The sequence below is a fragment of the Crinia signifera genome, chromosome 9, assembly GCF_055691185.1.
Source record: "Crinia signifera chromosome 9, ASM5569118v1, whole genome shotgun sequence".
Classification (NCBI taxonomy): Eukaryota; Metazoa; Chordata; class Amphibia; order Anura; family Myobatrachidae; genus Crinia; species Crinia signifera.
Window position 1 is genome coordinate 124,936,199 of NC_139225.1, and position 126,329 is coordinate 125,062,527.

Genomic DNA, 126,329 nt, shown 5'->3' on the forward strand with positions numbered 1-126,329 from the left:
AGGCAAACCTACAGGATACGCCCCCCCCCCCCCCCCCGTTACTATTTATTTATTTATTAGCAGTTTCTTATATAGCGCAGCATATTCCACTGTGCTTTACAGTGATACAACAAACAGCAAGACAGCCATTTATGCACAAAAAAAACACTCATTTTGACCAGGACCATGAAGTATTTTATGGATCATGGATAGATAGAGATAGATAATATTGCTCTCAAAATATATTTCGGTACTTGTGTATTTTGGCGGCGCCCATCGCATCGCATACCATAAGGCAGGGTTGCCGACTTATAAATGCTCCTCTCCGGGAGAAGCCCGGAGAGGAGACTTTCCTTACCCGATCGGGGGGCGGGGCTTGACTGTGACGTCATTAAGCCCCGCCCCCATGACGAGAAACAGGCAAAATGACTGACCTCTATGGAGGGGGCGGGGCTAAAATGACGCGATTGTGTCATTTTAGCCCCTCCCCCTCCTCTGAGACCCGCGGATTGCGGCATTTAAATGCCGCGATTCGGGGGGCTCAGGGGGGTCCACCAGATTCCGGGAGGGTTGCCCACCCTTCCGGGGGGCCGGGAGGAGGACCCGATTTTCGGGAGACTCCCTGGAATTCCGGGAGGGTCGGCAACCCTGCCATAAGGCATACGATGGTATGCGATGCGATATTGCGCGATATTGTACAATGCCATACAATTTTAAAATTGTATGACATTGTATATGGCATACAATGCCATACAATGCGATGCGATTAAACATTGTATAAGCACCCTAATGGGTGCTTACAATGTTAAATGCACCCCCCCCCCCCAACCCCCCACTATAAACGTGAACCCGAAGCGTGGCGAGCGGCGGCGGTAAGCGTCCTCCGACCTTTTCATACCCCCACTATCCATGTCGGCGTGGAGTTGAGAAGAGAAAGTGTGGCGAGCCACCGAGCCCGAAGCGTGGCGAGCGGACGCGGATACCTGTGAAGGCCGCGAGGGGACTCCGATACCTGTGAAGGTATCCGCGTCCCCTCGCGGGGCTCGCTGCGCTCGCCACGCTTCGGGCTAGGTCGCTCATTGCGCTCGCCACACTTTCTATTCTCAACTCCACGCCGACGTGGATAGTGGGGGTATGAAAAAGTCATAGGACGCGTACCGCCGCCCCTCGCGGGCTTGCTGCGCTCGCCACGCTTCGGGTTCACGTTTATAGTGGGGGGGTGTCGTGGGGGTGCATTTAACATTGTAAGCACCCATTACGGTGCTTAAAAGCACCCTTTAGGGTGCTTATACAATCTTTCATCGTATAGGGGGCAAAAATCGCGTCGCGTCGCATCGCATGCCATCGGGTGCATGGCATGCGATGCGATTAAAACATCACGCGATGGAAATCGGGGGCGCCGCTATAATACACAAGTACCTATATTTCTATTACATACACAATCTCAGGGACTTTGCCATATATACATTGGACCTAAATCAACAATGATAGCAGGGATTTTGCTGGTCCCAGCTTGTAAACTACACTGGTAACACTGCTCACACTGATAGTTATGGAGTTATGGATGTAGAGGAACAGTGGGCATAGATTGCCTTCATACTCCCAAACCAAAAAATCGCATCTGATTGTATGCCTTAAGTTAAGGCATACAATCAAACACATCGGGCGCCCAGATATTACACAAGTACCGATTTTCCAATACTGGGATTTTGGGTTTAGACTGTGCATGCGTAAGCTAATGCCAGGCAGCTTCTGAGCTCAGACCCTGCCAGGCTGCATTCCGTGTGGCTCAGGTCACGCTGCGCAGCCCACCAGCCGCACTGCCACTATCCAGTTCTGGCCTCACGGCCGGGGATTCCTGGACCCTCCCGGATGCTTTGCCACTCCCACCCGCCTGCTGCCAGCTACATTTTTCAATCCCAGGATTGGCATCCGTACTCCGCAACACAAGAGGCCCTCCACGTGGCTAATGTTAAACGTATACAGTATGTATGTATGTAAATGCCAGATGTTACTGTAATTGCGAGTCCTTTATGCACAAGAAATTCACAGTAAGTACCGGTGAGCTACAAACAATAAGGAAGATGTATAAATCCTGGTAAATATACTGTCCCAATTTTTGCTGGACAGTCCTGTTTTTTTTGGGACTGTCCCAGATCCCACTCAGAGCCGACAGTGTCCCGCAGGTAGGGGGGCAGTTGGGAGTCCCCCCTGTCACCTGCTGCTCTGCTTAGTAGAGCAGCAGCGGATAGATGCTGTGCGCATGTATGCAGTGTCTATCCATGTAGAGAGGGGGCTTGGGGCATGGCCAGCAGCTCTGAGAGTGCTGGCCACACACCCCGCAGTGATGCAAAATGGGTGCCGTGGATCGCAATCGTGGCATTATTTTTATCAAGCCACGCCCCTTTTCTGGGAGTCATGATTTGAAGAAATAAAAAGTTGGGAGGTACAGTACGGGTATAGTAATGAAGTGGTGATAAAAATGTGATAAAGCCAATGAGCTGTGTTTGAAAAATTATGGTTAGGAGTTTATTGGCTGATGCGTTATCAGCTTGCACTTTATCAGGGCACAAACTACTGTAGGACAACGATACTAAGCGAGACGTACTGAGCCTTGAAAAGTTATAAAATGTAGAGTGCTAAACCATCAGCCAATCAGCTCCTCAGTACCATTTTTCAAATTAGCCTGTAACATGGCAGTTACGAGTTGATAAGCTGGTGGTTTATCACTCTCCATTTTATCACTTTTCAAGCTTAGTACATCAAGGACCTTATTCTGGTTCCTTCGCTCGGATGTGAATTCGCACCCTTGCGAGTGAACCAGATCTTGCCTTGCGAATGGTGGTACGCTGGCCCGCCATTCGCAATGCGCATACGTTCGCACTGGTTGCGAATGGATGTTTTACATAAACATCCATTTGCAGCCTGCGTGGTAACACCCACATCATTCGATGGTCACCGACCATCAAATGATGTGGAACGTGCATGGATATTTAAGGTTGCTCAGAGCAACCTTAGATCTGCGTGTACATTGATTTCTGAGGGAAGTGGGTGAGGTCAGCTGCCCGCCCCCTGCACTTGTGTGATTTACCCATTACCATGAGGAACAGTTTGTTCGCCATGAACGCACGTGCCCAGCATAGCAAAAATATTGACCCCGTGTGAACGCACACGGCCTTGCGAACGGACCAGAATAAGGTCCCAGGCCCACTGTGTTAAAATCAAGTGTACAGTATGACTTGGCTTTCGTCTGTGTGTACAATTTCTTACAGTATATATATATATATATATATATATATATATATATATATATATATATAAGATGAGTGTCTAGGGACACAGAGGGGGCGGCACTCGAACGGATTTCAATTATAAATGAAACACAGAACCACAACGTAGTGATCTAACGTTTCGGCAACCAAATGCCTTTATCAAAGACACAGACTGACAAACAGAGACACTTACTTATAGGCGGTGACATCCATGCTGATTCTGGTGCTCCCACACTCGCAGCCGAGCTGGCGCCTAAGACTGACGTCATCGGATTCTCCTCTGTGCAGTCACTTGTGTACGCTTAGGCTATGGATTGGAAACAGCAGAAGTGAAATGATCTAGGGCGAGATTCTCTATCACAGAAATGCGGTAAAAACCCCGTTATCGGGGTTTTTACCGCATTTCTGTATTCTTTAACCCCCCTTCGCAGTATCAGCGCTGCGGAGGGAATCGCCAGAAAAAGCTGGCGATCCCCTGCAGAAGCCTATGGGCTTCTTACCGCAGCGCTGTGTGAGGGATCCGTCACGGATCCCTCCCAGCATGCCCTGCGGCCGGCGCGTCAGTCTGCGCATGCGCAGACGGACTCCCGGGTCATAGACCCGGAAGTCCAGCAACGGCGCCGCATCGCAAGGGACAGCTCTTACCGCAAGAGCTGTCCCTTGCGTTAATGACCGCATATTTTAGAGAATATGCGGTCATTAGAAATGCTAATGCCGGCGATACTGGGCTGCGGATTTTAGAGAATCCCGCCCCTAGTGAGAGTGATCTGATGAACAGGAGAAAGGGTCCGGTGCATATAGTAATACAGTGATCTAGCGGCAGCGGCTGTTTTCTTTTCTACTGAAAATAAAAGATAGATTTAGGAATATTGCGATCCTATGACACAACAGGTCTGGTTAATGGTTTCGGAGTCAATCTCCTCTAGGGCCAAAGTGACATAATGTCAGTTACATATTTATGAGGTTAATAGGTCGGTATTCTGCTAGAAAATGTGAAGCGAACTAATGTGTGACCTCACATAGATATTTGATGGCTTTGCAGGTTGCTGCTGTAAAGAAACAAAGTCGTGGGCAGGGGGGTTTCTGGTTGGACGGAAATCATACTTGCCTACGTTTAAAAACAGGTTTCAGGGAGATTATAGTTGGTAATAGACTTTTGCAAAGCGCCTCATTGATTAATGTGGGCTAGGTGACATTAGGGAGATTGCTGGACTAATGAGGGAGAGAGGGAGATTGCTTCTATTTCAGGGAGTCTCCTGCAGAATGCAGGAGGGTAGGCAACTAAGCCAGAAATCCCCCTCTTGCCAATTATGACAACAACAATATTATATAATACAATTACTAGAGCTGCCTACACATCATGCAGTTTATAGTACAGAACAGAGCTGCATACCCAGTTGTAGCAGCTTCTTCTACCAAGTTTGCCGTGTATGTGGATCTAAGCCCTCAGTCAGTACACCGGAGCAGGGAGCAGCTACCAGGAAAAAGAGACAGGAGCCTTACCACAAAGTGGAAGAATGTGAGCTTCAAAGGTGCAGTACTGGTTCTATTATGTTTGTGCGATTATTTGTGATGGTATGTTTAAGCTTTTCATGACCTTTTCATGACCACTTATTTATAATTAAATGTTTTATACAGCCCATCTATAGTGTTAAATATTAATACCGTATTCTATACATTATCCAGGGTATATAAGACTAGAGATGTGCACCGGACACTTTTCGGGTTTTGTGTTTTGGATCTGGATCTCCTTTCATGTTTTGGATTGGTTTTGGCAAATCCACTCTTTCGGGTTTTAGGTTTGGATTTTTTTTTATCATAAAAACAACTAAATTCAAAGAATTTAAGGACAGCCAGTTCCACTGGAACCTTCAGTGACCATGTGCACCCACAGTGCCGGCTCCTCCAAGCCATTGCTTATGCTGCAGGGCCATTGTTATGCTACTGGTGTGCGCCACTTGTACACCAGGGTAGGGCATAATAATATGGCGCTAAGTGTGACTCAGCCCCCATATGTTTCTGTGGCTGTGCTTGTCATGGGATATGGTGGAAAGATTTCCAATTTGAAATTGATACATTCTTGTTCAGCTACATAATGATATGGTATTCTTACCCCTAGCCAGTGTGAACAGGGCTACCACTAGGAATTTTGCCACACTCCCTTCACTTACCGCCCGACTCAGCAGTTCCCAAAGCACAGGCTTCTTCCATGCAGGACGCTGGCAGCCAATTAAAATGCAGCACCGGCTGGTGAGCCAATAAGAGCTTGTGTACCGACAGCCGCTCTGATTGGCTAATGGTACACGAGCTCTGATTTCCTCAAAAGCCGGTAACGCTGTACCCACAGCACCCCCCTGTCGGGGCACATTGTCATTTAGAAAACCCTTTAAGAACACATGCTATTGACTTTTAGAAGTGCAGGTTAATCAGCTCTGCCCTCTTATTGCCACTGTCTGACTGTAAGAAATCGTATTAATAGAACTGTGTAATTTCTTTGAATTTTTTCATGTTACTAAACACTGAGAATGTGGCCCCGTAACCTTCTATCCTTCTCGTCGTCTTGCTGGTATTCCACAATCCTGCCCTTCTATCACCCTGCATCATACCGAGCCCTCTTCCGCTCCTTCCCAGCATCAGGTTAACCTCAGTCTGCATTCCGTCATCTTATGCTCGGTAACGATTACAAACATATACGCAGTGAGGTTAAGTGCAACCAAGCTCTCATTGCTTCTCTGCATATTTAATTTATGCTGATTGCATATAATTAAAGGCCATTACCTGATGGTGCCTACTCTCCTGTGTGTAATTTATGGGAAGTTTTGGTAAAGCAATTTGTAAGCATAAACAATCAGAATGCAGATGTTTATTCTGTGGATTGCTTGTCCCGATTAATAAACTTTGCAGTTTAAATAGTAGTTTCTCTTCAGTACCCATAAAATACCAGATTAGCAGGGGAGGGGGGGGGGATTTAATCACGGGCCACAACTGTCAGTATGTTTCGATACCCGTGACCCTGTCCCATTTTCGTTTTGCTCTACCGCAAATCGCCAGGCGGGATTCAATTCCTCTTCAATGCTGTTGGGAAAGACATAATTGAATAGACACCCCCCCCCGCCGCTATTTCCCCTGTCAAAAATAGCGGCGGGGATTGAATACCCCCAAAGACTGCTGTAGATCACACATAACATGTGTTACTCCACTCCACACTTTCTCCTGCTCCCCTTCTTCTCCCTCACTGTCTCCTGTGCATAATTGACACAGGTGGGAGGGGTCAGTGCTCATACACACTGACATTACATTGCAATGTGATGACATCATTTTTATCACCAGACAATTTTATTATATAGAACACAGAACATGTATTGCTTTCTTAGGCACAGCCAGGAATGGATCATACATTAAGCTCTGGTAGGCATTAAGAGGCATAGATTACTACTGTAACCTAGTAACCTACTGTAATATTTTTAATCCAAAAAATGGCGACAAAGGGCCCCAAATCAGCATCTCACCAAGGGTTCCATTGGGACGCGGACACCTGTGAAGCCCGCGAGGGGACGCGGATACCTGTGAAGGTATCCGCGTCCCCTCGCCACGCTTCGGGCTCTGTGGCTCTCGCCACACTTTCTATTCTCAACTCCACGCCGACGTGGATAGTGGGGGTATGAAAAGGTCGTAGGACGCGTACCGCCGCCCCTCGCGCTCGCCACGCTTCGGGTTGACGTTGATCGTGGGGTGGCGTTAACAATTGGGGGGGCCATTTCACACTTCAGGGTGCCTATTTGGCCTCTGTGGGCCATTTAACATTGTTCCCTATGTAAAATCGGGTCAATTGGGACATTTAACATTGTTCCCTATGGGAAATCGCATGAGATGTGACCGACGCGATTTACATTTTAACATGTATTTCTATGTAAAATCGCGGGCATCGCATCGGTCGCATCGCATGCCATTATAATGGCATGCGATGTACATGCGATGCCCGCGATGGGCGCCCTTCTAGGTAAAGAGTACCGATAATTGTTTAGAAAAATATACATAATGATGAACGACTCTTTGCAATACAATGACTGTAATGCAGTTTCCCAGAAGCAGCTTCTTCTACAGTAAAGACTGAGTTGGATCCAGATGTGACTAAATTGGGTCTGGTTGAAATTGTGCTTATTATTGGTGTTAGCTTCATACAATCAATCCTTGGAAATAAATTCATATCGTAATTTGAAATCTTTGTAAAGTTTTAAAATACCGTAGTATTGCCTTGAGCAGTTAAGAACAAAATATGACCTGGGAATTCCTAATTCAAAAATAATTTTTTCCAACTCTGTATATAGATTCTGAGTTCCTTTCAAGCGTTCTAACACTGGGCCTTATTCTAGTTCACTCTTTCTGACAAAATCCTTCTTAGGTGGACAAAACCATGTGCACTGCAGGTGGGGCAGATGTAACTTGTGCAGAGATAATTAGATTTGGGTGGGGTTTTACTAAATTGAGATCTATATTGCAGTGTAAAAATAAAGCAATCAGTATTTTCCCTGCACAGAAACAAAATAACTCACCCAAATCTAATTCTCTCTGCACATTTTACAGCTGCCCCACCTGCAGTGCACATGGTTTTGTCCATCTAAGAAGGATTTTGTCAGAAAGAGTGAACTAGAATAAGGCCCACTGTCTTGAAGTGCTCTTGATGTTCTGAAGGACCTGGTGAGTAGATTTGGATGCCATCTACTGTACGTACATAATAACATATCTGTCCAGAATGTCTTGTAACATGTAATTTATGCTGAGCTGCCTGTAAACCTGAAGGTTATACCTTGAGATTAAACCAGATGGCATTATAGAGGTGCATTTTAAGTTTCTAGGTTATGGCCAGTTGTTTTAGGTAGTAAAATCATGGTGCGGGAGTGGTTAGGACTTAGGATGTTTTAATAACAGTTCCAGTGGTGATTCAGCCACTTTGATTTTACCACTTTAACCCCTTACACATATTTTTATTTCTATCTTATTTTTCACATTCTCATCTAGCTGGGAAGGAGCCAATAATCAGTGTCATGATGGTGCCATAATTACTCTTCTTCTAGTATGTTCTTCTAGTAAGCAAGCAGCATTTGAGGTCTGAAGCGCCATCACAGAGCTGGCCCTAGCTAATTTGATGCCCCAGCATAGATTTTGGTTGGTGCCTCGAGCACCTTCGCTAGTTCCGCCCCTTACCCATTGCTCCTTATTCACATTACACCACATCATCTTGCCTCTTATTCATACTGCATCACACAGTAGTACCCTTTATACAAAGACCAATGGGAGGAACAGCTGCTTCAGCTGGGCATAAACAGCAGCCCTGCTCCAGGGAAGGTGGCCATTTTTGTTACTGCCCACTGCTGCCTCCACTGTCTCTGCTACCTGGACAGGTGCTGCTGCTGTTGCTGGCTCAGTTATATGAGCTGCATGCTCCTAGGCATTCAAAATGCCCTAGGCATTTGCCTAATTTGCCTATGCCTAGGGCCTGTGCTGCGCCACCGGAAAAGTGCTAAGAATGGAACATAGTTCCCCATCCCAGCACTATTCGGATCTCTGCATTTAATTAGGTTTTGGGGTGGGTCCCATTTTTTACACTAAGGGGTGTAGGTTCTGCCCCTTATAGAACTATTTTTGTTAGATGGAGTGGTAGATCATGTATTAAAAATAAAAAGCACGCACACACACACATGTGGCACCCCAGCCTATTTTTCCCTAGTCCCAGCAGCGGGACCTTAGGGGTTAACCCCCAGAGCAAGGAAAGCGCGAGAACACGTCCCCAGGCTGATTGACAGCACTGGGGTATGTATGAGAAGCAGGAGGAAGTGCGTGCAGAGAGAGGTCAAGGGGGGTGGCAGCACGAGGAGCGGAGGTCTGGAGCGGTGAGCTGAGGAGGGACAGCGTGAAGACGAGAGATCTGAGCGGCGGCGCGGTGATGACTGCGTGACCCCCGCCGACCCCGAGACGCTCAGGAGAGAAGGAGGACGACGGGGAGAGACCGGAGTGCGGAGCCCAGCAGCTCAGAGTGGCTGGCTGAGTGCGGCAACGCTGCAATAGCAGCGCCCACACTAGCAGCCCTCCTGCAGAAGAGGGACCTGAGAGAGACCCGATCGCGACGGGCAGGAGCCTGCACCCTGACGCTGACATCAGGTATCCTGCTTTTCTGGTGACCCCAGTGCTGCCCGCAGTACCCACTCCCTGTCACCAACGGAAACTACCCTATCAAGCACTCCTCTGCTACTGCCCCAGCAAGCCTAGACCCCCTCTACCTGGCCAGGTGACTGCCCCTGTGTACACTACCCCCAATGCACCACCTGGGATATAAGGGTGCAGAACCCCATAATAACCAAGCCCCAGAAGCGCTGGACACCAAAGGGACACCCCACAGGGTGACGACGCTCGTTACACCAAAGGACCCTACATCAGCCCCACTAAATGAGGGGAATTAGCCCTCCACGTGGGTGTATCCGGATTGGGAGGTTTCCCTTAAATTGTATAGACACTAAAGTACCTGCATTTATACAGAGAAAGAGCATACTACCATCTTGTGGTTAAAGTTTGTATGGACAGGAGCCAAGTTCTATTCTTCCCTATGTCTACAGGATTCACTCCTCATCCAGGGACGTTGGCCTAAAGTGTACACCTGGGAGGGACTGGTTTAGTACAGTGTTGCTGAGAGATGTTTTACGGTTATTGTGTATGCCCTGTAATGTTCGTACTTGATATGCACTGTATGTCCTGTGGGTCATGTTACATGTGAATGGGTGGCCAGGCCCACAGCTGGTTGCTAATACCGCCGAGTGAGAGCATCATCTTCCCCGAACCTGTTTAACGTCCCGTGGAAGGTGTGCCCCCACTCTCCAGTATGCGGGAAGTCCGCAGCGTATTTGAACGTGACATTCGTTGATGCTCATTTGAAGTATTATCCTGCTAGGCGGGTGTAAGATTGGCGTTGTGTTGCTAAGCTATCTCAGGCTGGTTACGGACGTTTACGTATATGACAATTGTTGATTTACCTTTTACACTAAATAAAACGTATTAGTTGTACCTGCTGGGCGCCTTGCTTGAGTTCCTAGGGTGGTGTGTTCTCTGCGGACGACACGGCGAAGAACCGGTGTGGAACCAAGAGTATCCAGCGACTCAAGGTATTTATCTACCCCCCACCGGACACACACACACACACACACACACACACACACACACTGACACACACAGTGACACAGTGGTGGGAGGCACTTTACAGTGGGGGGTCCATTCAGACTGGGCAGTAAGGCAGAAGTGCAACTGGGATCTGTTATCACTAGAGGTGTGGGGGTAGACACTGCTGGGGATCTTTGCAACAGGGGGGCGATTTCTGATAGGGGATTGGAAGTCATTTTATTATGGGGGCCTACAGACATGGGGGATATAAAACACCACTATTTTTTTTTTTAATGAAATATTCCTGAATATTATTTAAAAGACTTTTCAACTTTAAAAAAAAAATCATTTTCTGAGCAGTTTTTCACAAAAAAATGTCAGTTACGTGTTAATAAAGATGACCTTTTTACCTTCATATTCTGTTATTCACAATATTCTTAGAGTCAAGATTTTAAGATATTTAAGAGCTATTGTCAGCCCTTAAAATAATGATGAGGTACTACTAGAGAGTTGCTAGGGTATTAATATATATTTAAATTCGCTATAACGAGAGCACAAGCATGTATTCCAAATGCAAATTAAATCAAAGGCTCCTTGTAGGTTGCACTTTATGAAGACGCGTCTGACCTTAGTCTTTCTCAAAGCTCCAGATTAAACGGTAAAGTGCACTGGTGCATCTTGTGATGGCATTTAATACCCTATAATCCACAAAGGCAAGAATCAACCTTACTAAGTGAGCAGCAAAGATTCAGTTCTCTCCAATGTACTCTGCCTTGGTCGGACAAGTGACCTCATGCCCTGTCCATTTGCATCATTGGGTTCCTTTACTTTGGCAGTATTATGCTAGTAAATGGCAGAAATACTAATACTCGTACATTTGACATTCCACCACACATGACTCTACAGTATAGTAATGCAATGGTCCATGAACTTACAGATGGAGCGGGACTTATCTATCCAGGGGATGGCGACGCCAGCTGCCATCCCCTGCCCCGCGCCATCTGTATGCCGGAAGGGGACGCGCGCGCACCTCCCCTTCCGACTGTGCTGCCGGCGGTCGCCCGGTGTCTACACCGGGTCCCCGCACCCCCCCCGCAGCCCCCTGAAGCCCCCCGCAGCCCCCTGAAGCGGGAGGCAGACAGGATTGCGTCCGCTTTGCCGCCCCACGGCCCGGATACTGAGACACGCGTGCGTGGGGGATGCACGCGCGTCTCAGTCAGTCAGTCAGATGGAGCGCCGTGGGTAAATATACTTAGATGGGAGTTCTTTTGCAGATTTTATGTTGCCCATAGCAACCAATCAGATCCTACTTCTTATTTATTTAGCATCTTCTAGAAGATAATAGATAGTATCTGATTGGTTGCTATGGGCAACATTTCATTTTATAGAACCAAACAGATTGAGTTGCTGCGCTAATATTAAATTATACATAAAGGCACCATGGATAAATGCACTCACACAAATGGTATATCACATTTATTTTATAGAATGATATAATGATATAAAAAAAATTATATATTCTAGGTGGCCACCTAAAAAACAAAATATAACAAGGGATGCAATAACTCAATATGCATTAAAAATAAACCATAATACTTGGAATATAATTTGTGTATTAAAAATTTAAAAGTGCTCCCGGTCCAGCATCCAGAAACTATTTGTACTTTAAATACGGTTCAATTTTTTGCCACCAATGGATTGGTAGCTTTAATTTATACAGTCAATGTCACCATAGGGCAATCTCCACAAATGGATGGCAGTAATTCACCGTTTTATTCCAGGGCAATGAATGGTACTGTTTGTATGTGCGTGGTCAGCGCGGCGTCTCTCACCTGCACCTCAGGGTGCTGCTGTTGATCAGAGCTGGAGTGTCTGTCCGGTTTGCAGGCAGGTGGGGAGCAGACCTAGGATGATCTGGCTGGTCTCTGCTCGCACCCACCCTGCCCGAGCCTGATGTCAGATGCACAGTGGCTGGCGCCTCTCTCACAGACGCCACCGCTTGCCGGCTCTCTCCCCGGAGTTCTCTTAGACGCTGCTGTTTCCACTCCTGCTGCATGACGTCAGGTTGATTTGAATCAGTTTCTCCTGTTTGCCTGGATTAACGGTAAATAAAGAAAATAATGCAAATTTCTGTGCTGGATAGCGGAATGTCACTTGCTGGGAGAACCACTAACGCGTTTCGCCCTAACAGAGGGATTTTTTTTAAACATTTCATTTTAGTAAATGCACCCCATATAATCACATTGGAGGTCCTGTTCTGGCTAATTCATCTTTTACGTTGATCTTGAATTAATGGCGATTATTATCTACAATCCGTTTGGTGTCCCCAATCCAATGAACAAATTCCAATGAATAATTCAGAACAGAGCAGAACCCCTGGATTTACTGGTGATTGGCTAAATGAGCTTCAGCTGTGGGTGCCAAAACCTTGCAGGGACAGGGGTAATGACTCCAGAATTGACATGGAATTCTATCCTTATGTATCCCTCCTATTATCCCTACAGATTGTAAGCTTGCGAGCAGGGCCCTCCAACATCCATGTATGGTTGTATCTACCCAGTTTGTTTAATCATTGTTGTCTCCAATTGTAAAGCGCAATGGAATCTGCTGCGCTATATAAGAAACTGTAAATAAATCAATAAATAAATTGCCCACAGCAAGGCTGCCCCCAACGTTGCTGTGAGAGATGTGGAAAAAACCAGCATCGCTCACAGCAACTGTTTTCGGGGTGGGGGGGGGGCACAACATTTAACTAAACTTCAACTAACTGACCAGATCTTTTGCCGACAATAACTAACAAGTGATTCATATTCCTCGGCTACGGCCCCGGTATTTTTAGTGCATATTTTGCTCATCTCTCACAGAGCAACTTTGGCACTCAAAGGGTTAAGCAATGTTAAGCTCAGTCCCATCGTTAGTGATCAGTGCAATGCATATATGGGAAAGTTGGATAACCAGGGCCATAAGTCTATGACATAGTCACAAACACGTCATGTGACATCTGTGTGGGCTACATTCGCCTGCAATCATTGATGTTTTCCAGCTGTGCAATGTTTCTGGTAAACAGCCGTTTAGGAATAAATGAAGCGTGATCAGCTATTTATAAAAGAATTGCAGTGATGTCGGTCAGTTATAGCTCATCATCATCATACTGTACAGCTTTGGAAACATCCTTGTTTAGGATTGTCAGACTGTGAAGATGGCAGTTTTTTGGAAGATAGGAGGTTGCTATAGGCAACCAATCTGATTCTATTATCTTCTAGAAGGTGCTAAATAGAATAGATTGGTTGCTATGGGCAACATCACATCTTCAATAGAACTCCCATTTTAGTAAATTGTAAGTCCAGAAACGATCAGTGATCTGTGTGAGGGCCTGTGCATGTTACATTTTGGATAAGTATTAGATACCTTCGGAAGGATGTGTACATGCAGGTGTCACACCAGCAGGTAACTCAAACTAAAGCTGTGTACACATGCTTAGATTTTCCCCTGTTTTCGATTCAATTTTGCTTATAGAAGCAACATCGAATCCACATCAAATGTTTTTTTGGACACTTTCAATCTGCATTCACTTGCGCGCTCCCGTTTTCTCAAAATCGAATAGAAAATCTACTGTGCAGCCAAGGAAATCTCGAATTCGATCCAGTAAATCGAATGAGTACATTGTGCCTACATTGTGAAATCAAAATCAAATCGAATGCAAATGTACAGATCTAATGCCAAATCCAATGGGATGATCTAATGCCAGATCTAATAGAAAATAGAATCTAAAATCAAATCTAAAGCAAATCTTATGGTGTGTACACACGGTACTTTTTGCCTTCCGATGTTGACGATATAGTCAACATCGGATCGGAATCGGATGCAGATCGCAAGGGTTTTAACCCTTCAGATCCCGATCCGATTCTAATGCGCGTTCACGTATCGCAAGGCAGAAAGTCTTGTCTGCCTTGACTATATAGTGCAGATCTGCACTATATAGTCAGACTTGTATGCAAATCGGATGTGCCTTCAGATACTATCCACGATCTGATCTGATCAGATCGTGGATAGTATCTCAGAATCAGAAGAATCAGAATCATCTTTATTGGCCAGGTATACTTGCGTATGCTTGGAATTTTTTGTGGTAACAGTGCAGCATCAAGCAGGGAACACAAGGGGGGTGGGAAGAGAGGCATAAACATACATCACATACATTTCACATATATCTAGAACAGTTCGAGTTAGTATTTAGTACGTTCAATACTGTTTAGTTGGTGGACAGCTATTGGGAAGAAGCCTTTTGTAGTTCTTGTCGTCTTTGCTGGGATGGACCTAAAACGTCTGCCTGACGGAAGGGGTTCAAACAGGTTGTGGCCAGGGTGTAGCTTGTCTGAAGGCACATCTGACCGTGTGTACACACCATAAGCATGTGTACAGGGCTTAAGTTTGTTTACCTGTACTCTTTTGCTTATGGAGCATTTGTGGGAACAAAAATTGCACTTTATTATATTTAAAAAAAATGTTGAACAGATCACATCATCACTGGCCACAAAATACAAAGCATAACTGCATATTATAGAAGTGCGTTATTAATAACACCCGTCAAACCATAACGCAGCAGTCCTAAGGCGTGCTCAGGGAGGACAAAAACCTCCCGTAGAGAAGAATAGTGATCCAATTATAGAATATCAAAAGGTGAGGAAAACAGCCTTATATAGAGCGCCGTGGTCATCCACTAATGAAGGGGGTATGGATCACTAGGTCTACAGCAACATGGGTCTAGGTCAACAGGTCACTAGGTCAAAATAAGCATTAGGTCGACATGGGCAAGGTCGACATGGGGTTTATCACAGTTTTTTACCCTAATGTCGACATAGTCGACATGGACACAGGTTAAAGTGCACTGCGTCCCCTCGCATGACTCGCTGCGCTCACCATGCTTCGTGCTATGCTCGGCACACTATTTTGTTCTACCATCAAGCCCTAGTTGATGGTAGGGCATGAAATACCACATGTCGGCACATGTCGGCTCAAAAAACAGTGAAAAACCCCATGTTGACCTTTTGCCCATGTCGACCTAATGCTTGTGTCAACCTAATGACCTGTCGACCTAGACCCATGCTGACCCTAGACCCATGTCGACCTTTCAGCCTATTGACCTAATGGTGTCGACCCAATGCTTTCGACCATCTTGCTGTAGACCTAACTATCGTATCCCTAATAAACATAGTCCAGATTTAACTGAATGTTTGATCACCGCAGTCATGTGCCCTGTCTTAGAGGTTTACCAAATGTGGCCGGAGATGACGACTGCAATGTCGGTGGGGTTGGCGATTTCCATTCAGCTGTAATTTGGCCTGTTAAAGCGCGCACTTTATTATAGTTTATAATTACCATGCGCCAGCACAAAGCTTGTCATTATGCTGTTTGTTTGAAAGGATAAAGAAAGAAAAAAACATTTTACAGTATGTTATATTCTGTTTAGGCTTTTCAGGCAATTAAGTTTTACTTTCATGCAAAACATTTACAGTAATTTTGTTTTTAGTTGTGTAACATGAGTAAACAAATTAGCTCCCATTGCAGTGCAGGAAATATAAGTGGCCGCGGCTCGGCCAGTACGTTATACGATGAAATAAGTGAAAGACTGGAGAAGGCAGCTTGTCTGCCTGAGGCAGCATAAACTCACCGGGCTATGGCAGGAATCCTTAGCTTGCACACTGGAGCTGGGCTTGGGGGTTCGGCTTGCTTGATTGACAGGTGGCTGATTTGCATGTTGATCCTGGATAGGCAGTTTTGAAGTTAGAGGTGTGGATTGATGGGGTGATTATCCTGCTTCCAGAAAATGCTGCCTCTTGCTTCAGGAATCGTTGCCCTCCCTCCCGCCCCAATTGTGAGTTGGAATTTATTTTAAGATTCAATTGCGAGTTTTCTCTTTAGTTGCTGTCGGCTTATTGTTAAGGCGAAAGAACGGTAGTTTAAATTAGAGCGGTATTTACATTTAGCTGGTGGTTGATGTCGAGATGTGGGCATCACCGATCCAGGTGGGCCCACATCTGGACCTTGACAATCGTTTACTTCGGATAGGCTAAATTGTTGCGGACATTTTGTATGTTAGGGCAAGTGGCCCAATTTTTTCTGGCTCGGGCAGAGTGGTGAGCTCTGCCTTAGTGATATATGCGAGGTCAGGGGCAGAGGCAGAAGGTCAACCCCTGACCTTAAGGGCAGGTAGCCCTTTGGGAAAAGTCCGCATATAAAGTTTGCTGTTGTCATGGACGCTGGCAGGTGGCCGATCCTGGGCAGGAAAGGGCAGGAGGCCCTTGGATCCGGAGTTTATTATTTTCATTACTTTTTTATTTTACTAGCTATGTGATTTATTGCATACCGTTCTTTGCCCGCCACCTTAGTTAGAGCAGGGACGTAAATTTCAGTTAGATTCAAATAGGCCGCCCCTGCTCAAAATAAATAAGCCGTCCCCTTTAAGCCCAATTCAGTTGTACGCGTCTTTATTTCTTAGATAAGTAGTGTGAGTGTGGATGAATGCCTATGTCTGTGTGGAGTTTATGTGTTTAACAGTTTGGGATTAAATACACACTTTGTGCATTTAAAGATACAAGTTTAGAAACTATTTTAGGTTTGGCTGTCAGCATATAAATATGTAACATTGGGCCTCATTCAGACCGGCTTGCTAGGCAGCATACTTTCTCTGCCTAGTGAGCAGGCAAACGCTGCCCCACGGAAAGCATGCCCCCCACAGCTGAATCCCCATACTAGCATGTGAGGGGATATGTCGCTCACACATCCACTTGCATGCGGACGCACGGAGGAGAAAACATTCGATGACTGATCACCATTGTATGCTTTCTTCAGCCTATACTTACTTTTCAGGTGCCAGCTATCCGCTGAATTGGGGGAGGGCGCTTATGGCATGCGATGTCAGCCGCCCACCCTGAGGATGCATGGGCACGCCTGTGTTCACACGGGTATGGCCAGCGTTTCCATGGGCGCACCCACCGTTTTTTGTGTCCGCCCCCTTTCCGCCCACCATTGAGCAAACGCCCCAGCAAGTGTAAAACTTGATGAAGGTGTTCGCTCAGGCGGTTTGCACGTCCACATATTCGCGCATGCGCAAACTCACACCATCGGCCAGAGGAACAAATTCAGACATGAGCGATCAAGTCTGAATTGCCCCTATTGTTACCAAAAATATATTTATTAGCTCCATTATTAAATGAATATATATATATAAACATACACAATATGTAATATATGTTATACTCTATGTAAGTCTCTGATAATAACTCGGACAGTCTGATGTGTGAGAATGATCTAGTCTAGGGACTGTCCCATGTAGTTTATATACTGTATATAATATTTACTACAGTTCATCAAATTACAGCTCAGTTGCAGTGATTCAGAACAATGGTCAGCTCCAGTTTAATACTGGGCATAAGCTGCAGAGGTACTGTATGATCAGGACCATGGATAGTTCTCACTACAAGCTCAAAACAATCCATTTGCAGATGTACAGTATTACCATAGACAGCTCCCAGTATAACTGAACTGGAATGGCAACATTGGCTGAAATGTAATAGGATGAGAGATTCAGAAAGTGAGAGATTTGGTAAGAAATCTCTAGGTTTTTTTAAAGCGGCAATCATTTACACTGCAAAATCACACTGGTTTTGCAGTGTAAATGATTGCCGCTTTAAAAAAACTGGAGATTTCTCACCAAATCTCTCATTTTCTGAAACTCTCATCCCATTAAATCTCACCCTAAATGTCTTGATGTTGACATACTGAGTGTCGACCTAGATATTGTCTGTCAGCCTTGCGAAAATCATCTGTCCGCCTTCTGAGTCTCTTGTTTACTTTGCTGACCAAGCTCTTCTAATGTAAGACATATGTTTGTAAAGACAGGCTTCAGTTCTCTTCTAAAGCAATCTTGACAGCATCTCTCACCCAGACAAGCGGACAGCCTGTACTTTGATTCTTTTAAAAGTTAAATGCCATACAGTAATGGTTCCTTACATACATAGAAATAAATATAGGATGTGTCTTATCATCACTGGACATTCCCCACACTGAAAATGTCATCATCAAAGGTACAGGTAAATGTACAGTGGACAAGTACCGAGCTTGTCAGATATATAGATGGAGTCATGCTAATCCATTGTGCCAGCAAGCCTAGGCGAGGGTTTTGTTATGCCACAATTGTAGAGCACTCAGACGCACTGAGGCATGCCATACAATATGCATGCAATACACATCTCCAACGCTGGGTGGATAATGCTCCACTAATACAGAGGCAGACTCATAGGCGTGCGCACATTGAGTGTTAAGGGTGCACAGGCACCCCCTAATGCTGTGCCCCCACCCCACACTTATTGCTGCTAGTAATACCAGCAATACCTTTTACCAAAGACTTTTGCTTTTTAGACCTGTATTCCATTAAAATAAGCGCCCATCAATCAATTATGTGTGTTTTGCATTATTAATTGTATTACACCATTGTCATATCACTACATATCTGTGTCATCCAGATATGATTTTGACTTTATTTGCATGTATTGTTACACAGAGTAATTAGAAGATTAAAACTGAAATAGGCCGGATATAATGGTGTGGCTAAGAGACGTTTTATATTGTAGTGAGTGCACGCCTGATTGGCGGTGTTAGACAGACCCAATGGCGGTGTTAGACATGCCCAATAGGTGGTGCTAGGCACACCGCTTTGACAGTGCACCCCCTAATAAAATGTGCTGCGCACGCCTATGGGCAGACTGATATACAGTACAGACAAGAAAAAACAATATGGGGTAGCTTCCCAGCGCAGGTCTATTCCTCTAGATGATTTCCTCCCGTTTATTCTGGGGTTTTTTGGGGTGTGTTGCTAATAGGACCACACTGACCTTGGTGTTGGTCCCTATATGCAAAACAAGGTTTCTTTTAAACGCTCCTCAGACCAAATCCTTCTGTCTTAAGTGGAGAGGGAGGGGGTAGTGAACCAATATAACTGACCTGATGACTGTTCCCTATATGCACATCATGGTATCTTTTACGGCTCCAAATTTCTGTTATTCACACTCAATATGTTTGGAAAATCGTACTGACCTGGCACCAGATCCCTTTGTTCATATCAGGGTTTCTTTGATGCGTCCCAGCACTTGACTAGATTTACGACACCAAACACCAAGATCTCCAAGTATTGAATCGTTTATTAAAAATGGTATACAATTCCAACTCCAAAAGCAATAAAAAAAAGGCGCATTGAGGCATGCATGGAATACAATACAAAGGCATACAATATGCATGCAATACACATCTCCAACGCTGGGAGGATAATGCTCCACTAATACAGAGGCAGACTGATATACAGTACAGTACGGATGGAGCCATGCCATTTGCCGTGAATGGAACACACTTGCATTTGAGACACATGCACGTCTAATTTTCAGTGAACGGTGCTGCTGCTCAATCTGTACAGTACAGTACAGTACAATACAATACAAGCTCTGGGCGGTGTAATGTACAGTGCCCAGGTGGAGCATCTGGGTCCCTTAGGCAAATGATTCCATAAACATAGCGTCCTGCAGTTCCCGTAGCCTATGCAACATACTGTAAGCATAACCGATCCCTCTTTACATAGACTCAAGAGCACCAGTTACTATCACCAGGTGTCATAGGCCAGTGGATAAGTGTGCCACTCTCCATGCTTGGAGACCTGGGCTTGATTCTTAAAGTTAGAATTTTTTTTTTATTGAAACATTGACGAAACGTATATTTAATATAACTATGCACACACAAAAAAAACTGTTTCCATAAATAACTTTCCATGCGTCTCAATACACCCGATCCCCAGCATACTGTAGTGCTGAACTCTTTAATGTACTGTGCAGTACTTTATAATGTTTTCTCTATAATGACTTTCTTCAGCCAGACCGACAGAATGCTGTACAGCCCATTTTTCTTTTACATTCACGCCGACCTCTTTCTCTGTGAAAAGATCAGTCTCCCAGGGAAGAATGAAGGGGAAGAGGTGGGCATTTAGGGCCAGATTCTCTAAGCTTCAAAAGTGATAAAATGGAGAGTGGTAAACAGCCAGCCAATCAGCTCCTACCTGCTGTGTCACATACTGTGTTTGAAAAAATGTCAGGCAGGTGCTGTTTGGCTGGCGGTTTATCACTCTCCATTTTAACACTTTTGAAGCTTAGAGAATCTGGCCCATAATGAGCTAGAGTTAACCAGCTGTATTTCACAGGTGCTGTCTTCAATTGGGCTTACTGGACACTACTGTATCCAAGCCCCCTAGCAGTACAGCACACTGTGACTGTCATTTTACTGCGCTGTATACTGTGGAAACAAATCGAGAATGAGACACGAGAATACGTATGAGGCGCTTCCATTCTCATTCTCAGCGAGTGACACTGTGGCTCCCTCTGTACAGTACAATACAATACAAGGTACCATGAAGCCCTGGCTGACAGCCAGTAGCCATTTTGTTAACGCCTTTGGTGCTCGTGTCTGGCCTGCTCATACTGATTGACATTCATACTGTAGCGTAAATCTGTGTTTATACAGTGAGTGTAGCGTAATAAGACGCACGTACAGCAGTGTGCTTACACAAGTGTACCCTACAGTATTGATCCGCGGTTATCATTGCTGCTTTTGCACTGCAGCGACCCGTCTCGGCATGTTGTTTGCCAAGAATGGGATGCACGTCCGTACCACTTACACGCGCGTCCCATTCTCGGCAAATGTACTGTATACTCTCCCACTTATCCCCATAGCCCGGTATAAATAGTGTAATGAGACACACGTCTATGCAATAGTATTTTCACTATGTCTATCTAACATTAGTGCACAGTTCTTGTGCTACAGTACATTTCAACGGGCACTTCACGCACGCACAATGGCCCTTATTCAGATCTGATCGCAGTACAAATTTGTTATCAAAATGGGCAAAACCATGTGCACTGCAGGTGGGGCAGATGTAACATGTGCAGAGAGAGTTACATTTGGGTGGGGTGTGTTGAAACTGAAATCTATATTGCAGTGTAAAATTAATGCAGCCAGTATTTACCCTGCACAGAAACAAAATAACTCACAGAAATCTAACTCTCTCTATACATGTTACATCTGCCCCACCTGCAGTGCACATGGTTTTGCCCATTTTGAGAACAAATCTGTACTGCGATCGGATCTGAATAAGGGCCAATGTGAATTCTTTTGCAATAGATTTGCATTAGACATCTAACACATGTGCCGTGGTGATTTTAAAAAGCAACAATTGGTGGATGATCATCAATGTTTTTCCAAAGACACACATGGGATCTCCTGATTTCCTAATATGTGACTTGAAAATCGAACACTAATTGAACCAAGAAAAATATTGAACTTTAAATCCCCCAAATAATAGACTAATAATAGACTAATCATAGACAGGTGATGGGAGCTTCTACAAAACATTATTTGACCTTAATCTTCAGTGTGATGCCTAACAAAGAGATGACAATGTGGCAATGTTGTTGCAATTATGTGCATGCAAGAGAGTAATAGTGATGCTACTTGCAGGGCTTACCCTTACGCAGAGTGATTGACATTCAGGCATTATTTGTCATCATTGGTGTCGAAGTGGTGGCAACCCCCCCCCCCCCCCCCCCCCCTCAAGAGTTACCCTTGTTCTGTGGCTGGATGACTTCTAACCTGCATTTCACCTAGATTTAATCAGCAACAGAATCTTGGCTGAGGCCACGCCCCCATCTCATGTGGCTTAGCCACACAAAGGACCCGAACCTCCCAGCTTAAAATAGGGTACTATAAATCCAGAACATTTCTGATACCGTGCATCTCATTCACAACTGCACCTCTGTGAGTACACAGGGGCTGCTTGTGGTTGGTTTGCAACAGGGCCGGATTAGGGTCTGTGGGGGCCCTAAATCAGGGAGAGAGGTATAGATGAGATAAGCCTGCCACAAACTACAAATTATTTAAAGTGCAGGGTGTTACATGGCAGCATGGTCCGTGCAGCGCTGGGGAGGCAGCGCGGTCCCTGCAGTGAATGGGAACTAGCTCAGCCGCAGGGACCTGTGGCTGATGGGCAGTGGCTGTCCAGCCACTGCAGAGACCCCCTGCCTACCCTGCGCTGCCCGGACCCCGCTGTCTGCCACCCACCGCTGGGAGTGTGGGGGTTCCTGATGTGTAGGGACCCCTGTCGCCCCGTGGTGGATCCACCACTGGTTTGCAAAGGCAAACTCCTTTTTTAATGGACAGAACCATGTGACCTGCAGGAGGGGCAGATGTAACATGTGCAAAGAGAGTTACATTTGGGTGAGTCATTTTGTTTCTGTGCAGGGTAAATACTGGCTGCATTATTTTTACACTGCACTATGTAGATCTCACTTTGAAGTAAAACCCCCACCCAATTCTAATTCTCATGCACAAGTTACATCAGCCCCACCTGCAGTTCACAAGGGTTTGTCCATTTGAGAAGGAATTTGCCTTTGCGAGTGAACCAGAATAAGGGCCTTTGTGCATTTAAAGATAAAAGTTTAGAAATTATTTTAGGTTTGGCTGTCAGCATATAACACACCCCACCCGCATGTAACTCTCTCTGCACATGTAACATCTGCCCCCCCAGCGGTGCGGCATGGTGTTGTCCATTAAAGAAGGAGTTTGCTTTTGCAAACCAACCAGAATCACCTCCACAGTGTGATGCATGCTCTGCAAGTATTTTGCGTATGCGAATTAGCAAAGAATTGTTTGACTCTGTGAGTTTCGGCATCACATGCGAGTCAGAACCAAGCCCTACTGTATGTTGCATATTTAATAATGAAGCGCAGAGGGACAGTAAAAAAAATACCAACCAATCAGACTTTTGCATTTTTTGTTTACATGTGCTTTATGGATGAAAGGTGATTGGTTGGTTAAGGTGGCTGCACATACAGTATGCACTTACATACACACTGGGCAATTTTGATCTGAAAGCAGCTCACTTTAACCGTTTGAGTTGCTTTCAGCTCAAAAGCCACCCCAGCGATGAGCACTGCTCCTGCATCATCGCCATCCGCCGCTGCTCATCTGCTGATATTACCAGCAAATGAGATGCTGGATGGGCAGCTTTGGTATGGAGAGAGAGCCGTCCAACCTGGGGAGAAATAACTTGAACGGGTGAAAATCACTCAGTGTGTATGCACTGAGCATTTTTCAGCCCCACAATTTTCCCCCTCATCGCTGTGCAGAAACGCTGGGCAAAAGCACCTAGTGTGTATTCACCTCTGCTGTATTAAATGAAACCTATGGGTGTATTACAAAGGATGCTGTCTGTGAATGTTATTTTTGCTGTCTGTTATTCCTGATCATGCAGGAGGTCAGAATAATGAGCAAGAAGATTTATGCTGACAGATAAATGTTTCCGGGCTTTGAGTAAGTGCTTTGTGATGATTGAACGCGTCATTAGAGAAAATTTGAGAGTAATTATTTTTATTAGGTGACATTTCTGCATGCATAACCAAGTTAATTCTATGATTAAGAATCTGAAACTGTCCTGTTGAACTTGCAGTTAATACAATCGTGTTCATCAGTTATATCACACACAGAACGCCACTGATTAATAGCAATGAAGAAGGTAATTAGAAAATGCATTACTTCTATATGTATACAAACCATCTGTATTGTTTTAGTGAACACAGACACACCAGATCAGGTGCCAATTTATACTAATTGAAAATACTGAAGCAGTGACCTAATGACTATGACATACTGTACATAATGGGTTACGGGAGAGTAGCCGTTCCCTGTGCTACCACCGTGGAGGGATAGCTACACTCCTGTAACTCATTATATTATACCAGTAAGCCCGCTCAAAGCAAATGTTTCGAAAGCTAGATGTAGTTTCACTTGTTGCCAACATATGGCAGTGTTTCGGTGACACACGGACACTATGGGGGTTATTCTGATTCACTCGGAAAGTCACAATCACTCTCTAATGGACAAAACCATATGCACTGCAGGTGGGGCTGATGTAACATGTGCAGAAAGAGTTAGATTGGGTGCCGGACGGCTCCCTGACAGTCGGGATTCCGACAGTCAGTACTCCGATGTCAGAATCCCGACTGCTCCCTCGTGGGGGTCCACGACCCCCATAGAGGGAGAATAAAATAGGTGGCGAGCGCAGCTCGCCACCATGCCCACAGCGTGGCGAGCACAGCGTGGCGAGCACAGCGTGGCGAGCACAGCGAGCCCGCAAGGGGCTTCATTGCGCTCCCCCCGCTATGCAGTCGGGATTCTGACATCGGAGAAATGACGACAGTCGGTGTGTCATACCACACCCGTTAGATTTGGGTGGAGGGCGTTCTTCAAACTGATATCTATATTGCAGTGTAAAAATAAAGCAGCCAGTTTTTACCCTGCACAGAAACAATAAAACACCTAAATCTAACTCCACATGTTACATCTGCCCCACCTGCAGTGCATATAGTTTTGTCAATTAGAGAGTGATTGTGCCTGTCCGAGTGAATCATAATAACCCCCTATATATAGATGATATATAGATGATATCCGGTGATGTTAGCTGCCCGCCCCCGGCACGGGCGTCATCAGGACATTAGCAAGAGAACGCCCAGCCTGAGTCAAAATAGACTCAACAGAAATAGTGAAAACATGCGATCCCTCTGCAATCTGACAGACAAGAAGGTGGAATTTGTGGGTGGAGACTTGCCGGTTTCTGGGAGTGTCAGGAACAATACAAGCATGCCCAGGCATTTTAAGGGAGGCTCTGTGATATCAGTGCCAGCCTCGGCCAGCCTGTTTCTGTCACAGTTGCGGAAGGGTCAGACTTTCTCGCAATTTGTACAGACTGGAAAACTCATTTGGTGAACGAATTGCCTATGGATTTGCAGTTAATAGTGAATAGAGCCATCCATTCTCGGTTCTCGCATAGATTTACATGTGGCGGGTTTTCTTCCTGTCTGGGCGGCAGCTATGTACTCGCAGTAATCTGCAAATTTGCAGATGAGCGATCAGATCTGAATTAGGCCCTAAGTGCACACCTGCCTACATCCCATATAGGAACTAATTGATATACTGTAATGACAGTGACATATTTAAAAGATTAACGGGATCAGTCACAAAAATATGTTCTAATGTGTGCCATACTGTATGTGCGGCGCTGCCCAACACTTGTGGCGCCTTATAAATAAAATGTAAGAATATTAATAACATAATAAAAGTGAGTTAATGACAGTGACACAAATTATGGATTAAAGGGACATTACTATGTAGCAGCAATGATCTAATGACAGTGAAATGCTTATTACTTTGTAGATCAGTAGAAGTAGATTTAGCAGACGCATATACAGATAGAGCCAGGTTTATTCATCCTGCTGGCGCTCCAGAGCTTTCCGTCTCGGCATGCCGCTCACTGAGAATGGGACGCGTGTGTATGTCAGACGTTTGCGTGTCCCCATTTTAGCTGTTATGAGACGGATTAGCAAAGGTTAGGGCCCATATACACATTGGGTGATTTTGAGCTGAAAGTAGCTCACTTGTACAGTTAAAGTACCTTCCGGTCAAAAGCCACCCAGTGTGTATGGCCCGGCAATGAGCATAATTTTCTGCATCATTGCTGTGCATAAACGCTGGGCAAAAACACTCAGTGAGTTCGGACCTTTAGGGCGACAGGTCTGCGGCAGTGGATTGAAGAGGATAGTGAAAACACAAGGCATGGGTTGGTGTTGACCGGACAAGGCATAGTGAATGGAGTGTGGTGGGAGAAAAGCCAAGGGCATGGAGGAAGACCAAGGCGGATGAGAGAGAATAGGAGAAAGCAGGGTTGTATCATAAAAATACTAGTGTGATTCATTAAATAGATTTTACCTGTATAAAAGCTGTAGCTATGAGTAGTACAACAACTGTTTCTAACTACTGTAGGCTAAGTGATACAGTATGTAAAGTGTTAAACCTGAACGCGGTGAGAAAAAAAATATATTGTTCTGCATTGCACTAAATAGTAGATTCTCAATTCAGCCCTAGAGGCAGGAGTAGATTTAGCGCTATGCTCACCTTGCCTGTGCTGAGAGGCAGCTGAGGCCGAGAAACTGCTCTTTCTCTGAAAACACATATGTCAGACTTGTTTTTCTTCCTGAAGGAGTGAAAAAATACATTTGGTCTAAACTGAGGGAGCGGCACTTAAGAAGCTGAACAGATGCTAAGCTAACTGTGGTATAAACCCTGTGGAACAGGGCCCAGGAACTGGGGGTGTGGCTACAAAATGTAAAAAGATTGTATGCGCTCAGCACGGGGCCGGCTCCGTGGGGGAACTGGGATGAGCTTGATCATCCCCACATGTAACACTTCTCTGCCCACTACCACTATATACAGATGGAGCCCCTGCCATCCTTGGCCGGGGCTCGCCAGACCCTCCCCGCTGGTGAGCACCGGCGGCAGGGGCTTCACTGAACTGGGACACGCATGCGTCTCAAACGCACGTGCGTCCCAGTCTCTCGGCGGGGACGCTGCGTGTCCCTGCCCGTCTCTGCTTCAGGGAGACGGGCAGGGTTAGGGGAGCGCTCGGGGAGGCAAGGACGACGGCGGGGGAGGCGGTGGGGACCGGAGGAAGGCTCAGTTTCCCAGGGGGCGCGCGAGCGTCTCGTGCACGCGTGCCCCCTGGCGCGGCTGGCGTGATGCAAAGATGAAGCCAGCCCCATCTGTAGCAGCTCAGCCACCAGCAGCATTACATCAGGCAGTGAAAGAGGCAGTGTCGGCAGGACTGCAGCCCCCCAGGTAAAATCTATCAGTCCGTCAGACTGCACTGGCTTCACTGTGACTGGCAGTGAATTACTATTGGAATGCAGTCTCATTGGAAGGTATTCCCTCCCTCTGGGGCTGCCTCCTTGGCTTTTATAGGCTGCAGCTGAAGCAGCCCATAGAACCTGGGGTATGTGCATGAGCCAGGCGCCGGGACTGTGGCAGGCAGTAGCGGGTGCTGGTGGTGGGCGCCTGGAGCGGGAGCCCCCCTCCTACAATGAGGTAGGATGCGGTGATGTCAGCTGTCACAGGGCGATTACCATGGGAATGCCCATGAAAAGCTGGGCGTTCTCATAGGCGAGTACCCCTGCCCGCCGACCCAGGCCCCCCTCTCAAGGTTGGGTGTACATGCACAGAAATTCATCTGCGCATATGCACGAAACATGGCCCACGTGTGAACGCATATGCAGTAACGAATGGACCTGAATTAGGCCCTAAGTTATGAGAGCCAAAAACATCCTGAAATAATATCACTAAACATATTAAAGACCTGTCCATTTATAGACCCTTTTTTGACAAAACAAATACGCCGAAATGTCTGCGGAGCTGATTTGCAGGGACAGAGCTTACGTGCCAATTCTGTCCATTCATGCAATAATTGATACATTCTTTTGATATATCGCATTACAGCAGTGGCGTAAGTTTGTCCCAGTTGCCCAGAGGCAAGATAAATATTGGTGCCCCAGCCCCACACACACACACACACACACACAGAGCACATTATGTTTAAAATAAAGATATTGTAACATCTATGGTCCTCTTAAGAGGGGGAATCAGCCACAGAAGTGATATCAATGGCTTAGCCCCCCCGAAGCAGCCCCGAACTTCCCCGAGCAGCAGCAAACAGCCGAAACTGGCAGCAGGGTAGCAGTGGCTGCTGCAGAAGATCATCAGCTGCAACTTCAGGCAGGACAAACCTGCTCTGGTAGGGTTTCCTGCCCTTGGAAAACCCATCACTTAAGGGGTTGAAATAGATCCTGTAAAATGGCAGTTAGGATCCACTCTCCAAGCTCTGATAAAACTAGCAGTCAGTTTCTCATTTTATGGAAGCCGTTTTTTTAATTAGCTGTAAGCGCTTCCTGGCGTAAACTGAGGAAATGCAAGGTGGCATGATAGCGCATCAAATGGTTTTTTTTTAATCTTAATGCACTGAAGACAATAGCAACGTGAATGAAAATGGGAACATGTCCTGCTTCTCGTTTGTCGGGATTTTAGTGATGGAGTAGCAGCAGCCATGGAGCTATCTGATACTGCATTATTGTTTTCTCATAGCCCGTAATAAATTACACTTTCCTCCTGAGTATAATCAGGTTTTTTTTTGTTGCTTCTCTTATTCAGCTGGTGGGGTAGGCAATTATTTTTTGCAGGTATGGCAGCTACATCTCGTCGTGTGACTGCTTCCTCTTCATCACCACCGCTTGATAAAATTTCGCAAGCAGTTTCTGAAAATCCATTGTCTAATGTGATGATCATTTCGCGAGGCAATGCCGCAGGAATCTCTAAACATGGATTGTTCACAACTGACAAATGTCTGCCTCTCATTATACATTTTTGTAATATTGTATAAAAAATAAGTTTATTGAAGATAAATAAGTAACACAAGAACCATTACTTCTTGTATAATGTACTTTGTGATGTGGGTTTGCCAGAGAACATCTGATATGTTTTCCCCATGCCAGTGTTATGCTAGGTACACTACACACAATAGTTATAACCATATTGATGATTCCCATGGGTCGGAACAACAAAATGTTCAGATCGTTATGGGGGAGGTTCCGAACTCAACGTGCGAAGGGGGGTGGGCGTACCACCATTCGCACGGCGGGTTCTGGTTGACTCGCAAGGGTACAAATTCACGCCCGAGCGAGTCAACCAGAATAAGGCCAAGGAATATCTGTGTTCCATGTAGTTATATTTGTGGGTATGTATAAGCCTACATATTGTTGATCTTTAGGTTAAGGCATGGGTGGCCAAACCAGTCCACGAGATCTATCAACGGTCCATGTTTTCCAAATAACCTAGCTGGTGCACAGCTGTAGTCATTACTTATACCCCTTTCACATCAGAAAATGCAGGGACTTGCCCGGGAATATGGTCCCTGGATCATCGGCCTAGTCTGTCAGGAGCCAGGTTTAATGGTTCAGTCTGTTTTGTTTCTGTTTGGCATTTTGACTCACTGGTGGCCTCCAGTGGTAGGTATGTTGCCATTACAGCCCTGTGTTCTTTGAGCTGCTATTCACAGGCTGTGAGGTATTAGCTCGTTAATCAGGAGCAGCTTGGAGATCCACCAGGTGTTTCAATCACCTGAGGCCTTTATAAGCCATGCTCTCCTGGGGATCTGTGCCAGTGATAGCTTTCTGTTTAAGTTCCTGCTGCCTGTGCAGGGAACTTCTGTTTGCTCCCAGCCACGCTTCCTGGTCCCTTGTTCCGGTCTCCTGTTTGGATCCCAGAAAATATCCTCTGCAGCTCAGCTTCTTGCTTCCCAAGCATTCAGCGCCCATACCCGGTCCCAGGATCTCTTCTGTTCCTGTCCCTGGAGTTCTCTCTATTTGTCCAAGCTCCCTAGCCGTTCTGTCTGAAGGATTCTCATCTTGTCCCAGGCTGTCCCTGTGCCTGTTCCCATTACCCTCCTTGCCTGTGGGTCACGTAAGTGCTCCTTTGGAGCCTGGTTATTATTATTTGCTGTCACACCTCAGGCCCGCCGTGGCTGCGCCCCTCCGTGAGTCCATTATCTGGTTATTACATAAGTAACTGTCTTTTCCTCTGCTTTATTTTTGTCTGTCGCCCTAGCTTCTGTCAGGCAGGGGTTGTTCCCTTTTCCCACTGCACCTGGTTTTGGGGAATCATAGTCTCTCAGTGTCTCCATTCAGAGATTCCCTATTTCCCTCATTGTGTCTGCGACTGGGTCGCTCCTCCCCGCTCTTGGCCAGGTGCCGGCAGTCAGGGGTTCTCCCCCAGTTAGGCCCGGTAGTTAGACGGTCCTTTTGAGATACTCCCTGGCGATCGCTTACCCCTTGTCATCTCATAACACCTGGCTGCATCGGGGTTAGAGCCGGCTTAACTGGCTTTTTCGAACGCGGCGGCTACAGGCGAAGCCTAGCACTCTGCAGGGGTATTCCATCTGCCCGGGGGACTCAACAGAGTCAGTGTAGGTTTCGCTGTGGCCGTCCTAACCGGCGGTCCCAGCTACGGGCTCACGCCTGATCTCCAGTTCCCTGCCTCCTGCAGCACCACACCAACATCCTTACGTCCCTGTCTCCGGACTCCAACGGTGGGTAACACCCAAATCCATAACATAGTCCTTGCATTTTCTGGTGTGAGGGGGGCAGCTGGCAGTGGCAGCTGAGCACTTGTAGCGCTATGAAAGCATTTTGAAAAGACTGGCCGGATGCTGATTGGCTGAGAGCGTCCAGCCAGTCTTTTCAAATCCAGAAGCTCCACCCCACTGCCCGACAAATAGCGCTACTAGCGCACAGCAGCTTCTGCTGGATCCCTGCAGTCTGGACCCCTGGGTCCCTCCGCCTGGATCCCTGGACCTCGCTGCCCTGACCCCGCTGCCCGGATCCCTGGACTCAGGACCCCACCGCCTGAAACCCGCTGCCCAGATGGAAGCAAGCCGGGTAAGTACCTTTCACACCGGCCTGTTTCCCGGGCCAGTCCCGGGAACCTTGCACACCAGTGCTAGTTGTGGGTTGTTCCTGGGGCCAATCCGGGAATTCAGGCTGGTGTGAAAGGGGTATAACTGTCACATTTTCAAACCTGCTGCATTCATTCCTACTATAGATCCACCGTTGGCCTGAAACACATGAACTGTTGTTAGATCTTGAGGACAGGTTTGGCCACCCCTGGGTTAAGCTGCTGCAGTTACAATTACAATTGTACATTATAATGAAAATACAACTGACTCCTCATTCATTGTAGTTAGTCCTTACCACCAGTCTCACCACCTGACCAAAATAATCTGCCCCAGTGTGTTGAATGTAGACTAATGAAATGACTGTTAGCGGATAGCGCTATGGGTGTAGAAGCTCTTTAGAGAATGTAAAGTAGCTGATGTTACAGTAGTTACTAGTTTTCATGTTCTAGAGCACAGTGTGCGCATTTCTCATATTATCAGAAGAATCACTGATACAGTCTTTCTTCTTGTGGCGAATTCTCCAAATGATTTTCCCAGCCAACCTATTTCAGTCTAGTTTGTAAAAAAGGTTAAATGAGGACTGACAAGCTCCAGGGAGGGATTAGTTTCAGATTGCTAATTAAAGCTGTGTTTGCATGTGGAGTTGGAGTTTTATAGGAGGTGTTAAATCCTAAATGTACATCATTACTGCCCCACTTGCTTAACTACACTCTTAACAACTCCTGAAACTGCCATTGGGTTCAACAGAGTAAGGGGAACAATACGTCTTGGTTCTAAGGGATCCCTCAGGCTGCATAATGATTTATCACTGAGCGTGAAATGGTAAGATATTCCTTAAATGTAGATAATGAGACAATGAAGGCAAAATAAAAGGCAAACAATGGGGAGCTGGAACCAATCGGGACACAAGCTTGCTTTTGATGATTTTAGTACAGGGGATGATCTGCCCCAGTGTTTATTTTGTAATACAGTACCCGCTCTACCTAGGAGTATCTTATTTGGTTAATAGCTGCTGCCTCTCTGTGATACATATATATTACACACATGCTACAGTATGTGTACACATATATTAGTGTATAAACAGTGGCGTTAGTGTGTCCGAGTTCCACAGAGGCAAGATAAATATTGGTACCCCCCCCACACACACCTAAATATATATGTATGCATTTGTGTATGTACAGATGGAGCACCTGTCAACCAGCCTGAACGATCGCCAAATCGCCTGAGCTGGGACGCGTGAGAGTCTCACACACTCTCGCATCCCCGTCAGCACAGAGAGGATTCCCAGCCCATCTCCGCTTCAGGGAGACAGGCAGGGCCGAGTGGGGAGTGCGCTACAGGGAAGCAGACACAACAAATAAATCTGGAGCCAGTGGAGGGCAGCAGCGGGCTCCGTCAGAAAGAGGAGTGCGAGTGTCTTCTAGAGGTTGTGATCACAGGAATGCCATTAGCTGGTGGAAGGCCTTAGAATACAGATACCATGGTTATCAGAGATAAGTAAAGTTATGCTGATGGTGCATGGATGTCCAGATTTATTTGTTGTGTCTGTTTCAGGAGTGGAATGGGCCCATTGCTGCTGTGTCTTTGTACTCAGCGGATGTGAGAAGGTACTCTAATGATGCAGCCATGGGGAACCTCTGAGCAACCCCATATTTGTGCAAAATGTCTGTTGTAAGTAAGCATCTTTATCAGAACCACTGTGCACGAAGACACAGCAGCTAGTTCCAACCCACCCCCAAAACATAACATGTCTCCGTTTTAATTGCCAATACCATTAATTCTCACTCCTGTGTCCTAATTTACACTATTGCAGCTGTGGACCACCATGGCACATGCACAGTAATAAAGGCATTGGCCAACAGTGCAAACATTGGCTTTGGGTCCACCTCTGAATCAGTTCCCCAATAGCAATGTCCTAGTCCCACTGACTTATAGGGAATCCCTAGTGAGGTCACATGACGAGGATATTGTGGTCACTGTGCTATTATGTGTGGAGGAATTCGCAGTCAGTCATTAATCCTGGGTTGTGGAATGAGATAAAACATTCTGGGCCTCACTGTAAGATCAGGAAGCCCCATGAAGGCACAACAACAGCACTGTGTCATGGATGAAGAATATAAACTCTCTGTGTATAGTGAGCTCTTCAGATATCTTTGGGTGGAGCTGCACATTCACTCAGCATTGTACTCATGTGAATGATTGGTGGAGAGTGTCTGGGATTGGCAGATAACAGTCTCGCTGGTTGTGTCCCGGCATCTGCCTCACAATACTGTGTATATGAGATTTCGAGGGTACCGCAGTAAGGCAGTGCAATATCTAAGCAGTATCACCGTAAACTGCAGGCACCATATAATGCTGGTTCAGGGCTGCCAAAAGTGGCCATGGGCCCGCACACAAGAGGGATGGTGCTGCACTGGTGGGTGCACAGAGAGTGCCAAGGGCTGCGTTTGTCTCATTCAGCAGTGTGAGATGCGTGTAGGGGCGGTGCGGTGTGGTGCCTGCTGCCGTGCAGGTGTCGTCGGACCACTTACCTGGAGCCGCACCCTCTCACCTTCAGGCCGTGCCAAATCATGGTCCTGGAATTCTCCGGCACCCGGACACGAACACCTAGGAGGAAGGAGAGTAGGTGAGAGCTGTTCTTCCTGGATGAAGACCGATGCGCCCTCCGTCCCGCGACGTCTCTACAGAGGCACCCTCCGGGCTCCGGGAAACGTCATCATCGGCGCACTGCCTCAGAGCTCGGAGTGTCACCTATTGGCACTTGCGCACCTAGGTGAGGCCTTGACCTTGCACGGGGTACAAGGTCCGCGTACGCCCTGGATGGAGGAAGGAAGGGATATAGGCAGGAACACACACACAGACGGACAAACTAGATGACACTCACCGTCCACACTCTTGTACTGCGTCCGCACTCTTGTACTCCAACCCTCGGTTCTCCTCACAGGTCCCTGTAAGGAGACAAACACCAGACCCGTGCAGAGCCTAACGAAACCTAAATGTGGCACGACTACATACATAAAAAGGGCCTGACAGTGCCCACGGGCCTAGTGACCAACACCCGGTGGTCTAGGGAGGGGTAGGTGGCCTGGGGCCCCTACCTGGGGTTGGGAGAGGCCGCGGGGGGGAGCTTCCTTCAGATCTGATGCTTTCCACCCCCGCTGGCCTCTCCATGGGTGGAAGCCATTTTCTTTCTTCTGCCACTGGGCAGTCCTGGCCAGCGGCGGCGCCGCTTGCTTTCTTCTTCCAGGAGGCGCCGGAGATCTTCTGGCTTGGTCCCGGCGTCTTCTGGCCTCTTCAGCGGCCGCCGGAACTCTTCTCTGCTCCGCCGCCGCTGTCTCCGTCTCCAGCCGTTTTCTGTCTTCAGCCGGGGCGCTCCCGTGCTCCACCGGCGTGGGGACCTCCTCCTTCTTCGCCTCCCGGCCGCGTCTGATGTCAGACGCCGGGGGCGGGCTTGGGGACGGCGCAGTGAGCGCTGATTGGCTCACCGCGGCCGTCTGTCATTGGCCGCCAATTCGGGAGCCGTGATTGGCTCCCGAACGGCGGGAGATTTGAACTGCCGCGAGCGGCGCTTTGGATTGGCGGCCGCAGCGATGCCAGATCCAAAGCCCCGCTCCGTCCACCACCGCTTCGCCGCCCGCACTGTCAGCGCTGGGATCGGTGTCTTGATCCTAGCGCTGTCTGGAGCTTGGTCCCACTGGGGACTCAGCTCCCTTTCCCCCTCACACTGTTGCTCCGGCGCTGGGAGCAGGAGAGCGCTCCCAGCACCGGGGCACATCTTTACATTAACACAACAGAAAGTGACAATGTCACCCTTAGCAATAAGCCTGGGCACTTAATACCCGCTCCCTACCCCCTTGGTGCCTCTGTGCTGGGTCCTAGAGTAGAAAAATGTATTCCCTACTGTATTCCCACAATTACCTCACTGCTTGAATGATAACTCGCATATATAATTTTATTTGAATTGTCTTTCGGCTTTTACAATGGCATAGAGTCAATACTATCAGTTATTTCTCTTTCACAAATAGAACAGTCGATTACTCAAGGAACAATATTCAAGAAAAGCAAAGGTACATTTGCTAAAGAGCTGTCGATCAGTCCTGTGGATTAGACAGCATGCATATACTGACATTCAAATGACTTCAGTCTTGGTAAAAAAAATAAATGAAATGCTGCAGATATACCAGGAATAGAAAGTCTGACTTTACTGAAATTACTGTATGTTTGCATTTAGCAAAGACTTTTACAGATCATAGGGGGATGGGTAGAAACCCGAACGGAACAGGATTCCGTCAGCAATCTAAAGGGGCATACACTCGGGGTGATTTCAGACCCTTTTCTAAGCTATCTGACTAAAAAAGGAGCACGGACCACTCTGTGTGTATACCCTGCACGGTCCCGCACGCTGCTATCGCCTGCAGGGAAGCCAGTGCTTGCACTGGCTTTCCCTAGATCGCGGGGCATTGCCTATTAAAAATAGGCAAAGCCCCTCTCAGCAGGCTCACTCAGCACAAAGCATTGTGGGACATCCGCTAGATGTGCTGAAGCATGTCACTTTAGCCGCTGTAGATATAGTAGAGCACTTCCCTATGTACATCCATGCTTGGCCAAATGTGACTTAAGTAGCACCTCAGTCAATTTGATGTAACCATCTGTACTGAGCTTGAGTTGATAGTTAAAACCTAGACTGTCAGGGTGACTTGAGGACTGCATTTGAGAACCTCTGCTATATGGGTCACTATTGGCTGTATATTCAGGTGGGTGCATCCCTACTTCACATACCATCTGCATTAACCCCATATGTTCCCTGCTGTATTTGTTGTACATTTTCTGTTTTTGCATAGTGTACAGACTGCACACCAGCATTAACCCTGTGTTCCCTGCATCCTGTTACCTGTTGGTTAAAAGACCAACAAGCCTGTTTGGTTACCTACTGTCATAGAAAAAGCAAAGTCAAGCCGCAACTGTGAAGAGTGGAAATCAGCCACAGATGAAGAGCTTTGAATGACACTGACACGTGGACCCTTGTGGACAGACCAAGTGACCAAAAACAGTCAAAACAAGCTTTATACTGATAAAAGTCTTACATAGTTACATATTTACATAGTAGGTAAGGCTGAAAAAAGACTTGCGTCCATCTAGTTCAACCTGGTATAGATATCCATTACTGATTTGGTAGGTTCTGATATTTTACAGACAAATTATATTTCTTATTTGTACCCATGGATGTTTTTCTCCAGTAAATGTTTGTCCAACTTTGCCTTGAACGCATTTAATGAGCCAGAGTTTGACTGTTCTGACCGTAAAGAAATTCTTTCTACTAGCTGAATGAAATCTTTTTTCTTCTAATCTATACTCATGCCCTTGTGTCCTAGATTCCTTTCTAGTAGAAAAGAGGGTGTGTGACAGTTCCTTATATTGGCCCTTGATATACTTGTACATGTTGAGCATGTCCCCCCTTAAACGTCTCTTTTCTAATGTAAATAGTCCCAAATTGCTTAATCTCTCCCCGTAGCTTAAATTCCCCATTCCCCTAATAAGCTTTGTTGCTCGCCTTTGGACTTTTTGTAATTCTATGATGTCCTTTTTATAGTGTGGGGCCCAGAACTGTACTCCATACTCGAGGTGAGGTCTCACCAATGCTTTATACAGTGGCATAATTACCCTTGATTCCCTAGTTTCCATTCCCCTCTTAATACATGCCAGAATTTTGTTGGCCTTTTTTGTAGCTACATTACAATGGGCACTACATCCCAGTTTGCTGTCTATTTGGACTCCTACTGTAGATCCTTTTCAAGTATGGAATTACCCAGTTCCTCTCCGCTAAGGTTGTAACTTGCACACTGGTTGTGTCTCCCAAGGTGCATAACCTTACATTTATCTACATTGAACCTCATCTTCCATTTTTTTGCAGACTCATCTAGAATTGCAAGATCATTTTGAAGCATGGTGACATCTTCTGATGATTTGATGACTTTGCTAAGTTTTGTATCGTCCGCAAAGTTGGATACATTGCTGAGTAACCCTATCCCAATATAATATATAATATTAATAAAAATGTTAAACAAAATGGGCCCCAAAACCGAACCCTGGGGCACTCCACTTAGTACTGGCATCATATCTGATACGGCACCATTCACAACCACTCTTTGTTCTCTATTACATAGCCAATTCCCTACCTATCTGCAGATATTTTCACCCAATCCTAGGTTCTCCATTTTATTAATCAATCAGTCTTGCTTGCATTTTGCCGAGAGCGACATCAAGAAAGCAGACTTCTCGCCTGTTGCCAGGTAAAGTCCATTTCTTATAGACATTGGTATATCTACTGTGTATGATTTGCTGCTGCACCACCGGGACTTTGCCTTCTCAAGTGGTGAGCTGGTAGAGAAACCATTGGAACTTAAACGTACTGTATACAAATGTTGGCACACATCCCTACATCACACGCGCAGTCAGTCCTGTTAGCCAATGTGCAATTAACTCTGAAAGAGAACATTACACTGCTGTAATATATATCTGCACATACCTAAAGGCTAAAAGCTCCTTAAAAACAAATTGGAAGCTGGGATTTACAAGCTTTATGTGATGCCGGTTGTGGATCATCTGACATTGATAGACGCTCCTACACTGGATACCTATATTAGCAGGCAGAGCCATCGGTATCCAGACTCATGATAGATTGACTCTAGGTCGACAGTCATAAGGCAGGGCTGCCTACCTGACCCTCTTCTTCAGGGACACAATGCTCTGTTCCGGGACTTCCCTGGTAATGTATGATTGCCATCACCTGTGGTGATCTAGGTAATTGATAAGGAAGGTGTCACCACAGGTGCTGGCAATCATACATTACCAGAGAAGTCCAGGAACAGAGCATTTTCTCCCTCATGGAGAGGGTCTGGTAGGCAACCATGTGTTGCTATGGGCAACCAATCAGATCCTGTCTACTATCTTCTAGAGGGGGCTAAATAAATAAGAAGTAGAGGTTCTTGTTTAGTTTCACAGCGGCAGCATGGCCGCCCGCTAGTTACGGGTTTGGCGCTCGGCAAACTTTCTAAAATAAAGTCCATGCCAACTTGAATAGTTCATACCCCCACTATCCACGTTGGCATGGAGTCGATTTTAGATAGCGTGGCGAGCGCAGCGAGCCACTGAGCCCGTAGCGCGGGCGAGCGAAGCGAGCCCCGCAAAGGGGGCACAGATGCTGCTGCGACTGAGAAGCTGCCGCCGTGAAACTAAACAAGTAGCGAAGTAGATTCTGATTGGTTGCCCATAGCAACATCACATGTGAAGTAGAATACACATCTTAGTAAATTTCCCCCATTGTGTTGAACTAAAGTTGCATATATATGTAGGCTTACCATACAATCCCTTTAAAATGGGACACTCAAACTACACAGGTTCTTTTTGCCGGCATTTTAATCATTGTGTAATTCATAAGTGATCCCATTTAAAGGTATGGTAGGGTATGCCTAGGTATGTGTCTCTCACAGAAACAAAAGGGGGAAATTTACTAAGATGGGAGTTTTATTTTAGAAAATATGTTGCTATGGGCAGCCAATCAGATACTGGGCGGGATGTTGTAACATCCGCTGCCCATTATCGCCGGGCATCGCATTATTAATAACGGCATATGTTCTAACGTATGCCGTTATTAACGCAAGGGACAGCTCTTTCAATAAGAGCTGCCGCTTGCATGCGGTGCCGGCGCTGGACTTCCGGGTCTGAGACCCGGGAGCAGGGCCGGCGCCACCACTAGGCAAATCTAGGCATTTGCCTAGGGCGCCGGCCACTGGAGGGCGGCATTTCGCCCCACCCCCATGCCCCGGGGGTACCTGTCCTGCGGCTGTGTATATAAAGCTTGCTGCGGCAGCGGGGGGTCCCTGCAGTCAAGAAATAACGAGCGCTATCCGCCTGGCTACGCGGAAGCGCTTCTGTTGTGGAAACACTGGCCGCACGCTGATTGGCTGAGATTCAGCCAATCAGCGTGCGCCGTGCGGCCAGTGTTTTCACAACAGAAGCGCTTCCGCGTAGCCAGGCGGATATCGCTCGTTATTTCTTGACTGCAGGGACCCCCCGCTGCCGCCGCAAGCTTTATATACATAGCCGCAGGACAGGTACACCCCCCCCCCCCCGGCACCGGGGCGCCTCCACCCCGACTCGCCTGGGGCGCTCCGGTGCCTTGCACCGGCCCTGCCCGGGAGTCCATCTGCGCATGCGCAGAGTGACGCGCCGGCCGCAGGGATCCCTCACACAGCGCTGCAGTAAGAAGCCCATAGGCTTCTGCAGGGAATCGAACAGAAAGGATGGTGTATAAGTCCCTCCCAGTGCGCGTATAGGCAGCCCAAGTGGGTTATCTCTTCAGGTGTCCTCCCACCTGTTTTAAAGAAAGTGCAAAATAGAAAGAGTTGGGATAAACCCAATATAGGCGCCACTGGTGTGAAGAGGGTAAAGAAGTGTGCGTCCCTTATAGGGAGGTACCGTTCCTCTTCTCCGTGTCAGTAAACCAGGGGTTAACCAGACCAACAGGTTTTAAATCAGCATATACCCTTGACGTTCTTATCTCTTTTTTCAGGGTGACTCATCCGGAAATACATGTGTAAAAAATGGAAAATGCATATAGTGCAATAATCCTTTTAATTCATAAAACACATATAATGACAAAGATAAAAAGACAGATTGGCTTCGGCAGGGGCAATAAGGAAAAGTCAAAAGTTCTGTAATTACCAGAGGTACATGAGAAATCCGATGAGGGATATTCTCATGTAAAGCATGAATGTCAGGGGTAGCATCTGGTCCCGTCCGGATTCAGTCCCTAAGGTGTCCCCTCTGCTGGCAATATTGAACTCCTTCTCCTGTTGTCCCCGCTTCTGACCTGGTCCACCAACGCGTTTCAATCGCTGCTGCGATCTTTTTCAAGGTGTGAGTTCTGAGGTTTCCCTATGGGGTTTAAATCCCCCTCTCAATTGGTCATGCGGGTGCGTGTAACAACATAGTGAGAAGCGCCCTTCCACCAGAGAAAATGGGGGGCACCATCACCACTAAGGGTTTTCATAGATGCGGAAATTATAAGGGATGCCGGGAAATTAAAAGCAATGGCATCAGGAAAATAGAAGAAGTGAATATTGGAGGAAAAGTCTGTAAAATTAGAAATTTTATTACATGCAATACCAAAAATATTGTGTATGCCATAGAGTGCTCGTGCGATTTGTTTTATATAGGCCGCACCACTAGACCTTTCAAAATTAGAATGAGTGAACACATCAATAACATTAGAAAAGTCTGGCAACCCACTCATTAGCACTCCATTTCAAAGAAAAACACAACAGCTCCGTTATCCATATCAAAAGATTCATTGGGATAAAATCAATAAATTTGGATCCACGCAAAAGGGATCTGATAGGCACCCTGGCAAAGGAGGAGATGAAATACATCTATGAATATAACACTCTGAAACCAGGGGGTCTAAATGCGGATTTCGAATTAAAGTGGTTTTTATAGATACAATATTTAAGGTACTTTTTAATCCCTGTCTATAGCCCCTTGTTTTTAAATTTCCCTCTAATCCTCCAATCCTCTCATCTTTGTTCCAAATGTAAATAAAATACCTCACAGTTATGGGAAGACAAAATTAACTATGTTTTAACATTAACAATCCGTTTTCGGATATTTTTATCGTATATATACCCCTATATTTTAAAATATTTTAAATACATTCTTTTATATATGCTAACAGTGTCTATAATAATATGTATTTTATATGTCTCCAAATACACCCAGAAGACTGGCATCCTCTATAATATAAAGACGACTTCCCCATGCAGAGAAAAAGCGGCAACAGATTTGGATTAAAAGTATAAAACCAGATCTCTGCATAAACATTCGGCCGATATGAAAGAAGCGTCCAGGGTATCTAAGCAACCCACTGACACTAGAGGACACGATCACGTGATGTGGACACGTGAACGCAAGAACTGAGGGTGTCATCAAAAGCCGCCAGCCTACGTGGACACGCCGGGAGGTGCATCCACTAGGCAACGAGGGACTCGAGCGACACCACGTCACCAGTAGCCGCCAGGTTACATAGACACGCCGAGAGGCTCAACCGAAGGGGGCGGAACACGCACCCGCATGACCAATTGAGAGGGGGATTTAAACCCCATAGGGAAACCTCAGAACTCACACCTTGAAAAAGATCGCAGCAGCGATTGAAACGCGTTGGTGGACCAGGTCAGAAGCGGGGACAACAGGAGAAGGAGTTCAATATTGCCAGCAGAGGGGACACCTTTGGGACTGAATCCGGACGGGACCAGATGCTACCCCTGACATTCATGCTTTACATGAGAATATCCCTCATCGGATTTCTCATGTACCTCTGGTAATTACAGAACTTTTGACCTTTCCTTATTGCCCCTGCCGAAGCCAATTTGTCTTTTTATCTTTGTCATTATATGTGTTTTATGAATTAAAAGGATTATTGCACTATATGCATTTTCCTTTTTTTACACATGTATTTCCGGATGAGTCACCCTGAAAAAATAAATAAGAACGTCAAGGGTATATGCTGATTTCAAACCTGTCGGTCTGGTTAACCCCTGGTTTACTGACACGGAGAAGAGGAACGGTACCTCCCTATAAGGGACGCACACTTCTTTACCCTCTTCACACCAGTGGCGCCTATATTGGGCTTATCCCAACTCTTTCTATTCTGCAGGGAATCGCCAGCTTTTGCTGGCGATTCCCTCCGCAGCGCTGCCACTGCGGAGGGGGCTTAGAGCATACAGAAAAGCGGTAATCTCCCCCTCTATCTATTATCTTCTAGAACACAGTTTCTCAAACATCGGTCCCCAGGACCCCACACAGTGCATGTTTTGCAGGTCTCTTCACAGATTCAAGTGAAATAATTATCTCCACCTGTGGATCTTTCAAACGTGTCAGTCAGTAATGAATGTCAGGTGACCTGGAAAACGTGGACTGTGTGGGGTCCCGAGGACCGAGTTTGAGAACCACTGTTCTAAAAGGCATTAAGAACTAGATTCTGCTTGGTTGCCCATAGCAACATCCCATGTGAAATAGAATTCCCATCTTAGTAAATTTCCCCCCGAAGAGTCTTCGTAGTCAGAAGGACACCATCAGCATTGTATGTGACAACAATATGCACCATGTCAAGGTCATAAAATCACTGTGTTCCTGCAAGGGACTGACCCTTCATCCAGCTAAACATGTTACTGTCATTACATCAGCACATAACATGACAGCTCCTATTAGTTTTACATCTGTTTTATAGCTATGTACAAAGCCTGTATTTTTCTTGGATTAGCCACAAAATCCATTAAGCGTCCGGTAGAGTTTATTTATCATTCTGACACGATTTCTATCTCTGTTCTCTCCCCAACACAAGTCATTTCCTTGGCCTACATTATATATATCTGAAAAGCGGAAAGCCTAGCGTGCTGCTATCACTTGTTAAATCTGCTCAGATCTCTAGACGTAATGTGATTTTATTCTGATGGATAAAACTGCAGGACGGGACCATTACTCATCAGACTCCAGGGTTAGGAGAAGCCCGTCACAAAACACCAGGGTGAAATGTAACCTGCCGTGATGGGTCAGTGGATAAATGGTGCTGGAACTCGGAATGCATTAGGAAGTGACTGGCTTCTGGCGCACATCTACAAGCCGCATTTAAAGCACTGAGGCGTGAGCCAGGGCACAGCTGGTAAATGCAGAATTAAAGTCTCCGTTTTGTTCTGGATGTTGATCTTAGCTGAGAAAAGCTTTTTTCTCTCACTCTCGCTTTTATTTTTTTTATAATACAATGTCCTCTACCTCAGACATAACAGCTGAATAGTCCACCTACAGCAGCTGAAAATGAACACATTTGTCTACCCAGTGTTTGTGTCATATTCGTCTTTTGGAAAAAAAAAAAAAAAACATTACTTTTGGTACAATATATAGGCATACACAAATAATGGGGGGCACTGTCATTGGGGAGCGTGGTTGCATGGTGGGGATGTGGAACCCAAATGTAAACAAACATATAATTTGCTCCCCCCCCCCCCCCTCCCCAAGTATACAATATGCGAGAAGGTAGTGGGTGACAGGGTGAGGCAGAGGATGGAGGGGAAGGTGGGGCTATGTAGAAACCAGACTCGGACAATACCCCGGACTGGCGGACCGGACTTCAAAATCTGCAGTCCAGAGCTTGTAGTGCCTGTCCTGGGGTGTCTTGTTCGGGGGGGGGATGTCTGTGATAGCTTATACCTGGGACATATGGAAGGAGAGATTACAGCCTCCCGGTGTGGTACAGACCATTACGGTTTTTGCTACATGTCCGGACCATAGAGGGCTGCTTTATTCTCCCCATCCTCCTCTCCCTGGTGACAGCTGTCAGGTGAAGCCTCCCCAGACAGGACACCCCCAGGACGGGATACACCCCCCCCCCCCAGATCGGACACCACAAGCTCTGGGTTGCAGATTTTGCTTTTTTGTTCCTGCGGTCTGGGGTCTTGTCCTGGTCCGGTTTTTACCCATACCCGGGAAAGGCAGAGGATAACAGGGAGAGGCAGAGGATGGCAGGGAGAGGCAGATGATAATAGGGAGAGGCAGAGGATGGCAGGGGAAGGCAGAGTGTGATAGGAAAAAACAGTGTATGGCATGAAGAGGGTCACAGGGGCAGTAATGGGGCCCCAGTGCATTGCACCTACTGCTCCAATAATAATTCTGTCTCTGGTCCTGACCCCGATAAGCTTAATAATAAAGCACATGCTTTAGAATAAAATGGGTCCCTGGAAAAAAATCTTATATAACAATATATATGAATACATTTTAATATCTGGCAGCCAGGCTTTTACCTACTAAAAGATGATATAACGGTTAATTCTTTTGATGCTGTTCTTCTGTATTTCTGGCTGCCTCCTGCTCGTTTTATGTTGACCTGTTGTACATTATTGTCTGGTCATGTTATGAATGTGGACTAGTAAATGTGTAAGTATTCCCAGCAGTACTCCTGCATCATCCTCAGCCGTGCCACTCATCTGCTGGTATTACTGTACCAGCAGATGAGCAACGCCCTGAAGGGCTTTCCATAACATCCTGCTATGGAAAGTCGTCCACCCCTGGGAAAATCGCTCAGTGTGTATGCACTGAGCAATTTGCAGCCCAGTGATTTTCCCCATCATCGGTCTGCATACACTCTGGGCAAAATCACCCAGTGTGTATGAACCTTAAGAGTTATCAACGTATGAAATTGTGTTTCAATGGATGCAGGCACAATATATTCTTGTTCTAAGCATTATTCAGATGCTTTAGATACACAGTATACTGTTATTTACAGTATGTTGTATCTATTAGTCAGGGTTGTACCGGATTCCTCAGCAGATGATATTGTTTTCCTGCTGTTTTGCTTAGCTGTATGTTTTTGTCTATCGGCCCAAGAATGGTAATATGGTCATGCTCTATATATGCTTATGTATGATGTTACTTATAAATATGCATGCTAGCCCTGCACTGTAGTACTGGGATCTTGCTGATTATAGGCTCTGTAGCAATACACATTTTTGTTTCAGTACCTGTTTTATTTATTTTATTATTATTTTTGTTAAAACATCAATTTTGTGGAATTTGTTCCTTAATAAATGAATACAAATGCAGAATAATTCCCTGTTAAACTTAGAAGACTATAGTAGCAGCAGCAACTGCAGGATTTTTATGGGGGGGTTCCAGATCTATCTATATAGATACAAGGGGGTTGTCAAGAGTGCGCTCCAATAGTACCACCTAGCAAGTACATACAATCATCATGATATCACAATCATAAATTTTCTGGAGTAGACTTTGGATATAATATTCCTTTATTAAAAAATCCCAGTGCGTTTCATCAACACGACTTCATCAGGGGGCAATGCAATATTTAGAGTAAATGGTATAAAGGCAATAAAGGGTAATTTTTACATCGAACAACAAATTAAAATCAATGAAGGGTAGTGGGAAAAATTTTCCCAAAGAGAATCTTTCAATGTCCCACAGGCAACGAATAGTGATGCCTTATAAATGGGATAAGATGAACCCCACTACAGAGTACTCACTTAAAAAAATGGAAAATCCCAGCAATAAGAAGGTAGTCCACAATCAGGACAAACAGTCAACTCCACTGATTGTTGGCCATTCGCAAGTTGATTGACAGGAAGATGGCGTTTGTGGGTGTCACCCAGCACTTTTCTGGGGGTTTCAGGGAAAATGCAGTTGTGCCCACGCGTTTTCAGGAAGGGTTTGTGATGTCCGCTCTGGCCTCCGTATGTGATGTCAGCCGGATTCTATCGTGCTGGCAGAGTAGGTTCTGGGTTACACACAGACTGCACACACTGGGAAAATAATTAGACTTTTCGGCTACACGCCAGTCGCCATGATTTTCGCAAGCCATCGGCGGGCTTGCAGAGGGCGTGATTTCACTTTGTCTGGGTGGCAGCTGATAGAAGGGTGCTGCTAAATCACCCGGCAACAATCATGGCTGGAATAACTCCCACAATGCATTGAAAAAGCAAGAATCACTTTGAGACTGCATCCCTGACGCATCATCCAGACAGGTAGCCACCGAGTGTGTGCACGCGCTGGTGGCATTGTGCCGATGTTGATCGGATGCCACATCTTTGGCTACAGCAGCACATCACAGAAGCTTGCAGTGGGTGATTTTTTAGATAAGATGCCTCCTACATCTTTTCCATATATTCATGTAGACACTGTGAACAAATAAGCAGTATCGGTGACAAAGGCGTCACGGGGTCTGGTGACACCCAGTGCACACTCTCCATTGCTCCCTTTATGCCACAAGCTCGCCCTTCTGGAAAAGTGGCCCTGTTACAAAGGGCAGAATCCGCATTCCATCACTCCGAGGGGGAAGAGGGCTTCCAGAGGTGCTGGATCCCCCCGGGGAGCTATCTGTAGTGCCAGCTACTTCTCTGTGACTGGAGCCAAGTGTTGCAGGAGACTAAGGGGGGTGTTTAATCCCCCACCGCTATTTCCGACAGGGGAAATATCGGCGAGTGCCTATTCAATGCTGTCTTTCCGGACATCATTGAAGGGGCATCTTGGCTGAACAGACCCAATTTTAAAAGCTGTCGGGCCCATTTTGCTGAGAACGACTGTGGACTGTGGTGATCACGGCTGTATCTCGACTATCCACTGCTGTTTCACGTGGACACGCTCAATTTTCACAGTTCGGCAGTCGGGACATTGAAACCTGCCTGCCGAATATCGGTCGAGCGGGCCCAGAACGGGCCAGGGTCACGACTGTCGGTACATCCCAACAGTCATGACTCGGGAATGAATACCCCCAATACACCTGCTTTGTGACACCATTGATCTTTGACATTTGCACCAAACCCTTAATCAGACCCTAAGCAAGTATCCATTAAATAAAAGGTTACAGTAACTTTCTATGGACGTGATTTGGAAATTAATTCTACTTACTGACTTTAAATGAGATGATTTAAAGATTTAGAGGTTCTCCTCCACAAAACCGATAAGAGGATTTAGGTCATGGTGCAGTAGTTATTGATATACTTTATATATGTTACAGTTCCAGGCAGCTGACAAGGTTACAGCAGGGGAATTTAGGTGATAGTTCCTCAGTATCAGATAATATATAGCTTCAAGGACCAAGCTGTGAGTGCCAGTTATACATTACTTTAAATAATAACATAAAGCTTACTGACCTTCACCTGTTGTTGTCACACCTGGTACAAAGCCCTGTATTCTGAGCTTTCAGGTAGTACCGTCAGGTGCTCAAGTGTACACGGAAGAAACAATTATTAGAAAATATTATTTTATTAAGACAAATCAATTCCTAGTTGTCAAGCAACATTAATACTGATAATTACGTGCATGAAAACATAAACACAAAACAATTAAATACAGTATGTGTATATATATGAAAAATAAATAATTGATAAAGGGTGAGCAATAAGAGCCTAGAATAAATTGTGTGCCACCCAGGGATAACTGTAAGTCAATGGGACATAAGGCCCATACACACTGGGCGACTTGAGCTGAAAGTGGCTCAAAACAGCAGGTTTGAGCGGCTTTCAGCTCAAAGCCGCCCAGTGTGTATGGCCCGGCGATGAGCGCTGCTGCTCGCTCCTGCAACATCTCTGAGAAGTCCATCTGTTGGTTATACAGCAGACGAGCAGCTTTCAGGACTTTCAGGACGGTTTTGCATAGCGCTCCGCTGCGGGCTCGGTGGCTCGCTACGCTTGCCACGCTATTTATTATCATCTCCATGCCAACATGGATAGTGGAGGTGTGAATTATCCATGTTGACATGGAGTTAAGTTACTTTTTTGGACATATTTCGTGGCGAGCGTACACCCGGAAGTAGCACGGCGCCATGCTGGCGCAGTGAAACTACACAAGTACCGATATTTTTTATGTTAGTCCTCCCAATAGAGTTTAAGCATGGTAGTGCTTAAAATATGTTACTCACACAGAGGGTCTTTTTGTTGTTCCTGGTGGTATATCAATGAGTAAAAGGGGCACAAGGTGCGGGTTCCGATGTCCGCAGGACCTCCACTCCTAACAATGAGCTGATGGTAGGGGCAGTTTCACATAACAACTATCCCTAGCGCTCTGGACTTATCTTTTTAAAGGCTAAATTCTAAACTTGTTGGGGCTACAGTATGAGGATTCCTCTGGACTGCTAGCCAATGGTGCTTGCGATCCAGCAGCCAATCAGAAGCAGCAATGGTGGCTGCTGGACTGAGAGCACCTATTGACTAGTGGAGATTTGAATTGAAAATAGCGGCAGACAGCCGGGCACAGCAGAGAGCGGGTGGGCGGGGGAGCAGGCTGCAGCAGGATTCAGTCCCCCTTGGCAACAATCTATTTTAGTTCCCCTTGGCAACAAGCTATTTTAGTCCCCCTTGGCAATGAGCAATTTTAGTCCCCCTTGGCAACGAGCAATTTCAGTCCCCCTTGGCAATGAGCAATTTCAGTCCCCTTTGACAATTAGCTATTTTTGTCCCCGTTGGCAACAAGCAATTTCAGTTGCCCTTGGCAATGAGCAATTTCAGTCCCCTTTGGCAATGAGCTATTTTAGTCCCCCTTGGCAAAAGGCAATTTCAGTCCCCCTTGGCAACGAGCAATTTCAGTCCCCTTTGGTAATGAGCTATTTTAGTCCCCCTTGACAACGAGCAAATTCAGTCCCCCTTGGCAACGAGCAATTTCAGTCCCCCTTGGCAACAAGCTATTTCAGTCTCCCTTGGCACTGAGCAATTTCAGTTGCCCTTGGCAATGAGCTATTTCAGTCCCCCTTGGCAATGAGCAATTTCAGTCCCCCTTGGCAACAAGCTAATTCAGCCCCCCTTGGCAACGAGCAATTTCAGTCCCACTTGGCAACGAGCTATTTCAGCCCCCCTTGGCAACGAGCAATTTCAGTCTCCCTTGGCAATGAGCTATTTCAGTCCCCCTTGGCAATGAGCTATTTCAGTCCCCCTTGGCAACAAGCTAATTCAGCCCCCCTTGGCAACGAGCAATTTCAGTCCCACTTGGCAACGAGCTATTTCAGTCCCCCTTGACAACAAGCAATTTCAGTCCCCTTGGCAATGAGCTATTTCAGTCCCCCTTGACAACCAGCAATTTCAGTCCCCCTTAGCATCATGCATGAAGCCCCTTGGCATCGAGCATGAAGCCCCTGGCATCGAGCATGAAGTTCCTAGCAATGAGCATGTAGGTAAGCGGCACTTATGTGTCAAATGTGTAATCGGCTTTACAAACTGTTATATATATATATATAGTATGTAATGGGCATTACGGTTTGTTGTATAGTATGTAATCGTAGTGGGCATCATTTGTGGCCTTATATGTAATTGGCATTACGGCATGTGGCTTTATGTGTAAGGGATATTACATAGTTCGCTAAAATGTGCAATAGGTATTACGGTGTGTGGTATAATGTTAGGCTGCGCCTCATTTTCGTCAAATCTGGGGGAGGGGGGGCACGCTACATGCCCTTGCTCTGGCACCATGGCACCTAGCTACACCACTGCTCCCACCTGAATTTGAGGTGAGATTGTGATCATGGACACACAATTCCTATCAGTACCTAAAGTACAACCATTGCATTCAGATTCATTTAGTGTAAAATTGATGACAACAGAGAACAATAGAGTATAGTTTCTTACCTACAGTATATATCTGTAAACTTTATTATTGTAGACAAGTCAGCTTCAGTTTTCAATTTAGCATTCCTTAAATCCCATTTTCCCACTGCCACTAACAGTCTGTCTTTTACTTTTTCTCACTTACTTCCTATCTTCTACTTTTAAAACTTAAGTGAGAATTATGTTCTAGATATAGTTGTATTTTCCTAGCACCCCGGACTGAACATCAGTTAATAAAATCTGGTGTTTAATGCAATGGATGGTCATTGTGAGAGGAAAGTGTGCAGAAAGCGAGATACAGGAGACTTGTTATATTCTGGGTGCCGTTCTAGAGTTATGCCGACTCGTGTGAAATATTCATGATTCGGGAGAATGGTGTAAATTGAAAAGATTACATCTGAGGGGAACTGTGAGAATTCAGCTGTGTCTCAGCTAAAATAACAATTCATGGGAAAGTCTGTTCGTAATTCCTTCCATTTATAGAGATACTTTGTGCATAAAGATTGTAATCTTGTCTGACTTGTTTATCACATTGCATTCTATATAAACCATGTCAAAGCATTCATTTGTTCAGAAGGTAAATAGAGATGAGAGGGGGAATATATGATAGCAAGATCTCCCTAAGGAAGAGCCCGGGGTTGAGCGACAGTTTAAAAGGTAAAACTGGGCCTGCAATGCACATGCTCAAATCATATAGGACAGCGGGATACATACAGACCCCAGCAGTGAGGATGCCAGCATTCAGGAAGCATACCAGCCCCCCTTGTAACATAATAATAATTTTATTTATATAGCGCTCTTTCTCTAATAGGACTCAAGGCGCTTAACAGATAGAATTAATATAATACAGTAAAGAAACAATGAAGTACAGAAAAGCTTTTCATAAACATCACTTAAGGGAATGAAAGAAATGCTTGAGTAAATAGGAAAGTCTTGAGTCTGTTTTTGAACATTCTAGAGCAGGTGCCTCTCGAACTGTGCGGGGAAGTGAGTTCCATAAAGTCAGAGCTGCATGGCTAAAAGCTCGACCCCCAGATGAATTACGGGAGATCCTAGGTACTGTTAAAAGTCCTTCATCTACAGATCGCAGTGATCGGGTGGTACAGTATGGAATCAGAAGCTGCTTCAGCTGCCTTGATTTTGAAGATGATTCCCCATTTTATGGGCAGCCAGTAAAGGGAGTAGAGAATGGGAGTAATGTGGCTAGAGCGGGGCTGTTTAGTTAACAGCCTGGCAGCTGTGTTTTGTACCAGCTGTAATCAATGCAGTTCTTTTGCCAGTAGACCAAGGTAGAGGGCATTGCAGTAATCTAAATGAGATTATACAAATACACGTATGACTTTTGGCAGATCTTCAGAGGGGATTAAGTGTTTGATTCTAGCTATGTTCCTCAGATGAAAGAATGAGGATTTGATTGTGGCTGATATCTGATGTTTAAGTGTCAAGCCACCATCTAGTACCACGCCAAGATTCCGTACATGATCAGAGTTTTTTAATTCTGTACCCTTATGTGTCAGTCCAGTTGGGTGGCTATGCTGCAGTATTGTCCTTTTGATGTTGAGGTCCTATCATAAAGACTTGTTTTATCAGGATTCAGTCTCAGCCAACTGGAAGTCATCCTTTCCTGGTGCTCAGCTAGACAGCCATTTAGGGTTGTTATTGGGTTTTCAGTGCCCGGAGCAAAGGACAAGTACAGTTGTGTATCATCTGCATAGCAGTGGTAGACAAGGCCATGGCGCCTAATTATTTCACCAAGTGGCAGCATGTACACTGCAAAAAGCATGGGGATAGTATGGACCCTTTGGGCACTGCATGGCAGTGGCATGGATGAAGATGAGTATACTCCAAATGACACTCTCTGTGACCTGCCAGCGAGAAATAATTTGAACCAGCTTAGTACTGTGCCATCCAGTCCACAGAAAATTTTCAGGCGCTCACTCAGAAGCGCATGGTCCACAGTATCAATTGTTGCAGAGAGATCCAGAAGGATTAAGATTGAGCAGTCACCTCTGTCTCTTGCCATCAGAAGATCGTTTAGCACATATACCAAGGCTGTTTCAGTGCCATGTCTTCTCCTGAATCCTGATCCTAATGAATTAATCATACATACAGTAGCATGAGTTATCAGGCAGGGCCGTCTTAAGACTATAATGGGCCCCTGGGCAAAATAATTTGAGGGCCCCCTCTCCTCCCCTATGTGCAGCAGTGGCGGGGATCCGGGCAGCAGTGGGTGAAGGGGTCCGTGCAGGAAGCGGCGACTCAGACCTTGATGCAGTGCTGTTTGCTGCCGGGCGGGAAGCGCTGCAGATTTTGGAAAGACTGGCTGGGCGCTGATTGGCTAAGCGTCCTGCCAATCAGCATCTGGCCAGTCTTTTCAAAATCAGCACAGCAGTGCTTCCCGCCCGGCGGCAGACAGCACTACATCAAGGTCTCCGCTTCCCGGACGGACCCCGCCACATGCCGCTGCCCGGATCCCCTCCACACGCCGCTGCCCGGATCCCCTCCACATGCCGCTGCCCGGATCCCCTCCACACGCCGCTGCCCGGTCCCCTGTACACGCCGACCACTGCCCGGGTCCCCTGCACACGCCGACCGCTGCCCGGGACCCTGCACACGCCGCCTGCTGCCCGGGTCCCCTGTACACGCCGCTGCCCTGGTCCTCTCCACCTGCCGCTGCCCGGGTCCCCTCCACCCGCCGCTGCCCAGGTCCCGACCACACGCCGCCTTTCCCTAGGACAGTGCCGTCTTCCCCATTGTGGTGGGCCCCTACTATCCTTGGGCCCCTGGGCAACTGCCCATTAAGCCCAATGGGAAAGACGGCCCTGTTATCAGGTGAGTTTCCAGTTGATTTGCAACCACTTTTTCAATGACTTTTCCTAGAAAAGGAAGGTTTGATACCAGTCTGTAGTTGCTCATGCAGTCGGGATCTAAATTAGGTTTTTTAATAAGAGGTCTAACAATTGATTCCTTTAGGGTTTGAGGAAAAATTCCTGTCTGCAAACAGCATTGAACAATTTTTGCAAAGACGGGGCCAATTATATCCATACACCCTATTATGAGCTTGGTTGGAGCAGATCACAGGTAGTGGGATGCAAAATCCGGACAATTTCAGCAATGTCCTTTACATCCATTGGGTCAAAGCTGGTTCATGAGGATAGGTGGCTTACATTGTCAGGCTTGATAGTTTGGCAATCATCTGACGGAACTGTGGAGATTCCAGCCCTGATGGCGGATATTTTATCTGAAAAGAATTTTGCAAACTCATTACATCTTGCATGAGAGAGTGTTTCAGGCTGCAGGCATGCTGGCTTGCAAAGCATTTCCACTGTGCGGAAAAGTTGAGCAGGCCTATTGTTTTCTGCAATGATCTCAGTTGACAGGAACTCTGACTTCTTACGGGTTATTGTCGATTGATATTCCTTTAATATGCGTTAGTTTTGTCTTGTTCTCCAAAAGGTTAGTCTTCCTCCATTTTCTTTCAATTCTATATTACCCTTTTCTTAAGCTCAAACCAGGGAGCTTTGATGATGTGGTTTGAGACGTTGTATATGCATCGGGGCTATAATACCAATTGCAGCTGTCATATCCCAATTATAGTTACATGACCCTAACCATACTGGGCTACCCCCCCTGGAATGGCTGGAAGGCTCCTGAAAATCAGATTCCCAGGAAGGTGGGCAAGTCTTCCACATGTTTCACAAATCCATTGCATTTTGTTGCCTTTATCCTATCACATGTTTATTTCAATGTGATGGTTTATTTTTCTTACAAATTCTTGGTACTGCTATGGGCACAAAGTTTGACCCAAGTTTTGCTCATCTATATATGGTCCAGTTTAAGGAGCAATATGTATGGGGGGGCATTCAATGGTGAACTTGGTGTTCTGTGACAGATACATAGACAATATGTTTTTTGTTTGGCATGGTGGACAGGAAAAAGCACTTTATTTTATTGATTTTCTGAATGCTAACACTTTTGCTCTTAACTTCACCCACCTGAAGTAATGTTAATAGAGAGGGACTCATTTTTTTAATAGAACCAAACAAAACCCCAAAGTTGATTCCAACTCAAGTGATGATTTCAAATCCAATCCAGTATTTATTTCCAAATTCAATTCTTGCGCTAATGAAATAAAGAAAATTATAAATAAAAACTATAGGGTTATAATGATCGATAAACTCTTAGCTTCCATCTTAGAAGAGAAGCCTAAAATAGTTTTCTTAGAAAAATTTAAATATAAAAAAATGCTCTAGACCCTAGTCATTTCAGTCAAACATTTCAGGACCCAACCAATGGCCTCTCTATTGTTGGATGCCATAGATGCGGGAGGAAAAAATGCATCACTTGTAAATTTGCAATTCTAAGCTTGCCATCACAACCATAGCAAATAAATAAATGATTGCGATATTGTGAACTTTTAATCTTTGATGTTTTGTTAAGTGTGCGATATATAGATACATAACAGGTGTGAATTGTAATTGAGATTTCCTGATTGGTTGGTAGCCAGTTAAATATGAGCTATTTACATCTGAGGTCATCTTCTGAAGAAACCGTCAAATCTAATGACGGAGAAACGCGTCAAGAGAACCTTATTTGTGCATTGACACTATGAATACCAGTGGGATCTGGCTCCAGCACCATGGTGGCTGTCACTCCAAACTGACATGGGACTCTTTTGGGATCACAGTAGCCCTTGCATTAAAGAATCATAAACTGAGACAGATACCCCAAATGGGGGTCTGAGACATAGTTGCCTATCCTACTGCATTCTGCAGGAGACTCCCTGAAATATCAGCAATCTCCTTCTCTCCCTGATTAGTCTCACAATCTCTCTCATGTCACCTAGCCCACATTACACTGTTACATTTGTGGGGGAAAAAAGAAAGGAGTGATAGATAAATTTACATTAAATTTATCTTAACTGCTTTTGGGCTCATCTACATTTGGAAATGTCATTTTAAAAGATTCCTCTCAGATGTGGAAGTGCACACCCACGCTTCTAGGTGCCACGTTCACAATCTCTATTCACAATCTCTCCATATATGGAATTAGACACGCCGTTTGGGTGGAGCATGACACACCCCCCTCAATGGGGTGCTGTGCAAAATTCTGCTACCCTGAAACTAGTTTTCAAAAGTAGGCAAGTATGGTCTGAGATTACCTGAAATCAGCTGCTGTGAAACTCCCATGAGAGCCAGTGAGACGCGGTCGGCACACAGGTGCGTTGATTGAGTGAGCTTGCTGCACGTTGAAACCAGAGGTACCAGGATTTGGCTGACACGGGTGCCTGGAGCGGGACTGTGCACCGACAACCAGTGCCCCGGACTGTGACACGTCTTCCAGCCAGGACCAAAGACTCTGGAGTCAGCAGCCACACAGGTATTATCTAATATTAATACACACGGATCCTAGGGACTGTGGTGCCCATGAATATTACTCTATAGGGTTACCCAGTTCAAATCCTTAAGTAGCACATCTCCTATAAACACACTGAGGAGAAAGTGCTTGGGAGCTATTACCAGGAATTTGCCGTTATGCTAAAAGTATACTGGCAGTCTGTTCATCCACTGAGTAGCATTGTGGACATCAGGCTACGGAGAAATTACCATTACTAAGCCAGCCAAAACTATTCTTGTCCAGCAGAGAGTTGTGTGTATCAAATATCAAGTACGCACTTCTACTCTCCTAAAGTGGAAAATTAATTGGTACTTTGCATGAGGACCTGGTGCAATCAAGCTTCTTTCCAAAGGAATGTAACAGCTAAAATTCACTTGTGAGCCAGATTGAAAAATCTGGGCTAAAGCAAAATTAACAGTATTTGGTGATTTTCCCACTGTTTTTTAGTAATATTAATTTCATGAGGTTGAGATTAGGCCTATATTTTAAGCAATACAGTATTATTTTTATGAATTTAATGTAATTTAATTTGTAATATGATGTTTAAATAAATTGTATATTTTATTCAAATACTGTGTCACATGGGCTCTCTGAAAAATTGTTTAATTTGTTTATTTCTGGATAATATTAGGGCAGTACGGATGGTGTAATGGTTAGCATTACTGCCTCACAGCACTTAGGTCATAGGTTCGATCCCCACCATGGCCCTAACTGTGCGGAGTTTGTATATTCTCCCCGTCCCTGCGTGGGTTTCCTCCGGGTACCCCGGTTTCCTCCCACAATCCAAAAATATACTGGTAGGCTAATTGGCGCCCAACAAAATTAACCCTAGAATGTCTGTGTGTGCATGTACATGTGGTAGGGAATATAGAGTGTAAGCTCCACTGGGGCAGGAACTGATGTGAATGTTCAAATATTCTCTGTAAAGCGCTGCGGAATATGTGTACGCTATATAGGAAACTGTTCATTAATAAATAAATAAAAACACAGAGGTCCTTATTGAGAGCAGTAATTGACACTTAATACCTGTGTAGATGCCTAGCTGCTGTGCGCCCGATTTTTTGTGTGTATCAAAGGGATGTGTGTCTAAATATATCACACGTGCCCGAAGGTACACACAAAATTATTTTCCTCATAGTCTCCGGCCCCTGGAGCCGCTGAAACTCAATCTAGAATTTGCGGGTCTGTGGGGAGGGTACGGGATTAAAATTAGTTATTTTGCAGAATTTTAGCCCTGCCCTCTCCCTCAGACTAGCGAATCGCAGAGTATGTGTGGATTGGTGGTGGAGCTTTGTGAAATCAGCCTTGTCCCCTCCCCCTGATGTGCAGCATTGGGTCTCCTCTCCAGGCTTCTCCCGGAAAGGCAGCTTTAAAAGTCAGTAAGTATGCCCTTATCCTCCTTTCTAAGTGGATAACCCACTCCCCACAGCCTAGCCCTCCCTAGTGCATAAATGGAAGGAACCTCCCCCTTCCCTGGCCTAACTGTAATTTGCCACGCATACTTATGTGCGGTAGTCTGGATTCTGGCGCTGAGATCTTCATTCATCCCTACTGCAGCAGTGTAGGGCAATTCGATCCCCCAAGAGACCTTCCCGGGTGGCAGGATAGCAAGCGATGTATCGTATGTCCTTTCACATGTGATGTATCGCATGCGACCCCTGTTCCCCACTGAGGGAGGGCCGCGCAGGGCCACGCATCGGACCTGATCTCATGACATACACATTCGATTTAGGAGGATTTCTCAGCCCGATACGTCAGAAACAGGTGTATGGGGGCCTTAAGAGTTGAAGTGGAAGCTTTGTGAAGAAAACTGAGAGAACTGATAAAGTTCCTGCACATAACTAGTCAGCATAACAGTTTACAGGAGAATGCTCAGATGGAACTACAATATTATGCAGTGAATTGTTGCTGTAGACTTGTGCAGTAAGTGCATCAAAACTATGGACTGCTACAAAATGTATCTAGAGATTTGCGCATGTACAACTCCCGGCAGAGAGGAGGGGGCTCGGCCGGAGGAGGCTGCACACGGGCCTTCTCCTCCTCTCTTAAAACATCCCTGTCCCCAGCCCAGCTCACCACAGCATGGGCTGGGCCTGGAGAGAGGCTGCTGCCACTGAGCCAGCCGGACTGGTATGATTTAATTGATAAATTGTGCAATAGGCTGCAATAAAGAAAGAAAAATCATTGATATTGATTCTTAATAAATAGGTCCCACAAGGTCCTAATCGTTTGATGTCTTTGAACAATGCAGTATATATAGTGTGTGTGCCATTATTGTTTTTACTTTGTACGTACTGGTGTAAAGTATGCATCCTGCAAGGCCATGTTGTACAGTCTGCATGGAGAAGAACCCAGACAGGGAGACTTGGAATGTCCTAATCCTGTCAGCATATGCAAAGTTACGGTTACATTTCCCATAAATCAGACTTGCAGTGGAATAGAATAGGCAGATTTAGAGACAGCAGTGTGATTTTCTGGCAATGCTTTCTTCAAGTTCTGCTCTAGATGTATTATGTGATAAGGTCCATTTTGCATTGTGTTTCTAAATTTTACATTAATTAAAGTCTGTGACAGTGGTTCTCAATCTATTTCCAGGGTTGCCTACACTCCTGGAATGGCCAGGAGGCTCCAGAAAATTGGGTCCCCCTCTCAGCCCCCCAGAAAGCTGGGCAACCCTCTCGGATACTGGCACTGTGTATCCAAAAGTGCTCATGAAATAATGAGAGCACTGGAGTCTAGAATAATATGATTTCTCTCCATCTAGAACAAGGAAACTGGAACACCCAGACCTTTGCTTTAGCACGGAAAGACAATGCACTGCCTGGAACACGCTGTATGATCGCATCCTACACATAATCCTGGACACTGGGGCTGCTCCTGCGTCCTGCCCCCACCCATACACAATTCCACCGCAAAGGTTATTACGTTTCAGTGACCGGTGGTTTAAGTCTTCATTCAGTTTCTAATATGAGAGTGCTGAAGATATCCGCATCCCATCAATGCATGTTGTTAATATCAACTAACTGAAGCATTCAGAGACTATTTCTGTCAGCCAGAGAGGGAATGTGACCTTATGGCATATTAATACTACGAATCATTAGCTTGATGGTCATTTGTAGGTTGTATCGATTTGAATGTCCCGTCTATATTAATAGGAGTCTTTATCTGCATTGTGATGGGAGTCTCAGTGTATTTACTGCAAGTGGACAGGGCTCACCTTGAATGACTTTCTATAGGAGACGCACTTGTCTTTAATTTTGAGACCTCTCAGGGTGATAACTGTTTTCTGTACCGTCTATTTCCCAACATGGTCTGCCAGACTTACAGTATACTGTATATAGTAATTTTACATCTTATACACAGCAGGAGCATTGCAAATCTCTGTGCATGTCCCATATAAGAGAACATACAAGTATAATACAGTGCCATGCAATACTTTAAACTTAGATTTATACAGAGGTGGGTGATGTGGGTAAAGGGTGAAGGCTGAGTGTGGTACAGGACGTGCTGCATACCGCCCAACAGTCCTGATTACCGCGGGAATGTCCTGGTTTTTGGGGACATACCCACATCCCTCCAGCGGCCGGCAGTGTCCCTCCGCGAGGGGGGAGCTGTTGGGAGTCCCCCCTGTCAGCTGCCGAGCAGCAGTGAATAAGCAATGTGCGCATGCACAGTGTCTATTCCCGCAGCCAGGGGGCTGGGAGCATGGCTAGAGGCTCACGCCCCCATAGCGACAAAATGGGGGCGTGGCCTCGCCGCTAGTATAGGCCACGCCCTCTTTCAGTTGACCACGCCCCAGAAATTTTCAGTGCGCATCTCTGTGTCCCTCCTCTGTCTCCCTAGTAGTTGGAAGGTATGGTGCTGTATAAGGATAATATAGAGTAACAACGCCTCTTATATTCGAGGCCTGAATTTAATTCCTGACCTATTTTTTCATGTGTTTAACTCCCACAACAGTCATTTATTTAGTTTTCTCCTTCAGGCAGCTTAATTATTGATGTTTGTTTTTAGCCTTAAAGATAAGATCACGGGAGTATAAGAGATAAGGCTTGGCCTGCAGTATCCTATCTAGGATACCATGAGGACATGAGGGTTTTATTGGAAGCATCACAGAGAAGATTGTACACATCTAACACAAGGGGCACACACACATAGTTGCTACATGTCTCTGCCCCTGATCCGTAAGCATGGGTCAATCCGTGTGCACACTCTATAGCGTACACTCTGATCCATAAGTATGGATATAGCGTACACTCTAAAGTGATGGCGATGCGATAGACAATGCATGCACTGTGTATCCAACTATCCTAACACAATGGGCAAAATCACACACAATGAAATCTTGGTAACTTGTTAAGAACTGGCACAGACACTAGCGTTAATTCAAACTGACCACAGCATGTATTGATTGCATAGAGCGGGGGTGGCCAGAAGGTCGATCGCGATCTACCAGTCGATCGTGTAGCTCCCGCCGGTAGATCGCGATCAAGTAGCGTGTCCATTGTAAGCTGAAGCCTCTGAGAGGTTCTCAGAGACTTTAGCGTTCCCAGTAATCCAGTGCGCGGGTGGCGTCATGACGTCGCCTGCGCACCGCAAGTGAGGAGCAGGAAGCAAGGCAGCAACAACAGAGAGATCACAGCAGCGTCGGACTCGGGAGCCCTGTGTCAGTGGGGATTCTCATAAGCAGTGAGGAAGCACAGTGGCAGCAAGGAGGCTCAGCCGGCAGCGGGGATCCTGGCAAGTACAGTAAAATTGTGGGGACATGCACTACATGTGGGGTGGGAGGGTTTTCTCCAGTCTTCTATGCTCTTACACGGAGGGAGGGGGAAGTGGGCATATTCGCAAGTGTAATGTCATCCCAGTTGCTGCTTGTGATTGAAGTTTTGTGCCTTTCTTAAAAGTACATAAACATTTTTAATGGGGCACAAAACTCCATCACAGGCAGCAACTGAGACAACATTACACTTGTGAAGAGACCCTCCTCCCACTGCATAACCATATTTCGGCTCAATCCGTGTGTGAATTTTGCCGCATTCCTTGTGACTTATTGTGACTTTTGGCGCATTCCGTGTGACTTATTGTGACTTTTGGTGCATTCCGTGTGACTTTTTGTGAATTATGGCGCTTTTTAGTGTGACTTATTGTGCATTTTGGCGCATTCATGTGGCAGATGTGAATTTCGGCGCATTCCGTGTGGCATACTGTAATGTGAGTTTTGGCTCATTCTGTCTGGCATTATGTTTAAGGGGCATATTACACTGGCAGGGGAATATTTAGCAAAGGGGGAGATTCCTGTAGATCCCTGGTGAGTAAGTGTACAAAAAGTAGATCCTGGGTTCCAAAAGTCTGGCCACCCCTGGCATAGAGAGAAAGCTGCGTCACTTGTTTATATACATAACCCCTTTATAATGTTATCTTACCTAACTGAACTAATGCCACAAACTGCTTCGCCAGAATTGACACCGGAACCATCATACTCTTGGGGCCTTGCCTTAGAGATGGAAATCAAAGGGTTAACCATCGATGGCTATGGTGCTTAACATTGATGGGGAACCGTTGATGGTTTGAACTATCAATGGTCCAATCTGCTGTGTGGGCAGCAAATTAGGGGCGTGGCAGCATTGTGCTAAAAAGCGCTGGTTGTACAGCTACTGTAAATGGCGGAACAATCAGGGAAGAGGAGGACAATAATGGCAGAGATAAACTCTGTGCCCCATGTGCCAAGAGGAATATAAAACATTGCTGTCTCTCTGTCACTTAACCATCAGATCTTTGTCACAGGTTAAAAACCATTGATGATTGCTAAGCATGGATGGTCAAAAGTCTGGATCCAGACCTTCCAGAACTCCTACATTCCATTGTCACAGCGGTTCGATACTGTCACAAACTTGGGGTGCACTACCACTCGGGGATTGGCTAGACCTGACACAGGGGCGCAGAGTCTAACCGTGCCGGGGGTTTTCTGCCAGTGACCCCTCCAAGCGGGATATGGGCTTCTGCGGCACCCGACACGTCGGTCGCGGCCCCCTGGTCAGGTTCCCCGTATGAGTGGTGGTAGCTTGTGGAATATGGAGCGTGGTCGTCAAGCTGGGTCAGTAACAGGTGGACAGAAATGATACCAATGGATGCAGCAATGATTAGTCAGAGTCAGGCCGGGTCATACACAGGAAGGCACAGGATGCGGTACACAGGGAGCAGGCAGGAGGATGGTCACAGAGCAAGCCAAGGTCATACACAGGAATCACTGGACACGGTACCGGAGGATCAGGCAAGAGAATGGTCAGGAACAAGCCGAGATCAGATGCTGTAATTAGAAGTCTGGAATAGGACAAGGCACTGGAACGCTGGAGCTGGTGTGAACCTATACTCTGGCAGCTTCTGTCTGCCAGAGACTGCCTTTTATAGGAAGCACAGGGAACTCACAGGTGAATTAATCAACAGGCTGAGCATGCTCAGTTTACACAGAGTTTCCCAGCAAGAGAGGTTCACCAGGTGTAACTAATTAGCTGAGCTCAGATCTCACAGCACAGTTCAACTATACAGAGCTTGTCAGCAGCATGAGACAAAGCCAGCAGGATTTGACCAGCAGGTAACTGAAATACATGCATATTGTGACAGATACCCAGTACTCACCGCTACTTGAAAACTTCTGTCCAACTCCCGCCCTCTGGCTGCAGTGTTTACTCTGTGTAAATTTTTTTGTGAACTTGTGTTTGCCCTGTGAGGTTCCATTCCTGGTTCCTATGTCTCTTTCCTTATTCCTGTTTCCCATGCTCCTCCTGGTTCCTGTAGGGGTATGGGTCAGCATTTATTATATTTATCTGTGAGATCACATGAACTTATTGTTTCTAACACAGGCAATTTCAAATGGGTGAGGAACTGTATCATAAGGGTGCAGCAGCAGTCTTCCCACTGGGCACTGGACACAGTGATTCCCAACAGGGCCGCGACTTTTAACATGCACGGCCTGCACATGCATGGGTCACAGCTTCATCTTTACTCCAATCCTTAGGCGGTCAAGAAGAAAGTGAAGCCCCATACACACTAGACTATATATGCAGACTCCCATGCATCACCATGCAGGGGGCAGTACGGATGGTGTAACGGTTAGCATTACTGCCTCACAGTGCTGAGGTCATGGGAACGATTCCCACCATGGCCCTAACTGTGCGGAGTTTGTATATTCTCCCCATACTTGCGTGGGTTTACTCCGGGTATTCTGGTTTCCTCCCACAATCCAAATATATACTGGTAGGTTAATTGGCTCCCAAAAAAAAAATTAACCCTAGAATGTCTGTGTGTGCGTGTACATGTGGTAGGGAATATAGATTGTAAGCTCCACTGGGTCAGGGACTGATGTGAATGTTCAAATATCTGTAAAGCGCTGCGGAATATGTGTGCGCTGTATAAGAAACTGTTAATAAATAAATAAATCATTAATTACCCCTTCCTCCCAATGTCTGTGCTGCATGCACAATGTTTACTACAGTATATCGTCAATGATGCATGCTAGTGGGTGACGTAACTGAAAAATATTGTTGACTGGAGTTTCCAGGAGGGAGTTTCCAGCTGGAGAAGTGGCGTGTTGGATGACCCTGGCTTAAGGTATGAACTGCCATTTGCCATCTAATAAGTCTATACCGGTTTTCCACTATAAGGGCGAAACCTGGGTCACCACCACCCTCCAAATGGTGCTCCAGAAGTTTTTAAACCGTGAAGTTTGTTATCGTGATGTATTTTATATATTTTTGTGTGTCTAATAAAAAATATAATTTTGAAACAGGTGATGCACCATAGACATTGTGAGTAAGGGAACGCACCCTTAAATTCAACATAAAGAAACCTTTATATGTGTCCTATACTTCATAAACGTGTAAGTTAGGTACGCATATTGCCTAACAAACAGCAGTTTACACATATTTGAGAAAAAGACAACACTACACATTGGTTGTATATATTTTTATTTTTCATATCTGAAAACTTCATCACCAAGTACTCAAGGCGGAGTAAAAAGCTTTCGGAGTGGAATATTAAGATAAGTATATACCATCATCATTCCAATCTCTCAGTGCTTTTTATACTTTTATATATACCCCCACCCGGGGTATATTGATTGATTGCTTCACGCAGTGGCGTAACTAGAAAATCCTCTTCCCTGCCTGGGGTGTCGCTGTCTGCTGTAGTGCTTCTAGCACAGTGTGGTCTGTAAATCAGCACTGATATGCAAACCAGACCTGTGCTAGAAACACCACAGCAAACAGCGACACCCCAGGCAGGGAACAGGAACTGCATGGGTTTTAAAAGATAGCGGGTGCTAGAATGAACACTAAATACACTACTATGATGCAGTTTAGCAACAAAGTTTGAACTTATTGTGCTTATTTCTCCATGTTTACAGCCTTGGACCTCCATCTAGATCGCAGCAGATGTTGTGATCTAACCTTGGAATAACTTCTAATAGAAGTCATCAAACTGTTGGAGTCCATTAATTCTTGTTACCATGCCAGCATGCTCAGCAGAACGGTGACGGAGCATTCTGACACTTCATCGTGTGTTCAGGACTCCAGCTGGCAGGCACTGGAACTGCAATCCTTGGAAGATGCTGCTAAAACCAGGCAGTCTTCATTGATAAAAAAAAGGTGATTAATATAATGCAAAAAAATAAAAACTGTCTCTTTATACTAATACCCCTTTCACATCGCACCTAATTACCGGGTCCATGCCGGTTCGACCCGGTAATTGGAGAGATGTGAAAGGGGTTACCAGTTACAGCTAACCGGTATCAACACGGCAATACGAACTGGGTAAAAAGAAGGGTTCTTACCGGATCGTTGCTGTGCAGTTAACAGGTTAAATGGGTCATTCCCGTTCACACTATTGAGGAGGCAGCGCTTAGAGCAGTGCCAGCTCAAAGCACTGCCTCCTCCCCCGCCCCTGATGATGCTCTGCCATGCCCCCACATGATGTCAGCGAACTGGCAATATTGCCGGTTCGCTGATGCGATCTGAACAGACCGCACATGCAGGGTCGCACCAAGACTGAACCATTTTAGAGTCCCGGTGCAGCCCTGCATTTGCGGTCTGAAAGCGGTATTAAGGTGTTACTTTATAGCAGGTATGGCCAACCTGCGGCCCTCCAGCTGTTGAGAAACTACAAGTCCCATCATACCTTACTTCAGTTTTGCTATTAGGGAATACTAATGCTATGGCAAGGCATGCTGGGATGTGTAGTTTCACAACAGCTGGACATGCCTGCTTTATAAGTTGTGTCCCTTTAAATATAACCTCAAAGTGAACTCACAAAGCGCATAAAACTGCCTGTATGTTTGTCTCAAATGCAAACCTGGCATTTAACATAACATTTATCCACATTTCAGCATTTCCTCACACAGTCACTATATGTTTATACAAACTTGTGACAATCCTGTAACTTAAAGGTCACGTCGGCTGAATTTGCTCTAGAAATACTCCTGGATGTCTTATCGGAGAATGTTACACTGGGACCTGCCACAGCATATCAGCCTGGAGAGGACCATCGTGTAATGATGTCACACCCAAATATCTAGATCTTTATTACAGAACATGCCAGGGGCATTAGGGATTGTGCTATTCCAGGAATTCATTAATGCCAGCATTGGGACCTTTTATTTTAATATCCTACAGTGAAGGTAGAGACAAGTCAATAAGAAGCGTGTTTATTTGGAATATTATCTCTGCTAGTTTCACTGCTAAGAAAGGTCAAATTATGGGAAATTACTGTGCATGTGTGACAGTGCCCCTGTTCGGTGTGGTGCAAGATGGCGTACCTTAATCTGGAGCTGGTGACGGCGGCGGCTTCTGGATTCTTTGCGGCTTCTGCTGGAGAACCTGTGGCAGGGAACGGCACAACCCAAGGGACCCACAAAAGACAACGCTACTTCGGTTAGCAGCGACAAATATTTATTAAAGGAAAACAACTGCACTAGTCGCTGTGATATACTCGTACACATATGCAAACATCAATAAGAAAGATAAAAAAAACACAAAGACAATGACATCAAACAGAGCAATATTAAAGACAATAATATGACATCACTAGAATACTATACCGCACATATAACACAATACTGCACATATAACACTATACTGCACATACAACACTATACTGCACATACAACACTATACTGAACTATAGTCCCTGGTGCAAGGAAAACAGTCAATGAAGAAACGGTCCCACGCAGGAAGATCCTCACAAGTACAAGGGTAGGCCCTACCTTAGTGTGCACACTACTATATAAAGGCCAGAAAATATTAATGGTCCCCTATAGCGGGGTACAGGCGAGTCCCCGTTACCTAGGGCAACTCCCTGCTAGACATACAACACAGGCTGTAGATATAGGCTTGGCAGTGGTGGCAAATCTGGCATGCAGCCAGAGGGGCGTTGCAGGTGTCTCTGGGCTGGTAATGTCGCAGGGTGATCAGCACCCCAATAACAGTTGTCCCCTATGCAGTGGAGAGCCACTTCAATAGCTGGGTAAAGTGGGCCAGTGTGGGGTGCAGGCCAGCCTGGGGGTAGGGGAGCTCCTGTACCTTAACTCTCAGCTGCAGATGCCAGCTCCTGCTGGTCATGACTCTTCAGGGTCTCTCACTCCTCTCTGGGTCTCTCACTCCTCTCTGGGTCTCACTCTGCCTGGCACCTATCAGCAGCACCTGATCTCCTCTTCAGTGCAGGACAGGGGAACAGCTTCTCCATTCACTGCACACACGCTGCTGGGCTTTCTCCTCTCTCTGCCTGAGTATCACCCTGCTTCCAGCACGTCTTCTCACTCTCTGTGCACAATCTCTGCCAGTCTGCCTTCTCTCCACTGCAGCAAGTTTTCTCTGTCCCGTTCTGCTGGCTGACCCCTGACCTCTCAGCTTCCTGTCTTCACACACTCCAGGGCAGCCAATCAGGGGAATGTCAGGTTCTCTGCACGTGGATGTGAGCTGGGTCTGTTAACCCCTCACATCCCTGCAGTGTCTATGAAGATGCAGTCTTTCTTAATAGCAGCATTGGCTGCAATTAAACCTTTGGGGCACAGGGGGCATCCGGAGTGGACTGCCACATACCTCCCTGCTGGAAATTTGCCTGTCCGCAGGCAACCTAACCTGGGTCAATAAGTTCCGGTCAAAAGCCTCTCAATGTCCATGACAAGACATTTAACGTTGAGAACGAAAACAGGTGAGTACACATACATTCACCACAAATACAAATTACTGCCTCCCTATCACCTGATATCCAATGTGGGTTCCCCGTGCCCACCATCCCTCCGCCACAGGACCTCCATCCCTCTGCGGTCCAGCTTCTCCAAGGCTGTCAATGAATGGCGCCCACTCTCACGATGTACGCATCTTTAGGCATGTCTCACCTCTCGAACTTGCCTCTTCGACCTCTGTATCGCCTGCTGGATTCTGAGGGCGAATTCCTCTCCTGAGATGGTCGTATATTCACCACTTGTTACTGGCTTCCCACCGATGAAACAGATCTTGGCCTTGTCTTCTCTCTCTGGTGCTTCTACTTTGGCCTTGGATTCAGGCAGTGGCACAACTGGTTCTGCTGCTGACGGCTCCACTGTCTGTGTCACAGCCATGTGAACCACAATTTCTGGGCTTCTCTGCTGGTCTACCATTCCGACATTTCTCGGCCTTAGATTCGCCACCCGGTAATCGGCATCGTCCATCCTGGGCACATACTCCCGCGTCGGCTCTGGAAGTTGAGGCCTGGTCGCTTCTTGCCGATTCTGATGGACTGTCTCACTCCACACGACCGGTTTCTCGCTTGACCTTGTGATGTCAGGTTCTGGTGGGCGGGGCATCTGTCCTGGTCTAGGAGGATTGGTGTTCACCCTTTTATTTTCCTGCTTGACCTCTCTCGGTTCAGCTCTACTTCCGCTGTATTGGTGGTAAGGTGGAGGCTCTTTACGGTGTGGGTAGTGCCAATGCTGTTCTGGGGCGTGTCTGTTGCGCAGCACCCGTGTTCCATTCGGCCCAGTCACTTTGGCGGCCTTGATGCCCCTCCTCCCATTCACCAGTTCAAATTCGACTACCTCACCGTCGCTCAGGCTCCGGAAGCAGTTTTGAGGATCGGTATGCTGGATGGCGGTGTAATGGACGTACACGCTACGCCCGGTATCTGCACGCTTAATGAAGCCATACCCGCGTGGTACATCAAACCACAGGACACGACCTGCAATTCTTCTTGGGCTGGCTCGCGGCCTATTGGTCATCTGAGTTACACCGGATGCTCTTGACGCATTCTGGAACACTGCCGGTGGACTACTTCTCCCGTGCCTTCTCACAGTGTGTAGTCGTTTTGACCTCCATTGGGGATTCTGTTGCCATCTATGCCTTCTGCCACCTTCACGTTGCTGTCTTTCCTTTTCATCCTCCGCCCATTCCTGACGCATCTCACGGATCATCCTGGTCATTTCGGTCATCGCTCCGATGATGGCCCCAATCGAGTTCTGATTGGCTTGGGCTGGTGGAGTGGCGGTTCTTCGCATCTCCTGCGGTTCTGTGTACTGCGATCGCCACATCTTGCCGTTCCCAGGGGTCTTGTGCAATCCTGTTCGTAGACGCCAAGTGTGACAGTGCCCCTGTTCGGTGTGGTGCAAGATGGCGTACCTTAATCTGGAGCTGGTGACGGCGGCGGCTTCTGGATTCTTTGCGGCTTCTGCTGGAGAACCTGTGGCAGGGAACGGCACAACCCAAGGGACCCACAAAAGACAACGCTACTTCGGTTAGCAGCGACAAATATTTATTAAAGGAAAACAACTGCACTAGTCGCTGTGATATACTCGTACACATATGCAAACATCAATAAGAAAGATAAAAAAAACACAAAGACAATGACATCAAACAGAGCAATATTAAAGACAATAATATGACATCACTAGAATACTATACCGCACATATAACACAATACTGCACATATAACACTATACTGCACATACAACACTATACTGCACATACAACACTATACTGAACTATAGTCCCTGGTGCAAGGAAAACAGTCAATGAAGAAACGGTCCCACGCAGGAAGATCCTCACAAGTACAAGGGTAGGCCCTACCTTAGTGTGCACACTACTATATAAAGGCCAGAAAATATTAATGGTCCCCTATAGCGGGGTACAGGCGAGTCCCCGTTACCTAGGGCAACTCCCTGCTAGACATACAACACAGGCTGTAGATATAGGCTTGGCAGTGGTGGCAAATCTGGCATGCAGCCAGAGGGGCGTTGCAGGTGTCTCTGGGCTGGTAATGTCGCAGGGTGATCAGCACCCCAATAACAGTTGTCCCCTATGCAGTGGAGAGCCACTTCAATAGCTGGGTAAAGTGGGCCAGTGTGGGGTGCAGGCCAGCCTGGGGGTAGGGGAGCTCCTGTACCTTAACTCTCAGCTGCAGATGCCAGCTCCTGCTGGTCATGACTCTTCAGGGTCTCTCACTCCTCTCTGGGTCTCTCACTCCTCTCTGGGTCTCACTCTGCCTGGCACCTATCAGCAGCACCTGATCTCCTCTTCAGTGCAGGACAGGGGAACAGCTTCTCCATTCACTGCACACACGCTGCTGGGCTTTCTCCTCTCTCTGCCTGAGTATCACCCTGCTTCCAGCACGTCTTCTCACTCTCTGTGCACAATCTCTGCCAGTCTGCCTTCTCTCCACTGCAGCAAGTTTTCTCTGTCCCGTTCTGCTGGCTGACCCCTGACCTCTCAGCTTCCTGTCTTCACACACTCCAGGGCAGCCAATCAGGGGAATGTCAGGTTCTCTGCACGTGGATGTGAGCTGGGTCTGTTAACCCCTCACATCCCTGCAGTGTCTATGAAGATGCAGTCTTTCTTAATAGCAGCATTGGCTGCAATTAAACCTTTGGGGCACAGGGGGCATCCGGAGTGGACTGCCACACATGTAAATCATGTACTGTGGCATGCCACCCAACTGTCCTGAGATAGGGGGACAGTCCTGGCGTCTCTAGCTATTGGGAACATGTACTGAGCTGTGCCCAGCAGCCTCTGGTGTGTGCAGTGATGCAGGGGTGTATTCAGGGCTGCTGAGAGCAGCTACGGGCCTGGTTACTGAGGGGTGTGGCTGAATCAGTTGACTGTGCTGTATTGCAGGGCATGGATCATTAGGTCACCAGCATGTTAATCGACAGTCATTAGTTCGACATGCAGGAAGGTCGACATAAGTCTAGGTACATGGGTAAGGTCAACAAGGTAATTAGGTTGACATGGGGGTGGTCGACAGTCAAAATGTTGACATGGGGTTTTTCAAAAAAAAATTCAGCTGGCATGTGCCGACTGTCGGTATTTCATGCCCTACCATCCACTGGCGTTCACAAATAAAGTATAAGAGTATATATATATATATATATATATATATATATATGGTTTGTAGGTTGACTGGCACTTTTTTTACTGGGGAATATGCCAAGGTGCCTTCCTCTGGATAACGTATAAATGGCAGAGTTGGATTGAGAGTCCTGGGGGGACCCCCAAAGAAACAGGCGGCACTCGATCAGCTGGATGTATAGAATCCAATTTTTATAGGCAAATTTCAAACAAATACAAGCAAATATGCTTGTATTTGTTTGAAATTTGCCTATAAAAAGTGGATTATATACATCCAGCTGATCGAGTGCCGCCTGTTTCTTTGGGGGTCCCCCCAGGACTCTCAATCCAACTCTGCCATTTATATATATATATATATATCAGGGTTGCCGACCCTCCCGAAATTACCGGGATTCTCACGAAAATCGGGTCCCCCTCCCGGCCCCCCGGAAGGGTGGGCAACCCTCCCGGAATAAGGACCCCCATTGAGCCCCCCCCCATCGCGGCATTTAAATGCCGCAATCCGCGGGTCTCAGAGGAGGGGGCGGAGCTAAAATGAAAACTCGTGACGTCACAGTCAAGCCCCACCCCCAAACGGGTAATGAAAGTCTCCTCTCTGGGCTTCTCCCGGAGAGGAGAATTTGAAAGTCGGCAACCCTGATATATATAAGAAACTCAGGAATACCGGTGTCATTTTCAATAAGCATTTTCTCTACCCACTGATGAGAGTTTGCCCCAGACATCTATACATCTACCTTTAATATCTGCTGTGATGCTAAGTTGTATAAGAGATCAGGATTCTAATGCCAGGTACTTACCGAAAACAACAATGTATTTGTGCACACAAAGTACTCGGCAAGCTGTCCATAAAACCTACTTGCGTACTTATGACGCATGTCAGGGAGATTGTGAAGGTGGCACCTAGAAGCGCGTTTGTGCACTGCTACATCTGGGAGGTGTGTCATAAAATCCACATCCAGATCTAGATGAGCCCCTAAGCCAGACACTGATACTGATACATGTCCGGGCTTGTTCATGTATTGCGTTTTATATAAGTGAACACGAGAAACCTTTAAAATGCATGTAGTCATATGGGTTATTGGGGCAGATGTATCATAGCAGCGCTTATCGCGCCGCTATGATACTTCCTGCTTCGCCTCAATAGCGAGGCGAAGCAGGAAGGGACATCGACAAGATGTATTAACATCTTGTCTGCCGAAGCGGGGGAGTGTTAACTCCCCCTTCGGCGATGTCCCTTTCTGGAGATAGCGCATCAGTTAATACTGATGCGCTATCTCCTGTCCCCCGGCCGGCCGCACTGGGCATGCGCGGGATCTCGCTGTTCACGCGAGATCCCCAGCGCAGCCCACAGCTGACAGCAGGGACAGCGCTGTCCCTGCTGTTTAGATAGGGCTTCGCCAGCCTGATGCTGGCGAAGCCAAAGCCGGCTTCGTGCGGAACGGTCAGCGATGCTGACCGTTCATACATTCAGCCTGCTATCATTTTGATAGCAGCGCCGATATGGACAGGGGCGCATAGCGCCCCTGTCCATTACCGCACGCTGGCTGCTTCATACATGGGGGAGAAGCGGTATCAGCGCACATAACGTGCGCTAATACCCCTTCTCCCCCATACCGACCGTTGATACATCTGCCCCATTGTGCTTTATAAACAATGCAGGGAAATAACACAGATGATCCGATTTGAATGGATATATCTCTGATTTCTTTTTATAGTATCAACCTCACAATATGGGTTCGGCGACATCAGGGAGATCGCAAGACTCTTCAAGGAGTCAGGGAGATTGATACTATTTCAGGAAAATTCCTGCAGAATGCAAGATTGTAGCATACTTGCCTAACCTCCTGGAATGGCCGGTAGGCTCCCCAAAATCGATTCCTCCTCCCAACCCCTCGGGAATGTAGGCGAGTCTCTCACTCCCCCCCGCAGCCCCTGTACCCCCCCCCCCCTTCCCTTACCCATGGCACAGAGTCCAGGATTTTGTGGATTTTGTAGGCAACTGCAGAATGACCTAAACTCTCACAAATGTGGTAATGTTCTCTGATGTGGTGTGGAAGCTTCTATCCACTCCAATCTGAACATGGGAAAAAAAGTTTTTATAGTACAGTATATTGGTATTTGAAAGATGCAGGGGCTCGGCCGGGGCACCCTCCTCTCTGCTGGGGGCAGCACCAGGAGCAGTAGAGTCTGAGCACAAGAGCACTCAGGCCCTACTGCACATGTGCAAATCTCCGTAAAAATGGCGCAGTGGCCATTTTTTCGGTGATGTTTGTATCACTGCTGTTGCCGGCAGCAGTGCAGTGTTGTGGAGTCTGAGCACTCAGACTACACTGCATGTGAAGATTGACGGAAAAATGGCCACCGCATCCATTTTCCATCGATTTCATCAGCGGCCCTGCTGCTGGACTCCGGAGGGTAATAGGTACTCCATTATAGGTACTCCACTGGGAAAATATTACCATAAGCCTTTGTATTGTGTGAGATTTTTACTGATGCTATTAGTACTCTGTCCTAATTGGTACTTTACGCCTGTATTCATCGCAGTCGCCGGCTACTCCTAGCTTGCGATGAGTGTTGCCCAGTTAAAAAAATAATTCGATGGTGAGTGCCTAAGGCAGGATTTCTCAGCTGTAAAGTCTTCGCTAGCCGTACACTTCCATTCACACAGCGAGCACATTCATTTGCAAGGCGAGAATTCACGATAGCAGGGCAGCATCTACCTGATCACTGGACACTGCTATTAGGTCTCAATCAGGCCAAATGTTCCACCTCTAGCAATTAGATGGATCAGACACTGGGGTGGGTGTCCATATAATGACAGCACCAACATTATTCATTATCCACTGTGTTTATGGCAGGTTTTGACCCTGCATGTCAGGAACCGACAGTATTAAACACAATACATGTCTGGTTATATTTGTAATATTCCTGCCCCTTTCTAGCCGCTAAATAGCAAATATTCCACATGGGCTGAAGATAGATTTGGCCAACAATTGGTGTTATTAGATCCGATTCCGATGTATATGCAGCTCACTGGCTCACTCCTAAGATCATCGTGTACTAACAACAATCATTCCAAACTTTTATGTACATCCATTGAGGAATCATATAACGCATTCCCATGTCATCCTGGTAATCAATGACACGATCAGGGTGATGCTATCAGACTCCTGCTGTATGAACAGGTCTACTAACGTCTGGCTCATCTCCCGGAACAAGTGTAACTTAATAGAGAGACTGGGAACAATGTTCCACCTCTAGCAATCAGAGTGACATATGATGGAAGTTTCTATTTAGTGGTTAAAGAACTGAGGAGATGTGTCCAGCATTAACATATCTGTCCCTTCAGGTTTCCAGCTGTAATGTGTAATTTATGGCTCCTTGTGTTCAGATCTCCTCTCTAATATTATATCATCTGTCTTTGAGGGTAGCAGATAATGTTTTATGTATATTTAATACAGGAACAGAGAACAAGTAAACTCAGTCTATGTATTATCATTTTTGCTGTGAAAACTTTTTGTTTATAGTAACACGTGTTTGTCCGGCCGGCGCTCCATAGTTTTTCGTCTCGTCGCGTCGTTGGCCGAGAATGGGACACGCATGCGTGTGAGACACTTGTGGCTCCATCTGTAGCCCCTTTTACACTGGATTGTTGGGGTGCTACTGGATCGCATATGCAATGCAACTTGGGTGGGATTTACCGTCCAGCATCGTATTGCAATATGCGAACCCTTGTCCTGGAAGTATCTTCCTGCAGACGCAAGGACACAGGTTCCCGAAAGGTGCTGGGGGTCTGCGCATGCAGGGTTAGCGCTGACCCCTGGCCGACCACGGTCTGTAGCCCATAGGCTACAATGGGCTACCACCATCTCAGAATAGGGGTAGCCCTGGGACCCACTGCGATGCTGAAACCTATGGGGTTTGCGGCTGGCAGCGGGGCAGTCGGGATTGCAGCAGAGATCGGAGATTCCTGCTGCAGTCCCTCCTGATACATTCGGGGAACCTATCCTGTAGTACCTCTTGCAGAACCTCCTCAGTAGCCCCTCTAGCATCTATCCATCTGTCCAGTTGGACCTCTAGTATCTGTCTCCTCCAAGGTGGCAGACATTTTTATAGGGACTTTTTCAGCAAATTTCATATGGACGGTCATTTGGAATCTAGAGAGACCATGCATCTCCATAGTGCTGGCTCCCCCAAGCCACCACTTGGGCTGCCGTTCCATTGTTATGCAACTGCCCTGCTAGCTATATGTAGGGGCTGTGGGAAAGGATGGTGTGGCCCTTAGGGCCCTGGGCAGTACTGATCGCACACCCCTCCTTACGGCCCTGCTTCCCCTCATACATTGTATCAAACTCCTTTTTCCATGTTATCTCTTACCTCTCATTATTATGTTTGTTCCCAACTGTAAATCAGCATTTGCTAATGCTATATAGTTATGGATTAAATTACTGATGTGCAAATCCATGGTGTTCCCATATAAATAGGTGCTGTGCTCCACACTAGGTACATGGGCTCATAAATTCTGTACCTGTATCCCTGGATGCATTTTTAATGTTCATTATTTACTGTTACTGTCCCTATTTAATCAGGGAGTATACTGCAATACCGATAAGAGCCCTGTCCAACACTTTTAGCCAGAGGACCTGAGTCCAACACACATTACTTCATCTGTGGGAACTCTCCATAATAAGCTGTTTCCTGCCTATATACAGCACAATACCGCACGTTGTGCAGTCAGGTGTATACTATTTTAGGAAATCTCATTAAAATAGGAAATGAAATTAATCCCATAAAGTTGGAATATTATATGAACACTGTTAAAATGGAAGATGATGTGAATCCCACCAAGATAGAACATAAGCTCATAAATACTAGAATTGAGGATGAAGTGATTAACTTTATGATTGGAGATTTAGTGAGCGGAAGACAAGATATTTACTAGTAAAATGTAGAGGATGAGGTAATTCTCAGAGAGAGATGAAGGATAGTTGGATGCCAACAAGATGGAGATGTGATGAATTTCACTAAGCCTGATGATAAGGCGAGTACTCCCAGTATGAACATAAGGTGATTACTACCAGGAGGATACGGAGGTGATTGCCACTAAGTGGAAGATGATGCAAATGCTTCCACGAAAAGGATGAGGGGATTACCACCAGGAAGAAGATGAAGTGATTACCACCGAGAGGAAGAGGAGATGTTTACCACCAAGAGGAAGTCATTACCAATGAGAGGAAGACATGATGATTACCACCAAGAGGAAGATGGGGTGATTACCATCAAGAGGAAGATGGGGTGATTACCACCAAGAGGAAGTAATGGTGATTACAGAAGACAAGGAGGTATTTATCCCCACAAGGAAGATAAGGTGATTGCCACCAAGAGGAAGATGAGATTATGGGGGAAATTTACCAAAATGGATTCGTAAAAAATAGGTGTATTCGTAGGCAGAAATACACCTATTTTTTACACATTTGTATTTTCGGGATTTACAATCCCGAAAATACAACAATTCATATTCCTAATGATGGGACATTCGTATTTGTATTTACAAATACGAATGTCTACATCATCGATAGAATACGACAGAAATCACAATTCAAAAGAATGGTGGTTCCTGATTTACTAAGCAGCCGTATTGATAATACAGCTGCTAATTGGTGTAAAACAGGCACCAAAATACGACAGGAAAATACACCCTGATGTTCCTGTCGTATTTGGCTTTAGCCTGCACGGATCAGTCAGATCACTGGTCAGGTAAGTCCTGGAGGGGGGGCCCCCTTCATTGGGGGGGTCCCCACTCCCCCAGGGCCCCTGGCCAGGCTGACCGGTCAGGGGGTTAATGTTTTGGCCGCGGGACCTTATATCATAAGTGTCCCCCGGCTGTGACATTACCCTGCTGGCTGGTTTGGCCTGGGGCTGGTTCTTAAAATACAGGGGACCCCTAGTCATTTTGTCCCCCTTATTTTGGGAACCAGCCCCGGACCTGGGGCTGGTTGTTAAAAATCGGGGAACCCCTATTTGTCGGGTTCCCTGATTTTTAATTACCGGCCCCGGCTCTTTCAGCCTGGTGCTGGTTACAGCTGTGGGGGGACCCCACGCTGTTTTTTTTTTTTTTAATTTATTTAATTTTTCAATTTTTTTTTACACCTTGCAGCCTGCACAGATCTGACTGATCTGTGCAGACTGCCTCCACTAATTCGTATTAGTGGCCGTATATACGGCCAGCTAATACGAATGGTTACACCATCGGAGGGTTACGAAGCAGTCATATATGATTGCTTTGTACATTCCCCTCCGGAACACGACTTTGCATACAACTGAAACAGTCGTATGCAGTCGTAGGGGAAATACTAATACGAAAAACTAGGTTTTTCATATTGGTAAATTTCCCCCTATTGCTCACAAGAGAAAGATGAGAGGATTACTTCCAGGAAAACTAAGAGTTTATTACTCACAGTAAGATAAGGTGATTACCGCCAGGAAAAATATAAGATTACCAACATGAAGAAGATGAGGTGATTACCTCCAGGAAGAAGATGAGGTGATTACCACCAGGAGGAAGTGTAGATGATTACCATCAGGAAGAAGGCAAGGTGATTACCACCAAGAGGAAGATGAGGTGATTACCACCATTTGGGTGAAGACACTGCCCCTGCTACCGGTCAATGAAGGGAATGCACCTAAACAAAATAAACTGCACCTGACATTTTTGCCCACCACATGAACCCACCAAACCAAACAAGGAGAGAGGGTGGGAAGACTTCAAAGTTGAAACAAAGAGGCTTTGGCCTGTAACATCAGCCATTTAATTACATTTTAACAAAAACACACTTCTACACTGTCAAAGGCTACCAGAAATAGTCATCAGCACTCCTGCCACCCTCCTCCTAGAGATTTAAAATAAACACCTCTTTTCTTATGGCAATCATTTGGTTTCTCCACAGTTCTACATATGGGTAACTATACACTTTTTGAAAAAATGCACATTGCTTGTAGCATGTAGCCAAATTCACATTCCACTCTTCATTTGGAATAAAGGTATCTTATATATTTTATGTGATTTCAATTTCAGCCACCAGGATGTGTTGACAAGCAGGAGTCGCTATGTTTGCGTTGAAGATGTGAAGTGAGAGGAGTGAGCCTCTCAATGTTAAGTTGTTTATTATGTATTATGTTTCCATAATTAAAAGGAGCTAGCCATGGCAAATGACATGCAGAAGATCAGCTGTCTTGGTCTGCAGGGACAGGGAAGTATCAGGGGCAGAAGCTGCAGACAGAGGAAACTGGGAAGAGAAAGTGGGAACACAGCAAAAGAGGTAACAGGAGCAACAAAAGTGGTACAATTGAAAAGGTTGATAAAAAGAAGAAGGGTTCGGACTGGGAACTAAAGTGGCTCTGGAAAATTTTGAAGAAATGTCCCAACATGGGCAGCTCCTGGATGGCAGAATGGGAACAATGCAGTGTAATATGGGGATAGGGCCACATACCAAAAAACAAAACAGGCATCAGAGGTTCAGTATATAGACCCACCAGGGATCTTCAATGACCTGACATGGGGAATTGGGGCACCTCTCCTGGGATCACTGATGTCCACTGGAAAGTCTCATCAGTGACAGTGGCAATTTTATTGAACTGAGGGGTCTGTTTAGCATTTTTGTAATTGCCCTAACAAAGTACTATGGAATTCATGCTGCGACAGAAGCTCCAATAAGAATCTATCCTAGGAACGACTCTATAGTATAGTGATAGCTATCACTAAAGGTGCCCATACACGGTGCGTTTTGCGTGTGCAATACAATGCATGCTCCCATGCATATCCCCTCGCACAGCTCAAAAAATATGTGCTGCTAATCGCATGTAAATCGCATGCAATGCTATGTTCAAAAAGCATCCAATTATTGGCACCTTCACACTTTTCTCGAAAAATGAAGCTTGGGGGAGGGATCAGTGTAATCCCACTCCAACAGAGTTTTTTTTATGGTTGAACTCAGTTTTTCGGTTCTGCTACTTACAGGAACAGAATGAAATCAGAAATTAAATGAATAAGCTTCTGCACATTTACCAGAGTGCTGGAGACACTGGCCCTTATTCTGATCGGTGCGGCCGGATCCGAATATGCGGCCAGGACCGTGCGTGCGAAACCCCGCCTTCTATACGGATCGCTCACTCCGTCCGAATGCGGTAAGAAGCTGGCCGAACGGACCGCACGTGTATTTTTCATGGAATACGCCTCCTCCATCTCAGGGAACCTCCCCCATCATTCGATGGTCGCAGTTCATCGACTGCAGGACCGAATGGTCCACCAGCTCCCGCAACCTCAGACCACACGGACATATTTCCGTGCAAAAGCAGGAATCTGGGCGGGCAGCTGACATCCGGCGATGTCATATGTCCGCCCCCTACACGTGCGTCACGGCCGCATTACCATGCGTACGCCCAGCGTTTGCATGGGAACGCCCATGAAACGCGGGGCGTATGCATATGGTAATAAGCCCAAATAGCCCTTCACGCCCCTCTCCACCCCCTGTTCGGAGTGTTCACATTTCATGCGGGATTTGGCCGTACGCCCCGCTCGCACATGCGCAGAGATGCCTCTGCACATGCGCAGACACAAAACATCGGCGGCCCGAACACACGCGGATATTACCGCACCAACCAGAATAAGGGCCACTATGAGGAACAGTGGCACCAAGAGAAGGGGTGGGCCACAAAAAGTAAAAAACACAAGTCGTCCTTTTACATACCGACCTTTTCCATGTAGACCTATTGCTTGTGTCAACATTTTGACCATGTCGTCCTAAGCTATGTCGTTCTTTTTCATGTGTCGACTTATGGCCTGTCAACCAATAGTGGTTGACCTTTGACTGTTGACCCTATAACCCATGTCACGGACCCACCGGTCGCCTGCTCCGATACGTCAATCTGAGCAGCGCCGGCCGTGACTGGGGTTCACTCAGGACACTCGGGTCCTTTCCTTGAGGTACACTGCCACCAGCCAAAACCTGATTTTAGCGCCTGAAACTGCGCAAGGGGCGGCTTGGCTCGCCCCTGACCACACAATACAAGATAACAATGGTAACGTTTTCCAGCCTTTCTCTCCTGAGGCTAATGAGTCTTAAGAACACAGAACCAGAACTGGGAATATGTATTATTTATTCCTAGAAATACTACAGAGCTTTAAACAAAATGGTTACAAGACATTACAATGATTTTAAAAGTACACACAACGATTAAATGCAAATTTCAGAAATAAAATAAAAAGAGAAAAAAGACAGAACCGTATCTTACAATCCTGAAGTGGGGGGGTTCTCCACAAGAAATCTCTCGTCGCCTACAGCCTGTTTGCTAGACCCCCAGGTAGTGACATTGACTATAGGGAGAAGAGTCTTAGTTATACCTTGCAGACTCCCTCATCCCTCCCACCCTTGGGATTCCACTCTTTCCATGCTGAAGGAGTGTGGAAGGTCCCTGGCAATCTACAGTCTGCTGTTTTCAAAGTGATTGATCCTCTTTCCTTGCATAGCAGACCCACTGATAAGAGATGTTAAGGAAGGGGACAAACTCTAACCTCTTCTTCTGGACCATGGTTTATGAGGGGCTCAGATCTTATCTTACATCCTGACTCCGGAGGAGTCCACAGATGTCACACTGAGGGAATACAGGCCTCAAACTCAAACCAGGGTCACCTACAGTTTACATACAAGACATGTCCTGATTCCAATACTCACAGGAGACATAACTATTACACCAATATCAGACATACGTTGATTGAACAGATAATCATAACAGGAGGCATACGTTATGGCGCACAGAGGCGGTGACCCACGTCACCGTCTCATCAGTGCGCTATTAACTACATCACCTGGACGGGTAGCAGTGGTCTCTGTGCTGAGACAGACTGCCACTGATTCTGCGGGATCTGTACTAACACTTCCCTATACTTGACGTCTGTCATGGCACCACCTGACGCCATAGCCGTGGCTAGGGTGGGCAATGGGCATAGTCCCTGTCCCTCTCGCAGGAGATTGCAAACTAAAAGCACACAGGTGTCCTCGAACCCATAGTCTGTGAGCACACTGATATAGTGGGAGCTGTGCCCTTCCCGGCTGGTATTGACACAGCCCACCACAGCTGTGCGTCGGACTCCTGGACACGGATTCTCCCCTGCAGCTGGCAGTTTGGCCTTACTCACTGAGATCAGTACCAGACCATTCCGCCACACCCCAAACGGCCATCCCCCTGGGACTCGTAACTCGGCACGTTTAACTATACCACAGGTGTGGGGCATTCTCCCAGCACTATATACAGACTTAAAAATGTCTTCCCAGCACCTCTCCTGAGCTGACTGACCCCCCCTCCCCTTCACTGGGGGGAAGGTCCACTCACTCAACACCTCACACCTCATCCTTTTGTGAGGAGATTCGCTCTCTGTGTCTGTGTGTGTGAATTGTGAAGGGGGGCACGTTTCTGCAAGGGGGAATACCAGCAGGTCATTGTCCCCTGTCTTGGGAACATCCCAGCTCAGCCTTTCCGAGGTTAATGGAGCTGAGTTTACCTGTGCTTCACGGGCCCTCCCAGCCTTCTGGTTACACACAGCAGCTTCCCTACTAGCCACTGGCTCTATTCCTGACATAACCCTCTCACTGTACCCAGGTGTATCTTTCCCACTTCCCAGGTATGGGGCAGCCTGTGCAGGGTTGGTTCTCAGTTCTGCGTGGAAAGCCAAGCTTTCCATGGCAGTCCAGGACACCTTCCTGAGCCTGACCTTCCCTCCCAGACCCGCAGGTTCTGTGGCTGGGGTGGTGCCACTGAGGTTCTCAGGAGAGGCATCCGTTATCAAGTGATGCTGGAAAAATGCACTCTCTGGAGGGTTCTCAGTGTCTGGAGGTAACCCCTGCTGTGTTCCTGTATCTGTGTTTGTGTGGCTACAGTAAGGAGGGGGGTTTGGGGGGAAGGCTGCAGTAAGGGACACTCTCTCCCTATCTGACAGGTCTACAGTGCACACAGGACCCACCGGGTCACTTATTATACCTGGTACCACATTTCCCACAGTAGCGCAAGACATCACATTATCAACAGCAACATCACTATCATAACCTGGGGAGACATCCTGCAATACCTGCAAATTAGCCTGTGCATCTTCCACAACACATGGGGCCCATCCTGCTGGCTTACAATTGCACCGTGGCAAAAACGCTATATCTGGATCCCATTGTCTCTGAGCAGGAATGGGGTTATCTGAGCATGTTGTCACCAGTAACTTATTGGCAGGTACATGCGCTGCCTGCAACCAACTCAGATCGGTCCCATTTGTGTAGTTAGCGTCCCCGGGCACCATGTCACAACCAGACATCACTGGAGGAACAGGGTTAACGTCTAGCACAGCAACCTTAATGACATCACCAGCAGCACTCCTACCACTGGTGAGTGAGGGTGTCTCATTCCCAACTAGATTAGGGCATTCATTTAACCCCACAAACTGGCAAGGATTACCCACTATACCTGTCTCTAACTCACCCTCCACCTCCACCGAAGGTACGGCACTATCACAGATCATCCCAGGGGCTTCACACAAAATAACAACATTGCAATGTTCAGCATGGTTACATACTACCTGAGATGCATCATATGGTTCAGAAGGGTTAGCGACAGCGGGGACAACATTGACAGATATGTGTGGAGTTAATAAAAGTCCCACATCAGTAGTCCCACACATACTTGTGTGCATACAGTCAGAAAGTCCTATTCCTATTTCCGACATAGTCTCTCCCCTGCATACTTTCACTATGCAGTCAGCCGCTTCCGGCAACAAATCTGGAGCAACGGGAGGGAACATGCTGCTCACATCTTCCAGCAGTTTAAACTGGGCCTTGTGATGTGAGGTCTCTGGAACAGGTTCCACACCGATTGTAGCAGGCCCGGGTACCATGTCCATGAGGGAAACCCCGGTAGGCTGTGTCGTTGGTTCCGTAGCTGGTGATAGAAGCTGTTCCAGGCGATTCCTTTCAGCATCTGCCCAGCGGCACTGCTCTTTCCACCATGGAGTATCGAGCTTTTTACAATCATAAGCATATTGCTGCGCTATTTCAAAACAGTCCGTCAGGTCTCTCAGCAGCAACCAAGGAGTCGCATCGGGACCCCAGGTTAGAAACTCGCCGCGATACATGCTGTCACGGACCCACCGGTCGCCTGCTCCGATACGTCAATCTGAGCAGCTCCGGCCGTGACTGGGGTTCACCTAGGACACTCGGGTCCTTTCCTTGAGGTACACTGCCACCAGCCAAAACCTGATTTTAGCGCTTGAAACTGCGCAAGGGGCGGCTTGGCTCGCACCTGACCGCACAATACAATATAACAATGGTAACGTTTTCCAGCCTTCCTCTTCTGAGGCTAATGAGTCTTAGGAACACAGAACCAGAACTGGGAATATGTATTATTTATTCCTAGAAATAATACAGAGCTTTAAAAAATAGTTACAAGATTTTACAATGATTTTAAAAGTACACACAAGTTTTGAATGCAATTTCAGAAATAAAATAAAAAGAGAAAAAAGACAGAACCGTATCTTACAATCCTGAAGTGGGGGGGTTCTCCACAAGAAATCTCTCGTCGCCTACAGCCTGTTTGCTAGACCCCCAGGTAGTGACATTGACTATAGGGAGAAGAGTCTTAGTTATACCTTGCAGACTCCCTCATCCCTCCCACCCTTGGGATTCCACTCTTTCCATGCTGAAGGAGTGTGGAAGGTCCCTGGCAATCTACAGTCTGCTGTTTTCAAAGTGATTGATCCTCTTTCCTTGCATAGCAGACCCACTGATAAGAGATGTTAAGGAAGGGGACAAACTCTAACCTCTTCTTCTGGACCATGGTTTATGAGGGGCTCAGATCTTATCTTACATCCTGACTCCGGAGGAGTCCACAGATGTCACACTGAGGGAATACAGGCCTCAAACTCAAACCAGGGTCACTTACAGATTTTTAGAGAATCTCCCCCACTGTGTGGCTACCAGCAACTACCATCCGGCATTGGTGGACTATAAATACAGCGGAGACCACAAGTATAACACTGTATTGTCAAAGGATAAGTTTAGCGGAGACCGCAATTGTAAAACTCTTGATGCTTTGTTGTTTTTAAAAGCACTAAGGTACCTTTGTGACGTATTTGACATCATAGTGGTAAAGGTACATACCACATACCAAAACCTATGATCAAGCTGTCTTGAGGTTATGAAAATGGCTAATTGGCTTTATTAACTGGACGGACTTTCTTTTATTAACCATTTGCGCAGTAACTAGAGACTGAATATATAAACCCACTAGACCCTGATAAGCTGCTTACTATCTCCTATATATTTGGCTACATCTGTCACTCAAAGTGGGTGTCTGTGTCTATAACGCTCTGTTCCTGGACTTTCCTCTTAATGGCCCTTATTCAGAATCGTGCGGTACGGCCCGCGTGCGGCCGTACCGCCGATGTTTTTTGTCTGCACATGCGCAGAGGTCATTCTGCGCATGTGCAGCCCCCTTCGCCGCAGACGGATTTCGTCCGCCGCAAAGGGGGCGGTTAGGGGCGTGAGGGGCTTCAGCCCCTCATTTCCCTATGTGTACGCCCCGCGTTTCATGGGCGTTCCCATGCAAACGCGGGGCGTATGCATGGTAATGAGGGCATGACGCCCTCATTACCATGACATGGGGGCGGAAAGCTGACGTCGCCGGATGTCAGCTTTCAGCCCCCTTACAAGCTCCCACACGGACGATTGTCCGTGTGGTCTGAGCTTGCGGGAGCTGCCGCGGCGTGCGGGCCTGCCTTCGATGGTCGTCGACCATCGAAGGCAGGGGGCAGCTCCCACCATGGTGGAGGCGTAGCCTCCACCATTTTTGAGCGGATCGCCAGCCGTCCGTGTATGGACGGCCGTGGCGATCCGTCTGGTGGGCGGCCCTTGGTTTGTGCGGTCGGAGCCCCGTGTGCGGCTCTGACCGCACCAACCAGAATAAGGGCCAATGTGTGATTGCCTTCATCTGTGCTGAACACCTTTCTGAGAAATTAACCTGTTTAAAACAGGTGATGGCAATCATACATTAAGGGGAAGTCTAGAAACAGAGCATTGTGTCCCTCCTGGAGAGGGTCATGTTGGGAGGTATGTGACAGAGAACCAGCCCAGTGAGCCCACAGACAGTGCCAGACACCCACTGCCTTCCCATGTTGCCCAGCACTGCTACTCCACAGGTGAGCGCCCCCCTCCCGCGATTTGCGGCAAAACCTCCCCCCCCGCGCGCCCCCCCCCCCTCCCGCGATTCGCGGCAAAAACACCCGCTCCCCCGCGACCCCCCCTACCGCGATTCGCAGCAAAAACACCCCCGCGACCCCCCCACCCACGATTCGCTGCAAAAAGAACCCCCCCACGACCCCTCCCGCAATTTGCGGCATAACCACCACCCCGCGACCCCCCCCCTCCCGCGAATCGCGGCAAACCCTCCCCCGTGACTCCCCCCCCCCCCGATTCGCGGAAAAAACACCCCCCCCGCGACCTCCCTCCCGCGATTCGCGGCAAAAAGAACCCCCCCTTGCACGATTGGCGGCACACCCCCTGCGACCCCCCTCCCGCGATTCGCGGCACCCCCCCCGCAATTCGCAGCAGCCCCAGGATTAAATGGCACATGCAAAACACTGACATGGCTATGGTCGACAATGAAAAAGGTTGACATGAGTTTTTGAAGATTTATTTTGAATTTTTTAAATTTTTTCATATTCATTGTCATGTGTCGACATGGACACCAATGAAGTGGCACACTTATGTCAACATTTACATGTGTTGACCTTTCTGTGTTGATTTTTTTCTTGTGGCGATTCGCGTCACACCCCCCGCAACCCCCCCTCCGGCGATTCGCGGCAACCCCCCCCCCCGCAATTCGCGGCAACCCCCCACCGGAACCCCCATGAACCCTGCTCTCCCGCGATTCGCGGCACCCACCCCCCGCAAACCCCCCCCCCTCCCGCAAATCGCGGCACCCCCCGCGATTCGCGGCAGCCCCAGGATTAAATGGCACATGCAAAACACTGGCACGGCTATGGTCGACAATGAAAAAGGTTGACATAAGTTTTTGAAGATTTATTTCATTTTTTGAATGTTTTCATATTCATTGTCATGTGTCAACATGGACACCAATGAAGTGGCACACTTATGTCAACATTTACATGTGTTGACCTTTCTGTGTTGATTTTTTCTTGTGGCGATTCACGTCACACCCCCCCGCAACCCCCCCCTCCCGCGATTCGCGGCACCCCCCGTGACCCCCCACCTCCCGCAATTCGCGGCAACCCCCCACCGGAACCCCTGTGAACCCCGCGATTCGCGGCACCCAACCCCGCGACCCCCCCCTCCCGCAATTCGCGGCACCCCCCGTGATTCGCGGCAGCTCCAGAATTAAATTGCACATGGAAAACACTGACATGGCTATGGTCGACAATGAAAAAGGTTGACATGAGTTTTTGAAGTTTTTTTTTTCATTTTTTGAATGTTTTCATATTCATTCTCATGTGTCGACATGGACACCAATGAAGTGCCACACTTATGTCAACATTTACATGTGTTGACCTTTCTGTGTTGATTTTTTCTTGTGGCGATTTGCGTCACACCATCCCCCCCCCCCCCCCCACAACCCCCACTCCCGCGATTCACGGCACACACACACACACCTCCCCCGCGATTCTCGCCACCCCACCCTGTGACCCCCCCTCCCGTGATTCACGGCACACCCCCGCGACCCCCCCCTCCCATGATTCGCCACAACCCCCGCCCCGTAACCCCCCCTCCCGCGATTCGCGGCACCCACCCCTGCGACCCCCCCACCCGCAATTCGCGGCACCCCCCCGCGATTCGCGGCAGCTCCAGAATTAAATTGCACATGGAAAACACTGACATGGCTATGGTCGACAATGAAAAAGGTTGACATGAGTTTTTGAAGTTTTTTTTTTCATTTTTAGAATGTTTTCATATTCATTCTCATGTGTCGACATGGACACCAATGAAGTGCCACACTTATGTCAACATTTACATGTGTTGACCTTTCTGTGTTGATTTTTTCTTGTGGCGATTCGCGTCACACCCCCCCCACCCCCCACTCCCGCGATTCACGGCACACACACCCCCGGGATTCTCGGCACCCCACCCCGTGACCCCCCCTCCCGTGATTCACGGCACACCCCCCGCGACCCCCCCTACCATGATTCGCCGCAACCCCCGCCCCCGTAACCCCCCTCCCGCGATTTGCGGCAACCCACCCCGCGACCCCCCTCCCGCGATTCTCTGCAATCCCTCCCCTCCCGTGATTCGCAGCATCCACCCCCCCACAACCCCCCCTCCTGCAATTCGCGGCACCCCCCGCGACCCCCCCTCCTGCAATTCGCGGCACCCTCCGCGACCCCCCCTCCCGCGATTAGCGGACACCTAAGTTGCAATACAGGGCATCTTTCATACAATTCTAACCATATTTCTCATATACAAACGTTCACAAATTAAGGGGGCGCAGCCCCTTACGACGGTGTGAAGAGCGCCCGTAGGGCGCGATGAATCACCTAGTTGCTATATTAACCGCTATGGTTGTGTGCATCTGCATGTTACTACACCAGGATTTGTTATTTACAATGCAGTGGTATTATCGAAACATCGGCCGGTGTGTATGTAAAAATCCAAAGACTCAATATAGTATAATTGGCACTATAATGCAAACTACTGAGGAAGAGAGGGATCTAGGTGTCACTATTTCAGGGGACTTAAAAGCAGGTAGGCAATGTAACAAAGCAATGAAGAAGGCAAGTCAGATGCTTGGTTGCATAGGGAGAGGTATCAGCAGTAGAAAGAAAGAAGTAATAATGCCACTGTATAGGTCATTGGTACGACCTCACCTAGAGTATTGCCTTCAGTTCTGGAGGCCATATCTCCAGAAGGATATAAATACATTAGAGCAGCGGTGGCCAACCCGCGGCTCGCGAGCCGCATGCGGCTCGCCGCGCTGTAAATTGCGGCTCCAGCCTCCCGTCTGCAAAGCGGGGTTTTGAATTTGGCGCCAATTCGGCTGGCAAATTAAAAACGCCGCATCGGCAGCCATTAGGAAACGACCGCGGCGAGCCAATCAGCACTCGCCGCGCCGTTTCCGCCCTGCCCCCGGCGTCTGACATCAGACGCCAGCGGGAGGGCGAAAAGTCTTCTCCACGCCGGCGGAGCGCAGGAGCGCTCCTGAAGACGCGAGAAGCCGCCGGAGGATGGCGCAGAAGACGGCGGCGGGGAGAAGAGTTCCGGCGCCGCAGAAGACGCCGGGATCAAGACAGAAGATCTCCGGCGCCTTCTGCAAGAAAAAAGAAGATGGCTCCCGGAGAGGCCAGCGGGGGCTGGGAAGCAAAAGAGCTGACGAAGCTCCCCCCAGCGGCCTCTCCCAACACCAGGTAGGGGCCTTTGGCCTCCTACCCTCCATCCACCCTAGACCACCGGGTGTCGGGCACTAGGCCCGTGGGCAAATTCAGGCCCTTCTGGCCTGTGTGCGCATTAGTCAGGCCCTCTTGGCCCGTGGCTCATTTGTTTGTTGGGCCCTCCTGGCCCTCTAGGTGGGCCCTTTAGTTAGGAAGCTGGGCCCTCCAGCATAGGTGTTGCACTGTGGGCAACACCTGTGCTGGAGGGCCCAGCTTCCTAACTGTGGGGTCATATGACGTTTGGCACTGTGGGGGGCATATGTTTGGCACTTTGAGGGGCATATGATGTTTGGCACTTTGAGGGGCATATGATGTTTGGCACTTTGAGGGGCATGTGATGTTTGGCACTGTGGGGGGCATATGATGTTTGGCACTGTGGGGGGCATATGATGTTTGGCACTGTGGGGGGCATGTGATGTTTGGCACTGTGGGGGGCATGTGATGTTTGGCACTGTGGGGGGCATTTGATGTTTGGCACTGTGGGGGGCATATGATGTTTGGCACTGTGGTGGGCATATCTGGCACTGGGGGCATAAAGTTTTGTCATGTGGCCAATCTCCTTGTGTCATATGACCACGCCCCTGACCACTCCCCCGATCACGACCCTTTTTGGTGCGCGCGCCTTCGGCGCGCGCATGATGTTGGCTCTTTGGCTTGACGACTGATATTTTTCGGCTCTTTACCTCTGACCGGTTGGCCACCCCTGCATTAGAGTCTGTACAAAGAAGGGCAACTAAAATGGTGCATGGCCTACATCACAAAACGTACCAGGAAAGACTAAAAGATCTTAATATGTATACTTTAGAGCAGAGAAGGGAAAGGGGGGACATGATAGAAACTTTCAAATATATCAAGGGTTTTAACAAGGTGCAGGTGGGAAACATTCTTCACAGGAAGAGGAGCAGCAGAACACGAGGACATGCACTGAAACTAGAGGGAGGAAGATTCAGGGGAAATTTGAGGAAGAATTTTTTCACAGAAAGAGTAGTAGATAAGTGGAATAGCCTCCCATCAGAGGTGGTAGAGGCAAATACAGTAGTACAATTTAAACATGCTTGGGATAGGCATATGAATATCCTTACAAAGAAATAAGGATTAAAAAGGGTTGAGTTTACCTGAAGGGTAAAAAAGGGGCAGACTAGATGGGCCAAATGGTTCTTATCTGCCGTCAAATTCTATGTTTCTATGTTTCTATGTTTCTATGAGTAGTATAGAGAAGACAGAAAGGTATCACCAGTTATGTACTCTGCAAATGGTAATGCTAATAATAAGGTATTGGTGTAAAAAATTGTCATGTTTCCTAATAAAGGTAACTCTACACCATGGCCCGGCTATAGCAGAGGTTGGCAACAGATAGGGCCACATTCACTCTATACATATACACATATTTATACTATATATACCATACCTCCTAACTTTCAGGGCGCTGTAGTCGGGACATAGTTGATGCACGCCGCAGACGTGCCGAAATTTTCGGGGCGTGGCCTAATTTCGGGGGTGTGGCCTATACCTGCAGCTCTCCCGCGAGGCCACGCGCCCATTTTGCCGCTATGGGGGCATGACCCAGAGGCTCTGTGAGCCTCTGGCCATGCCCCCAGCCCCCTGGCTGCGGGAATAGATGCTGTGCGCCAGGGGGGACTCCCAACAGCCCCCCCTCACCGCGGGACACTGCCGGCCGCGGGTGGGACAGCGGGACAGGCCCTGATAATCGGGACTGTCCCGCTAAAATCGGGACTGTTGGGAGGTATGCATATACAGTTGTGCTCCTAAGTTTACATACCCTAGCAGAATTTGTGATTTTCTGGCCATTTGTCAGAGAATATGAATGATAACTCACAAACTTTTCTTTCACTCATGGTTAGTGGTTGGGTGAACTATGTTTACTCTTTTTAAATCATAATGACAACAGAAACTACCCAAATGACCTTGATTAAAAGTTTACATACCCCAGTTCTTAATACCGTGTATTGCCCCCTTTAACATCAATGACAGCTTGAAGTCTTTTGTGGTAGTTGTAGATGAGGCTCTTTATTTTCTCAGATGGTAAAGCTGCCCATTCTTCTTGGCAAAGAGCCTCCAGTTCCTGTAAATTCTTGGGCTGTCTTGCATGAACTACACGTTTGAGAAATCCCCTGAGTGGCTCAATGATATTCAACCATGCAGTCCATTTTTCTTCAAATGCAAACTTATTGTGCATCTTAAAACAACCACACCACTTTATTTCAGAAAGTCCTGTATTTCAGGTGAAGTTATTTGTGGATTTTTCTTTGCATCCCGAACAATTTTCCTGGCAGTTATGTTTGTTGGTCTACCTGAACGTGATTTGGTTTCCACATAATCCCTCATTATCTACTTCTTAATTAGAGTTTGAACACTGCTGATTGGCATTCTCATTTGCTTGGATATCTTTTTATACAGGTCGAGTATCCCGTATCCAAATATCCGTTATCCGAATTATTCCGAAATACGGACATTCCAGAAAGTGAAAAAAAAATTTTTTTTTGCTAAAAACTCACTGGGGACATTTGTAACAGCATCACTGGGGACATGATATGTAACTGGCACTATATATGTGCAAGACAATGATTGCTTGGCATTCAAATTCAGTGCTGAGATAGTACACACATTTTGTTTCACGTTTTGAAACCTTGTTTTTTGAACAATTAAAATATATTTGTGTGTATTTTATGTGGTAATAAAATATATTTGTGTGTATATTATGTGTTTATACAGCATAAATGCAAGATACTTCAAAATACATCATTGAAATATTAAAATATTCCGAAATACGGAATAATCAGTTATCCAAAATTCTCCTGGTCCCGAGCATTTTGGATAAGGGATACTCAACCTGTATCCCTTTCCTGTTTTATACAGTTCAATTACCTTTTCCCGCAGATTCTTTGACAATTCTTTTGCTTTCCCCATGACTCTGAATCCATACACGTCAGTGCAGCACTCTATGAAAGATACAAGGGTCTTTCAGGAGACCTGAAACTCACTGACCTTTTATATACACACACACACACACACACTGATTAAAAGCAAACAGATTACAGGTGAGGATGGTTACCTTTAGTAGCCATTCAAACTCGTTTGTGTCAACTTGTGTGCATGTTATCAGGCCAAAATCTCCAGGGTATGTAAACTTTTGATCAGGGTCACTTGGGTAGTTTCTGTTGTCATAATGATTAATGACAACCACTAACCATGAGTGAAATAAAAGTTTGTGTTATCATCCATAATCTCTGACAAATGGCCAGAAAATCACAAAATCTGCTAGGGTATGTAAACTTGTGAGCACAACTGTATGTGTACATATATATATATATATATATATATATATATATATATATATATATATATATATATATATGAGATTTGCGGTGAGGCACTCGTGGCAATTATAATCCAGAACAAAGCTAGCCAACAGGAGATAGCAGCTTGGCTAGCTTTGTTCTGGATTATAATTGCCACGAGTGCCTCACCGCAAATCTCCTACCAATCCTCTGTGTAGGCACCGGCGCTGCTGTTTTTGCTGTTACAAGGAGTGCCAAACCCCTGTCCTCTATATATATATATATATATATATATATACACACACACACTTATGGAAACATGTTGCATATATAAGACCTGTTCTATCCGCTTACCTCTACATTCCCTTACATTCTGCAGTGTGACCTTAAACACAGAGCGAAAGCAACCTCGAGCCAGGTACAGACTGTGAGCAATATTGCCATCTCGGGTGTATCCATATTCAGCATGCCTAGCTATTGACGAGTTCTCCAGGATGAAAAACGAGCCGTGCCGACTAAAACTAGTGAGGCTGACAGACTAAATGAATGGTTGGCACTTAAAATTCACTCTACAAGCTGAAGGTCACACCTTGAAAAGTGGCATTGAGACAAAAAAGGTGCAGAATATCCCAGAGATAATGCAGAAATCAGTGCCGGAGAGACAAATGTGATCCGTAGAATTTAATTTTAACCATCGCATGATAATGATAACAAAGGTATAAGGCAATCTGCAATAATGACACTGACATGCTTAATGGGTTAAAAGATCAGTCCCATGTGGGAACAGTGATCTCATGACATTGCCATGCTTAATGGGTTAAAACAGGAGTATTCGACATGTGGCCCTCCAGTTGCTGAGGAACTACATAATCCAGCAGAGGCGGAACTACCATTGGTGCAGCAGGTGCAGTGCACCAGGGCCCTTGAGGACTAAGGGGCCCCCTGAAATTACTAACTTATTATTTACTTATTATTATTAACTATAACATATTGGCCCTTATTCTGGTTCACTCACAAAGGTAAATTCTTTCTCAAATGGACAAAACCATGTGCACTGCAGGGAAGGCAGATGTAACATGTGCAGAGAGATTTAGATTTGGGTGAGTTATTTTTTTCTGTGCAGGGAAAATACTGACTGCTTTATTTTTACACTGCAATGTAGATCTCACTTTGAAGTAACACCCCACCCAAATCTAATTCTCTCTGCCCATGTTACATCTGCCCCCCCTGCAGTGCACATGGTTTTGTCCATTTGAGAACAAATTTGCCTTCACTAGTGAGCCAGAATAAGGGCCATTATGTCACAAGTGCCGCTTATCTATATGATAGTTACAAATTCGACCCTATCTCACACAAGACACTACTAAATCTTTTATCCATGCACTCATTATATCCCAAATTGATTATTGCAATAGTCTCCTAACTGGTCTTATCAAGAACAGACTCTCACCACTGCAATCCATACAAAATGCTTCCGCTAGGCTGATCTTCCTAGCAAGACTCTCATCGTCTGCTGATCCGCTCTGCCAGTCCCTCCATTGGTTACCTGTGTTTTACCGTATTCAATATGAAATACTTCTACTCGCATATACAGCTATTAACCATACTGCACCAGCTTACGGAGGAAATTTACTAAGATGTGTATTCTACTTCACATGTGATGTTGCTATGGGAAACCAATCAGATCCTGTCTACTTTCTTCTAGCGGGTGCTAAGATAAGAAGTAGACCCATAGGCAGTGGCGTAACTATAGCACCGAGAGCCCCCGCAGTCGCGGGGGGGGGGGGGGGGAGCTGTGCATATGGGGGCGCCGGGGAGGCTGCGGTGCTATAGTAATCCCCCCGCCCCCATCCCCCGCATGTTTACCTGTCTGTGCGTCCCGGCTCCCCTCCTGGCTTCAATCAATGCTATGGAGACGGACCACGATAAAATGCCCGCCCCATAAAGCAGACTGTTCTCTGAAACTGTCTGCAGTATGGGGGCGGCCAGGAGGGGAGTCGGGACGCGCGGACAGGTAAGCATGCGGCAATGGGGGAAGGGGGCACAGGGGGCAGGCACGGGGGGCCGGACGGACGGGGGGCGCCCCCCCCATTAACGGCGGGGGCGCCCCAAACAAAGCTACACCGCTGCCCATAGCAACATCACATGTAATGTAAAATACAAATCTTAGTAGATTTCCCAGTACTGTATATCTCTTTACTTCTCTCAAAATATCTCCCATCTCGACCACTCCGCTCTGCACAAGATCTGCGTTCCCGTTCACTATTACAGGACTTTCATCGGGCTGCTCCCACCCTATGGAATGCCCTTCCATGCACAATAAGACTCTCCACTAGCCTCCAAACTTCCAAGCGTTCCCTGAAAACTCACCTCTTCAGGCAAGCCTATCATATTTAGGTACCACACACATAACCCTCTGGGGCACTTATGTATTATATACCTACCCTTCTGGACCTACAAGCTATGCTATTACAGATGCCTGTCCTTGTGTTTCCCTCCTATATCCCTATAGATTGTTAGCTTGCAGCAGGGCCCTCCTACCTCCAAGTCTGTCTGTTGTTACCCAATTTGTTTTATCTCTGTTTACAATTGTGAAACGGAATCTGCTTCGCTATATAATACATTGTAAATAAATAAATAGTTGCCAGGATCTACGTCAGGGACCGGCAACTGGCAGACCGCGGTCCATCTCCGGACCGCAGAGGATAGAAAAGTGGACCGTCTAAACTCCTGAAACTAGCAGTGCGGTGCTGCTAGTTTCAGGAGTTCAGATGGTCCACTTTTCTATCTGCCTGCAGCGGTCCCAGGGATGCATTGCGGCTGGTGCGCGGGTGATGTCACCGCGCACCCGCACGCAGATAGTGAAGAGATACAATCGGCGCCATGTGTAGAGGCTGCCACAGCTCCACAAGAAGACTGTGAGATGGCAGGAAGGCCAAGCGGGAGCTGTGACAGCATGTGGACCTGTCGGAAGCAGCTGCGGCAGCAGGGAACAGCAGGGTTCATGACAGCCAACTCCCAGTAAGATTTAATATAGGATGGGAGTATTGGTTTTGTTTTAATGGATGCTATGTAGTGGGAGGGGAATGGGTCTCTCAGGTGAATGGGATGGAGTTTTGGCCCCCTTAATAAATAAATATACGAATACACACACATATATATATATATATATATATATATATATATATATATACAGTGGTCGAAGTGGAAATTTTGAAGTGGGGGTATGGAAATTTTGAAGTGGGGGTATGGAAAAGTAAAGAGTGAATATAGTGCGCACCTTCGGACACCCCCCTGTCCATCAACGTCCCCTGCCAGACTGCCCCGTTGTACAGGGGTATTACAAAAGCACAATATGTGCTGCTGAGTGATCAGAGAGCATCCTGAGGAGGAAAAAAAAAGGAATCCTGACCTTTATGCTGTGAAGACGTCAATTGCTGTGTGTCTTGAGAAAGGCCACCTGGTGGCCGAAACATAGACCTACACCCTTTTCTGTGACTGGTAATGTACCAATAAATTTTACATGATGAGACGCTGGTGAGTGCCCTTATTGGATTCAATAGATCCTACCCTGCTCTATATTTGGGACACATCTGTGTTGCCTTAAAGGAGCACCCCATATTATTTTTCAAAGCTGGCTGGGAGTGCGGAACCTCAAAATCTATATATATATATATATATATATATATATATATATATATATATATATATACGTATATTTATTTATTAAGGGGTACAAAACTCCATGTGTGTATATATTTATATATATATATATATATATATATATATATATATGTAGGTGTGTGAGTGATGAAAAGTAAGGTGCCCCGGGTGCCTTCCAGCTTATGTGCAGGTAGGAAGAAATTGGCGTCACTCCAGGGGACTTTCAATAGCGTATTTTTATGTGAATATGATAATCAATACATGCACATCGACTGTGTCGACGTTTCAATGTCAGCAAGACATGGGCATCGAGTCTTAAGAAAAATGTCTTGCTGACATTGAAACGTCGACACAGTCGATGTGCATGTATTGATTTATCATATTCACATAAAAATATATATATATATAATTTTTTTTTGTTCTGGACCTCGACCAAAATATTTAAAAATATACGGACTCCGGTAAAAATTACTTGCCTACCCCTGATCTATGTGCTTGATGCCAGGAGTTTCATGCTTGTTGGCACAGGGGGTTTCATGCTTGTTGCCATGGAAGTATTACATGCTTGTTGCCATGGAAGTATTACATGCTTGTTGCACTGGGGTGATTACACGATCGTTGCCCAGGGGGCTCCCAATGCAGCAATGAAGTGCCAATATACCCTGGCTGGGGATGGGGCGTCCAGCACTACGAGGCAGCGCATCATAAGCAGGTAGCCAGTGTGTGAGCTGGATACGGAGGACAAGTACTGAAATACCTGAGTATTACTGATGCTGCCAGTAGTCCTGCTGCTGCCAATACCAGCCCATTCATCGCAGCCGGCTGCGGTGTACTGCACCAGCTGCACTGCCGCTCCTTTGGAACTACTATGTTTATACAGGTTGAGTATCCCTTATCCAAAATGCTCGGGACCAGGAGAATTTTGGATAACGGATTATTCCGTAATTCGGAATATTTTAATATTTCAATGATGTATTTTGAAGTATCTTGCATTTATGCTGTATAAACACATAATATACACACAAATATATTTTATTATCACATAAAATACACACAAATATATTTTATTTGTTCAAAAAACAAGGTTTCAAAACGTGAAACAAAATGTGTGTACTATCTCAGCACTGAATTTGAATGCCAAGCAATCATTGTCTTGCACATATATAGTGCCAATTACATATCATGTCCCCAGTGATGCGGTTACATATGTCCCCAGTGAGTTTTTAGCAAAAAAAATTTTTTTTTCACTTTCTGGAATGTCTGGTTTTCGGAATAATTCGGATAACGGATATTCGGATACGGGATACTCGACCTGTACATGTCTCAGTAATGCTCAGTGTATCACAGTAATGCTTAGTGTATCACAGTAATGCTCAGTGTATCACAGTAATGCTCAGTGTATCACAGTAATGCTCAGTGAGGTTAGAAGTGGAACAAAATGGTTGGTAATAAGGTTGCAATGGTTTACGAAAACACTACGTAATTGCAGCTGTGCGGATGAAGTATTATGTCAGCAGAGACATTTCCTGTTTGTTAAGGGGAATTCATGTTTGTTTGTAAGGTGTTTTGGGGGAGGGGGGGGGGTTTCAGTTTGTCATGTGTCACATCACACAGTTTGCTGTCAGGTAGTGAGTTAAAATACCCAGGGCGCCTGGATAAGCAGTTTTCATTCGTACAGTTCTTTGTCAAAACACTGGGGAAAGAAACGGCCTCTGTGAGGTGTATGACAGGTCACAATTTGTCTTCCCTGTATTATGTGCAGTGACATTAAAGAACAGAATGAAAGAAATGGCATTCTGGAATCTGTCACACAATGGATAACCTTATGCAGTAGAAAAAGTCGCTTTTCCCTGAATGGCCCCTGTATATGTCACTGTCACTTGTTCTGTCCTATGCTGTCCCATATGTCCAGTATGCAGCTGTAACATTTATCAATTGACCAAGCACATCTGTATTTGTCTGCCTACTAGTATTTAACATATGGGCTTTTACAGCTGTGTGTCGCTAGCTGCTGTGCTGGCATAGCTGGGCTTCTTTCTTGCCCATTATCTGTATACCCCTCATTTTCCATATCCTCCTTTTCCCTGTATTTCGCTCTGTGTCTCTCCCCTCCCACCCTATGTCTTTCTGTGTATCTCCCCATCCTTCCCTATGTATTTCTCTGTCTCTCTGTGTATCTCCCCATCCTACCCTATGTATATCCCTGTCTCTTTGTGTCTCTCCCCTCCTGCCCTATGTATTTCTCTGTCTCTCTGTGTCTCTCCCCTCCTGCCCTATGTATTTCCCTGTCTTTCTGTGTCTCTCCCCTTGTGCCCTATGTATTTCCCTGTCTCTCTGTGTCTCTCCCCTTGTGCCCTATGTATTTCCCTGTCTTTCTGTGTATCTCCCCTTCCTACCCTATGTATTTCCCTGTCTCTCTGTGTCTCTCCCCTCCTGCCCTATATATATCCCGGTCTCTTACATCTCTCCTCTCCCGCCCTATGTATTTCCTGTCTCTCTGTGTCTCTCCCCTCCCACCCTATGTATATCCCTGTATCTCTCCCCTCCCGCCCTATGTATTTCCCCATCTCTCTGTGTCTCTCCTCTCCCGCCCTATGTATTTCCCCATCTCTCTGTGTCTCTCCCCTCCTGCCCTATGTATATCCCTGTCTCTCTGTGTCTCTCCCCTTGTGCCCTATGTATTTCCCTGTCTCTCTGTATATCTCTCCCTTCCTGCCCTATGTATTTCCCTGTCTCTCTGTGTCTCTCCCCTCCTGCCCTATATATATCCCGGTCTCTTACGTCTCTCCCCTCCCGCCCTATGTATTTCCTGTCTCTCTGTGTATCTCCCCTCTTGCCCAATGTTATTCCCTATCTCTCTGTCTCTCCTCGTCTGCCCTATGTATATCCTGTCTCTCTATGTACCAGATGTACTAAGCTTGAAAAGTGATAAAATGGAGAGTGATAAACCACCACTTTAACCATCCATCTACAAGTACAGGGTGGCAGAAGTGCTTTTAACACCTCAGTGCAATACAGTGGGCCTGATTCTAAGTCACGCGCATAGCCCCTATGGCACATGCGTTACCCTAAGCAAATCAGACATTATTAGAAGATGCCGGAAGTGTGATGGGCGTTCCTGAGCAGTGATTGCGAGGTGGTCTGTACAGAATCCAAAATATCCGTATCATTGGCGTGTTATGGGAGTGTTGGGGACATGCCATTGAAAGTGTCTCGATTCTCAGACCTACAGCCACAGCCACAGAGGCCATGTTCTGACAAAAAACTGCATGCGCCAATGAGCAGGTGCAAGTGTAGATGGGGCACACAATGATGGACTATCTGTAACCTCTGGCGGTATTACTGCATGCAGTGGGGGGTATCAGTGCTGGCAATTTCAAGGGCAGACACATCCATAAGCAGGGATGTTTTAACAGACGAGGGAGCGGGTGTGTTGCATCTGCATGGGCCCTCTCCTATCTACGGCGCAGTAGACTATGGCATTGTGCTTATGCATGCGTAGGTCTATGCAAACATGGCACCCATCATGTTCCAGCAACTTATCACTACTGCACATGCATAGAGGGCATTTTGCCAGTAATTTCTGCCACAGCTGCTATGCCAATGTGGGAATCTAGAAAGGTAAATGCAGACACAGCAGCACTCACCCCTGCGTCAGGCCTAATGTGACAGACACCATAGCTGTTTATACCTGGGCACTACACCCCTATATATCAATAGAGCCCAGATTGCAGCCATGAGGCTGTTTTTTTTTTGTTTTTTTTCATTGCCACTTATCAATGCAATAAAAGAAATCGGTTCCAAAAACATATTGCTGGCAGAGCTGACTATGGACAATCACTGAATACAATATTAATACCGTAACACAAAGCACTGTAAAACGAACCAGGGGATTAATAACGTGTGCTGCACTGGGTCTGCAGGTTTCTATGTATTGCAGTGTGTGAGACTGATTTATTGAATATGTTTCGTGGCATACTGTAATTCCGAACGATACATTACGGTAAGTACCTAAGCCATAATGCTGTATTTGTATTGAAAAATAGTAGTAAAATGGAGTCACACTGCTGCCATAATGTGATTTGTCTCATTCTTTTTTTTTTTTAAACCTATTATTAACCGCGCTGAATATATTCACATATAAATGTAATCCATTGGGAACCTCCCTATTCACTTTTACAGAGTGTTCTCTGCTGTTCATACCGGCAATTTGTAGATTATTATGCACCTCTGTAGAGAGCTGCAGAACATTCCCTGGAACTAGCTAACCTGTGACAGATGCATACTGATATATCCTGCACAGTGTGAGACATCTCTCCTTACTCTTTCAGAACCCCCCCTCTGCACTGCTCTCCCCCTCCATGGAGTACCCTGCCCCTCTACATAAATCTCTCTCCCTCTCATGTCCCCTCTCTCCTAAAGCATCATTATTATAGAGATCAGCTCTGCACAAGACATAAGTCATTCTCAGCTCCCATGGTTTAGTTGTCACACTAGTAAATTAAATTTTTGCACTCTGGCCCAGCATAAACAGAGCAATGAATCTCTATATTATTTAGAAGATGCAGGCACTGGGGACGTCACAGGGAGACTTCTGTTCCTCCCCTAAATGTAGATGAGATTATACTGTATATTGTCGTATAAACAAAACACTACATTACGCTACTTGGTGCTTTTCTGACTGTTCTACCAATTATAGCCAAGGATATCCCATATTGCAGGTTTGGTTATATCTCTGATGGTGCATTGATCTCCAATAGTGGGGTGCATGTATGTGCAGTAGTGGCGTAACTACAGCTCCGCAGCCCCCGTGGTAGTTAGTGAGGGCGCCGGGAGGGGGGGCTGCGGGGCTTTTGTTACCCGCTGCCGTCTGCCCGGGACCTGCTCTCCCAGCTCTATTTTGGCAGTGCCCTAATCCCTCCCTCCCCTTACCGCCGCCGGTACCTGCCGCATCAGTGCATCAGTCCCGGCTCTCCCTGCTCTCCCGGCTCCTTCTAATGACATTTAGAAAATGGCTGCCCCCATACTGCAGACAGTTTTTAAGGATGCTAGAGGAGGCGGTGGCCTCCTCTAGCTTTCTTAAAAATGGTCTGCTGTACAGGGGCAGCCATTTTCTTAGTGTCACTTTTCATTAGCAGGAGCCGGGAGAGCAGGGAGAGCCGGGACCGCAGGCTGATGCACTGATGCGGCAGGTACCGGCGGCGGCAGCATTTTGCCGAGCGGTAAGGGAGGGAGGAGGGCGCTGCCAAAATTAGCGGCGTGGGGGAGCATATTTAATAGTTACGCCACTGATGTGCAGGACCTGTTTTGTGCATGTGCAGAATCATGGAATGTTATGGGCCCCATAGCAACAGTTGAAGGGGCCCCTGTCCAAATAATTTTTGAGCAACACCTCTCTGCAGCTGCTATGCACCACCAATAGTGCCCTAGTTCATTTTATGAACTATAGTATTGCTTTAGTTACTGTCATGATCTATAGTAGTGCCCTAGAACAGTGGTTCTTAACCTCAGTCCTGAAGTACCCCCAAAAGTGCCCATTTTCCAGGTAACCCCGCAGGTGCACAGGTGCATTCATTACTCACTGACACATTTTAAAAGATCCACACATTTAAAAGAGCTAATTAAGGGAGAAACGAACCCCTAAGTTCTTTGAAACCTGGGAGAGTTACATTGTGACCCTCCCGGTAGAATTTCAAAAGAGGATTGAAGCCACACTACAACACACAGAGTGGTACGAAACAAGGAGGCTGCTGGGTGACATCCCTATAGTGGTGACTTAATTGTCATAGTCGTTTTGGAGGGCTCTGTAAATGAGGGTTTCAGGTCATCATAATCAAATTTATTATTCGGGAGGGTGCATTACTATAGTTGCCATGCTCCGCATACACTTACTAAAGGTCTAGCCTAAATAATCACTCATAAGAGATTTTAGATAGTTTCACATGTAAATTTATTTTGATGAAAAGTGTACATGTAATGTTCAAACAATGTCAAACAGCCAATTAATTGTTTTTCAAACGAAGCTGATTGTTATATTATTGTAAACTGTTACAATGTCTTGAAAACTGTTTTTTTGTTTTTATGCTATTGTCATGATTATACAGTGCAATGCAAAATAAAAGTAAAAAAAATTAAGAAAGAGCTAATTATTTCACCTGTGATTCTGGGCCTTATTTTGGTTCATTCTTTCTGACAAAATCCTTCTTAGATGGACAAAACCATGTGCACTTAGATGTAACATGTGCAGAGAGCAAGGCACCGGCCTGCCCCAGGCGAGGGGGGGGGTGGGGCGCCCCGGTGCCTACGGGGGGGGGAAATAGTGGTACCTGCGGCGCTGTGTGATCTGGCGGCAGGGTCCCTGCAGTGATGCTCGCTATCCGGCAGCCAGGCGGCGGCGCGGGAAGCGCTGATGGGTTTGAAAACTCGCCGCACGCTGATTGGCTGAATCTCAGCCAATCAGCATGCGGAATGTTTTCAAACCCAGCAGCGCTTCCCGCACCGCTGCCAGGCTGCCGGATAGCGCACATCACTGCAGGGTCCCCGCCGCCATATCACACAGCGCCGCAGGTACCCGGCACGGACACCCCTGCAGCCTCCATGCGAGAGGCGAGGGGCGAAGTGCCGCCCTCCAGTGGGTGGCGCCCTAGGCAAATGCCTAGATTTGCCTAGTGGTGGTGCCGGCCCTGGCAGAGAGAATTAATTTGGGTGAGTAATTTTGTTTCTGTGCAGGGAAAATACTGACTGCTTTATTTTTACACTGCAATATAGATCTCACTTTGAAGTAAAACCCCACCCAAATCTAATTCTCTCTGCACATGTTACATCTGCCCCACCTGCAGTGCACATGGTTTTGCCCATCTAAGAAGGATTTTGTCAGAAAGAATGAACCAAAATAAGGCCCACTGTGAGGAGACCTGAAAAAACATGAACTATTGGGGGTACTTGAGGACCGAGGTTGAGAACCACTGCCCTAGATCACATTATGTCTTATTGTATGGCTGAAAGTACACATTATTCGACACAGTACCCCTATTTACATTATGACTTACAGTGCCCCCAGTTCATATTATGCAACACTACAGTGCCTTGACTTTATATTATGCCACATTACAGTGCCCCCATTCATTGTAAGCTTGCAGCAGGGCCCTCTTACCTCCAAGTCTGTCTGTTGTTACCCAGTTTGTTTATCTTTGTTTACAATTGCAAAGCGCAATCTACTCCGCTATATCAGAAACTGTTAATAAATAAATAATAATTATGTAACATTATACTGCACTCCAGATTAATTGATTCCACATTAAAATAACCCAAACCCCCCCCCCATATATTAATATTTTTTTTTTACCTATATGCTTGTAGCCGGGGGTTTCCATGCTCATTGCCATGGGTTGCAGGCACTGTACGCACTGAGCTCCCCTGACAGAGAGAGAGAGACGGGGAAATATGGTCAGAGAGGGGGGAGAGATGAAGGGCAAGGAGAGGGGAACAGATGCTGGGCAGTAAGGATGCCAATCCCGGGGCATTTTTTCAATCCCGGGAATCGGGATTGAAAAATGCTCAATCCCGGGATTCCCGGGATTGGCATGCCTAAAAGAAAACTGCCCCTGTACCCCCCACACTAACTGACTTTTGGGGAGGGGGGCAGGTGGCAGCGATGCGGAGACAGGCGTCGGGTATTACGTGGGTGGCCTGGCGGCAAGCAGGTGCCAGGGCCACACACTTACGTTTGGGAAGCAGGCGGCTTCAGTGAGGAGGCAGGCGACTAGGGGAGGTCCGGCGGCGAGCGGGTTCCGATGTTGGGGGTGTAATGCTATGGCCTGCGCAGCGTGACCTGTGACCTAATCACGGTGCGCAGGCCGCACGCCAGATCGGGGACAGACGATCTGCACATGGGCAGTCTAATCCAGAAATCCCGGACATTTTGGATACTCCAATCCCGGGATTTAAATCCCGGACATTTAGGGGCCAAATCCCGGGATCTCACCGATCCCGATCTCAAGATTGGCCACCCTACTGGGCAGGGAGGGGGGATAGATGCTGGGCAGGGAGAGGGTGATAGATGCTGGGCAGGGAGAGGGTGGTACATATGTGTGGAGAGAGAGTGGTGCAGATGTGGGGAAAGGAGGCAGAGGGTGGGGAGGAGACAGATGCTGGGAAGGTGGGGACAGGTGATGGACAGAGAGGGATTGGGGGACAGATAATGGGCAGGAAGAGGGGGACAGATCCTGGGCAGAGAGGGATGGGGGACAGATAATGGGCAGTGAGAGGGGGACAGATGCTGGGCAGGGAGAGGAGGAGATATGCTGGGCAGATGAATGGCAAAGAAAGGGGGGAAGATGATGGGCAGAGAAAGGGGGAGAGATGATGGGCAGAGAAAGGGTGACAGATGCTGGGCACCTAACACGTGTACACTGGGACACTTTCTCTCTGCTGCTCCCTCAATGCAGGTGGTGCCAGATTAAGGCCCATATGGGCCTGGAGCTAAAATGTATGAAGGGCCTATTATGTGCTGCCGCAGGGGGTGTGGCCAGCATTATGGGGCATAGCTACAATTTTGGGGATTTGGTCTGTGCCGTGATAGGTGGTTAGCACCATGGGGGGCATAGCTACCGCAACATATGACAGAACTTTCTCTCCCTCTTTGCTTATATAAGATATGTAACATGGGACATGGGATAATATGGGAGGGTTAGGACTAGACACATAGAAGGGAGCACTTAGGTTTAGGATGCCCAGGCGTGGGTGGGGGGTTAGGTTTAGGCGGCAGGTACAGGGGTTAGGGGAAGGGTTAGGCTGTGGGGACAGGAAATCCCTCCTTTTGGATGCTGGTGTCGGTATTCTGACCGCCGGCATCCCAACTGCCGGCCATCTGTATGTATGTATCCTGAATTCCGCCCATAGTCTACACATATTCTAAGCAAAATGACACCTCACACCCGCAAAGTTTTTATATGTCACACTGACACAAATATTGTGTGATAGATAGATAGATACTTTGATACATAGATAGATAGATAGATAGATAGATAGATAGATAGATAGATAGATAGGAGATAGATAGATATAAGATAGATAGATAGATAGATAGATAGATAGATAGATAGATAGATAGATAGATATGAGATAGATAGATAAGCTCTCCCCTCCCCCAAGGCACTTACCTGATTAATGACAAGGTGGAGTAGGCATGCAGCAGGGTCTTCTGCTCTCTGGAGTATCTTCACCCCTGACCTCTGTGTCTCTCATCCCAGCCTCAGGCTCCTGGGGTTCATCAAAACTTCATCCTTCAGCTCCTCTGGCCAGCACAGAGCACTCCTCCGTTAGGCCCCACCCCCTTTTCCTCTCTGTACCCGGCTCTAGTGTTTCTTTGAAAGGAAACTTTGCCTGCTGATTGGAGGACGGCGGCCATCTTTTTGTAGTCCTATGGGGGCAGCCATTTTGTTAGCTCCGGCTACAGCAGCTACAGGAGAAGCAGTACCAGCCTCTGCCTAAGTACAGGCAGCAGCCACGATCGTGAGTGGGGTGTGGAGAATGTTTTCTTTTTGACTGACATACACACACTGCGAGTGCAAGGGCAGCGGCAGGCTGCAGTAAGCCGCTCCGCATCTTTATGTAGTGTAGTGTGCCAGACTCACTGATGATTGTCTGTCACACTCACTCAATGTGCTGGCGCTCCTCCAAGCAGCAGCAACATTCTACTTGTGTTGTTAGTTTTGTTAATGTCTAACTAATGCGTGTCTATTTTTTATATTTATTAATGGCCCTTATTCAGATCTGATCGCAGTACAAGTTTGATCTCAAAATGGGCAAAACCATGTGCACTGCAGGTGGGGCAGATCTAACATGTGCAGAGAGAGTTACATTTGGGTGGGGTGTGTTGAAACTGAAATCTAAATTGCAGTGTAAAAATAATGCAGCCAGTATTTACCCTGCACGGAAACAAAATAACTCCCCCAAATCTAACCCTCTCTGCACATGTTACATCTGCCCCACCTGCAGTGCACATGGTTTTGCCCATTTTGAGAACAAATTTGTACAGCGATCAGATCTGAATAAGGGCCATTGTCTGTGAGCTATACCACACCCGTGGAATGGAGCTGATGCACATGCTCAGTGGCTGCAGATTTTCCTACCACGTTTGCTGTGTGTGTGTGACTGCGGTTCTGAATCAATCATTGCACCAGAGAGAATCTGGTATTTGGCATGTGATCATCAGGCCTGTATATTTCTGAAGTACTGTATGTTTGTTGGGTACAGATTATGGGGGTTATTGAGACCGGACGATTATCGATAGACTGCTCGTCGTAGCACACATGCATTAGGCGATCCTGCAATAAAATCCAACACAAGTTGATTGACATGAAGCCAGCATTTGGGGGTTGTAACCGGGTGTTTTCTGGGAGTGTCAGAGAAGGTGTGTGATGTCAGCTCTGGCCCCAATCAGCCTGTTTCATTCAATGGTGAGCAACTTGCGAATGAATTTGCAGCTATTCGCCGATACAGCTAACCATGGGGAGGGATTTCACTATGCAATTTAGCAGCGCAGCTATCAGGTCTGAATAACCCCCAATAGCTTGTTACATGCTAATTATGCATAATTTATGGGCTGGTTACAAACGCTCTGAAGTCAAACTTTTGGAAATCCCACTCAAGAGAGCCTGTGTTTGACCATGCCTTCATTTCCAAATGCAAGATCAGGCCCAATAGGTTCCTATGGAGGGCTGCCATGCAGCTGGATTTACGGATTGACCAAACCTCAGATTGCGAACCCATAAGCAATAATAATAAACCATTACTTATACTACATACTGTATATACTGTAAATACACAGAGACCTATTGGCATGGGAAAGGGTCAGCTTTATCTAATAATAAGATGTGAGGAAGAAGTACGGAATATAGGTGTTGTGAAAGAACGACCTTATACAGCAGTGTTGCTGTCTGCTCACCGTCCCCCAATCAGGCTTAGAGCATACTTACCGAATTTCGGTAATGCCCAGCGAGGATAAGCAGGAGCGCAGCGATGGGGGAGTGGCTGGGCTAATTGTATACTTAGGTCCTGTTCACTTACTGGAAAGCTGCCAATATTGGACAATATTGACATAGAGATGGGGCTAAAAAGAGGCAATTAGCATAACATTGTGTCATTAGGCCTCATCCCCTCTACAGGGGTTCCTGCCTGCTTCACTATCTGCCCAGTGCCCACTTGCAAGCATAGTTTCCTCCCCTCCTGCATTCTGCAGGAGACTCACTGAAATAACAGTAATCTCCCTCTCTCCCTCATTAGTCTAGCAATCTCCCTCATATCACCTTGCCCACATTACACGGTTACATTTTTAAGGGAAAAAAGGAATGAGAGATAGATACATTTACATTAAATCAGCGCCATTTCCCAGCACTTACCAAGTATAATAGATCTTACTAACTGCTTTGGGGCTCATCTATATTTGGATATAAGTCATTTAAAAAGAATCCTCTCAGATGTAGCAGTACATGCCCACGCTTCTAGGCTCTTTTCACAATCTTTCCATACAGTATATGGAACTAGACACGCCCTTTGGGTGGAGCAAGACACACCCCCTCAATGGGGCACTGTGCAAAACTCTGCTACCAACTATAATCTCCCTGAAAATAGTTTTCAAAAGTAGGCAAGTAAGCTTGCAAGTGTAATGGTTGGTTCTTTTATCATTGTTACTGCTTTAGGACATTTGTGATGCAAAAATGGTAGCACTGAACTGTAAAAATATATCTTACACAAGTACTGTAGCTGCAAAATCCCAGACATTGTATAGTCCGGGAATGCCACCACTCTGGACACCACCAAAACGGGCCATCACTTAAAGAAGTCGGCATAAGGAGAGAGCTGGGGCTATAGAGGGGCACATGCCTCTGTATAACAGCTATGGGAACTATAGTGACTGCTGTGTTTCACCCTGTCAGAAAAAAGGGCGGAGTGATACAGCTCTGTGTAATTTGCCCTGTCAGAGAGGGGCAAAGAGAGATACAGGAACAGAGCAGTGATGATTCCTTGCAGTTAGGAGGTGCTGCAGCTGTGCCACGCCACCAAGGGACGGTATGTGCCGAAATCTGTGCCAGTATCTATACCCAGGTAGTATTATAGAGGAGGATGACCCAGCCAGGGCAGTGACAGGAGATGGCGCTGTTGTAATACAGTCACCCCCCACAGCAGCTATCCCACAGTACTGCAATACTCACTGCAGCCATGCCACCTGAGGGAAAGATGGGTTGGAAAACTGCTGCCACAGCCTGGAGGGGAAATACCAGGGGTGGATTAGGATGGAAAGCTGCCTGGGAAATGTATGGAAACAGCCCTAAGGGGTGGGGTCTGTTGAGGGGGTGGAAGGTTCATTCTTATGGGACAGTATTGTGCAAGCTCAGGCAGGCGAAGAGCATCGCATCTGATTGAATTGAGCGCTATAGCTAACATCTACTGTACTCTTGGTATGCAAAATGGAGGCAGAATGAAAGGGAGGTTGGAAATGTTAATATTGTTTTATATATGGGGATAAGTAATCCCAGAGGGTCTAATTTTACATGTATGAGTTAGTTATGGATAAAGATACATGTGAAATAAAATTAAAAGTAATTTGTATGCCATGTAGTTCAGTAACGTATTTTATTACTATACAAGTAGTTAGGCAATAGGTAGGGCACATGGACCCCCTGGTCAACCCAGTGTTCCTTAAGCGGATTCTAATGACAGAATAATTTTCCATATTGTTTGCAGTAAACAGCCAGATGCACACACTGCGCCCATTTTTTGAACACTTATTTCCGAAGTCCAGCAATGGCGGAGGCAGCGCTGTGGAAATCGCTGGAAAAATGGCCACAGCACCAATTTTCCAGAGATCTATGCATGTGCAATGGAGTATGAGTACCCTAATGCTCAGACCACACAATGCTGCGGCAGCAGCACTACAGAAACTGTCGGTAATTTGGCCACCGTGCTGTTTCCCTGAGCATGGGCAGTAGGGTCTGAACGCTCTAGTGTTCAGACCCTACTGCGTAGCGCTAATTCCCAGCAGAGAGTAGGGTCCAGTCAGAGGAGGGTGCCATGTGCAGCCTCCTTCACTCATTAATGACCCTGTGAACAGGTAATGGGGCAGATTTATTAAGCTCAGTGAAGTGATAGTGTCTGGTTTTTATCACCGGCCAATCAGCTCCTAACTGTGAAGTTACAGGCTTGGTTTAATAAAAGCCAGGTAGGAGCTGATTGGCCGGTGATAAAAAAAAATTGGGGGGAAATTTACTAAAAAAAAATAGTGGAAAAAAAATCGTATTTTCATACGAAAATACAATTTTTTTTGGTGTAAACGTATTTTTGGGCATTTACTATGCCAAAAAAACGTATTTTCCTATTCTTAATGATGGGACATTCATATTTGTATTTACAAATACGAATGTCTACACACCATCGATAGAATACAACAGGAATCACCATTCAAAAGAATGGTGGTTCCTGATTTACTAAGCAGCCGTATTGAAAATACGGCTGCTAATTGGCGTGAAACAGCCACGAAAATACGGCAGGAAAATACACCTTATTTTCCTGTCGTATTTGCTTTATGCCTGCACGGATCAGTCAGATCCGTGCAGGCTGCAGTGTAAAAAAAATGGTAAAATAAATAAATTAAAAAAACAGCGTGGGGTCCCCCCCACAGCTGTAACCTGCACCAGGCTGGTTACAGCCGGGGCTGGTAATTAAAAATCAGGAAACCCGACAAATAGGGGTTCCCCGATTTAACAACCAGCCCCAGGCTCCAGGTCCGGGGCTGGTTCCCAAAATACGGGGGACAAAATGAGTAGGGGTCCCCCGTATTTTAAGACCCAGCCCCAGGCTCAACCAGCCAGCAGGGTAATGCCACAGCCGGGGTGAGACTTTTTATACAAGTCCCCCCGGCCAAAGCATTAACCCCCTGACCGGTCAGCCTGGCCAGGGCCCCTGGGGGAGTGGGGACCCCCCCAATAAAGGGGACCCCCCCCTCCAGGACTTACCTGACCAGGCTGAAGCCTGATGCTGTCCTCGATGCCCCTGGGCGGTGGGCATCGAACTGATTTGAGTGTAAAAAATAGAATTAAAAACTATTGTTTTTACTGTGGAACTATGAGTACCAGCAATCCTCCCCCGCAAGCTGGGACTTGGAGAACCACAAGTCCCAGCCTGCGGGGCATGGCGGCAAATCAGGCTAGGCGGCCAATCAGGAGCCGACTTTCTCAGCTCCTGATTGGCCGCCTAGCGGCCAATAGAATCATTCTATAGAGAGGCGCAGAAGATGAAACATCTCTGCGCCTCTCTGACAGTCCGATGCGGGGAGCTTATGGAGTCGCCGGCGTGTCACAGAAGGTGACAGAAGACCAGGACTACGTCGGATCAAGACTTCAGAGCTTCCATGGAGGACCTGGGTGAGTAGGATTTCCTTCCACAGGTCCCCCATGGATTTCTTCGGACCGGATGGACGCCGCCAGACGCCGCTGACATGGAGAAGACCGCCGAAACGGAGCAGGACAAGGCACCGGACCAAGACCCAGGGACCTACCTACGGGCTCAAGATAGGTAAGTATCAGTATGTATGGGCTTGGAATGTATTAAAGTTTTATTGTGTGTCAGTGTGTATTTATTTCACTATTTTTTTGACTGTGGAACTACAAGTGCCAGCGGGCCCTTTAATGCCCCGCAGGCTGGGACTTGTGGTTCTCCAAGTCCCAGCTTGCGGGGAGGCTTGCTGGGATTCATAGTTCCACAGTAAAAAACAATAGTTTTGAATTCTATTTTTTACACTCAAATCAGCTCGATGCCCACCGCCCAGGGGCATCGAGGACAGCACCAGGCTTCAGCCTGGTCAGGTAAGTCCTAGAGGGGGGGACCCCTTTATTGGGGGGGTCCCCACTCCCCCAGGGCCTCTGGCCAGGCTGTCCGGTCAGGGGGTTAATGCTTTGGCCGGGGGGACTTGTATAAAAAGTCTCCCCCCGGCTGTGGCATTACCCTGCTGGCTGGTTTGGCCTGTGGCTGGTTCTTAAAATATGGGGGAGCCCTATTCATTTTGTCCCCCGTATTTTGGGAACGAGCCCCGGACCTGGAGCCTGGGGCTGGTTGTTAAATCGGGGAACCCCTATTTGTCGGGTTTCCTGATTTTTAATTACCGGCCCCGGCTCTTTCAGCCTGGTGCTGGTTACAGCTGTGGGAAAGGAGGGGGGGGGGGGGCACGCTGTTTTTTTATTTATTTATTTATTTATTTATTTTACCATTTTGTTTTACACACTGCAGCCTGCACGGATCTGACTCGGAGGGTTACAAAGCAGTCGTATATGACTGCTTTGTAAATCCCCCTCCGGAACACGACTTTGCATACGAGGTATGCAGTCGTATTAATTCGTATTAAGAATACGTATACAACTTTTTGCATTCGTATTCTTAGTAAATTTCCCCCTTTATCACTTCACCGAGCTTAATAAATCTACCCCTGAGAGGTTAAAGTGCAGTACTGTCTACAGCAGCCATCTTGGTTAGGGAATGAAGCTTCCCTATAGGAACAATCTTGGAGTATGCACTGAGGCACAGTTCTATACCAACACAAACAATGAGGAGAAAGACATTATACACACACAGCACACATACTTCACACATTAGTTCTGCTCAGTGCCTGTCCTCCCATTTTTTCTTATGCTCACAAATTTAAATCACTGGATATTAAAGTAGTTGCTACTGTTGGAGCTGACACAGTAGCGCTGAGGCACAGCTTATCACTTCACCAGGCTTAATACATCTGCCTCCAGTGTCTCGGCAGCTGCTTAATGAGCTCAGCAGTCATTGCTGCTGCGGCTATCTCAGTTTGAACCACAGAGCATCCTGGACTGCCACTAACTTCAGCCAGAGGGCGATACAGACTCACTTTTTTCAGTGTCCTGCACAGGTTGGTCTAATAGTTCCTCCATCTTCTACATACCCATGAAAATGGGATACCATTGTCATACATATCTCTCACATCCTACCACATTCTGTCCTCATATAGGGATGGATGGAGACATCCCCATCTCGACGAACAGTGCGCCAAGATGGAACACTCTGTCTTGCCCGTGGAATGAACAATGGCAGCGCCATCTGTAGACCTCTTATTGCCTCTTGAAAACTGGAAGTATAGGATATATATCGGTCTGCGCTATATTAGGCAGCCTATGTCTTAACGAGATTAAGGGGTACCACCACTTTCCCAAAGATATATACAATTCACACAAAAAATCTCAATTAATATGACAATGGCGCCTGAGTAAAATAGAAAATAGTACTCCCTTATAAATGTCTTTGGGGTTTCCTCTCCACTCTTATGATTAAGGAATTAATGTAAAATCAGCATACAGTATCTGGGGGGTCTTTCTCCACTCCAATCCTCCAATAGTGATTAACTGCAAAAGGATAGTAACCCACAAGAAGCAGATGCTGTAGTAGGTTTCAAATAGTTCCTTTAATCACAACAACCATGGTACACATAAATAAAACCTTGAAAAAGATCTATAAACAGATCGAAACGCGTTGGTGGGGACTCTTCTGTGTTCTGCAGTGGTGGGAACTGGCTCCAATTTAGACGGAAAGGATATTGGGGCCCCGATATATCCCTATCAGACATCTTGGGAAATATCTGACCCCATTTTGGAACTAAGTACACCCATCATCTTTTATTTATGTGTACCATGGTTGTTGTGATTAAAGGAACTATTTGAAACCTACTACAGCATCTGCTTCTTGTGGGTTACTATCCTTTGCAGTTAATCACTATTGGAGTGGAGAAAGACCCCCCAGATATGCTGATTTTACATTGATTCCTTAATCATAAGAGTGGAGAGGAAACCCCGAAGACATTTATAAGGGAGTACTATTTTCTATTTTACTTAGACGCCATTGTCATATTTATTGAGATATTTTTTTGTGAATTATCTTAGTGCCTCTACCTCTTGCACATCCACACCCCCACTCTTACTACCTGTTAAGGTCCCATAAGCATCTATATTTTATGCGATCCTTCTACTCGGGAAGCTACGACTTCTGTTCTTTGGAGAAATTGCAGTAATGTATAGCCAGCTTTAGGGTTAGGCTGTAAGAGGGGTTTAGCTGCGAGAACAGAGGGTTAGATGTAGGCACAAAGAAGGGGGGGTTAGGGTTGGCTGCAAGCTGGGAGGGGTTAGGTTTAGGTGGCAGGTACAAGAGTTACGGTTAGGCCCTAGCATGGAGGTTTAGGGTTAGGATGTGGGGAAAGAAGGTTGGGGGGCAGAGGAATGGTAAGTAAACTGTCAGGATTCCTCCTGATCACCGGTATTTCTACCACTGGCCATCTGTATTTATTCCCACTAATTCCCCTCTGTGTCTGATTATTACCTAGAATCCTCATCAATCTATTTTATATGAATGTTGTCATGTGGTGTGGTGTAGGACAGAAGGTTCTACACCTCAGCCTCCAGATATAAAATAATTGTCAGGGGAACATACCATGGGACACACGTCATAGAGTATGTGGACACATATGTATAACTGATCTCCTTTATATGCACTACAGATATCAGATACTGACTACTTTATTCTCTGTTGTCTTACCCATGTGTATAGTGAGCAGTAACAATGGGTAATAAGCCATCTTGTGCAGATCAAGCACCAAGCGATAAGAAAATCTTACAGCAAAAGTTGGTGAAAGGACACTATGAGAAATTACCTAATGAATGGCCTGTTCCAGACCCTGATGAAAAGGCTAAAAGTTTGTTTCTGCAACATGCGGGGTCCATGGCAGCAGACTTAGGGAATGAATGCATTAGAGATGTTTCTCTGAAAGAGGCTAGCACTGAATCGGCAGAAGCCAAAACACCGCCGGTAACACGTCCAGACAGTAACTCCAAATGCCAGTTTATAAATGTACTTACTTTGGAAAAGAAGCAAGAAGTAAAAATGTTTACAGGGCCTAAAATTCCACTAGTAGAAACGATGGATACAAAAGAAGGTAACATTGAGGGCAAAAAGAAGGGTGTCAGTAACCTGACATTTAAGGAGACTGCTGCCCAGCTGCCACAGGAGCCTACATTCCACCCTGTATTGCTATCACACACCAGCCGTCTGTACACCATCGGAACACCTCCTAAGTCAGATGTGTCAGCCACTCTCTTAGATGGTAGCCATACAGCCAGCAAAAAGGATAAAGCTCAGACTTTTGTTATTAAGCCATCACCTGCATTAAATGTGGGATTTACCAGATCTCAACCCAGCACTGTACCCTCTAGGGAATTTCTGGTTGTAGATACTGAAACCATTAAAAGAGCTGAGACATCAGATCTTATGAAGGCCTCACCTAGGGGAGATGAGCCTTTCAGGAAGCATCAGCTCAAAACAACACTGCCGGTGGCCACGCAAATAACACCATCAGTAGGTTTCTCATGTGTAGATATCCCCAAGCCCAGCTTACCGGCAATAACACATTCATATAAGCCTTTAGATGCTAGTCCTGTGGGCACACAACAGAAGGATGCTTCAGTGGTCGCAACCAGGCTTACAACTCTTGCTAAAGGTGAAAAAAGGTCGTCAATGCAGCAAACGTGCAATAGAGGTCAGAAAATAACCAGTGTGAAGAGGCAAGAAGGCGTTCAGAACACAAAGATCATAAATAGGGTGCAATTCAGCAGTGAGGATGATCTTTTTATTACGAACCCACCAGAATTAAGACCAGACTCCTTTGCTGCAACTGACAAACAAGAAGAGTCATTGAAAATTTGCCCAGTACCAAAGCAATGCATGCCTACACAGGAATTCAATGAATGTGCAGCTACTTTAAGTAAACTTGGAGCGATACCTAAGAATAAAGTGGAAGCTTTTCTGCCAAAAGCCAGGGATCTATCAAATCTGAAATCTGCATCTTCAAAAAAACAATTAAGGAAACAGCCCCGTGGCCAACAAAAATCACCAAGGAAGCAGCCTAAGGTCAATAATTCCCTGACTAGAAGAAAACACCAAACTCCCATGAAGCACCAGATTAGTGTCTCTGGTTGGATCAAACCATTCTCTCCGGATCCTCATATGCAGCAGATACAAACAGAGGACTCCGCACATTTTAAACACTCAACTCAGTCTCTCCCAGTAGTGGAGAAAGCACCAACTGGTCAGCTCACCACGTGTACAGAAACGCAGGCTGACAACATCATTATTCCTGAGAACACTCTGGATCCGGTTCCAGCAGATCCACTTCCCAAAACATGGGAAAATTTCTATATAGACGGCATTTGTACTATGAAATGTAGGTGCAAACATCGTCCAGGAAAGCTACCCCTAAATATAACAAAGTGGTAAGTATATTGTATTATCATTAAGTCATTGTTTTATTTTCCTAATATCAGAAAAAAACGTTCTAACAAGCAGTCTATAGCAAAACACCTTCATTCTTTCTGGTTGTGTATTGTAAGAACAGGTTAGGCTATTTCCACCCAGGGAGGTGGCTGCAGTCATATTGGGCAATGACAAAGACAGCTATATTTTTATTGCCGCTAAAGGCCCCCATCCACCAGTCCAATTTGGCTACTTTTTACCCGATTCAAACATATTGGGCCAAGAAAGCAGGGTGAAAAGGTGTTTGACATCCAATCTGATGTTCTGTCCCATGCGCATCAAGTTGGATTTCGGACTTGCTTTAAAAAAAAAAAAAATTCTTTACAATCAGAGCAGTCAAGCTTTGGAACTCTCTTCCTGGAGAGGTGGTGTCGGCAGACACATTAAATACGTTCAAAATAAGGTTGGACAAACACTTGTTGGTTAAGAACATCCATGGGTACATATGAGTAATATAATCTGTCAATATTTTATAAACATCCTAGGTTGAACTAGATGGACGCAAGTCTTTTTTTCAGCCTTACCTACTATGTAACAACCAGGGCAGCCTCCCGGGAATGGGGACTTGGATTGCATGCGATATATTGCATGTAAAAGGACCACTCCGTCCCAGGCATCTCAAGGGGGATCGGCAGCAACTTCTCCAGAGTAAAAGTCGCAGTAATGGGTGGGGGCCTAAACTGTTCCATTTTTGGATCCTACAATGGTCAGGTCATTTGTGTGGCCCTAGCTATACACTGCTGAGATTCATTCCTGAGAGAGGAGTAGATGTACCCTCACTTGCAGGTATAACACGTCCTGCTTCAATTCTTTACCGTTGTGAAGCAGGAAGCCATAACACCAAAATGTATAACCATCTCAAATGCTGGAGTGGGGGGGAGTGAAAACAGTGAAAACTCCCCTTACCAGCACTTCCTGCTAGAGCGCTCAGCACATAAAGCTAGTGTTGATGCACTGTGTCTCTCCCACCACAACCAGTGAGTGATCTCAATTCAGCCCGGGACCTGGCAGTCGCTCAGCCAGAGACAGAGCTGTCCCTGCAGCAGCAAATGGGCAACAACACCTGCAGCTTTCAAAATCAAAAGCTGCAGGTGTCAGAATGGTCAGTAGCACTGACTGTCCATACGTTGTCTGGCATATTGGTGTGATAGCTTATAGTGGGCAGTGCTGACAGGGGGGGGGGAAGGGACATTCAGCAAGGCGGCAGTTGGCATTTACCAGCTTGCAAGGAAATGCAAGACTGCTGCTTAGAACCAGGTCTGAATCAGGCCTTTTATATACAATGTGCATTAGGTACTATAGAATTAGTCATACAAGTGTAAAGGATCATTTATGTGTCATTAGCAGGGGAGAAATAGTTGCAGTACCAGCAGTATTGGCACTCACATTACCGCCTTTACCCACAGGTTGTCAGTGTCAGAGAACAAGCTGGCAGAACCCGCAGGGTTCACCACATTAAAACTGGCGGCCTCCCTGGTGGTAGGAACCAAACTTCTGCTCGATCACACCGCTTCCAGTGTTCCTAAAGACAGCAGCATCAAGCAGATGGAGCAGCTGAAGTAAAAGTAACAATGGTGCTTGCCTGAAGTCTGAACACTAACACCCCTCCCGCTTGTCACATTGTTTGTACTTTGCAAATGTTCCTGTTATAGTTCTTATTTGTTTAATAGTTCAATAAGAAAATCTTACCTCATCCTGGGATATTTGGGGATGATTATGTTCCACGCAGTGTTAATAGTGTTGGGAAGGAGATCCTGGAGCTTTTCAACTGTCCTCATCGCTAGTCGGGAGATGGCAGCTCTCACGCCTAGAACCGGGTGTCTAGTTACAATTAGAGATGAGCAGGCTCTGATTTACTCTGATTTCAAAGCAGGATCTTATGGCTATCCCAAATCACATGACAGTTGTTGACAGTTGATAGCCAATAAGATCCTGCTTTGAAATCAGAGTAAATCAGATTAAATCAGAGCCTGCACATCTCTAGTTACAATACAACATTCTCTAACTTAAGTGCCTGCCTGATACTGTTTGCGCCGCACTAAAGGCATAAAATTGCATTGTAATAATGAGTGCACAGTGGCAGATATATTGATCAGATATATCTACTAGTGTGTACCCAGCCTTAATGTGCCTTGAGAACTGAGGTTGGGAATGCCTGCTATAGAGTTCTAGAGCTCCCTTGCCATAGAAGAATCCTGATGGGCCAGTTTTGCCGAAGCCATACTTGCCTATCTTAAGAGTCTACTCTCTGGAAGAAGCCCCGTCCCATTTCTGTAAATGCCATGATTCGCAGCTCTTTGGACAGGGGGTGGTACTAAATGATGTGATTTGCGCCTTTTTAGCCCCACCCCCTACCCAAAGAGCCATGAATGCCGGTATTTGACCGGCAGAGGGTGTGGGGGCTGATGCAGGGGCCCTGCTAAATGCAAGTGCCTTACCGACCCTTCCGGGGGGGCCGGGAGGGGGACCCAATTTTCGGGACCCTCACGGCCATTCCGGTAGGGTAGTTAAGTATGGCAGAAGCTGCATTACCAACCAGAATGCAGGATTTATACATAATCATTTATGATTGAGAACATATTGGGCCGTATGCAGTGGCGTCTGAGGTCAGCGGCCGCGTGGGTTGCTGGCCGAACACATGCATTTTTTTTAAAGGGCCAGTCATTTACAAGGCATAGTTTTTGCCGAGTTCAGATGACAATCCACACAGCCGCTGAACTTGGGCGCCATTACATCTGGCCCAATATATCTGTACTCACATAGAAGGCAGTAATAAAGAACAAATACATGGATACACGCTATACATGGACCCTAGTCAGTACTGACAGTATACACGACTGCAACTAGATACTACTTTATGACCCAGGGGCCTCAGATTATAGAGATATCTACATTCGTTTTGTGGTTGCGTTTGTTTTATTCTACAGTTTGTATTCCTTTTATTAGAATAAGTGAATTGTTCTCTTGTTGTCTATCATTGGTGTGTATGTATCACATCCTCCAATAAAAGTTTATTTGCAGACATATTACCCAATGCTTTACAGAGACTATATAAGTCATTTACGTCACTCCCAAGTGGAGCTTGCACTCTACATTCCCTACCACATGGGCGTACATGCACACTAGGGCTCATACTGTCTGAATCCAAAACACATGAGCAGATAGACCCAGCTACATACATGTTGGCTTTATGTCTCCCCTCTGTCTGACATAGGGGGCAGATCAGGGGTATGGCTATGCCCCGCCATCTGCTATACAATGGCCACATACAGCACGAATTGCGTCATCACTTTGCCCACTTTTCCTCCATATGTGGTGGCTGCAGGGGTGAGTGGGCAGCCAAGAGGGGCAGTTAAGGCGGCTGGGGATGGTGGCAGGTGTAAGATGGCTCCAATAGACTTGCCTACTTTACCAAGAGGATTTACAGTGCAGGGAGGAGGATGTCACAGGTCCGGGTAGCACATTGCTGTGATGTCTGGACACAGGTGAGGGGGGGTCGGTGCGAGGCGGCGGGGGTCCGTGCAGGGTTGCGTGGGTGGCGTTAAGAAGTTCATAGGCTTCTATGCGATATCCCCTGCAGCGAAAACCCGCCGTGCGAGTTTTCCTCCACATCAAAATGCGGTAAAAACTCTGATAATGGGATTTTTACTGCATAATTCGTTTAGAGAATTCCGCTCAGGGACTGGGGGTGGGGTGGAGAGTTTGTGGGCTAAAAACTGTCACAGCTCAAAGTGAAAGTACATTGCAGAAGCTGTCATTTTGACTGGCTTTTAACTAATATGGATTATAGTTGTCACTGTTGGAACTACCCGAGGCAATGGAAGAATTAGCCTCCAAACGCCAGCTGTCAGGTTGGCACAAGGGGCACATATAAAGCCATCTTCTATACCCCTGCCTGCACCCTACTGATCCCTGCAGAGGGACACACATCTGTTACAGATTTGTCTGGGGTCTGGGCAGCTGCTTGCCGTTGGCTGGAGAGACAGAAGGTGGCTGACTAAAGATACCACCCTTTCAACAGGAACACAGTCCATTTACTTGGCACTTCCGCTCTGTGCCTGGTGTACATGTGCCAGGAACAGTAATGTCTTACAGCTTCCAAAAAAAGCTTGAATATTCTAAATAAATCCCCCAGGTTTAAGAACCATGTTCTTACAAGAAACCACCAATTCACATATCTAAACTAGGGTGGCCAATATCGGGATAGGTGGGATCCTGGGATTTGGCCTAAAAATCGCCGGGATTTGAATCCCGGGATTGGACCTTCCAATCCCGGGATTCCAGGATTAGCTGCGCATATCTAATCCCGGGCAGTGTCTGAGCGCGAGTCTGGAGCGGGTATGGGCAGTGCGACCTGCGCAGCATGACCTCTGACCATCACGCTGCACAGGCCGAACCACCCATATCCACTCAAGAGTGACCCCTCACCTCTAAGAACTCTCTGCAGCTTCGGCTGCCTGTCCTCCTGGCGGTTCTGCTGCTGCCACCACTGATGCCACCCGCCCGCTCCTGTCTGCCCTGCTCCTGCCCGCCCCTGTAAGTAAATGAATGTGCGGGGTGGCCGGAGACAGGCTTGTTTTTTGCCCCTGCTCACTGCCTGTACCGCTTAGAGATGTCAATCCCGGGAATCCCTGGATTGAGCACTTTTCAAAGACGATTCCCGGGATTTAAAAAATGCCCCGGGATTGGCATCCCTAATTCTAAACAGCCTGTAAAGCCATATAGAATGCTAGCCTTCTAAACCAGCCCTATAATGAGAGAAGAGAGACAAGTTTGACCCAGAAACTAAGCCTGGGGCCTAGTGCTCTAACTCTTAATTCGTTTTATAGGGGCACCTTCTAAACTGTCCACTAGTCCGTGTCCTTACTGTTGAATAAATACCAGCTCCATGAACTGGATTCAGTGGCCCCCTCACCCTGGGAGGAATGGGATCATTCGTCAGACTGCATTTAGGTCTACAAGCATTAGGTCTACACCATTAGGTCAACTTGCATTTAGGTCGACCTGACTGAAGGTCGACATGGGTTAGGTCGACAGGGTCATTATGTCGACATGTGTTAGGTAGACAGGTGTTAGGTTGACAGGGTCATTAGGTCGACAGTGAAAAAGTCGACATGTTTTTGTTTTGTTTTTTCCCCCAATTTTTTTTTACATTTTTTCAAGCGTCAACAGAGTCAACATAGCACCGCGTCCCCTCTCATAACTAGTTGCGCTCACCATGCTTCGGGCACGGTGCCTCGCTACGCTCGGCACATTATTTTATTCTCCCACCACGCCCTTATGGATGGTAGGGCATGAAATACCGCCTGTCGGCATATGTCGACTCATAAAACAGTCAAATGACCCAATGTCGACCTTTTGCCTGTCGACCTTCCCCATGTGGACCTAATGACCCTGTCGACCTAATGACCCTGTGGACCCAAGTCATGTCAACCTTCAGTCATGTCAACCTAAATGCATGTCGACCAAAATGCAGGACGACCTAAATGCAGGTCGACCTAGTGGTGTAGACCTAATGCTTGTAGACCTAAATGCTGTAGACAATATGACCGTATCCCCCCTGGGACTCCTTTTGTTGCACACATAGGCAGAATCCTGAGATTGAAAAGATGTCCCAGGATTGGTCACCCTAACTTAAATAATTAATATACTTCTACAAGGAAGAATCCCTCCATGGTTTAAAGGCGAAATGTGGCCAGCATTCAGTGTGTTGTGTGAGAATAAACAAGATAATCCCAACTCTGGGGTTGATTCTAGTTTGCTCAGTCCCCGCTGTATTCGCAAAGGGACCGATGTTTAGGTCATGTGGGCATGAGCCTCCCGCCCCGTTCTCGGTTGGCCACCATCAAATGATTTCGCCCCCATATGGTCCTCTGCGAATCGATGTTTATGCTAAACACCCATTAGCAATGCTGCTGGGAACGGGCGGCATTAGATGGCTCACTAGGCATTGAATTTATGCTGCTTAGCAAATCAACCAGAATGAGGCCCTCAGTCCCACAGTTCCAAGTATTGTGGACGTGTTTCAAGATAGTTTTGACAAGGGTTTAGCTCTCTGTAATCTCAAAGTACAGATATCTGTAGTATTTCTGTATTCTGATTTGTTGGCACCTTACCTCTCAACTCTATGGGTGAAATGTAATAGGATGAGAGAATCTGAAAGTGAGAAATTTGGTGAAAAATCTCCAGTTTTTTTTTAAAGCGCCAATCATTTACACTGCAACATCATACAGGTCGAGTATCCCGTATCCGAATATCCGTTATCCGAATTATTCCGAAATACGGACATTCCAGAAAGTGAAAAAAAATTATTTTTTTGCTAAAAACTCACTGGGGACATATGTAACAGCATCACTGGGGACATGATATGTAACTGGCACTATATATGTGCAAGACAATGATTGCTTGGCATTCAAATTCAGTGCTGAGATAGTACACACATTTTGTTTCACGTTTTGAAACCTTGTTTTTTGAACAATTAAAATATGTTTGTGTGTATTTTATGTGGTAATAAAATATATTTGTGTGTATATTATGTGTTTATACAGCATAAATGCAAGATACTTCAAAATACATCATTGAAATATTAAAATATTCCGAAATACGGAATAATCCGTTATCCAAAATTCTCCTGGTCCCGAGCATTTTGGATACGGGATACTCAACCTGTACTGGTTTTGCAGTGTAAATAATTGCCACTTTTAAAAAATCTGGAGATTTCTTACCAAATCTCACACTTTCTGAATCTCTCATCCTATTACATTTCACCCATTATCTCTTTCCAATGTTTTATAAATCTCCCCCTGTAAATTCAAATACACTGAATTAGGGATGCCAATCCCGGGGCATTTTTTCAATCCCGGGAATCGGGATTGAAAAATGCTCAATCCCGGATTCCCGGGATCCCGGGATTGGCATCCCTAAAAGAAAATTGCCGCTGTACCCCCACATAACTTGCTTTTTGGGAGCTGTGGAGGGGGGCAGGTGGCAGTGGTGTGAGGGCAGGCGGCAGAGGTGCGGGGGCAGGCGGCAGAGGTGCAGTAGCAGGAGTCGGGAATGACGCGGGCGGCTGGGAGGCGCGTCGAGTATGACGCGTGAGGCTGGTATAGGCCCGCCAGCGAGGGTCTTCTGGGTGCTGGGGATGCCATGCTGCGGCCTGCGCAGCGTGACCTATGACCGAATCATGCTGTGCAGGCCACACACCGGGTCGAGAACAGCCGGGCAGCATCTGAGCGGCTGCTCAGACGTTGCCCGGCATTAGACTGCACATGCGTAGTCTAATCCCGAAATCCCAGGATTTGATACTCCAATCCCGGGATTGGATACTCCAATCCCGGGATTGAAATCCTGGACATTTTGGGGCCAAATCCTGGGATCCCGCCGATCCTGATCCTGGGATTGGCCACCCTTCACATAATACAGCAATTTACAGTATTAAACCTTTAGCAGCACCTGGAGACCTCAATTAGGTCCTGGAAGCCTTAATATCATGTACCTTTGAATGGTAACAGACCGTAGATAGACTATGTCTATGTCTAGACAGGCCTAAGGTCGACAGGGTCAAAAGGTCGCAGAAAGTATACAGGTCAATACTTCGACAGGTACAAAATGGTTAACGGAAGTTTTTGAGGCTTTCTTTCAAAGTTTGCTTACCGGCCACGTGGACTACCAATGGGAATAGCAATTGTTCACCTGAAGCGCAGTAATTGAAGTGAGCCCATAAGGGTCTACGTAACCATTCATTGGGATCACAGTGATGAAAAATACAAAATGACACAGACAACAAAAAAATACATTTTTTAAACTGTCAACCTTTTTTATGTCGACAATTTTCATTTGTCCTTTTGACCCTGTCGTCACAATGCATGTTGATTATATAGTGTCTGTCTAATAACTGTGAATGTTTTATACCACAGCCCTCTTTGATGTGTCTCCAAGTGGCTTGCGACTATAACGTCCTCTTACAATCACATCTGCTCCCAGATTACACAAACGACATGCCCTGTGGTCTACACAGCCTCGTACAGGACAAACCGGTATTAACTACTAATCACCGAACGTACAGTAGTTTCCACTTCTCATATCAATTAAGAGATCAAACTACCATCTCTCTGTCCACAAACAACTAATACAAGCTAATGAAAAGGACGAACGATTTCATACTCTAGATCCTGTTAGCGCTAACTCTGTTTATCTTTCCAGGACAGATGATTTCCGGATGACCACACAGCTGATGGTCCTTCCATAGTGTTTCTGTAAATGGCATGCTGCAGCCAAGCCTACGCTGACACGATACACTAGAGACGTTATTATTACACACGGGGCCGTCACTAGCACCTAGGGCCTCATTCAGATCTAATCGCACACCTGCGAATTCTCAAATTGGCCGATTATCGATGTACTGCGCATTCCATTAAGTCCTGCAAATGTTTCTGTTCGCTGGCCGTGCACACGGGGATTGATAGGGAGAGGGTGTGTGGGGGTGGGAACTGATGTTTCATGGGAGTGCCAAGAAAAATGCAGGGCGCGCCAAAACACAGGGAAAATGCAGGCGTGCCAAAGCCTGCTAGGGGAGGGTGTGTGACGTCCGCAGCAGCCCGGATGTACCTGTATTCATCGCAGCTGCTGAGTAAGTCCTGAGCTATATGGCGGCTGCGATGACTGGTGCCCAGTGTAAAAATCATTAGATGTTGAGCGGCTTCCGACTGACATTGAACATATTGGACCTTATTCTGGTCCGTTCGCAGCAGGGCTGTGTTCGCAATGAGACCCATATTTTTGTACTGTGCATGCGCATTTATGCGCATGTGCATACGCAGGGGACATGCACCCACGGCGAACAGACAGTTTGCTGGCTGCACTCACCCAGGACAATGGGTGGAGAGGGGCAGGCGGTGGAGAGGGGCGGCTTCATTAGCATATGAGGCCATGACGCAGGTGAGCAGCTAACATCACCGGATGTCAGCTGCCCGCCCATTTCCTTCCCAGCATGCACACATATGTAAGGTTGCTCAGAGCAACCTTACATATGTGTGCACCTTCCACATCTTTCGATGTTCGGCAACCATCGAAAGATGTGAGAGGTTTCCCCCTGGCCTGCAAATGGATGCTACTGTGTAACATTAATTTGCATGCCCTGCGTGTTAATCGTGCTTGCAAATGGGTGGCGCCAGCGGGGTTTGGTGGAATCAACCAGAATACCCCCTACAGTGAGCACATTAATTGAGGAATTTCCCTGTAGCCACCAAGAGGGGAGGGTTAGGCTGTGTGCGGGGAAGGGTTAGGCTGCGGGGGGGGGGGGGGGGGTGTTAGGCTGCGGTGGGGGGTGGTTAGGGCTAGGCTGTGGAGGAGGGTTAGGCTATGGGTGGAGGGTTAGGCTGCAGGGTGGGGAAAGGTTAGGTCTAGGCTATGGGGAGGGTTAGGCTGTGGGGGGATGATAAGGGTTAGGAATTAGGTAGAGAGGGGTGGGCTACAGAATTAAAGCGAGAGGGTTAGTATACTTTCCCAGCCCCTGCCAGGATTCTGATGATCGGGATGCTTCTGTTGGTCTTCTGACCACTGGAACCCAAACACTAGTCATGCATCTGTATTCTCATAAACCCCAAGTGTCTTGAAAATGTACTGGCTATTCCTGAGCAAATCACAGGAGACGGCAAATTGGGCACACATATAGGCGCATATGGGGGTCTCACAGGCGGATAAATGTAGGGTTATCAAACTCCAATGCACAGATGCTCACATTGAAGGCCATAATGTCACGGACAATCTGCATTAGTACGGTGTAACTGATCATAACTTTTCAAGACGCACCCAGCGGTATCTGGAAGTCATTCAGAGAGGGCGTCCCGGGAAGGGCTTGCAGCAAGCAGCGTTTGCATACATGCACAGCAATGTAACATTACAGGTTTTATTGAGTAGAACAAATCAACCCAAACAACCAACCAGAACTCTCCCATTCCTCCAATCAATCAGAGACTCATTGGAGCTGTGTGGCATCCTTATATTTGCAATCAAGATGACTGATTCATGTATTGAACCACCTTGGCTCAAGCAGGGATTTTCTGTCAATATATTACATTCTTGTCCTACCTTCAAAATCCCCTTATCTATAGCACCTGATTTGTGTCCCTGCATCGCCCTCTGGAGCCGGCGGACAGGCGCGGCATGAGTGCCAGGATAAAAGGAATAATAGTGACACAGGAGTGGAAAGGCCATTTCCCATTAGAAGGACATCAAGCTGTCAATTTAATAAAATTCTATTTGTTCCTATTTTTTTTACTCTGAGGAGGAAATTTCACATGTATCTGTTATTCTAAAATTAGCTCCAAGCTGTCAGAGTTTTCACTGTCTGTCAGAGCTGCCAGACTCTTCATTGTAACTCTTCCTCTTCAATTCACTTTAGAGACTTCCAGCCAAACGTTTGTTTATTCTGAATTCATCGCACTCATCCATTGTACCGGATCCCCGATTCTGTACATTGATACAGTATCTCACTGGACAGGTAGGGTTATATTTATTATCAGTTTTAAGACATGGTTATTTTTATTTGTCATCACTAATGCAGCAGCTCTTTTTTCTGTTTTGGGTGGCAGCGCCGCTATTTTGCGGTCATCACACCACACATGTAGTTGTAGCCAGTGCTAAGGAAGAATCTTTTTGGACCACAAATGTTTTGAAATGCCCCCTCACAAGACGATATAGAATACTGAACATACAGCGCTGGTTACGTTGATTGACATTTTTTTGTTGTATCAATGTGCAATAGTAAAGTTCCCGCAGAGGACAATGATATAGTACACCTAGGCCCTTATTCAGATCTGATTGTAGTACAAATTTGGGTACTTGTTTCCTAGCACGGCCACCACGATTTCTATCGTGGTGGTCGTGTCGGAAAAAATCGTGTCGGTTGCGTCGGGTGCATACCAAAACGCACACGACGCGACCGACGCGATGTACCCGATTTCTCCATAGGCTTCAATGTTAAAATAATTTAACATTGAAGCCTATGGAGAAATCGGGTCCATCGTGTCCATAGGCTTCAATGTTAAATTTAACATAGGAAAAAATGGTAAAAGGGCCAATATGAGCCATTTCTCATTGGGTATGGCCCAGTCATATGTGTTAAAAATAATGGCCCCCCATTGTGGGCGCCACCCCCACGATCGACGCGAACCCGAAGCGTGGCGAGCGCAGCGAGCCCGCGAGGGGCGGCGGTGCGCGTCCTCCGACCTTTTCATTCCCCTACTATCCACGTCGGCGTGGAGTTGAGAATAGATTAGTGTGGCGAGCGCAGCGAGCCACCGAGCTCGAAGCGTGGTAAGCGCAGCGAGCCCCGCGAGGGGACGCTGATACCTTCACAGATCCCTGCGTCCCCTCGCGGGCTTCACAGGTATCAGCGTCCGCTCGCCACGCTTCGGGCTCGCTGCGCTCGCCACACTAATCTATTCTCAACTCCAGGCCGACGTGGATAGGAGGGGAATGAAAAGGTCGGCGGACGCGCACCGCTGCGCTCGCCACGCTTCGGGTTCGCATCAATCGTGGGGGTGGTGGCCACAATGGGGGACCATTATTTTTTACACACATGACGGGGCCATACCCAATGAGAAATGGCCCTTATTCGGCCTTTTCCCATTTTTTCCTATGTTACATGGACTCAGTTTCAATGTTAAAATAATTTAACATTGAAGCCTATGGACAAATCGGGTCCATCGCATAGGCTTCAATGTTAAATATTTTAACATTGAAGCCTATGGAGAAATCGGGGGCATCGCGTCGGGTACGCATAGGCTTCAATGTTAAAATATTTTAACATTAAAGCCTATGGGGAAATCGTGGGCATCGCGTCGGTCGCGTCGTGTGCCTTCTTAAGGCACACGACCGACGCGATGTACCCGAGTACTGCTTTTTCAAAGGAAATCGCGGGCATCGTGTGCCTTAAAGTTAAGGCACACGATGCCCGCGATTGTGGCCGTGATAGGAAACAAGTACCCAAATTTGTTCTGAAAATGGACAAAACCATGTGCACTGCAGGAGAAACAAATTAACTCACACAAATCTAACTCTCTCTATACATGTTACATCTGCCCCACCTGCAGTGCATATGGTTTTGCCCATTTTCCAAACAAATTTGTACTGCGATCAGATCTGAATAAGGGCCAGAGCCGGCCCTAGCCTAAATGACGCCCTAGGCAAGATTTTGGCTGGTGCCCCCTAGCACCGCCACTAGTTCCGCCTCTGACCCTGCTCCCCTTTCCCAGTACCATCAACCCTCATCATAGCAGTCATCATTTTGGTACTACTACCCGCAATATTTTAAATAGAAACAGTGCACACATTCGGTGGCCCAAACAGGGGTGTGTTCTTGTTGGGAAGGGGCATGGCCACACAATAGTACCCCCAATTCAAATTATGCCACACAGTAGTGCAACTTTATTCACATTATATGATGCGATGGTGTCCCTTATTCACGTTACATCACACAATAGTACCACTTTACCTTATATACATTACTCCTCACATTATTCACATTATACCCTTAGAAAAAAATCCTGAGAAAATATTGTATTTTAAGCACCACCATGGCCACACTGCAACCCAGCACAAAGCAGTGTGTGCTAGGTAGAGGAGAATAGTTGCAGCTGTCTCTTAAGGGGAGGGGGCCCGGGGCCCCACTGGGCCCTTCCTTCAGACTTTTGCCTGGGTAATTTGTACCCCCTACCCCTTTCTCTCGGCACCCCTGATAATAACACACAGTAATGCCCCTTACACATGACACACATTATTCATGTCCTTATAACCATAATGCCCCTTACACATTATGCCAACCTTTATTAATGCCCTTCATACACATAATGACACACATAATGCCCCTTATACATATGTTGCACTTTATTAATGCCCTTATACACATGACACACATAATGCCAATTACACATATGTTGCACATTATTAATGCCCTTATACACATGACACACATAATGCCTGTTACACATATGTCGCACATTATTAATGCATCTATACATGACACACATAATGGCCCTTACACATATGCCGAACACTATTGCACAACCAACCCACCCACAGACAGCACTTGCACAGCCGCTAACACTTTGACCTTTGCCTCTGCTTGGATATAGATGTTTCCTCATACATCTTGACTCAATAGGCCATGCAGCTAATGGCCAGTTCTGCTAACGGTGGGTGCCTTTTTTGCTGAAAATTCGTCTTATTTGCATTGTTATGACCAGCATATGATGAGCTTCCAATGATTAAAATGATATGTGGCATGCCTATATTCTGTGTGCGACTGTTACAGTGATTTCCATGAATACACTATTTCATATGCAGATACAGCCTCATTCACACACAGAATATAGACATGCTGCATATCATTTTAATCAGCAGAAGCTGCTGGTGCCCCTAGACATTCCAAATGCCCTAGGCAATTGCCTAGTTTGCCTATGCCTAAGGCCGGCTCTGATAAGGGCCCTAATGTGGATGAATGGCAGGGCATGTCACTGAATTTGCAATGCCTACTTGCAGACTTCTAGCCGGTCACCTGGATGTGCCCAGGCCTAGGCCTCTCTTTGGCTACCAAACACCACAGTGAGAAGTGCAATTTTATTTCATCATTTTAGTGTACAGCTGCTGGAGAGCTTAATTCCTGCTAATATTAAAGATAATATGATACTAGTGTACAACTACCACTCAGTAATAGTGCCCTGTGGAGTAAACACAGAGCATCTAACTCAAGATAAGAAAGGAGCCTTGTACAAAACGGAATGTC

At 46.6% G+C, this 126,329-nt stretch overlaps 1 protein-coding gene and 1 long non-coding RNA gene across 5 annotated transcripts; one reads left to right on the forward strand and one right to left on the reverse strand.

The window, feature by feature from the left end:
• Nucleotides 1-11,932: 11,932 nt before the first annotated feature.
• On the reverse strand, nt 11,933-102,475 carry LOC146036704 (uncharacterized). The gene is made up of 5 exons (XR_014460938.1): nt 102,331-102,475; nt 100,515-100,585; nt 100,323-100,403; nt 61,005-61,157; nt 11,933-12,493 (listed from the first exon to the last, which is right to left on the reverse strand). It is a non-coding gene; the product is annotated as an uncharacterized LOC146036704 (long non-coding RNA).
• Nucleotides 102,476-102,555: 80 nt separating this feature from the next.
• Nucleotides 102,556-115,572, forward strand: LOC146035937 (uncharacterized). 4 transcript variants are annotated; one of them, XM_083159659.1, is made up of 3 exons: nt 102,556-102,682; nt 110,786-112,503; nt 113,950-115,572. In XM_083159659.1, the coding sequence occupies exons 2-3, from the start codon at nt 110,798-110,800 to the stop codon at nt 114,104-114,106; spliced, it is 1,863 nt and encodes a 620-aa protein (XP_083015785.1). In that variant the 5' UTR covers nt 102,556-102,682; nt 110,786-110,797; the 3' UTR covers nt 114,107-115,572. The 4 variants fall into 4 exon arrangements, with proteins under 4 accessions (XP_083015785.1, XP_083015784.1, XP_083015786.1 ...); XM_083159658.1 differs by lacking the exon at nt 102,556-102,682 and adding an exon at nt 105,109-105,241; XM_083159660.1 differs by lacking the exon at nt 102,556-102,682 and adding an exon at nt 105,191-105,277.
• Nucleotides 115,573-126,329: the final 10,757 nt, after the last annotated feature.

Bases quoted from the DNA above. Each gene is read 5' to 3' on its own strand.
- LOC146035937 (XM_083159659.1), top strand. From the start codon at position 110,798: ATGGGTAATAAGCCATCTTGTGCAGATCAAGCACCAAGCGATAAGAAA. The intron at 112,504-113,949 runs GTAAGTATATTG...CTTTACCCACAG, and splicing joins CCCCTAAATATAACAAAGTG to GTTGTCAGTGTCAGAGAACA.